At 47.8% G+C, this 144,179-nt stretch overlaps 2 protein-coding genes across 4 annotated transcripts; one reads left to right on the forward strand and one right to left on the reverse strand.

Moving 5' to 3' along the window:
• Nucleotides 1–223: 223 nt before the first annotated feature.
• On the forward strand, nt 224–13,605 carry rmi2 (RecQ mediated genome instability 2). The gene is made up of 2 exons (XM_080206145.1): nt 224–531; nt 12,846–13,605. Exons 1-2 carry the CDS (start codon nt 255–257, stop codon nt 12,992–12,994), a joined length of 426 nt encoding a protein of 141 aa, XP_080062271.1. The 5' UTR covers nt 224–254; the 3' UTR covers nt 12,995–13,605.
• A 1,884-nt stretch (nt 13,606–15,489) lies between these two features.
• LOC145355096 (syntaxin-binding protein 4) lies at nt 15,490–111,013 on the reverse strand. Of its 3 annotated transcripts, none has more exons than XM_080206960.1 (21): nt 102,526–102,906; nt 81,028–81,101; nt 71,238–71,333; nt 69,925–69,994; nt 68,157–68,231; nt 64,289–64,374; nt 62,974–63,082; nt 61,071–61,203; nt 58,710–58,816; nt 56,525–56,675; nt 54,667–54,739; nt 51,200–51,279; nt 46,403–46,499; nt 42,980–43,107; nt 40,906–40,974; nt 38,175–38,240; nt 37,016–37,207; nt 33,956–34,072; nt 32,522–32,571; nt 27,533–27,654; nt 15,490–18,070 (listed from the first exon to the last, which is right to left on the reverse strand). In XM_080206960.1, the coding sequence occupies exons 1-21, from the start codon at nt 102,570–102,572 to the stop codon at nt 17,940–17,942; spliced, it is 2,073 nt and encodes a 690-aa protein (XP_080063086.1). In that variant the 5' UTR covers nt 102,573–102,906; the 3' UTR covers nt 15,490–17,939. The 3 variants fall into 3 exon arrangements, with proteins under 3 accessions (XP_080063086.1, XP_080063087.1, XP_080063085.1); XM_080206961.1 differs by lacking the exon at nt 102,526–102,906 and adding an exon at nt 110,944–111,013 and having other exon boundaries at nt 15,492–18,070; nt 40,906–40,998; XM_080206959.1 differs by having other exon boundaries at nt 15,493–18,070; nt 40,906–40,998; nt 102,526–102,882.
• Between the last annotated feature and the right edge of the window lie 33,166 nt (nt 111,014–144,179).

Consider the following 144,179-nt stretch of genomic DNA (forward strand, 5'->3'; position numbering starts at 1 on the left):
CTCCGTTCTTCTATTGGCGGAATTTCTACTCCCCTGTGATTGGTCAAGATGGCAGCACGGCTTTCTGATTGGTAAATATACAGGCCTGTGCTCTGATTGGTGAAGCCGCTGGCTCCCCGCGTTCTCATTGGTGGAGCCGCTGGCTTCCAGCGCTGTGATTGGTAGAGCCGCTGGCTCCCCGCGCTCTGATTGGCGGAGCAGCTGGCGCTCAGCCCGCTGTTTGGCTGTTGTGGCGCGGGCCCCGGGCGGTGCGGATGGAGCGGGCCCCGGGCTGTGCGCCGCCGCTCAAGCTGCTGTCGGGGCAGCTGCGGCGGTGTGAGCCCCGCGGGGGCGCCGGCTCGGGCCTGCTGCTGCTGCTGCGGCGGGAGGACGGCCGGGCCCCGCTGCGGGTGGGCCCGGTGTGGATGCAGGGCGAGGTGCAGGAGGTGCGGGCCCAGGACAACACCAGCCTCCGCCTGCTGGACCCCAGCGGCTGCTTCACCGTCACCGGGGCGGCCGCGGCACCCAGGGGGAGGCCGTGCCTGGCGGCAGGTAACCGGGGGCCGGGAGAGGAGGGGAGATCTGACCCAGGAGCAAATACAGATACACCCCTCCCCCCCCCCCCCGAGATACACCCCCCTCCCCCCACCCCCAGATACACCCCCCCCACCCCCAGATACACCCCCCCCACCCCCAGATACACCCCCCCCACCCCCAGATACACCCCCCCCACCCCCAGATACACCCCCCCCACCCCCAGATACACCCCCCCCACCCCCAGATACACCTCCCTCCCCCCCACCCCCAGATACGCGCCCCCCCTCAAAACCAGATACGCGCCCCCCCTCAAAACCAGATACGCGCCCCCCCTCAAAACCAGATACGCGCCCCCCCTCAAAACCAGATACGCGCCCCCCCTCAAAACCAGATACGCGCCCCCCCTCAAAACCAGATACGCGCCCCCCCTCAAAACCAGATACGCGCCCCCCCTCAAAACCAGATACGCGCCCCCTCTCAAAACCAGATACGCGCCCCCCCTCAAAACCAGATACGCGCCCCCCCTCAAAACCAGATACGCGCCCCCCCTCAAAACCAGATACGCGCCCCCCCTCAAAACCAGATACGCGCCCCCCCTCAAAACCAGATACGCGCCCCCCCTCAAAACCAGATACGCGCCCCCCCTCAAAACCAGATACGCGCCCCCCCTCAAAACCAGATACGCGCCCCCCCTCAAAACCAGATACGCGCCCCCCCTCAAAACCAGATACGCGCCCCCCCTCAAAACCAGATACGCGCCCCCCCTCAAAACCAGATACGCGCCCCCCCTCAAAACCAGATACGCACCCCCCCCCCCCCAACCGGGTACACCCCTCCAACCGGGTACGCCGTTCCCCCCCCCCCAAAATCTGGACACACCTCACCCATCCGGACACACCCAGACTGTACTGACCTCTCTAGTGTTGGTTGGTGCGGGCCATGACTCACATCATACATGTGTGGGAATTTTATTGGGACTCGTTTACAGGATGTGTGCGTTGCGGGTTAGTCAGCTTTATCACTCATCCCGAATTGCCCTTGAGCAGGTGATGGTGAGCTGCCTTCTTGAATCGCTGCAGTCCCTGAGGTGAGGGTACACCCACAGTGGGTTAGGGAGGAACTTGCAGGATTTTGACCCAATGACAGCGAAGGGACCAGTGGTATATTTTCAAGTCAGGATAGTGAGTGGCTGGAGCATTCAGCTGGTGTTTATTGCCTTTCTCTTTTTAGATATTAGAGATTGTGGGTTTGGACGGTGCTGCCTAAGAGCCCTTGGTGCATTACTGCGTTGTAACTAGTAGACAGTACTCACTGCTGCTACTGAGCGTTGGTGCTGGATGTTTGTGGATGTGGTGCCACTCAAGTGGGCTGTTTTGTCCTGGATGGTGTTGAGCTTTTTGGGTGCTACTGGAGCTGCACCCATCCAGACAAGTGGGGAATATTCCATCACACTCCTAACTTGCACCTTGTAGGTGGTGGACAGGCTTTGGGGAGTCAGGAGGTGAGTTACTCTCTGTTGAATTCCCAGCCTCTGACCTGCTGTTGTAGCCACAGTGTTTATATGGCTAGTCCAGTTCAGTTTCTGGTCAATGGTAGTCCGTAAAAGATGTTGATAGTGGGTGATTCAGTGACGGTAATGCCATTGAACGTGAAGGAATGATGGTTAGATTATCTCTTGTGGGAGATGGTCATTGCCTGACGTTTGTATAGAACATAGAACACTACAGCACAAACAGGCCCTTCGGCCCACGAGTTGCGCCGATCACATCAACACCTATCTATAACCCCCAATCCCATAAAACCCCATATACTCATCCAGAAGTCTTTTAAAAGACCCCAGCGAGTTCGCCTCCACCACCACTGACGGCAGCTGATTCCATTCACTCACCACCCTCTGAGTGAAAAACTTACCCCTAACATCACTTCTGTACTTTCCTCCCCGCACCTTAAACCTGTGTCCTCTCGTAGCGACCATTTCAACCTGGGGAAATAGCCTCTGAGAATCCACCCTATCTATTCCTCTCAACATTTTATAAACCTCTATCAGGTCGCCTCTCAACCTACGTCTCTCCAGGGAAAAGAGACCCAGTTCCCTCAACCTAACTTCATAAGGCATGCCTCCCAGTCCAGGCAACATCCTTGTAAATCTCCTCTGTACCCTTTCAATAGCTTCTACGTCTTTCCTATAGTGAGGCGACCAGAACTGCGCACAATACTCCAAATGAGGCCTGACAAGGGTCTTATAAAGTTGCAGCATTACCTCCCGACTCCTAAACTCAATCCCTCGATTTATGAAGGCCAGTACACCATACGCCTTCTTGACCACCTCTTCCACCTGCGAGGCCGATTTAAGAGTCCTGTGGACCCGGACCCCAAGATCCTTCTGCTCCTCAACACTACCAAGACTCCTGCCCTTGATAGTGTACTCATTCATCCCGTTGGTTCTGCCAAAGTGGACGACTACGCATTTATCCGCGTTGAAGTCCATCTGCCACTTCTCCGCCCAGTCCTGCATCCTATTTATGTCCTGCTGCAACTTTTGCCATCCTTCCAGACCATCCACAACACCACCGACCTTCGTGTCATCAGCGAACTTACTTACCCATCCTTCCACTTCCTCATCCAGGTCATTTATGAAAATGCCAAACAGCAAGGGTCCTAGAACAGATCCCTGGGGCACTCCACTGGTGACTGACCTCCATTCAGAAAAAGACCCATCCACAACCACTCTCTGCCTTCTGCAGGCAAGCCAGTTCTTGATCCACAAGGCCAAAGGCCCTTGGATCCCATGCCCTCTCACCTTCTCAAGAAGTCTTGCATGGGGGACCTTATCAAACGCCTTGCTGAAGTCCATGTACACCATGTCCACGGCACTTCCTTCGTCAATGTGTTCAGTCACATTATCGAAGAACTCAACTAGGCTCGTAAGGCACGACCTGCCCTTGACAAATCCATGCTGACTATTCCCGATCATGTCAAACCTCTCCAAATGGTCGTAAATCTTGTCCCTCAGAAGCCTTTCCATCAGCTTACCAACCACTGAGGTCAGACTCACCGGTCGGTAATTTCCCGGGCTATCTCTGTTCCCTTTCTTGAAAATAGGGACTACATCCGCAATCCTCCAATCTTCCGGAACCTCTCCCGTCTCCATTGATGATGCAAAGATCATCGCCAGGGCCTCTGCAATCACTTCCTTCGCCTCCCACAGTATCCTGGGGTATATCCCATCTGGTCCCGGCGACTTACCAATCTTGATAGAATTCAAAAGTTCTAATACATCCTCCACCTTAATATCCACAAACTCAATCTTTTCCATCTGCTGCAAATCCGTGGCAAAATCTCCCAGATCAGCTTCCACCGTGAATACTGAGGCAAAGTACTCATTAAGCACCTCTGCCATTTCTTCTGGTTCCACACAGACCTTACCCCCTTCACCTTTTATAGGTCCTATCCCTTCTCTTCTCATCCTTTTACCTTTCACATATTTATAAAAGGCCTTGGGATTCTCCTTAATCTTACCTGCCAAGGTCTTCTCATGACCCCTTCTGGCTCTCCTAATTTCCCTTTTAAGCGTGTATGTTACTTGTCACTTCTTAGCCCAAGCCTGAATATTGCCCAGGGTTTGTAGCATTTGAACATGGACTGTTTGAGTATCTGAGGAATTTCGAATGGTGCTGAACATTGTGCAATCATTGGCGAACATCCCCACTTCTGACGTTATCTTGGAAAGAAGGCCATTGATGAAGCAGCTGAAGATGGCTGGGCCTAGGACACTCCCCTGAAGAACTCATAGGACCCGGGAGCAGGTGTCGGCCATGCGGCCTTTCAAACCTGCTCTACCATTCAGTAAGATCAGGGCTGATCTGGTTGTGGTATCAAGTCCACTTGCCACTCTACCTTGCGTGAAGCTTAACTCTGTTGTCTATTTAAAAATATGTGTAACTCAGCTTTAAATAAACTCAATGATCCAGCCTCCACAGCTTTCAGGGAAGGGGATATCACAGATCTACAGCTTGGAGAAAAAATATCTCGTTCCTGTGTTATAGCGTTGGCTATACGAACGAAGCATACTGCTCATAGAGTATATAGAGGAGGAGAAAAGGAGAGGAAGCGGAATGTAATGTACTCATAGCTAGGGTGTAGAGAAAGGTCAACTTAATATGAGGTAGGTCTATTCAAAAGTCTGGCAGCAGAGGAGAAGCTGTTCTTGTGTCGGTTGGATATGATCTCAGATTTTTGTGCCTTTTTCCCGACGGAAGTTGGACAACAATTCCCATGTTTTGCTAGTCTGAGTAACTATCTTTTGTAGTCAACTTACTGTCCATTCTGTTACTTGTCTTTATGTCTGACTTCATGTCTTCTGATTGTAGTCATAAGTTCACTGTGCGCCACATTGTGAGTTTAAGTTTATTCATCAGTATCACCAATAGGCTTACATCAGCACTGCAATGATGTTACTGTGAAAATCCCCTGTGAAAGTCACCACACCCCGGTACACTGAGAGAGAACTTAGCACGGCCAATGCACCCAACCAGACCGTCATTCGGACTGTGGGAGGAAGCCATTTGAAGAAGCTCTTTTTTAAAAGCCACTGTGTTTTGTACGGTGTGCACTCTTATCAACCCTTTGTCTTTTCAAAGAGATGGTTGAGAGGAGATTTGATAGCGGTGTTCAAAATCATGGCTCTGGACAGAGTAGATGGGGAGAGGTGAATTGGTCCTTTAGAGAACTAGCACAAACACAATGGGCCAAAAATAGGATCTGGGGGCGCTGTGGATAGTGTCCCTCCCTCTGAGCTAGAACCTCTGGGTTCGAGTCCCACCGTAAGAAGTCTCACAACACAGGTTAAAGCCCAACAGGTTTATTTGGTAACAAACACCACTAGCTTTTGGAGCGCTGCTCCTTCGTCAGGTGAGTGGGGAGCAGTGCTCTGAAAGCTAGTGGCGTTTGTTACCAAATAAACCTGTTGGACTTTAACCTGGTGTTGTGAAACTTCTTACTGTGTTTACCCCAGTCCAACGCCGGCATCTCCATATCATGACTACCTCCGAATCCCACCCCAGGACTGGATGGCCAAGGAAGGTGCATGCATAATGTGGCCAACAGTTTAATTATCAGCCTGAAAAATCCTTCCAAACACACTAGTGGCTGGCAGTAAGAGTTGGAGAGACTCCTGGTCAGTCATACTTCATGTGGAGTGGCGCTCCTCAAGCTATAATCCTCTGACGACAGACTTGTGACTTGTTCCAGGAGAGAAGCTCTGGGAGTAGAAAGTCTGCCTTGTGCAGCAGGATTTTGACCCAGTGACAGTGATGGTGATATATTTCCAAATCAGAATGGTGTGTGTCTTGAAGGAAATCTTGCAGGTGTTGTTTTCCCATGCACTTGCTGCCTTTGTCCTTCTTAGTGATAGAGGTCACAGTTTGGAAGGTGTTGTCAAAGGAGCCTTAGCGAGTTGATGCAGTACGTTGTGTAGATGGTACAAATTGTAAGAAGTGTCTCAATGCCTGGTTAAATTCCAACAGGGTTATTTGGAGTCATGAGTTTTTGGAATGGAGTGCTTTTTGCAGAGTTGTTGGACTTTAACCTGGTGTTGAGTCTTACCGTGCCACCCCAGTCCAACATTGGTATCTCCACATCATGGTGCAAACTACACATTGATGGTGGAGAGAGTAAATATTTAAGGTGGTGGCTGGGGTGCCAACCAAGCTTTATCCCAACTGGTATTTAATATCTGAGCGTTGTTGGAACTGCACTCATCCAGTCAAGTGGAGAGCATTCTATCACACTTCTGATCTGTGCTTTATAAATGGTGGACAGGCTTTGGAGGGCTGGGAGGTGAGTTACTTGCTACAGGTTTCCCAGCCTCTGACTTGCTCTTGTAGCCACAGTATTAATGTGGCCAGTTCAGTTTCTGGTTGATGGTAACTCCGAAGATGTTGATGTCGGGGGCTATTCAGCGATGGTTATGTCATTGAGTGGGCAATGGAGAGGTGGTCTTTTCCTGACACTGATGTGATATGAGTGTAGCTTGCCATTTATCAGCAGCAGCAGCCTGAATGTTGTCCAGGTCTTACTGCATTTGGAATTCCTCAACTACTTTGGTAGTTGAGGAATTGCGAATGGTACTGAACATTGTGCAATCATCAGCAAACATCCTCACTTCTGACTTATGGTGAAGAAGGGGTCACTAATGAAGGTGGTTGGGTCGAGGATCACTATATATGGTGGTGAATCCCAGAGACTAATATCTCTGAGAAGTTGTTTCTCTTCAGCCCCATCTTAAATGGGTGACCCCTTGCCCCCCCCATTCTATGTTGCCCCTCTCATTCTGTGTTCTCTCCCCACCTCCAGTTCTGTCTTTCCCTGCAGAAAGGAAACATCCTCACAGCATCCACCCTGTCAAGCTCCCTCAGGATCTTGTTACTCATTAAGGTCATCTCTCGTTCTTCTAAACTCCAGTGCATATGGGAGGCTTGTAGAGACATGGAAAATGGAACTGAAACTCCTAAAAGTGACTCAGAGTTTTGTGGAAGTCTCGTTATCTGCCCCTCAGTTATGGCTTTGCACAAGTGATCTAACCAGTCCATCACGCAAACCAGCCTCCCATCCATTGACTCTGTTTACATTTCCCACTGCCTCATAAAAGCAGCCAGCATAATTAAAGATCCCACACACCCTGGACATTCCCTTTTCCACCTTCTTCCATTGGGAAAAAGATACAGAAGTCTAAGGTCACATACCAACTGACTCGAGAACAACTTCTTCCCTGCTGCTATCGGACTTTTGAATGGATTTACCTTGCATAAAACTGATCTTTTTCTACATCCTAGCTATGACTGTAACACTACATTCTGCACTCTGTCCTTTCCTTCTCTATGTATGGTATGTTTTGTCTGAATAGTGCACAAGAAACAGTACTTTTCACTATATATACGCGTGACAAAAATCAAACCTTCCATTTCACCCTTGGGTCATCACACCTGATATCTCACTCACCTGAACCCTCCTCTCGCTGTAATGGTGTGTGTGTTCTTGATGGAGTGTGATTTAGTTTTGTGTAATATAAAAGTTTATATTTCACCAGATTGGTCAGTGGAGAAGGAAAATAATTAGTAATGATCCAAAGGCTTTTCACCAATGAGAAAGAGGAGGATTAAAGTTTATTTATTAGTCACAAGTAAGGCTTACATTGATACTGCAATGAAGTTACTGTAAGTAGTCTCTCAACATCAGGTTAAAGTCCAACAGGTTTATTTGGTAACACGAGCTTTTGGAACGCTGCTCCTTCATCAGGTGAGTGCAGTGGAGAAGGAGCGGCGTTCCGAAAGCTGGTGCTACCAGTAAACCTGTTGGACTTTAACTTGGTGTTGAGTCTGCTTACTGTGCCCACTCCAGTTCAGTGCCGGCATCGCCACATCATGAAGTTACTGTGGAATTCCCCTGGTCGACACACTCTGGCACCTGTTTAGATCAATGCGTCTAACCAACACATCTTTCAGACTGCGGATTTTCACAGTAACTTCATTGCAGTTTTAACGTAAGCCTACTTGTGACACTAATAAATAAATTAATAAAAAAAATGGTCAGTGGAAAAATGTATCCAACCTGACTGGGGGGAGTGGGGTGGTACTGCTGTTTGGTTACGGTCAAAGGTTTTACTGAGTTTGAGCATTTAAATTGCGGATTGTAATTTCGTTGAATGATTGAAATATTACGGGAAAGTGAAAGTTTCTCTGCATTTGCCGTACGTCAACACACGCGCACGCACACACACACCAGTGTGGTCAAAGTGTATAATGCACTCGCTCCTCTAAGCAGCTAATGACCTCTACAAGAGGGTCTCAGAAACTGGTGGAGCTGCAGCGGGGGCTGGCGGGGGTGGGGGGGGAGGTGGGGAGCACGGGAATTGCCTGATGGAGCTCTGAGGCCGGTTTTTTAATTTCGCTGTGTGAAACCGAGTGACCTGCTCGGCTGAAAGTTCACCCGCCTGTCAAAAAACCAAGACGAGAAGCCAAAACTGGTCAGTGTGGTTTTCTTTTACGAGTTTTAAGGAGGAAGTCTCTGGGTTTGACACAAACTGTCTGGGAAGTGAGAGCCAGCGCTCAAGAAAGCGGGCACGGACAGTGCAGTGAAAGGGTCGGCAAGTCGAGAGTCACCAACTCACCAGGGGTGCCGTGGGCGGCATGTTCCTGTCCTGTGCTGTGCTCGCCAGAGAATGTTTTGGTCAAAGACTGAATGCCTTTGACCAAAGGCATTTTGGAGGAGGAGAAACTTGTAACATTCGCCACACTGGACCATCAAATTAGGGGTGTTTAACATCAGATAACCGTTGGGTGGTGGACGGGAAGAAACTTGATTTATTTTGTGAACTGTGCGAAAGAAGTCAGCTATTCATTCTTTGTCGGGGAGGGGGAGGTCGTCTGCGAGCTGTGGGTGGGGGGGGGGAGGTCCCCAATGTCTGCGAGGGGGGGGACAGAATAAGAGGGGATCTCAGTGGAATGTACAAAATTCTGAAGGGGCTTGATGGCAGGGGGAATGCTGAGAGATTGTTGATTGGAGAATCTAAAATACGGGGGCACAGTCTCAAGATAAGGGGCCGATCATTTCGGACTAGGATTTGGAGAAATTGCTTCATTCGAGGGGTTGTGAATCTTTGGAAATCTCTTCCCCAGAGGATGCTCCCTTGTTGATAACAGGTGGTACAGTGGTTAGCACTGCTGCCTCACAACGCCAGGGACCCATGTTCGATTCCCGGCTTGGGTCACCGTCTGTGTTGAGTTTGCACGCTCTCCCCATGTCTGCGTGGGTTTCCTCTGGGTGCACCGGTTTCCCCCCACAGTTCAAAGATGTGGCAGTGGGTTGATTGGCCGTGCTAAATTGTTCCTTAGTGTCAGGGGGTTATTCTAAAGTTTATTTATCGTTATCACAAGTAGGCTTACATTAACACTGCAATGAAGTTACCATGAAAGTCCCCTTGTCTCCGCACTCCGGCACCTGTTCGGGTTCACTGATGGAGAATTTATCATGGCCAGTGCACCTAACCAGGGAGGAAACAGAAGCACCTGGAGGAAACCCACGTAGACATGGGGAGAACGTGCAGACTCCGCACGGACAGTGACCCAAGCTGGGAATTGAACCCGGGTCCCTGGTGCAGTGCCACTGTGCCACCCCGGGTAAATACGTGGATATGTAGGGCTTGGGTGGGATTGTTGTCAGTGCAGGTTCGATGGTCTGAATGGTCTCCTCTTCCACTCCAGTGTAATGATTGGTGCTAGCAACTTGGGGGAGGCTGAAGAATGTGCAGACTCCACACAGACAGTGACCCAACCCAGGAATCGAACCCGGGTCCCTGGCGCTGTGAGGCAGCAGTGCTAACCACTGTGCCACCCGTAACAGTTGTGTGTGCTGTGCCCTCAAAGTCATCCTCAGGTACTTGGAGCAAGCTTAGCATTTCAATAAGATAAAAGCAAAATACTGTGGATTCTAGAATCTGAAACGAAAACAGAAAATGCTGGAAAGTCTCAGCTTTGAATTCAGGTCTGACGAGGAGTCAGAGGGGAGAACTTATAGAAACATATAAGATTATGAAGGGAGTAGATAAGATAGAAGCAGGGAGGTAAAACTAGAACTAAGGGGCATAGGCCTCACTTAACACCTGATAAAGGAACAGCACTCAAAAGCTCGTGACACCACATAAACCTGTTGGACTTTAACCTGGCGTAGTGAGACTTCTTACTGTGCCCACCCCAGTCCAACGCTGGCATCTCCGCATCATCTCAAAATAAGGGGAAGCAGATTTAGGACTGAGTTGAGGATGAACTTCTTCACCCAAGGGGTTGTGAATCTGCGGAGTTCCCTGCCCAGTGAAGCAGTCGAGGCTACCTCATAGAATGTTTTTAAGGCAAGGATAGATAGATTTTTTTGAACAGTAATGGAATTAAGGGTTATGATGAGCGGGCGGGTAAGTGGAGCTGAGTCCACAAAAAAATCAGCCATGATCTTATTGAATGGTGGAGTAGCCTCGAGGGGCCAGATAGCCTACTCCTGCTCCTAGTTCTTATAGTAAGAGGCCTCACAACACCAGGTTAAAGTCCAATCAGTTTATTTGATAGTAAACCCACAAGCTTTCGGAAACGCTGTTCCTTCGTCTGGTGTGTGGAAGGTTCTTATGCCATCCAGACCCGATATGTTGGCTCTATTCTCTCCCCACAGGTGCTGTGAGACCTGCTGAGATTTTCCAGCATTTCCTGCTTAACATTTCAATAGATGAGTGAAAATGCTGTTTCAATGAAGTATGGTGCAGGACGGAGGGTTGATTCGATCTGTGTAGCGGTATTGGGTGCCTCTGGCTAAAACTGGGGTGAATATATTAGAATAATACTTTCTGAATTGTTGATTGGTAGTTCATAGCAAATACTAATCATGTGATGGAACTGACAGCACCCACACTGTGCATTATTCTAGAGCACCACTTCAACTTGTTAATAAACATTTTTTGCTAAAAGGTCAATTGTTTTTCAGCTGAACTTTTTTTTTTAAAAGAATACTTTAGCTCACAACAACTTGGCCAGATGATGAAGTCTGCAGAAACTTAACCAGACTTTGAACTTAAAGGAAAAACCTGGTGAAGTTTTTAAAAAAATTACATTTCTTTCCGATTTCCATTTTTTTTTGTTAATGAGGAACCAACTGCAAGCAGCTTTTCCCTGTAGCTGTTTGGAAAAATTCCCCCTCCAGTTTCTGTCCTTTTGTTCCTGTTATCCTGGCTGTGATCGCTGTGATTTGTAACATTTTCCTTGAATTTTATTTCTGGGGAATTAACAGCAGTTGGCTGGAGGCTTCATGGAATTAGAAACACAAGATAGGAGCAAGAGAAGGTCATTTGGCCCTTCTAACCTGTGCCGTCATTCATCATGATCATGACTAATCATCCAACTCAATAGCCTAATCTTGCTTTCTCCCCATAACCTTTGATCCCATTCGCCCCAAGTGCTATATCCAGCTGCCTCTTGAATACACTCAATATGGAATGGAATTGTTTTCTCACTGGTAATAGATGAGCAGTTTTGTTTTGCACGTATTCAAATGACAGTCAATGTGATGGTAGAAAGTTGATGGCACACAGCTAACAAGGGTCAGTTGGGAGCCAGTCTGCACTACGCAGCATTATGGTGCGTACTGATCATAGAATCCATACAGTGCAGAAGGAGGCCACTGGGTCTGCACCGGACAGCAATCCCACCCAAGCTCAAACCCTACTGCATTAACCCTACTGATCACCCTTATACTAAGGGGCAATTTAGCGTGGCCAATCCACCTAACCTGCACATCTTTAGATTGTGGAAGGAAACCAGAGCACCCGGAGGAAACCCACACGGACAAGGGGAGAGTGTGCAAACTCTACACAGACAGTGACCCAGACCGAGAATCGAACCTGGATCTCTGGCGCTGTAAGGCAGCAGTGCTAACTACTGTGCCACCGTGCTGCCCGTGAGTTGGCTGGTATGTGATGTCAGACTTTTGTAACTTTTTCCTGACAGAAGAAGGTGGAAGAGAGTATGTGCAGGGTCCTTGGCTATGCAGGCTGCTTTTCTGAGGCAGGGGGAAGTGTAGGTGGAGTCCCACAGGATATACCAAAGCACCCCAGGCAGTGAGGTACTGTTTGAAGTGTAATTGTCATTACAATGAAGGAAAATGCAGCAGCCAATTTATGCACCTTCATCAATAATTAGAGGGGATGGCATAGTGGTATTATCACTGGACTATTGATCCAGAAACTCAGCTAATGTTCTGGGGACATTTGCTATGGCAGATGGTGGAATTTGATTTAAAAATTCTGAATCTACTGATGACCGTGAAACCATTGTCGATTGTCCATGTGATTCACTAGTGTCCTGTAGGGGAGGAAATCTGCCGTCCTTACCTAGTCTGACCTACATGTGACTCCAGAGCCACAGCAATGTGGTTGACTCTCAACTGCTCTCTGAACAAGCACAAACTAGGAATGGGCAATAAGTGCCATGTGACACGTATCGGTGTAGACTGAGAAGTATTGTTTCTTAGCACGCCATACAGACGCTGGGGACGTGCTGGACATTATTAGCATTTCTGGTTTAGTTTTCAGGTTTCCAGCATCTGCTGCATTTTAATCCCTTTTGACAAAGGGTCAACTGGACTCGCAACATCAGCTGTTTTCTCCCCTTATAGATGTTGAGATTTTTCCAGTGTTTTCTCTTTTGGGACCTGCTGCGTTTTCCCCTTTTTGTGCTAAATGTGAATCTTGGACTGTCAGCATCTTTCCTGATGTTTTGTGTTTTCTGTTCCAGGGAAGTATGTGATGGTGATGGGCGTGGTCCAGGCATGCAGCCCCGAACCTGTAATACGTGCTGTAAAATTGACTGATCTGTCTGGTAACGCTTTGCACAGGAGCATGTGGGAACTTGAAGTCGAGGATTTTCACCAAAACATTCCATAGATTTCGTCCAGTGAACATCCTGTCCCAAGACTTTTCAGCTACCCAAGAATCCAAAAGGATGTGACTTCTTCGGGAAGGGAGCCAAGGATATGGAATTCTTCAAGACCTAAAACTGATCTGAGGCGTTATGGGCAAAATCTTGTCCTCACCTGTTGGATGTGATAAAATTATGAAGAGTTTGAATCTTACAAATACTAGGAACGAGTGATACATGGCAGGAGGGGGGGCATTTCATTCAATCGAGGGAAATTACAGTAAGAAGTCTTGCGACACCAGGTTAAAGTTCAACAGGTTTATTTGGTATCACGAGTTTTCGGAGCGCTGCCCCTTCATCAGCTGATGGACACTCTACTCATCTGATGAAGGAGCAGTGCTTCAAAACTCCTGATACCAAATAAACCTTTTTGAACTTTAATCTGGTGTTGCGAGGCTTCTTACTGCGTCCACTCTAGTCCAGAGGGAAAGTATGAGGGCTGAGCATGGTGAAATAAGTTGTTTAAAAAAAAACCAAACATGGATTTACCATGATGGCTCGGCTTCCTGGAACTGGCTTTAACCTCAGCCATTCTCTGATGCATTTGTATTACTTGGAATAAATATATATATATATATATATATATAGATATAAAACCATTGTTCGGAGCCAGCTGGAATTGGAAGATGAATTATGGCTCACTTAGTGTCTCCTACGTTTTGCGGCTACAATTCTTGCGGCTTAAGTGCTGTAAATTTTCCAGGAATTTGAAACCTGCACCCAGGGTGTTTGATAATTGTGTGCAATGTGTGAGGCTTAAACAAAATGTGTTCATACTACAATGTGAGTTGTCTTACTGCATTTAACTATTCATTTTCTTTTTCAATAGTTCTGACTGCTGTTTTTTTTTTCCTTTCCAGTTCGGGTGAATGTATAATTTTCTAAATATTTGAGAAATACTTAAATTTCACCCTCCTGGCAAGGGGAGGAAAATAAACTTAAAGCATCCATAAAATTATGGCAGAAATGATTTGAAGTTTCCTCGGTGCACGTGTGGCCCCGTATGATACTACTTGATCATCTCCCGTTTCTCCTCAGGTGTCGGATAGGTGTTAACATTCTGACTCCACCATTTTCCCTCTGTCCATGTCCCGCTGGTGAACTTGTACCAGTGCCAATCTGCATCCCACTCTTAAAGTCTACATTCCCAGAATGCAATGAAAGCTTCCTCTTCGCTGATCCAGTATTGGAGAATCATACAATCCCATAGAATCCCTACGGTGCATGAGGAGGTCATTCGGCCCATTGAATCTGCACTGACCACAATCCCACCCATGCCCTATCCCTGTAACCCCATGTATTTACCCTGCTAATTCCCCCGACAGTAGTGTCAATTTAGCATAGCCAATCAACCTAACACGCACACCTCTAGACTGTGGGAGGAAACCGGAGCACCCGGAGGAAACCCACACAGACACGGGGAGAACGTGCAAACTCCACACAGGCAGTGACCCGAGGCTGGAATTGAACCTGGGTCCCTGGCGCTGTGAGGCAGCAGTGCTAACCACTGTGGCACCGTACCCGCGACCTTTTGATTCAGGTGCAAGCGCATCCAGATTGAATCAGGGCTAACGTTCAGCTGAAGGCGTGAGGCTGATGTCACTCGTGGAGTTTGTCTGTTTCATTTCCTCACTTTGGGGAATGTAGCTGTTACAGGAACTAAACTTTGGGGTTTTATGTAGCTGGCTCATTCTGTTTTGTGTGGTGCGTTTCTCCAAAGTTTGTGCGCTTGGTACAAAAAAATCACGGTGGTGCCTAGAATATGACTCAAATGACATTTTTCAACAGCAACACCCAGCAATGGATTTTTTTCGAAATGGGAATTTTTAATTTCTGTGGTGAGACCTTTGAATTGACCTTCTGTTTATGGAAGAGGGAAACTGGCTAACTAGTACGGCTGTGTGCCTGGCGTAGGCTGCGGATTATAATGGGGCACAGAAAATCAACTCTGGTCTGGAGGGAGATACCCTAGGCTATTCACATCATAATTAACTGAGGTAAAGGATTGGCCATGATCTTACTGAACGATGGAGCAGACTCGAAGAGCTGAATGGCAAATAGGGTGTGGTAGGGTGGCACTGCTGCCTCACATCACCAGAGACCCAGGTTCAATTCCGGCCTTGGGTCACTGTCTGTGTGTAGTGCCTGCACATTCTCCTGGTGTCTGCGTGGGTTTCCTCTGGGTGCTCCTGTTTCCTCCCATACTCCAAAGATGTGCGGGTTAGGTGGATTGGCCATGCTACCTTGTCCCTTAGTGTCAGGGGGACTAGCAAGGTAAATGCAAGAGGTTCTGGGGATAGGGCTTCCCTGGGATTGTGGTTGGTGCAGACTCGATGGGCCAAATGGCCTCCTTCTGCACTGTAGGGATTCTATGACTCGTTTCAGCTCCTATTTCTTATATTTTTATGTCTGTGCAACTTTTACAGGGGTGAACTGTTTGCAAAGGTGCCATATTTAGTTGCTTGGTATTTCAAAAGCTGCATATTGCTGAACGGAGATATATCTGTTGAAGCTTTTCCTGTTCAACTCATCAGGACAAATTCATGAATACCAAATTTCAGAAGGCACAATTTATATAGAGTCAAACAATATTGTTGACATCCCATATTTGTTCTTTGTTGTACCTCTTTCCCAACTATATTCTGTGCTACAAGCTGCCTTGTAGCACAGAACGTAAGTATTACTGTGATGTATTGTCAAAGCTTTTTACCTCGTACATGTTTTAATGTTTATTTATCAGTGTCACAAGTAGGTTTACATTAACACTGCAATGAAATTACTGCAAAAATCTCCTAGTTGCCACATTGTGGTGCCTGTTTGGGTACATTGAGGGAGAATTTAGCATAGCCAGTGCACCTAACCAGCATGTTTTTCGGACTGTGGGAGGAAACCGGTGCATCTGGAGGAAACCCATTCAGCCACAGGGAGAAAGTGCAAACTCCACACAGAGAGTGACCCAAGTCAGGAATCGAACCCGGGTGCTGTGGGGGCAGCAGTGTTCACCACTGTGGCACCATGGAGACATGCTTTTCCAAAAGCATATCTTTTTTTCCAGCAAGACTCAGATGTAATGTTTCTAAGCAAGAAATGGAGAATTAATAAGTTGAGGCAAGTTTCATACTTTGTTTATAACTCATTATGACAAAGATCAAACCCAGGGATTAGGGCTAGCAGTGTTGGAGGATGGAGGAATGGTGACCTGTTGGAAAAATGGGATTTGAAAAGCAATTGGAATGGTTCTTGCATTCAAGAAATCACAACATTTCTGGTTTGGTTTTCATTACGTTTTAATCAGCTCCTAAAATGACTTTGTTTTTTGTAAACTGCAAAATTATATTTTCGATAGAAAATCCCTTTTCCCCAAATCCCAGGAAGGAATATTGTACATGGTTACAAACAGGAGCAGTGAGTGCATTTATACAACTGCTTAAATGTAGGAGCGGCGTGTTGTATAGAGATAGCAGTGTGATTAGTACTACTCCCTGCGCTGACAATAGACTCAATAGGTAAAGGATGCGCTTTATATATCACACCATGTGTGCTATATAAATATTATTAATCTGCAAAGTCCAGGACACACACTGAATATCCCTGGACTAATCTTTGGAAGTATGGAGATCACCCGTTTAACTTAATTATAAAGCTATTCATCTGGAGAACGCTTCCATTTCAATATAAAGGAGCTGGTGACATTACTGAAGAAAAGGTTCCACAGTGAACATCTGCTTTCCAGCTTGTCACAAATAATTCTAATTCAAGAAACGAATAACGTTTTCTTGTATAATTATAGATCAATTCTTTTGACCCTGTGACTATGGAATCTAGACTCAATATCCTCTGTACGGCTAGGCAAATCTGTACATCTAATCTCAGGCAGAATACCCTTTGTACAGTTAGTGTTCGAATACCCTCTGTACGGCTAGTCTCATCTGTACAGCTAGTCTCAGGCAGAATACCCTCTGTACGGTTATTGTTAGATAGATACTCTTTGTATGGTTAGTGTTAGAGTACCCGCTGTACAGTTATGTTAGATAGAAGACCCTCTGTATGGCTGGTCTCCCCTGTACAGCAAATCTCAGACAGAGTACCCTTTGTATAGTTAGTGTTGGATAGAATACCCTCTGTACGGTTAGTGTTAGATAGAATACCCTCTGTAACAGCCACTTTCAATGGAATGCTCTCCAAACTCTAGTCTCAGGACTGATAACCCTTCAACCTCAGAATAGTAAACCCTCTGCACAACTAATAATCAGGGCTCCACCTTGTAAAATTCATCTTGACCTGTCTCTTTTACACAGTGGGTGGATTCTACAGCATCAAGTGTACAGACAAAAAGCGCTCTGGGCTTTCGGCCACTGGGTGTGAAGAGCACACCCACTGTGTGTGAGTGCATTGAACTAATCTGATTCATTTTGCAACCTTTACCTGCCTTGCCCCTACAGCAATGTTAGTGCTTGTTGCCTGTGGGGGCGTCACTGTAAACTATCTCTCTGTGATGATCAGGTGTCCCGGGGAGGGAAGGAACATTTCCACTATGGTTTCGGCCATCGGCAATTGAAAAAGGCGGGGGGGGTGGTCAGTCAGTAAAGAACATTGGTTTTGTGCGGGTTTTGCCTGCTTACAGCAAGCGTACAGCATTCCAGTTAAACACCGGGGCAACCTTTGTCCAAACTGCACAGATATTGGTACGGCTAAAATCACCAACTAGGCAGCGGACCTCGCGAACACTTTAATGGACCCAAAGTGGACCCAGTGTCCATCGAATCTGCCTCTTACCTCCTGTGTTCCAGAAGATCAGCACTGATATCTGCAGCACAAAATACTTACAGAATATTACATGTACATTTTATATATATATATAAACAATAGAGTTGGATAACGGGAGAGCTTCAATTTTTTTTACAACCTTTTTTAAATAAATAATATTTCGTGCAGCTGGCTGTTGCTGTGCGTGTGTGGGGGAGGGTTCTTCTCCCGGCTGGTCTTCCTGTCTTGTGCTGTTGGTTTCTGAGAGGAGGCATCGTCCGTATTCGCACTCACGGCTACAATGGAACAGAAAGACGGTGAGAGGGTTCAGAGAATGTCTGACTTTCAAAGCAGAGATTTTCTCGCTTCTACCGCACAATCAATGTTGACGGTGGTGGCCTTGTGGTATTGTCACAGGACTCGTAATCCAGAGATCCCAGGGTGATCCCCTGGGTTCGAATCACGCCACGGCAGATGGTGAAATTTGAATTCAGCAGAAATCTGGAATTGAGAATCTACTGATGACCATGAAACCATTGTCGGAAAAACTCCATCTGGTTCACTAATGTCCTTCAGCCAAGGAAATCTGCCGTCTTTACCTGGTCTGGGCAGCGCGGTGGTTAGCACTGCTGTCTCACAGCTCCAGGGACTTGTGTTCGATTCCCGGCTTGTCTGCGTAGAGTTCTGCACATTCTCCCCACGTCTGCGTGGGTTTCCTCTGGTTTCCACCCATAGTCCAAAGATGTGCAGGTTAGGTGCACTGGCCATGCTAAGTTGCCCTTTAGTGTCGCGGGATCGGGGTTAGAGGCAATAGCAGGATAAATATATGGGGTTACAGGGATAGGACCTGAGTGGGATTGCTGTCGGTGCAGACTCAATGGGCCGAATGGCCTCCTTCCGCACTGTAGAGTTTCTACGATTCTTCTATGATACACGTGACTCCAGAGCCACAGTAATCTGATTGACTCTTAAATGCCCTCAGGGATGGGCAATAAATGCTGGCCCAGGCAGTGATGCCCACATCCCAGCTAAATAAAAGAACAGCGATGGATTATAAAGTCACTTCCATGTGATATGGCTGGAACACTCAGAAATATACCTTGTTCTGTTTATGAGTGGAGTTCAGAATCAAACATGGGACACTCCGGCTCCCACCTCCCCCCCCGCTCACCACCGCCTCCACCCCCCCCCCCCCCCCCCCGCTCGCCATCCCCCACCCCCAAGCTGCCCTTAAACAACATTCATCCCTAATCAATGGACTCAGTTGGAATTAGAATCATAGAAACATAGGATCCCTACAGTGCAGAAGGAGGCCATTTGGCCCATCGAGTCTGCGCCAACAACAATCCCACCCGGGCCCTATTCCTGTTCCCATACTTATTTACCCTGCTAGTCCTCCTGACACCAAGGGGCAATTCAGCATAGCCAATCTTAACCTAACTCGCATGTCTTTCGGAGTGTCGGAGGAAACCGGAGCACCCGGAGGGAACCCACGCAGACATGGGGAGAATGTGCAGATTCTGCACAGACAGTGACCCAAGCTGGGAATTAAACCCAGATCCCTGGCACTGTGAGGCAGCAGTGTTAACCTGCTGTGCCCCGCCACCCCCCCCCAACCCCCAAAACCCACACACCGTACCGCCCCAATTGTTGGGACATAATTTATTTTTCCAGTTGCTACCATGTTTACGTTATATCTTAACCTGCCTAGTCGTTCCTTCACAGGAAATGAAAGCTTGCAACCAGAGGATATCTTCCAACACAAGTCGTGGCCATGTGCCGGATTTATAATACAACACGCCATGCTGGGCCCAGGGCTGCGACCAGTTGTGGGGTGGGGGGGGGTTCCCGTGCCAAGCTGGTGCACTGGGCATCTAATCAGAGGCTGACTGAGCCTATCAGCCGTCAATACAGAGTGAAGACTCTGATTGTAGAGTCTGAAAGAGCAGGAAAAGGGGTGCCCCACCGTACGAATGGTTAACTTGAGGTGTGTGTGCGCGCAAGACAACGAGGAGAGGTGAGGGAGAGGCTGCTGAGACTGGCAAAAGCCATGAGGAACCGAGCAGGTTTGGCCCGCGAGGCGCCAAATCAAACCACAACCTCAGTCGGTGAGCAGGTTTGTGCCGGGATCCGGCACTGGTGAACCTGGGGTCGAGAACAGCAGCGGCAACAATAGGCACGTGAGACACATCTCCACACTGAACAAGACGGGTTTTTCCAACCATCGATTCATGGTCAATCGATTCCAGCCTCGGGTCACTGTCTGAGTGGAGTTTACACGTTGGGGGGGGTGCGGTGGGTGGCGGTAATAAGTCCTTCACCAAAATCCCTTTGTTTACAAGTCTGCCACCAGCATACAGAGTGCTTTTAGTTAGCAGTCCACACTCGGAGTCCCAGAGGAACTGGTTACATGCACAGCAAGAAGCTCCCTGATTGGGCCCATCGATCTGGCCCTTAATCAGGGACTTCATATTCTAACAGGCCCACCTTAATTGCTTGATTAAAGTCAGTACAGGGGAATTAGCAGGGTAAAATGTGGGGTTTCAGGGATTGGGCCTGACTGGGATTGCTGTCGGTGCAGACTCAATGGGCTGAATGGCCTCCTTCTGCACTGTAGGGATTCTACAATTCCCACTCTTCTTAACCTGTCACAGGTTCAGCCGGATTCGAGAAAAGTGGCTACGCTTAGCTTTTCCTGGTCCGCTGTGTGTACACGGAGCACACCTGGTCTTCTACCTGTACGGATAATATCCGATCCTCGGTATTTACAGACCAGTCAATATCATCTTGATGTCAGGACGCTTTCAGACAAACTGTGGGCTGGAGGCTAACAGACACTTTTCAAAGTTGACATGACAAGTGGCTGATGTGAAAATGTTCCAATGTCAAATGTTTTCGCTAACCACAAATGAGTCATTCTGTGCCACAGAGTTAATTCAATGCCGTCACCATCCAAAACCACAAGCTGCTGTTTCTGAGAATAATCCTAACATAAGAAAGCTGCAAGTTTTTGATAGTTATCCCTGAGTTTAGAGTCATAAAAGTTTACAGTGTGGAAGCAGACCTTCTAGCCCAACTTAACCGTGCTGCCCAGATTTTAACCACTAAGCTAATCCCAATTGCCCCTCATTTGGCCCCTATCCCTCTCACCCTTCTTACCCATGTAACTGTCTAAATGCTTTTTAAAAGACAAAATTGTACCCGCCTCCACTACTACCTCTGGCAGCTTGTTCCAGACACTTGCCAATGGATACAAAATTGGTTTCTTGATAGAAGTGAAGTGGAGTTGCTGGCGTTGGACTGGGGTAAACACAATAAGAAGTCTCGCAACACCAGGTTGAAGTCCAACAGCATGAGCTTTCGGAGCACTGCCCCTTCATCAAGTGAGTGGGAGTTCCGTTCGCAAACAGGGTATATAAAGACACAAACTCAATTTACAGAATAATGGTTGGAATGCGAGTCTCTACAGGTAATCAAGTCTTAAAGGTACAGACAATGTGAGTGGAGAGAGGGTTAAAGAGATGTGTATTGTCTCCAGCCAGGACAGTAAGTGAGATTTTGCAAGCCCAGGCAAGTCGTGGGGGTTACAGATAGTGTGACATGAACCCAAGATCCTGGTTGAGGCTGTCCTCATGTATGTGGAACTTGGCTACTAGTCTCTGGTCAGCGACTCTGCTTTGTTGTGGGTCGTGAAAGCCACCTTGGAGAACATTTACCCAAAGATCAGAGGCCGAATGCTGGTGACCGCTGAAGTGTTCCCCAACAGGAAAACACTCTTGTCGAGCGGTGTTCACTACTTGCAAAACCTTACTTACTGTCCTGTCTGGACACAATACACATCTCTTTAACCTGTGCTTAACCCTCTCTCCACTCACATTGTCTGTACCTTTAAGACTTGATTGCCTGTAAAGACTCGCATTCCAACCATTATTTTGTAAATTAAATTTGTGTCTTTATATGCCCTGTTTGCAAACAGAACTCCCACTTACCCGATGAAGGGGCAGTGCTCCAAAAGCTAGTGCTATAGAACAAATCTGTTGGACTTTAACCTGGTGTTTGAGACTTCTTACTGTTCTTGATAGAGGTGAGCAGCACGGTAGCACAGTGGTTAGCACTGCTGCTTCACAGCTCCAGGGACCTGGGGTCAATTCCGGCTTGGGTAACTGTCTTGTGTGGAGTTTGCACATTCTCCTCGTGTCTGTGTGAGTTTCTTCCGGGTGCTCCGATTTCCTCCCACAGTCCAAAGATGTGTGGGTTAGATTGATTGGCCATGCTTAAAAAATTGCCCCTTAGAGTCCTGAGATGCATAGGTTAGAGGGATTAGCAGGTAAACATGTACGGATATGGGGATAGGACCTGGGTGGGATTGTGGTCAGTGCAGACCCGATGGGCCAAATGGCTCCTCCTGCACTGCAGGGGTTTCTATGATTTCTAAGCCAGAGGGTTGTTTTTCAAACTGGGGGCCTGTGACCAGTTGTGTGCCTCAGGGATCAGTGCTGGTCCCACTGTTAGTTATCATTTATATTAATGATTTGGATGAGAATATAGGAGGCGTGGTTAGTAAGTTTGTAGATGACGCCAAGATTGGTGGCATAGTGGACAGTGAAGTTATCTCCAATTGCAATGGGATCTTGGTCAATTGGGCCAATGGGCTGATGAATGGCAGATGGAGTTTAATTTAGATAAATGTGAGGTGATGCATTTTGGTAGAGTGAACCAGGGCAGGACTTACTCAGTTAATGGTAGGCATTGGGAAGAGTTTCAGAACAAAGAGTTCTAGGGGTACATGTCCGTAGCTTCTTAAAAGTGGACTCACAGGTGGACAGAGAGGTGAAGAAGGCATTCGGCATGCTTAGTTTCATCGGTCAGAACATTGAATACAGGAGTTGGGAAGTCTTGTTGAAGTTATACAAGACATTGGTAAGGCCACCCTTGGAATATTGTGTACCGTTCTGTTCACCCTATTATAGAGAGCATATTATTAAAATAAAAAGAGTGCAGAAAAGATTTACTAGGATGCTACCAGGACTTGATGGTTTGAGTTATAAGGAGAGGATGGATAGACTGGGGCTTTTTTCTCTGGAGTGTAGAAGGCTGAGGGGTGATCTTATAGAGGTCTATAAATAATGAGGGGCACAGGTCAGTTAACCAGTCAATATTTTTTCCCAAAGCTAGGAGAGTCTAAAACTCAGGGAATAGGTTTTTTGGTGAGGGAGAGAGATACAAAAGTGTCCAGAGGGGCATATTTTTCAAGCAGAGGGTGGTGAGTGTCTGGAACAAACTGTCAGAGGTAGTAGTAGAGATGGGTACAATGTTTTTTTTTTAAACAGTCACATGTAAGGTGGGTATAGAGGGATATGGGCCAAATTCAGGCAACTGGGATTAGCTTAGAGGTTTTAAAAAAGGGCAGCGAGGACAAGTTGAGCCAAAGGGCCTGTTTCCATGCTGTAAACTTCAATGACTCTATGTGACTCTGAGTGAAAAAATTGCCCCCTGGAACGTTTTGTATCTCTCTATTCTAACTTAAATCTATGCCCTCTAGTTTTAGACTCCCCTACCTTTGGGAAAAGATGTTGAAGTTTTAGACTCCCCTACCTTTGGGAAAAGATGTTGACTATCTACCTTATCTTTGCCCCTCATTATTTCATAGACCTCTATAAGATCACCCCTAAACCTCCCACACTCCAGGGTAAAAAGTTCCAGTCTATCTAGCCTCTCCTTATAACTCAAATAAATGATCAAGTCCCAGTAGCATCCTAAGAAATCTTGTCTGCACTCTTTCTAGTTTAATAAATCCTTTCTATGGTAGGGTGAACAGAACTGTACACATGATTCTGAGTGTAGCCTTACCAATGTCTTGTACAACTTCAACAAGATATCCCAACTTCAATATTCTGACCAATGAAACCAAGCATGCTGAATGCCTTCTTCACCACTCTGTCCACCTTTGACTCCACTTTCAAGGAGCTATGAACCTGTACTCCTAGATCTCTTTTTGTTCTATAACTCTCCCCAACGCCCTACCATTAACTGAGTAAGTCCTGACTTGATTTGATCTACCAAAATGCATCACCTCGCATTTATCCAAATTAAACTCTTTCTGCCATTCATCGGCCCACTGGCCCAACTAATCAAGATCCCATTGCAATCCTAGGTAACCTTCTTCATTGTCCACTATGCCACCAATCTTGGTCACGATGTGGAGATCCCGGCATTGGACTGGGGTGGGCACAGTAAGTAAAAGTCCAGCAGCTTTAGTTGGTATCACAAGCTTTCGGAGCGCTGCTCCTTCATCAGGTGAGTCCCTGGTTCCCGAAGCTTGTGACATCAAATAAACGCGCTGGATTTTATCCTGGCGTTGCAAGACTTCTTACTGTGATCGATCTTGGTGTCACCTGCAAACTTACTAACCATGCCTCCTATATACCCGCCCAAATCATTAATATAAATGACAAATAACAGTGGACCCAGTACGGATTCCTGAGGCACTCCGCTGGTCACAGGCCTCCAGTTTGGAAAACAACCCTCTCCAGCCACCTTCTGTCTTACAACGCTGAAGCTGATTTACCAAAGTTAGAATTTTGGAAGTAGACCTAGGCTTGCAGGATGGGAACTGCATTGAAATGTGGTGCATACGGACTCGATAATGACACAGAGTATGCTCTTCATTTAATATTTACAGAATAGAGAAGCCTAGCTATTTGAATGTCATCATTTTATGACAGAGTGAAAGATGTTTGCGCGGAGCAGATGTGTGTGTGTTGTGCGTCCAAGCTAAGCTGACTCATATTTTATCTTGAAGGCTAAATTTGGGAAATGCAGATGTGCGAGTGGAAAATAAAATTGAACTTTGGTTCCATTCTGTGGCCAAGTATGCACATTGCAGCCATCGTTCCGCAGGGAACAGGAAATACTTGTTTAATTTTCAAGCAGTGTTCCCCTGATCTCTCGGAGTGGAATTTTAATGTTGATGAAAGGGGCGAGGGGGGCGGTCTCTGCTGTCTGACGGGAAAATCCTGCTGGAATTGAGTTTAAAATTTATTTATTAGTGTCGCAAGTTGGCTTAACACTGCAATGTCTGTGTGGAGTTTGCACAGCACTGTGAAAATCCCCAAGTCCCCACACTGTGGCGCCTGTTAGGGTACACTGGCCAACGCACCTAACCATCACTTTTTGGAGAAGGAACATTTTTTCCATCTCTAACATCTGTTTCAGTTTTCCTAGTTAGCTTATATTTACTTAACGTTAATTCTGAATGTCAGAGTATAAGACAGATGTTGTAAACTGTTTTACTTCTTCTGAATTTGTATAGTGACGTGTACGTTAACACTGCAATGAAGTTACTGGGAAAATCCCCGAGTCGCCACACTCCAGTGCCTGTGCGGGTCCAAAAATGTGCGGGTTAGGTTGATTGGCCGTGCTAAAAATTGTTCCTTAGTGTCCTGGGATGTGTAGGTTAGAGGGATTAGTGGGTAAATGTGTAGGGATATGGGGATAGGGCCTGGGTGGGATTGTGGTCGGTGTGGACTCGATGGGCCGAAGGGCCTGTTTCTGCACTGTAGGGTTCTATGTTCTATGTACACTGAGGGAGAATTTAGCACCTAACCAGGACTGTGGGAAGAATCCGGAGTACCCGGAGGAAACCCACGCAGACACGGGGAGAACATGCAGTCACCCAAGCTGAGTCCCTGTGAGGCAGCATTGCTAAGCACTGTGCCACCGTGCCCCACCCTCCCCCCCCCCAGCTGGGGTAGACAGATATTTGATCTCTCAGGACATGACGGGAGATGGGGAGCGGGCAGGGAAATGGAGTTGAAGCTCCATGATCCTATCGAATGGTTCAATAACCATCGAGTCTATTCCTCTCTCTTGTGTTGCATTCTTGAGTTGGGTGTTTAATAGACAGAAGGTGGATTCTACATGTCCTGTGTCTCCGTCCAGGAATCCTTGCCCCGTCCCCTCCCAAACATGGCGAAACAGTCGCCATTGTTGGATTTAGCCCTGGTACCTAAATGTCGATCCTCCTGCAACCCCTCCACCCCCTCAGTGTTTACATACCATCTCCCCCCCCCCCCATGTGTACAAATGACAGTTTCAATCAACTGGATGACACAAGAATACCAGGAGGAAGTCGGAGCAGAAAAAGGCCATTTGGCCCATTTAGCCTGTTCTGCAATCCAATATGACCCTGGTTTATCTGACTGTGACCTAACCCCGCAGTAAGGAACAGTGAAACACTAAGAGGACTCGCTTGTCCTGAAACCGTAAAATCCCACCCAAGATCAACGGACCTTCCCAGGGTCCGTCCCTCGCCCGTTCCCATTCCTGCGGCAGGCGGGATGGTAAAATTCTGGCCAAACTGTTTCTGATACAAGGAGAAGCTCCCCTTACAATGATTGTTCCTCTAAGATGTGAGTACGCCAGCCAGTTGTGAAGGTACTACACCCAGTCCCCCTTCAAGATACCCTGCATTAAATACAAATATCAAATATAAACATAAAATATAAAGGTGGCACAGTGGTACAGTGGTTAGCACTGCTGCCTCACAGCAACAGGGACCTGGGTTCGATTCCCAGCTCGGGTCACTGTCGGTGTGGAGTCCGCACATTCTCCCCATGTCTGCGTGGGTTGCCTTCGGGTGCTCCAGTTTCCTCCCACAGTCCACAGATGTGCAGGTTAGGTCCATTGGCCACGTTAAATTGTTCCTTACTGTCCCGGGGCACGTAGATTAGAAGGATTAATGGGGTAAATATGTAGGGTTATGGGGATAGGACCTGGGTGGGATTGTGGTCAGTGCAGTCTCGATGGGCTGAATGGCCTCCTTCTGCAGTGTAGGGATGCTACGGATTTTAAAATGAAAAGGATTGCCGGACTGGGTGCCAGTGTTGATCGGCACTCACAGGGGTGAGAGGGGAAACACAACTTGATGTAAGTGAGGACATGAGTAGCAAAGTTTTGGATGAATTACATTTTTTTAAATTCATTTGTGGGACATGGGCATTGCTGGCTGGCTAGCGTTGATTGCCCATCCCTAGTTGTCCCTTGGAGGGCAGTTGAGAGTCAACCACATTGCTGTGGCTCTGGAGTCACATGTAGGCCAGACCGGGTAAGGATGGCAGATTTCCTTCCCTGAAGGACATTAGTGAACCAGATGGGTTTTTCCGACAATGGTTTCACGGTCAACAGTAAATTCTTATTTATTGAGTTCAAATTTCACCATGGCGGGATTCGAACCCCGGGTCCCCAGAACATTAGCTGAGTTTCTGGGTTAATAGTCTAGCGATAACACCACTGGCCATCGCCTCCCCTTAGGGCAGCATGGACAAGTTGGGCCGTAGAGCTGCTGTAAACCTCGCTGACTCTACAGATGGATTTTTACCGGCACGTCCACCCGAGGCTCGTACAATCCTGCCCAAGGCCAACAAAGAGCAAAGAAAATTACAGCACAGGGACAGGCCCTTCGGCCCTCCAAGCCTGCACTAACCATGCTGCCCGTCTGAACTGAAACCCCCCTCCCCTGTTCTCCGAGCCTCGGAATTGGGGCAGGCGTGCCGTTAAAATTCCGGCCTATGGAGCGCAACCGTGACCTCATCCGTGGCGGGACAGGCTCGAGTGCCCACTCCTGCTCCGATGGAACAAAGGAACACGCGGCTCGGGATTCATCTGCAGTACTTCCAAAGCGGTGACGTCCCCCCACAGCTCCGGTCCCAATCTGAGGCTGGAGCAGGGAGCCCTCGCGTCCCGGGGAGACAGCTTACCGTTCTCGCAGTTTGCGGCGCAGACCCACTCAATCAGTTGCTTGGCTTCAGCAGCGAGCAGGCGCTCGGGTCCGGGAGGGGCGAGGCTGCTTTCTCTCCTGAACAGCCTGGATTTGTTCACCCTGTGGTCAGGTAGAAGGTGCAAAAGATCAACCCATTGGAAAGCGTGTCGCTGCCCTGAGTCCCACCCATTTCACCAAAGGTGGACGTCCCTCTGTGTACGCTGAGATTTCTGGGGTTGAAGTGGAAGCGACGCCATGGTGGGGGGGGGGGGTGAGGGGGTGACAGTGGCACAGACGTGCTACTGCAGGGCGGCACGGTGGCACAGTGGGTTAGCACTGCTGCCTCACAGCATCAGGGACCCGGGTTCGACTCCCAGCTTGGGAATGTGTGCAGAGTCCACACATTCTCCCCGTGTCTGCGTAGGTTTCCTCCTGGTGTGGAGATGCCGGCGTTGGACTGGGGTAAACACAGTAAAAAGTCTGACAACACCAGGTTTCGGTCCAACCGATTTATTTGATAGTAAACTCACTAGCTTTCGGGGTTAGCCCCTTCGTCAGGTGAACGGAGAGTTCTGGCCTGAGACAGAGCGTATAACAGCACAGACAGTGCTCCTTCCACTCACACTGTCGGCCACTTTAAGACTTGAACAGCAGGTTAGGTGTAAAGAGTCACATTCTAATCAGTAATCTGTAATCTGTCTGTGCTGTTATATGCTCTGTCTGAGGCCAGAACTCTCCATTCACCTGAAGAAGGGGCTAACCCCGAAAGCTAGTGAGTTTACTATCAAATAAATCGGTTGGACTGAAACCTGGTGTTGTCAGACTTTTTACTAGGTTTCCTCCCACAGTCTGAAAGACGTGCTGGTTAGGTGCATTGGCCATGCTAAATTCTCCCTCAATATACTGGAACAGGCGCCGGAGTGTGGCGACTAGGGGATTTTCACATTAACTTCACTTACTGTAAGCCGAATTGTGACTCTAATAAATTAACTTTGTCTGTGCGATGTCTGCACGCACCCCCCCCGTGTCCGCTTGTGTTTCCTCCGGGTGCTCCGGTTTCCTCCCAATATCCGAAAGATGTGCTGGTTAGGGTGCATTGGCTGAGCTAAATTCTCCCTCGGTGTACCCGAACAGGTGCCGGAGTGTGGCGACGGGGGGATTTTCACAGTAACTTCATTTAATGTGAGCCTACTTGTGACACAGATAAATAAACTTAGGAAAAAACTTAAAACGGAGTGAGGTGACGTTATTAACAAATTGCTGGCGGGGGACTCACAGGAACATTTGAGGTCAAATTGCTGTCTTCATTGCAACTGCACTGATTTAAATACAGGAGGCGGGATTTTCCATTCCCGTCCAGAGCGGGACCCACTGTGGGCGAGAATGGAAAATTTGGCATCCCGTAAAAGATACATCTCTTCGCTGCACCTAGTTTGGGATCTCTGCAGTCAGGATGTCGAAAGGAACCATAATCTCTTATAGAGGTTTACAAAATGATGAGGGGCATAGATCAGTTAGATGGTCAATATCTTTTCCCAAAGGTAGGGGAGTCTAAAACGAGAGGGCATAAAAAAGGGTCCGGAGGGGCAATTTTTTCACACAGAGAGGGGTGAGTCAGAGAATCCCTACAGTACAGGAAGAGGCCATTCGGCCCACCAAGTCTGCACCGACCACAATCCCACCCAGACCCTATCCCCATATATTTACCCACTAATCCCTCTAACCTACACATCTCGAGACACTAAGGGGCAATTTTTTTTTTTAAGCATGGCCAATCAACCTAACGGGCACATCTTTTGGACTGTGAGAGGAAACCGGAGCACCCGGAGGAAACCCACGCAGGCACGGGGAGAATGTGCAAACTCCACACAGACAGTGACCCGAGCCGGGAATCGAACCCAGGTCTCTGGAGCTGTGAGGCAGCAGTGCTAACCACTGTGCCACCCAAGAAACAATTTGCCCGACGTCGAGCGTTTGGAACAGGCTGCCAGAAGTAGTGGCAGAGGCGGGTCCAATTTTGTTTTCAAGAAGAATTTAGACAGTTACATGGGTAAGATGGGTAAAGAGGAATAGGGGCCAAATGCGGCTAATTAATAAAGTAAAAAATAGAGTTTATTTATTAGTTACAAGTGAGGCTCACATTAACACTGCAATGAAGTTATTGTGAAATTCCCCTGGTCGCCACAGTCCGGCTCCTGTTTGGGTCAATGCATCCTAACCCAGCACATCTTTCAGATCACAGTGGAGATACAACACTGTTATGGAGAGTCAGCAAGCCATCTGCTTTCCAATCTATCAGACTCTCATTTTCAATAAAGATAGTGAAAGCACAGATCGGGTGAGATATAAAACAGCCTGTGGATGCTTCAGACAGTGACACAGAGTCAGGATTGTCGATTCCCTGCAGTGCAGACAGAGGCCATTCAGCCCATCGAGTCTGCACCGACTCTCTGACAGAATATCTCACCCAGGCCCTCTCCCCCACACACATCACCCCTGCTAATTCCCCGCTAAACTCCACACAGACAGTGACCCAGGCCGGGTCCCTTGGTGCTGTGAGGCAGCAGTGCTAACCACTGCTTAATAAATTGGGACTGGCTTAGTGGTTAAAAGCCGGGTGGCATGGACAAGTTAGGCCAAAGGGCCTGTTTCCATGCTGTAAACCTCTCTGACTCTGTAGGTCTTTACTCTCGATGTAGAGATGCAGGCATTGGACTGGGGTAAACACAGTAAGAAGCCTCACAACACCAGGTTTAAGTCCAACCAGATTATTTGATAGTAAACCCACAAGCTTTCGGAAACGCTGTTCCTTCGTCAAGTGTGTGGAAGGTTCTGATCAGAGAAGCGCGTATAAACTCACACACAGTGTACAGAATACTGATCAGAGTGTGAGTCTTTGAGAGGGGGTTAAGGGTTATGGGGAGAGGGCGGGAAAGTGGAACTGAGCCACGACAGATCAGCCATGATCTTATTGAATGGCGGGGCAGGCTCGAAGGGCTAGATGGCCTACTCCTGCTCCTATTTCTTACGTTCTTATGTTATGTTCTATTCAAGTCTTAAAGATGCAGACAATGTGAATGGAGATAGCATCAAGTTCAGGTTAAAGAGACATGTATTGTCTCCAGTAAGTGAGATTTTACAGGCCCAGGCAAGTCATGGGGGTTACAAATAGTACAACAGGAACCCGAGATCCCAGTTGAGGGCACACACACATGAGGACGGTCTCAACAGGGATTTAGGGTTCATGTCGCACTATCTGTAACCCCCGTGACTTGCAAAATCTCACTAACTGTCCTGTCTGGAGACAATACGCATCTCTTTAACCTGAGCTTAATGCTATCTCCACTCACATTGTCTGCATCTTTAAGACTTGAATAGCAGGTTAGCTGCAAAGACTCACACTCTGATCAGTATTCTGTACACTGTGTGTGAGTTTATACGCGTTTCTCTGATCAGAACCTTCCACACACCTGATGAAGGAACACCGTTTCCGAAAGCTTGTGGGTTTACTATCAAATAAACTGGTTGGACCCTAACCCGGTGTTGTGAGGCTTCTTACGGTCTTTACTCTCTCCAGTGCTCTGTCATATGAAGTGATTCAAACTGGCTGAGGCTATTGGGACCTCAGAAGGAGGCCGAGATGGACCTCCCACTCGGCACGACCGGTTCACAGAACCCATACAGTGCAGAATGAGGCCATTCGGCCCATCGAGTCTGCACCGACAGCAATCCCACCCGGCCCCTATCCCCGCAACCCCACATTTTTACCCTGCTAGTTCCCTTGACACTAAGGGGGCATTTTAGCGTGGCCAATCAACCCAACCCGCACATCTTTGGAGTGTGGGAGGAAACCGGAGCACCCGGAGGAAACCCACGCAGACACGGGGAGAATGTGCAGGCTCCGCACAGACAGTGTGACCTGAGGCCGGAATTGAACCCAGGTCCCTGGCAGCAGTGCTGACTACTAGGTGTCTCTGGTTGAGGAAGGAAATTCTTCAGCCTTTATCCAGCCATGATCTGACCCAGTGGGTGGCAAATTCTTGGAATCCCTTGAAGGTTGCAGTCTGACGGGCAAGATTAAAGTTTCCTCCTGAGCAGTAAGATCTGAGATCTGAGAATAAATTGTGGTCAACAATGCAGTACGCTGATATATTGATGAGTTATCTGATATTTATCTCACACCTTGTGCAAGAGTTTCTAACGAGTAGTTTCATTCTTATCATTCAGAATGTCAGCATGAGCTTTAAGCAACAAGTACTATGAGAAATCTTATACATAACCTCAGTCCTGACCTAGCATGTTCTATTCATAGCATGTATTTACATTGTAATATTAACATTACTGCTTGTCTTTATTTCAGCATGATCAATGTGAACAGGGTGCTCCAGATGCCTCCAAAGATGTGCTGGTTAGAGTGGATTGGCCCTTAGTGTCAAAAGGTGTACAGGTTAGGGGGATTGGCCAGGCTAAATTGCCCCTTAGTGTCAAAAGATCTGTAGGTTAACTGGATTGGCCATGCTAAATTGCCCCTTACTGTCCCAAGATGTGTGGGTTAGGTAGATTGGCCATGTTAAATTGTCCCTCAGTGTCCCAGGATGTGCAAATTAGGTGGATTGGCCAGGCTAAATTTCCCCTTAGTGTCCCAAGATGTGCAGGTTAGGTGGATTGGCCATGCTAAATTTCCCCTTAGTGTCCCAAGATGTGTAGGTTAGGTGGATTGGCCAGGCTAAATTTCCCCTTAGTGTCCCAAGATGTGTAGGTTAGGTGGATTGGCCATGCTAAATGGGGTGAGATGGTGGTACATCTGGTTAAAGTGCTGCTTCAATGAGTCAGTGCAGACTCGATGGGCCGAATGGCTTCCTTCAGCACTGTAGGGACCCTATGGACCATATGGCTCTGCACGCAAAGATGTGAACGCCATCTTTAGATAGTCCCACGTCTGCTCATGGGTGATGACTGACGCAATTGGTTTTTCTAGTTTACTTACCCTTTGTCAGATCCCTGCAGGGCAGCTGACGTTAGAACCTTGTGTACTTTCTGTCAGAAAAGGAAAATAACATTTGAGATTGTTGAGAGAGAGAAGTAGATAGAAGCCATGTTCACTTAGAGGGGGGGAATGGGGGGGTGTTAATGGAGGTTCAGGGTTTCCGGGCATTACCACTTTCCCTCTCCTGTCCACACTTAGCTCTTGCAAAGTAAACTCCCCTCTCCACTGCACAGTTAACCCCCGTCTCTCTCACACACACACACACGCAGACACACGCGCACACAAGTCTTTCTCTACCCATGGGGGATGACGGGTGGGATCGAGTCAGGCCTGGTGACCCCAGAGTTAGATCCTGGGCAGCCACAGTGGTGGGGGTGGTTGTGAGTGGGTGTTGGGTGCAGGGTGGGTGCTGTGAGTTCCAAGGCGGGCTGATTAGAAAGTGCTCTGGATCTTTGCTCAAGTTGTGGTAGAAACCGTTTAACCCTCCAGCCCTGACCCCTCCCAGCCCCTCACCCCTCCCACCCCAGCCCAATGCCCCACTTCCCCTCCATGCCAACTTATGCCCACCACCAGCCCACAATGCCACCTCAGACCCCCTGCCCCATGCCTCCTCCATAGCCTCTCACCCAGTATTCACCACAGGCAGACCTCAGGAGCCATGTGGAGATGAAAAGAGTGAGTCTTTAACACAGCTTTCACTCGTGTACATCTGAGAGTGAGCCCCATATTGTGGGGGCCAAAGGGAATCCGTTTGAACTGCTCACTCAGTTCAAATGTCCCTGCTGAGTTGAGGTTTCCCTCCCGTCTGTATCACACTTCATCCCCTTTGTCCTGCTGGTGAAAATTGGGTCAGAAAAGGGGACTGACATTCCACGTCTGGGTCCTGCTTATCCATGGAGTTGGGACACTTCCATGAAAATGTGACTCCTTGCGTCAAAAATGACAATAAAGCTGTATCTGTTGTTATATGATTGGCACCACATCCACAAACATTCACTCCTTCCACCACTCAGTCGCAGCAGTGTGTACTATCTACAATTCACCAAAGACCCTGAGACAGCACCTTCCAAACCCATGACCACTTCCATCCAGAGGGACAAGGGCAGCAGATACAGGGGAACACCACCACCTGCAAGTCCCCCTCCAAACCACTCACTGCCCTGACTTGGAAATATATCGGCCATTCCTTCACTGGGGTCAAAATCCTGGAATTCCCTCCCTAACGGCACAGTGGGTCGACCCACAGCACGCGGACTGCAGCGATTCAAGAAGGCAGCTCACCTTCTCGAGGGGCAACGAGGGATGGGTAATAAATGCTGGCCCAGCCAGCGATGCCCATGTCCCAGGAACGAACCAAAATAAGGAAGCACGACCAGATCACATTTCATTCCCCTGTAAGAAATGATTCCTTCAGTGTTTGGATCCCATTCTCACCTCAACAAAGGAAAAGAGCTTCTTGTTTGAGACTTCCAGATGTTTGCGGCTGGCCTCCGACGTCTGCAGCTGGCAGCTGACGAGAGACAGTCTTTTCCTCAGATCCCGAGAGTCCTCCTGATAAAATAAATCTCGTTCTCAATGGGACAGGCACTGACCGAAAGCTTCGACTGCAAACCTTTGGGTTACCATAACTATTGTCTGGCCGCTTTGCGAGACATGGAAGATGCCTAAAGCAGCAAGGAAAACTCGGCTGTCGAACAATCTGCCTCGAATCAAAAACACGTTTCGGTCGACATTTATCATCATTTCAAATTGCCTAAAAGTGTAATTATTTCTATTTTACCTATTTTTACAGAACATATTCACTGTTGGATAAACCTGCCTACGACGTAGGGAACATTAGCAATGCTGATAGTTTTGAGTCAGAGTTTATAGGATCACAGGGCAGAAGGAGGCCATTCAGCCCATCGAGCCTGCACCGACAACAATCCCACCCGCGCCCTCAGGCTATCTTCTTCAGCAGTTTCTACGCAGACTGGGAGCTGCCTCGGGGTATGATCAGGCACAGGATTACGCAGTTCAAACAATATCCCAACCTCCCCCCATCACACTGGCTACAGGATATTGTGTCCCATCGAAAAGTCAGATTGACTTGACTTCAGACCCAGTGATGTCTTAGTTTCAGGGGGAGGCAGTGGTATTGTCACTGAACTAGTATTCCAGAGACCCAGGGGACCCAGGGTTTGTACCCTCCCCGGCAGATGGTGAAATCTGAATTAAAAATCTCAAATTAAAATTAAATCTGTGTGGAGTTTGCACATTCCCCCCATGTCTGCGTGGGTTTCCTGCCACAGTCCCAAAGGTGTGTAGGTTAGGGGGGGTATTGACTGCATGAAGTTACGGGGATTGGGCCTGGATGGGATTGTCGGAGAGTCGGTACAGGCTGGATGGGCTGAATGGCCTCCTTCTGCACTGTAGGGATTCTATGGTGTTTCAATAATTCTATAAAAATGGCCATCAAAGAAGAGTTGTAAAGTCTATCTGGTTTACTCCTGTCGTCCAGAGGAGAAATCTGCCATTCTTGTCGGGCTACAAGGCAAGGTTTGGCCTACATGTGACTCTGGATAATGAGACAACCTGGCTGAGTGGTCTGCAGAATTTTAACATTTAATGAGCTGGAAGATCGTCAATCAAGCAAACCTGATTTTTGGTTAAAGTTGCTTTTTTCACTCTGCTGGGATTTCTTGTGGCCTGCGGCCTGGAAGTTGTCAAAGGACAGAAGATAGCAGAGGTAACAACTTGTCCTTGGCGGGGATGAGCTTTGTACAGTCTCTTGGGGGCAGTGTTCCTTATCTAGGCATTGGAATGTAAACAATGTGCACTTAAGGGGCCGAAGTGACCATTGCCACTATTCTGCCTGCATTTGATTGGAGGAGGGAACCGAGTGCAGGGTGTCGAAATTTGCTGATGACACCAAGATTGGGGGAACGGCAAATTGTGCGGAGGGTGTGGAGAGTCTGCAGAAGGATCTAGATAGGCTGGGCGAATGGGCCAGGAAATGGCAAATGGAATTTAATGTTGGCAAGTGTGAGGTGGTCCACTTTGGTAGGAAAAATGGTAGGAAGGACTATTACTTACGTGGCGAAAAACTGCAGCAGGCGACGGTGCAGAGGGACCTCGGGGTCCTTGTGCATGAGTCGCAAAAACCCAGCTTGCAGGTGCAGCAGGTGGTCAGGAAGGCGAATGGGATGCTGGCCTTCATAGCGAGGGGGATTGAATATAAAAGTAGGGAGGTCTTGCTGCAGCTGTATAGGGCATTGGTGAGGCCGCAGCTGGAGTACTGTGTGCAGTTTTGGGCGCCGCACCTGCGCAAGGATATTTTGGCCCTGGAGGGAGTGCAGAGGAGGTTTACTAGGCTGATACCGGAGTTGAGGGGATTGAGCTATGAGGAGAGGCTGAATAAACTAGGCTTGTACTCGTTAGAGTTTAGAAGAATGAGGGGAGATCTCATTGAGACGTATAAGATGATGAATGGGATGGATAGGATAGAGGTGGAGAGACTCTTCCCGCTCAAAAAAGACAGTAGGACTAGGGGGCACAGCCTCAAGATAAAGGGGAGGCGGTTTGGAACGGAGTTGAGGAGGAACTTCTTCACTCAAAGGGTGGTGAATCTCTGGAATTCTCTGCCCGTTGAAGTGGTGGAGGCTGCCTCGCTAAATATTTTTAAGAAGCGGGTTGATGGGTTCTTGATAAGAGAGGGGATTAAGGGTTATGGGGAGAGGACGGGAAAGTGGAACTGAGCAGCGACAGATCAGCCATGATCTTATTGAATGGCGGGGCAAGCTCGAAGGGCTAGATGGCCTACTCCTGCTCCTATTTCCTATTTCTTATGTTCTAATCGAATGATGCATTTGGGGCTTTGGATCAATTCATTGGCTGGCTGACAGAGAATCTTCCGGAAGCCAGTAGAGAATTGTGGATGAAGAAACTTGTGAGGCTTTGTTTGGCAGCAATAACTCAGAATCCAAACATCATAAGAAGACTTGTACCCTGAAGGATACTTCAGAGAAAAAGGAGATAGATTCTACATCAAAGACATTTCTTGGCCCAAACTGGGTAGTATCTGTTTTCAGTTAAATAGTTGAAGTTGATGCTTAGTTGAAGTTGATGCTTAGATAAAGTTAAAGTGCAGTTTAAGAGTTAAAGTTCAGTTGAAATTTGATGTTCAGTTAGAATTAAGGTTTATTAAAGAGTTAATGAGTTGCAACTGTTCATGTTTGAGTTGGTACTTGAAGTGTTAAATAAAGAAATAATTGAATGACTGTCCTTGTTTGTCTCATTAAACTGGAATGCTTAGAAGGTATTTAAATTAAAGCTGTATAACACTCTTAACTGCCCTCTGAAAGGACTTAGCAAGCTATTCAAGTTCAAGGCCAATTAGGGATGGGCAATAAGTGCTGGCCCAGACGGAGATGCCCAAACCTCATTAATTAAAAATAGAATGGTCAAACCAAGTTCCTGCTTTGATGATCTCACAGCTCTCAGTGCAGACCTTACCTTTGCCAGCTCTGAGGAATTATCCGCTGCCTTCCCTGCCAGCTCAGTTTTGAGGTCCGTGATCTCAGCTTCCAGGAGACGCACGACCTCCTCGTAGTCCTGCTCAGCGCTGTGCGCCCGATGCTGAACCGCACTGACCGTGTGAAGCTTGTTCTGCAACGTCCTGTTTTCCGTAAGAGCATCGGTGGCTTTCTGCGGGACGTAGAGGCAGAGATAGTTTGGGTTGGTATTGAGGCCGGGCCAATAGGGTAGACACGTGTGTTTATTGCTTGGGCATTGACAGTCACGCAAAATTGACTCTGTCTACACTTCCATGCCCTGTGCATGGTGGGATCTATCACAGAGGCAGAGAAACATGACATGGTGGCAGCGGTGGGAATTTCAACATCTCAACTTTTTAAGTGTTCTTCCATATCTTCGGAGAAGCGCTTACCATAAACATCGCCAACTCTACAGGAACTTCAAGGCCCATAATATTGCTTCCATGTCTTCATGTATATGTCTAATGTCTCATTTTTCCAACCATATCTCAGTATTTAAGCAGTACCTTTACAGATGCAGTATAGAAAGCATTCTTTCTAGATATATTACAGCTTGGTATAACTCCTGCTCTGCCCAAGACCGCAAGAAACTAGAAAGGGTCGTGAATGTAGCCCAATCCATCACCCAAACCAACCTCCCATCCATTGACTCTGTCTACACTTCCCACTGCCTTGGAAAAGCAGCCAGCATAATCAAGGACCCCACACACCCAGGACAATCTCTCTTTCACCTTCTTTTGTTGGGAAAAAGGTACAAAAGTCTGAGGTCACACACCAACCAACTCAAGAACATCTTCCCTGCTGCTGCCATTTCGAATGGACCTACCTCGCACTAAGTTGATCTTTCTCTACGCCCTAGATATGACTGTAACGCTACATCCTGCACTCTTTCCTTTCCTTCTCCATAAACGGTATGCTTTGTCTGAGGAGCGTGGAAGAATCAATACATTTCGCTGTATACTAATACATGTGACAATAATAAATCAAATCAAATCAAATGGGGAGAGAGTTACTGGGTAAAAAAAAGCTTTGAACAATGTGATACAGTTCCAGCACTTTGCTGATGATGCCTGGGGGAACCTTAGCCTTCCAAGGCCACAGCAGAAGGTCCCGCTCACCTGAGTGACCTGCTGAAGCTCCTCTTCCAATGCTTTCTTGTTCTTCTCCATCTCCTTGATAAGAGCCTACAATTGCAAAACACAAATGACTTTATGGGAGTTTTGACCTGTTGAATCTTCACTCTGCAATAACCAGCTACTGATTGATTGACAAAGGGGGTGCTTTCAATGGCAGGCTAAAAGAGCGAGAGACACTCCTGGTCAGCTCTGCCATGGACAGGAAGTTGGCTCACTTAGTTGGAAGCTGTATGGAGCAGACTGGTGCCAACTGTATGTAAAAGTGAAGTTTATTTATCAGTGTCATAGTTTGGCTTACATTAACACTGCAATGAATTCATTGCGAAAATCCCCTGCTCGCCATACTCTGGCGCCTGCTTGTGTACACTGAGGGAGAATTTAGCTCCTAACCAGCACGTCATTCAGACTTGCGGGAGGAAACTGGAGCACCCAAAGGAAACCCATGCAGATATGGGGAGAAGGTGCAGACTCCGTACAAGCAGTGACTCAAGCCGGGAATTGAACTTGGGTCCCTGGCGCTGTGAGGCAGCAGTGCTGACCAGTCCTTGGTGTGGTTCTGCCCCCAGGGATTAATTAACACGCGTAGGGTTCAATCCCCATTCCCACTGGACTGGGACTTGGGATCTGCTTCCCCACCTGTCCCATGATCACGTTCACATTCATAAAATCCCTACAGTCAGAAGGAGGCCACTCGGCCCATCGAGTCTGCACTGGTCACAATCCCACCCAGGTCCTATCCCTATAACCCCACATACTCACCCCGCTAATCCCCTGACACCCGGGTCAATTGAGCGTGGCCAATCGACCTAGCCCGCACATCTTTGGAGTGTGGGAGCAAACCGGAGGAAACCCACGCAGGCACGGGGAGGACGTGCAGGTTCCACACAGACGGTGACCCAAGCCCGAGAATCGAACCCGGGTCCCTGGCGCTGTGAGGCAGCGGTGCTAACCGCTGTGCCGCCGTTCTTTGGATTGGATCTGTCCCCGGGGATTAGTTAACAAGTTTAAGCCTGTACCTCCTTCCCAGGTGCGGGGGAGAGGTCCCGGGTAAGAGGGTCTATCAGGGAGTCAGTACAGACTCAATGGGCCAAATGACCTCCTTCTGCACTGTAGAGATTCTATGAAACAGAAATGTCACGGGCAAAGTAAAATGAAAAACATCTAATGACTGTGACAGACATGTCGGATGATCTATCTGGTTTACCCTATGACTGTGGATACTACTTAACACAGATTAGAATCTACTAACCACAACTGATCCACAATTTGATTACGATTCTGATCAATATTGTCTGAATCGCAAAAAAAAATCCTTTCGTAATTGATACTGAAAGCTGATTTTCTGAGAAATCAGCCCCGAGTCCTTCTTCAATAATCTCTAATGCAATCACTATCTCTCTCTCTCTCATGTGAACTTTAATACGTTCATGAAATGCACTCCCATTTCCCGGAAGGGCGACCGTTCTCAAACTGACACCAGAAAATTGTTGGACGGTGCGCGAGTGTGCTAGTGGCAAGTGACGACGATGGCCCGTTCAAAAAGCCATCAACAGCAGTCGAAGCTGGGTGGCGCGCTGGTTAGCACGGCTGCCTCACAGCGCCAGGGACCCGGGCTCGATTCCCCGGCTCGGGTCACTGTCCGTGTGGAGTCGGCACCTTCTCCCCGTGCCTGCGTGGGTTTCCTCCGGCTGCTCCAGTTTCCTCCCACAGTCCAAAGATGCGCGAGTTAGATGGATTGGCCGTGCTGAATTGATGCTAGCGTCAGGGGATTAGCAGAGTAAATACGTGGGGTTACAGGAATAGGGCCTGGGTGGGATTGTAGTTGGCGCAGACTCGATGGGCCGAATGGCCTTCTTCTGCATTGCAGGGATTCTACGATTCTATAAACTTGATGTGCTGAATTAATCCTGATTGCTAAGGAATGAACCGGAACAGGTTCTTGAATATCTTTGTGCCTCATTTTATTCTTCTTTGTTCATTCATGGGATATGGCATCGCTGGCTGGCCAGCATTTATTGCCCATCATAGTTGCCCTTGGAGGGTCATAAGAACCTCGGAGCAGGTATTGGCCATCTGGGCCCTCGAGCCTGCTCCGCCATTCAATAAGATCATGGCTGATCTGTTTGTGGACTCAGCTCCACTTACCCACCCACTCACCGTAACCCTTAATTCCTTTACTGTTCAAAAGATTTATCCATCCTTGCCTTAAAAACATTCAACTGCTTCACTGGGCAGGGAATTCCACAGATTCACAACCCTTTGTGTGAAGAAGTTCCTCCTCAACTCAGTCCTAAATCTGCTCCCCCTGATCTTGAGGCCATGCCCCCTAGTTCTAGTTTCGCCTTCCTGTGGAAACAACTTCCCTGCTTCTATCTTATCTATTCCCGTCATTATCTTATATGCTTTTATATAAATCAACCATATTGCTGTGGCCCTGGGGTCACGTGGAGGCCAGGCCAGATAAGGATGGCCTATTTTCTTCTCTCGAGGACATTAGTGAACCAGATGGGTTTTTCTGACAATTGACAATGGTTTCATGGTCATTAGTAGATTCTTAATTCCAGATTTTTTATTTATTGAATTCAAATTCCACCATCTGCCGTGGTGGGATTCGAACCCAGGTCCCCAGAACTTCAGTTGAGGTTTTGGATTACTCATCTAGCGATTATATCACCATGTCACCGCGCTCAACCTCTACTTAAAGGAACCCCACCTTCATTTTCTTCATCTCCTGACGTAACTCGGTTACCTCCGACTGCAGATGGTCGAGATTTTCTGATTCCTGGAAGGTATTGGAGTTAAAAATCTAAAATCCAGACAGAAATAGGGGAGGAAAGGTGAGGTTATATCACAACCGTTAAATCTGACAAGCGTAACTCAGCAACTAATCTCTCGCTGGGCATTTTGGTAAGCTTGCTGCCGCATTCTTATTTAGAATTTTTTTTTGGAATTGACTGCTTGAATAAAATCTAGAACTATTTGTGCGCTTCTCCCTACATCTTAATCCGTGTTTCAAAACAACATTTGACTCCAAACCACAGAGTCATTAGTGCGGTATATGTGTATATATTGGGGCTTGGAGTAGGGACTGTCCCTTTAAGAACGTGGGTCAGGTGACCCCTGGATAATTAGCTCCTCCCAGTGTGGGACCCTGTTGGGGGGTCTTAACCCTGACTGTGGAACGGTACAGACATAGAACATAGAACAGTACGGCACAGGAACAGGCCCTTCGGCCCACAATGTTGTGCTGAACATGACGCCAAATTAAACTAATCCCTTCTGCCGGCCCTTGCTCCATATCTCTCTATCCCTCGCATATTCATGTCCTTATCTAAAAGCCCCGTAAGCGCCCCTGTTGTATCTGCCTCCACCACCACCCCGGCAACGGGTTCCAGCCACCTTCCACTCTGTGTAAAAAAACTACCCCCTCACATCACCTTTGAACTATCTCCCCTCTCACCTCAATTGCTTGGCCCCTAATATTAGACATCTCAACTCTGGGTAAAAGACGCTGACTGTCAATCCTATCCACGTCTCATCATTCTGCAGACTTCTATCAGGTCTCCCCTCAGTCTCCGCCGCTCCAGAGAAAACAACCCTAGTCTGTCCAGCCCCTCCTTGTAACTCATGCCCTCTAATCCAGGCAGCGTCCTGCTAAACCTCTTCTGCATCCTCTCCAAGGCCTCTCACATCCTTCCTGCAATGGGGGGTGGCGACAAGAATTGAACACGAAAGGGTGGCACAGTGATTAGTTCTGCTGCCTCACAGGGACAAAGAACAACACAGCACAGGAAACAGGCCCTTTGGCCCTACAAGCCCGCGCTGCCATTTTAACACTCAGTGAGTGCCTCATTCCAATCCTCCTTCTACCCATGACCTTTGTCTACATCTCCTGGACTCCACAATAAAGGGGGGTAAATTTAGAGAATTCTATGTGCACCAGATTGAGGGAAGACTAATTTAGGGGCAATTTGTTACACCAATCAGCCTAAAAGCACGATTTTGGGGTGTGGGAGGAAACCGGGGCACCCGGAGAAAACCCACGCAGGCACGGGGAGAATGTGCAAACTCCCACAGACACCGACCCAAATCCATGTACCTGCACAGCAAACAGTGATAGTCACTGAGCTGCCGTGTTGCCCGTCCAGTTTAAGCGTACACTAACGACGTGAAGCGCTAGGCTACTCTCAAAGCAACGTCCAAGAGCAGCCCTCGCACGACCCACCGCGTGCATGCCCCTCGTTGGACAACAAGGCGGGCCTGGGTTCAATTCCCAGCTTGGGTCGCTGCCTCTGTGGAGTCTGCACGTTCTCCCTGTGTCTGCATGGGTTTACTCCAGGTGCTCAGGTTTCCTCCCAGAATCCCAAAAAGCCGTGCCGGTTAGATACATTGGCCATGCTAAATTCTCCCTCAGTGTACCCGAACAGGCACTGGAGTGTGGCGACTAGGGGATTTTCACAGTAACTTCAGTGTTAATGTTAGCCTACTTGTGACACTAATAAATAAAACTTAAACAAAAAGTGCGGCCTAACCAAAGTTTTATAAAGCTGCAACATTACATCCTGACTCTTGTACTCAATGTCTCGACCAATAAAGGCGAACGTGCCACACGCCTTCTTTACCACAGTGTTAAAGTTAGCAAGGCTACCTCATGATGCTCTCAGCCCACAGACATAACAGGTAGGATAGGCCACTAAAAGTTGGGTCAAAGAGGGAGATTTGAAGGGGTGTCCAAAGTCGGAGGTGGTGTGGCTAACAGAGCGCGCAGTGGAGTCACCTTCACTTACCGGTGATTGGAAAGCTGTGGTGTCCAAAAGGTTTGCAACTTCATGAGGGAAAAACGTCATGGGGCTTTGACTTAATCCAACGTCCTCCAGCTCCTGTGGTATCGTCACTCTGGCGGCCTGCACAAAATCTGAAACGTTTTCCCAGAATTATTCGGGTATTATGAAGGGAGATCTTACAGAAATATATAAGATTATGAAGGGAATAGAAGCATTGAGGTCATTTCCACTGGCGGGTGAAACTATAACTAGGGGGCATGGCCTCAAAATAAGGGGGAGCAGATTGAGGACTGAGTTGAGGAGGAACTTCTTCACCCAAAGGGTTGTGAATCTGTGGAATTCCCTGCCCAGTTGAGGCTCCCTCATTGAATGTTTTTAAGGCAAGGATAGATACATTTTTGAACAGTCGCTGTCTGTGTGGAGTCTGCACGTTCTCCCTGTGTCTGCGTGGGTTTCCTCCGGGTGCTCTGGTTTCCTCCCACACTCCAAAGATGTGCGGGTTAGGTCAATTGGCCATGCTCAGTGCACCCGAACAGCCGCTGGAGAGTGGTGACTAGGGGAATTTCACAGTAACTTCATTGCATTGTTGATGTAAGCTTACTTGTGACTAATAAATAAAGGTTACTTTAAAGCAATTAAGGGTGAGTGGGCGGGTAAGTGGAGCTGAGTCCACAAAAAAACAGCCATGATTTTATTGAATGGCAGAGCAGGCTCGAGGGGCCAGAGTGCCTACTCCTGCTCCTAGTTCTAAAGGTCTTACTTTCAGCCAAGCCAGTCTTTAACCGAGAGCAGGACCCCAAGGAGCAAAACTGAAAGGATTAATAATCACACAAGTTTAAAGATCACATACATTTCTATGGAAATGAAAAGGACTTCTTATGAAAGCTTTCACAGATAAGCACCAAGGCTATTAGTCTGAGAAAATACCTTAAATCAGACATCTGGAATAAGATAAAGGGAGTGATATAGAAACACAGGATAAACTGGGACAATGATAACTTGTGACAATGCTGGATTAAATCTTCATGCCGATTGGATAATTAAGCAAACATAAGGTGATTGGTTTAAATATCTAAATGATATAATCTTAATCAGAGTGGACAGAGATAACTCCTAAAACATAATTGGTAGATGCTAATTACTTGTAATCAAATTTGAAACTATAATTGCTTGTGTATTTCTGAATGATGGTACTCTGTCTAGTTACAGACTGTGAGTTGTGACTTTCCAGAGTCCAGGCTTGATAAAACAGCTGTTTAAGAGAACTCTGTGACTTGGTCTGGTTACTTGAAAGACGCCAACTGAGGGGGGATCTAATAGAGGTATATAAGATTATGAAGGGTATAGATAGAGTAAACAGAGGTAAGCTATTTCCTATGATAGAGACACATAGGACAAGGGGCCATGGACTTAAGGTGAGGGGGGAGAGGTACAACACAGATATTAGAGGGAGGTTTTTCACACAGAGGGTAGTGGGGGTATGGAATGCTCTGCCAAGTAAGGTGGTGGAGGCAAACACGCTAGAGTCCTTTAAGAGTAACTTAGACAGGCACATGACTGAGTTGGAGATGGGTGGATATAGGAGAACCTTTTAAATAAGGGTCATTAGCATCGGGGCGTCCCTGGTAATGTAAATGGGTATAGTATGATAATAATGTTTTTTCTCTTTTCATTCACAGGTTTTAAGTCGGTCCACCTCGTGTCCAACGAGGGGCATACACGCGATGGGTCGTACTGGGGCTGCTCTTGGTTGTTCGAGATTGGCCTAGTGCTTCATGTCATTAGTGTGTGCCTAAACTGGACCAGATACTGGGCAACACGACAGCTCAGTGACTATCGCTGATTGCTGTGCGGACACATGGATTTGGGCCGGTGTCTGTGGGAGTTTGCGCATTCTCCCCGTGCTTGCGTGGGTTTTCTCCGGGTGCTCCGGTTTCCTCCCACACCCCAAAGATGTGCTGTTAGGCTGATTGGCAGGAATAAATCGTCCCTAAATCAGTTTCCCTCAATCTGGATGGCCATAAAACATCAGACAGGGGTCGTGGGGGGAGAGGGGGACTGGTGGTGTTGAGATGGCAGCGTGGGCTCGTTGGGCCGAAGGGCCTGTTTCCCGGGGCTGATTTTTATTCTTTGTTGTTCTACTTGGAGGGTAAATTTATGATCAATCAAAAAGACTGAACATCACAGCTCACAACAAAAACAAACCAAAGAAACTCCATAGTCTCTTGTCCCTCTTTGTTGGGGGCTGGAACCCTTGGCCTGGATTTGCTCACCCTCACTGGAAGAGGGTGTGATGTGTGACTTCTGCACATCGCTTGCACTTTGGCCAACAGTGAGATCCCCTGGTCCTGCTGGTATCAATGGGAAACCCACAGCGGGGGTGGGCTGTCGGCAGACAATCCCACTCTTGGGAATGACTAAAAGATTTCACCCACCATGAGTTTTCTTTAAAATTCCTTTCCAGAATGTGATTCGCATTTATTCCCACTCCTCAGTTGCTTGTGAGGAGGGAGCAATGGGGCTTACGGTGGTTCGGGGTGGCATGATTAGCACTGCTGCCTCACAGCGCCAAGGACCTGGGTTCAATTCTGGCCTCGGGTCACTGTCTGTGTGAAAGTTGCGTATTCTCCTCGTGTCTGCATGGGTTTTCTTTGGGTGCTCTGGTTTTCTCCCACTCTCAAAGATGTGTGGGTTAGGTGGATTGGCCATGCTAAATTGCCCCTTAATATCAGGGGGATTAGCAGGGCAAATATGTAGGGTTACAGGACCTGGGTGGGATTGTTTTTGGTGCAGGCTTGATGGACCAAATGGCCTCTTTCTGCACTGCAGATCCTTGAACCTCTGATGTCTGCCTGGTGAAGGTGTTCTTCAGGGATGGTGATAACGCAGAGAGACTAAATCAGTCAGGAATATATTCACTGGAGTTTAGAAGAGCGAGAGAGGATCTCACAGAAACTTATAAAATTCCAACAGGGTTAAGCAGGGTAGATTCAGAAAGAACGCTGGGGGAGTCCAGAACCAGGGGTCATAGTTTGGGGGTAAAGTGAGATGAGGAGAAACTGAGATGGGGAGAAATTTCTTCACTCAGAGGGTGGTGAATGTGTGGAATTCATTACCCACAGCATGTAGCTGAGGCCAAAAAGTTGTGTGATTTCAAGAAGACATTAGATATAGCTCTTGGGGCTAAAGGGAAGGGGGCATCTGGATATTGAATTTTGATGATTAGCCATGATCAGAATGAATAGCAGAGCAGGCTCGAAGGGCCAAATGGCCTCCTCCTGCTTCTGGTTTCAATTTCTTGCAATGAATCCAGACTGATAATGGTCAGTGAAGACTCAGTCTCAATTTCTCTGCAGGCCAGTAGAGGCAAGAGAAGGAAGAATGAAGGATGCCAAGAACTTACTTGAATTGAAAGCCTGCCCTTACCCCCAAATGCTACAGTTCCCTGTGAGTCGTTTGTGAGACTGTGCCGTAGCAGTTTTCTCCGTTCTTCTGTCACGTGTAGTCCGAGGTATTTCAGTACCTACAGCAGAGAATGATAACACAAAATTCCAGTGAGTGTGGATCGAGCCTGACTGCCCAGAATATAAACTGCGTGAGATATTGTACAACTGTATGTACGATATACAAATTGCAGCGTAGAAATAAGCCATTTGGCCCAACCTGTCTATGTTGTGACTTATAAACCAAATGTACCTCATCATAACTCTCTGTGAAATCATAAGACATGAGAACAGAAGGAGGCCATTCAGCCCATCGAGTCTGCTCCTCCATTCACTGGGATCATAATCAATCTGATATAATAATCCACAACTCCACTTTCCCACCTTATCCCCATAACCCTTGTCTCCCTTACTGATTAAAAAATCTGTCCATCTCAGCCTTGAACATACTAAATGACCCAGCGTCCAAAGTCCTCTGCGGTAAAGAGTTCCACAGATCCACTCCCCTCTGAGAGGAGAAATCCCTCCTCGTAATAAAAAGCGAAATACAGCGGACGCTGGAAACCTGAAATAAAACCAGGAAATGCTGGATAAACTCGGCAGGTCTGGCAGCATCTTTGCAAAGGGAAAACATAGAGAATGGCCACGGGGATCAGAGCAGGCAGGGGCGCAGGGAAGGGAGGGTGAGCCGTAGGAAGGTCTGTTCACCTCGGATGGGATTTTATGGTTTTGGGACAAACGAGGCTGGAAAATCTCACCCAATGTTTCAAATCTAATTGACCCCTTCTAAGGAACTTAAGAACTCTGTGGTTCTGTGGAAGGGTTAATCAGACTTGAAACGCCAACACCGTTTTCTCTCTTTCATTCTGTTTTTATTTGAGATTTCTGTGTGTACAGTTTTAGTCACCCTATTATAGAAAGGATATTGTTAAACTTGAAAGAGTGCAGAAAAGATTTACTAGGATGCTACCGGGACTTGATGTATTGAGTTATAAGGAGAGGTTGGATAGACTGGGACTTTTTTCTCTGGAGCGTAGGGAGCTGAGGGGTGATCTTATAAAGGTCTACAAAATAATGAGGGGCATAGATCAGCTAGATAGTCAATATCTTTTCCCAAAGGTAGGGAAGTCTAAAACTAGAGGGCATAGGTTTAAAGTGAGAGGGGAGAGATACAGAAGGGTCCAGAGGGGCACTTTTTTCACAGAGAGGATGGTGAGTGTCTGGAACAAGAGGTAGTAGTAGAGGCGGGTACAATTTTGTCTTTTAAAAAGCATTTAAACAGCTACATGGGTAAGATGGGTATAGAGGTAGATATGGACCAAATGAGGGCAACTGGGACTAGCTTAGTGGTAAAAACTGGACGGCATGGACAAGTTGGGCCAAAGGGCCTGTTTCCATGCTGTAAACCTCTATGACTCTATGACTGTTCACTTTTGTCTTAAGTGGGTGACTCTGTTGCTCTGAGATTCTGCCCTCTGGTCCTAGACTCTCCCACAAAAGGAAACAACATCTCACTAACCCCATCGACACATCCTGTCCTCTGAGTATTTATCCATCAATGCTATTCACCTCACGTACTCCCTGCGGTGGCGAGTTCTACAATCTGACTCGGGGAAAACCTTTTGTTTTCGGAATTATTTATTGAACTAGGTAAGTTTTGAATGATAATTACTGCACGTTCTCCAGAGGGTGGGGGTGGTGGTGGTGGTGGTGGGGGGGGTGGGGTAGGTGGGGGGGGTGGGGGGTTGGGTGGGTGGGGTGGGGTGGGGGGGGTGGGGTGGGGGGGTGGGGGGGTGGGGTGGGGGGTGGTGGGGGTGGGGGGGTTGGGTGGGTGGGTGGGGGTGGGGGGGTTGGGTGGGTGGGGGTGGGGGGGGTTGGGTGGGTGGGGGTGGGGGGGGTTGGGTGGGTGGGGGTGGGGGGTGGTGGGGGTGGGGGGGTTGGGTGGGTGGGTGGGGGTGGGGGGGTTGGGTGGGTGGGGGTGGGGGGTGGTGGGGTGGGGGGTGGGGGGTGGTGGGGGTGGGGGGGTTGGGTTGGTGGGGGTGGGTGGGGTGAGAGGGTGGGGGTGGTGGGGGGAGGGGGGGGTGAGAGGTGGGTGGGTGGGGGGGTGGTGGGGGGAGGGGTGAGAGGTGGGTGGGGGGAGGGGTGAGAGGTGGGTGGGTGGGGGGGTGAGAGGTGGGTGGGTGGGGGGGTGGTGGGGGGGTGAGAGGTGGGTGGGGGGGTGGTGGGGGGAGAGGTGAGGGGTGGGTGGGTGGGGGTGGTGGGGGGGTGAGAGGTGGGTGGGTGGGGGGGGTGGTGGGGGGAGGGGGGGTGGGGGGGTGAGAGGTGGGTGGGTGGGGGGTGGTGGGGGGAGGGGGGTTGGGGGGTGAGAGGTGGGTGGGTGGGGGGGGTGGGGGGTGGTGGGGGGTGGTGGGGGGAGGGGGGTGGGGGGGGTGGTGGGGGGAGGGGGGGGTGGGGGGGGGGTGGGGGGGTGGTGGGGGAGGGGGGGGGTGGGGGGGTGGTGGGGGTGGGGGGGAGGGGTTTGGGGGGGGGTGGGGGACAGGGAACAATTGGAGTTCCTCCAGCATTGACAGATTGTCAGTGTACCCATCAGGGTGGGAGCTGTCAATATACGAGGAAGGGGGAGGGGCCTGCCTCAAGGTGGAGATGCCCCATGAAGACTTTAAGACAGGTACAATTACACAGAGGCCACAGCCATCCCGGGAGAGGAATTCACCCACAGGCCAGTCAGCAGCTGTATCCTGTGCTCCGCTGCCCATTATGCCTGTGGGGGTTGTGGTTTGAATTGTATGATGGAGTACAGGCCCCTTCCCCACCTACAGCTGGGAGGCTACCTCTATCCCTGCTATTGGCAGAGTGGTCCAAATCCACCCTTAAGGATGCTTAATTGGCGAATCATAAAATATAGAAGCAGAACGAGGCCATTCGGCCCATCGAGTTTGCTCCACCCTTCGATCATGGCTAGTAGGATTCTCATCCCCATTTTCCTGCTTTCTCCCCATAACCCTCCAACCCAAAACCAAATAAAAATCTCTCTAACTCCTCCTCAAATTTACTCACTATCCCAACATCCATCACACTTTGGGGTAACGAATTCCACAGATTCACAGCCCTTTGGGAGAAGGAGTTTCTCCTCAACTCTGGTTTAAATTTGTACCCCTTATCCTAAGACAACGACCTCTCGTCCCAGAATGTCCCACAAGAGGAAGAATCCACTCTATGTCTACTCTATCCGCACCTTTTATCATCACCTCAATTTGATCTCCCCTCATTCTTCTAAATTCCAAGAGTTTAGGCCTAAGTTCAATTTCTCTCTACACGACAAACCCCCCCATCAATCTAGTGAACCTTCTCTGAACTGCCTCAATGCCAGTACATCTTTCCTCAAATAAGGGGACTAAGACTGTGCAGAGCCACCCTTGAATAAAGAATCCCTGTTATTGTGTTGCTGATGCCAACTTGAGTGGTCCATGCCTTGTAGGATCTATCACAGAGGTTAGGAAAATATGACATGGTGGCAGCGGCGGGAATTTCAGCATCTCAATTTTTTAAGTATTCTTCCGTACCTTTGGAGAAGCGCTTGCCATAAACATCGCCAACTGTACAGGAACTTCAAGGCCCATAATATTGCTTCTATGTCTTCATATATATGTTTCATGTCTGATTTTTCTACCCATATCTAAGTATCCAAGCAGTACTTTTACAAGATGCACCATAGAAAGCATCCTTTCTGGTTGTATCACAGCTCCTGCTCTGCCCAAGACTGCAAGGAACTACAAAGGGTTGTGAACGTAGCCCGATTATCACACAAACCAGCCTCCCATCCATTGACTCTGAGTCATTGAGATTTACAGCATTGAAACAGGCCCTTTGGCCCAACTTGTCCATGCCGCCCTTTTTCTAAAAGCCCCTAAGCTCATCCCAATTGCCTGCATTTGGTCCATATCCCTCTATACCCATCATACCATGTAACTGTCTAAATACTTTCGAAAAGATAAAATTGTACTCGCCTCTACTACCACCTCTGGCAGCTTGTTCCCGACACTCACCACCCCCTGTGTGAAAAAATTGCCCCTCTGGACACTTCTGTATCCCTCCCCTCTCACCTTAAACCTATGCCCTCTTGTTTTAGACTCCTCTATCTTTGGGAAAAGATATTGACTATCTACCTTGTCTGTGCCCCTCATTGTTTTATAGACCTCTATAAGGTCACCCCTCAGCTCCCTACGCTCCAGAGAAAAAAGTCCCAGTCTATTCAGCCTCTCCTTATAACTCAATTCATCAAGTCCCAGTAGCGTCCTAGTAGACACTGTCTACAGTTCCCACTGCCTCGGGAAAGCAGCCAGCATAATCAGGGATCCTATGAACCCCAGATATTCTCTCTTCTACCTTCTTCTGTCAGGAAAACAATATAAAAGTCTGAGGTCACGTACCAACCGACTCAAGAACGATTTCTTTCCTGCTGCTGTCAGACTTTTGAATGGACCTACCTTGCATTAAGTTGATCTTTCTCTACACCCTCGCTGTGACAGTAACACTACGTTCCGCACTCTCTCCTTTCCTTCTCTATGAGCGGTATGCTTTGTCTGTATAGCGTACAGGAAACAAAACTTTTCGCTGTACGCTAATACGTGTGACAATAATAAATCAGATCGAACCAAATCAGTATGTTTCTTCTCCAGAGTTCCGGACAAGCTAGTTTGCTTACCAGGAATTGCAAAAAGAAAGGAGGAAGAGGAAATGGGAAGGGCGTGGGAGGGAATCACACGCCAGACACACGTACCAACTCGAGCTTATCCACCTTCAACCGAATGTGAGGGTCCAGCGAGACCTTGCGTTTGACGTTGGGCACTTCTTTCGGAGCTGCGGAGAAGGAATGGCACATGCTAGTTTGTCTCAAATCCAATATCCTCTGGAATGCTATCGGCTTTAAGCTCTCAAACTCTCCTGGTATTCCTGATTTAGGGTGGCGTGGTGGCACTGCTGCCTCACAGAGACAGGAAACCGGGTTCAATTCCTGGGTCACTGTCTGTATGAAGTTTGCACATTCTCCCCATGTCTGCGTGGGTTTTCTCTGGGTGCTCCAGTTTCCTCCCACAGTCCAAAGATATGCAGGTTAGGTTGATTGGTCATGCTAAATTGCCCCCTAATGTCAGGGGGGTTAGCAGGGTGAGTACATGGGGTTATGGGGATAGGGTCTGGGTCCGATTGTGGTGAGTACAGACCTGATTGTCCGAATGGCCTCTTGTGCATTGTAGGGATTCTATTCAATGATTCTACTGGGGGTGGCACGGTGGCACATTCGTTAGCGCTGCTGCCTTACAGTGCCAGGGACCCAGGTTCGATTCCCAGCTCGGGACACTGTCTGTGTGGAGCCTGCACATTCTCCACACTAAGGTTACAATCAGATCAGCCATGGTCTTATTGAATGGTGGAGCAGGCTCGAGGGGCTGAATGGCCTACTCCTGCTCCTCATTCTTATCATAGAACCCTACAGTGCAGAAAGAGGCCCTTTGGCCCATCGAGTCTGCACCGACCACAATCCTTTCCAGGCCCTACCCCCATATCCCTCCATATTTTACCCGCTAATCCCTCTAACCTAAGCATCTCAGGACACTAAGTGGCAATTTTAGCATGGCCAACCAACCTAACCCGCACGTCTTTGGGCTGTGGGAGGAAACCGGAGCACCCGGAGGAAACCCACGCAGACATGGGGGAGAACGTGCAAACTCCACATAGACAGTGACCCGAGCCAGGAATTGAACCCAGGTCTCTGGAGCTGTGAAGCAGCAGTGCTAACCACTTGAACCATAGCCATGAATGTAATGTCCCAGGCAGCTCAAGGATCTCAAGGAGTTCTAAATCAGCATTTTAACTGGATACATGGCCCATGTGATTCACATTGCCATGATAGAACATAGAACATAGAACATTACAGCGCAGAACAGGCCCTTCGGCCCACGATGTTGCACCGACCAATTAAAAAGCAATGACCCTCTAACCTAAACCAATCCCTTTCCATCCATAAACCTATCCACGGATCTCTTAAATGCCCCCAAACTAGGTGCATTTACAACTGCAGCAGGTAGGCTTTGAGAGGTAATGGTGCATAGGAAGCTATTGTATGTTTGGATTATAAAGTTCTCCTGAAATATATCCATGAATTTCATAGACAGGAGAGTCTGCCAGGATTTAAGAGAGAGTTAGAAAGAGAGCAGACAGAGGCAGCAAGTCTCTAAGGTTCACCACAAGGAATGCAAGTCAGACCCTGTGCTTGGATTGAAAAGACCCAATGTGCAAGGAGTTAAAAGGAGACTGGGTGATTTGCCTAGCTTAAGCTTGAGGGAGAATTTCTAGGAAAACTCTCATCATGAAAAGCATCTCTGGTGTTAAAGGTTACTACGCTGGGAAGGGAAAAGAATGGAAGCATATCCTCAGAAGCTCAGGGACATGACTATCAAGGGGACAGTGTAATTGTAGAGCAGGAGATTTTGGTTGTTTTCAACGTTAAAAGGGAGGAAGTATTGTTCCGTAGTGTAAAGTGTTAAAATGTTTAGGCAATGGTGCTTCTAATTTGTCTATTGCAGTAAAAGTTGCAAGCTTGAATTCTGGCCATGTGATGTTTTAAATAGCCACTGGCAGTTCAAGTTATTGGTCTCTATGGAGATTGTAACATTGGCCAATATCAATATTCATGGATATATTTTAGAAAAACTTTGTAATCCAATCCTACAATAGCCTCCTTTGCACCATTACTTCTCAAAGCCCATCTCCACGGTAATGTGAATCACATGGACCATGTATCCAGTTAAAATGCTGATTATCTCTCATTGAGACCCAACTCTATTCTATCTTGAGATTAAATGAAGAGTTTAAAGTACAGCCATTTATAATCTGACTTTCTCAACACTCAATACCTGAGCAGGTAACTAACCTGCTCCTTTTTAGTTGCCCAGTCCACCAGTGGGAGTTAAAATCGTTCCTTTGGTGCCTGTTCTGATACTGCAGCCAAATTAGATGTGCTAAGGATCACATCAGGGAGGCTCGCATCATTAGGTCAATCACACAGAGTTGGAGAGAGAGTGGTAGCATTGTAATTGAAAATTTAACCCAGGCGCTTGGGCTAATTCTCTGAGGGCGTGGGTTCAAATCGCATTGTGTTAGCTGGTGGAATTTAAATTCAGTTAATAAAAAAAAAATCGGGAATATAAAGTTTGTGTCAGCAAACTGCTGTAAAAAGTCAATTATCCTTTGGAGGCGATGTTGTGGAGATGCCGGCGTTGGACTTGGGGGGGGCGCAGTAAGAAGTCTCACAACACCAGGGTACAACACAATACAGGAAACAATACTTGTCACTGTATACTAATAGATAGAACCATAGAACATTACAGCACAGAAACAGGCCTTTTGGCCCTTCTTGTTGTGTGCTGAACCATTTTTCTGCCTAGTCCCACTGACCTGCACCTGGACCGTATCCCTCCACACCCCTCTCATCCATGAACCCGTCCAAGTTTATCTTAAAAGTGAGCCCGCATTCACCACTTCATCTGGCAGCTCATTCCACACTCCCACATGTGACGATAATAAATCAAATCAAATCAAAGTTAAAGTCCAGCAGGTTTATTTGGAACGTGAAATGCATTCCAACCATTCTTCACATTCCAATCTGTGATTATCTTGCAGTTGTGTCGCTGTCTCTATACGCTGTGATTGCGAATCCACCTCTCCGCTCATCTGATGAAGGAGCAACGCTCCGAAAGTTTGTGATTCCAAATAAACCTGTTGGGCTTCAACCTGGTGAGACTTCTTATCCTTGGTGAAGGGAAGTGGCCATCTTTACCCGGTCTGACCTACTTGTGATCCAAACCCACCATGGCATGGTTGACTCTTGACTGCTCTCAAGGGCAAATAGGGATGGGTAACGAATGCCAACCCTGCCAGTGATGTCCACATCCCATGAGTGAATGGAGCAAAAACCGACCAGTGAGGCAACAGAGTCTGAATACTCCGGCTTACACCATCTATCCATTTCTGATAACCTCTTTAGTTATCCTGTTGAAGATATCTGGGTTTGGAAGAGTGGGGGGGAACCTCACGTCCTTCCAAGAAGCTGGTGGAGGTGAGGAGGGAGTGGGACACCTTTCTTCGTTGCTTGCTCAATGTGTTCCTTAAGGCCAGGGAGATGGGAAAAGCTCCAGAAGCTGGAAATCTTTGTTCCGCCCCCCCCAACACCACACTGAGATGACATACCTGAAGCAGTGAGCTCTAACGGGCAAACGTCAGGAGACTGGAAAGGCACCGGATTGTGCTCTTCGAGTCGGGGCTGTTGAGAAAGAAACAAAAAGTACGTGGTTAGCACAAGGGCTTTACAATCTGATGCACAGGTCAAAGGTTAAGGACCAGAGGCAAAAGGCCAGCATGTCCCAGAACTAGTTGGTCACATTGGTAAGCAAGATCTTTTCCCCTCAATTTCGCTCCCTCGCTCCCTGGGAAGCCACTCATTCTGAATAGGTGATTGGGTCCTCTGATATTTCATTCTGCAGCCATTATTTATACTCTTTTTCATTCACCAAATTAACCATAGAATCCCTACAGCACAGAAAGAGGCCATCCAGGATCGAGTCTGCACAGGATCTCCTAAAGAGCATCCCATCCAGAACCTCCCATTACCCTATCCACACATTTACCATGGCCAATCCATCTAACCTAACACCTTTGGATACTAAGGAGCAATTCAGTATGGCCAAACTTCCTAACCTACACATTTTTGGATACTAAGGGACAATTTAACATGGCCAAACCCCCCTAATCTACACACCTTTGGACACTGAGGAGTTTGATCCCAGGCTTGGGTCACTGTCTGTGCGGAGTCCACACGTTCTCCCTGTATCTGTGTGAGTTTCCTCCGGGTGCTCCAGTTTCCTCCCGCAATCTGACGTATGCGCTGCATTGACCCAAACAGGTGCCAGTTTCATAGTAACTTCATTGCAGTGTTAATGTAAGTCTTACTTGTGACTAATAAACTTTAACTTTAAAGATGTACAAGTTAGGGGAGTTAGTGGGGTAAATATGTGGGGTTACGGGGATAAGACGCTCTGTTGGAGAGTCGGTGTAGATTTGATGGGCCAAATGGTCTCCTTCTGCACTATAGGGTCTCTCTGATTCTGTTTCCCCATCCACAATGGAAAACTTCACATTTATCCACATTATACTGCATTTGCTATGTATTTTCCTCACTCACTCAACCTGTCTAAATCATCTTGAAGCCTCTGAACATCCTCCTCACTATTCACGTTCCCAGCAAGGTTGTTGGCAAACTTAGAAATATTACTTTTAGCTCCTTCATAAATCATTGATGTTTATATTGTGAATAACTGAGACCCAAGCAGTGATCCCTGTGGGACCCCACTCGTCACCGCTTGCAACTTGGAAAAGGACCCAATTATTCCTATTCTCTGTTTCCCATTGTAGAGATTAACAGCGTGGAAACAGGTTCTTCAGTCCAATTTGTCCACGCCAACCTTTTTTTTTAACCACTAAGCTCGTCCCACCTCACCCGTGTAACTTTTTCAAAGACAAAATTGTACCCATCTCGACTACAACCTCTGGCAGCTCGTTCCAGACACTCACCACCCACTGTGTGAATAAATTGCCCCTCTGGATCCTTTCGTATCTCTTCCCTTAAACCTATACCCTCTAGATTTAGACTCCCCTACCTTTGGGAAAAGATGTTGACTATCTAGTTGATCTATGCCCCTCATTATTTTATAGATCTCTACAAGATCATCCCTCAGCCTCCTATGCTTCAGGGAGAAAAGTCCCAGTCTATCCAGCCTCTCCTTGTATCTCAAACCATCAAGTCCCAGTAGCACCCGAGTAAATCTTTACTGCACTCTTTCTAGTTTAATAAAATCTCTGCTAACCAATTCTCAATCCATCTGATATATTACTCCCCAATCCCATATTCTTTAATTTTGGACCTCTTGGGTGGGGTGTTACGTGGGAATAGAACAGCCATGAGGAATTAAGTCTACTGTTGAGCAGGGGATACCCAGCAGCAGGGGGCTGTCGATTTCTGTTCAGTCTCACAGAAGAAGTTGACACTGACCTTGGGTGTTCTCACGTGAACCTTCAGCCTACAGGAACTGTAGCTGTTTCCAGCGTTCTTCTGAGCTGACTGGTCCTCACTTTGTAATGAAGTGCTTGAATGTAAAGGTCCTTTGCCTGGCAGAAAGGCAATTGTTATTGTTCCTGCATCCCTTCAAATAAATTATAAAGAATTATTAAAACTTGAGTCCATCCAGCATTCAGCATCCACCTTGTCAAGCTCCCTGAGTACCCTGTGGGGGGGATTTACCCATCCCGCCTGCCACGGGAATCGTATTGGGTGGGAGGGTGGACCATGCAAAAGTCTGTTGACCTTAGATGGGATTTTCTGGTCTTGGGCGGGGGGCGAGCGTGGCTGGAAAATCCCATCCACTGGGCCGAATTCTACCAGCATGTCTGTCTTAGGTTTGTACGATCCCCCCCCGCGGCCAATGGAAAATGCCGTTCTCCGAGCCTCGCCCCCCTAGGGGCGGGCGTTCCAGTGAGATTTCGGCCAATTATGTCGCCTCTCATTCTTCTAAACTCCAATGAATGAACACGGCCCAGCCCCATTTAAACATAAAGACCTTCCACAATGGTCTGTACAGAATGCATTTCATTTTCAGTAGGGTCGGAAGGCTGTGGAATTCCATACGGAGCTCCCCTCGTCTTAAGGAAAAGCAGGTGATTGTGGGATAAGCTGCCCACTGCTGCAGGGACCCAAGAATGTTTGTCCCAGTTTGTGTAGGATGATCACGGGGTTGCAGCAACAGTCCCCTTCCATGATAGAATGTGTTAGGCCTCATAACCTCTGCCCTATCTCCAGGGTGGATTTTACCTTCAAAACAACAAATGATAACCTTACAAAGACACAGCGGTTAGCACTGTTGCCTCCCAGCGCCAGGGGCCTGGGTTCGATTCCCGGCTTGGGTCCACAAGGCTGTGTTCTCAGCCCCTTACTATACTCCATATACACCTATGACTGTGCGGCCAAATTCCCCTCCAATTGGATTTTCAAGTTTGTTGATGACACCACCGTAGTGGGTCAGATCTCAAACAGTGATAAGGAAGAATACAGGAATGAGATAGAGAGTCTGGTGAACTGGTGCGGTGACAATAACCTCTCCCTAAATGTCAACAAAATGAAGGAGATTGTCATTGACTTCAGGATGCGTAAAGGAGAACATGTCCCTGTCTACATCAATGGGGACGAAGTAGAAAGGGTTGAGAGCTTCAAGTTTTTAGGTGTCCAGATCACCAACAATCCTGGTCCCCCCCATGCCAACACTATCATTAAGAAAACTCAGCAACGCTTCAACTTTCTCAGAAGACGAAGGAAATTTGGCACGTCAGCTACAACTCTCACCAGCTTTTACAGAAAGCATTCTTTCTGGTTGCACCCCAGTTTGGTATGGCTTCTGCCCTGCTCAAGGGGTGCAAGGAACTACAAAAAGGTCGTCGACATATCCCAATCATGACACAAATCGGGCTCCTATCCACTGACTCTGAGTACACTCGCTGCTGCTGATTCGGAAAAGCAGCCGGCATAATTAAAGAACACACACACACACCCCGGACATTCTCTCATCCACCTTCTTCCGTCAGGAAAAAGGTACAAGAGTCTGAGTTCACGTTCCAACCAACTCAAGAACAGTTTCTTCACTGCTGCTGTAGACTTGCATTACGTTGATCTTTCTCTACACCCTAGCTACGACTGTAACACTACATCCTACATTCTCTTGTTTCCTTCTCGATGAATGGTATGCTTTGTTTGTATAGCACGCAAGAAACAATACTTTTCACTGTATGTTAATACACGTGACAATAATAAGTCAAATCAAATCAGATGTCTATGTGTAGTCTGCATGTTCTCCCCGTGTCTGCGTGGGTTTCCTCCAGGTGCTCCAGTTTCCTCCCACAATCCAAAGATGTGTGTGTTAGGTGGGTTAGGCCGTGCTAAATTGCCCCTTAGTGTCAGGGGGACTAGCTAGGGTAAATGCATGGGGTTACGTGGGGTAGGGCCTGGGTGGGATTGTTGGACAGGGGGTGTGCCTGGACTATCAGCACAGACTCAATGGGCTGAATGGTCTCCCTCTGTGCCGTAGAGATTCTATGAAATCTGGAGTGGGGTTTGAACCCTCCAAGGCGAAATCGCTGGTACCAAGCCTCAACTGACACACGCGACAGCAGGTAGAATCGCGACTTACGTAGGCGTAATTTTATGGAGGGTGCTTCGAGCTTCCTCCAGGGTTACTCCCACCAGAGACTTCTTGTTAATGGCGACCAGCTGGTCTCCTGGACGCAGGCGTCCATCCTTCAAACAACGAGAAGAAAATTCACTTGGAGATTCAGCAGAATGTTGCAGTTTTATTATTTGAACAAGAGTATGCAGAATTTTATCAGGATTCGATCTTCTTATATCAACACAATCACTCGACTGTGTAAATACTGAACTAGCCAGCAATACCCACATTCCATTAATGAATTCTAATGATAGTAACTCCATTACATTCCAATGTGATGAACCATTTTAAAACACATTTAAACTACATTTTTCACAATTTTAGTTTGTGTACTTTTAAGTTTTAGTTTAATGTACTTTTATGGGCATTAGAAAAGTTGCTATCCTGAGAGGAACAAAATTTCTAATGTTAAAGTTTATTTATTCATGTCACAGTTAATAGAATGGCCAGTAGGCTTACATTAACACTGCAATGAAGTTGCTGTGAAAATCCCCCTGTCGCCATTTTGCAGCACCTGTTTGGGTACACTGAGACGCAATTTGGCCTGGCCAGTCCACCTAACCTACACATCTTTGGACTGTACGAAGAAACTGGAGCACCCGGAGGAAACCCACGCAGACACGGGGAGAATGTGCAGACTCCACGCAGACAGTGACCCAAGCCAGGAATCGAACCTGCGTCCCTGGTGCTGTGAGGCAGCAGCGCTAACCACTGTGCCACCGTGCAGCCATAATTTTGGACAAACCGAGGGGGAGGAACTCAAAATGTGCGAAACTGCAGGCCAATTAGTTTAGCATCTGTGTTTGGGAAATTGTTAGAATCCATTGTTAAGGAAGTAATAACAAGACATTTGGAAAGCCAAAGTACAATCCAGCATGGTTTATGAAGGGTAAATCGTGTTTGACTAATTTGCTAGAGTTCTTTGAGGATATAACAAGCCAAGTGGATAATGGAGATCCTGTAGATGTAGTATATCTAGACTTTACGAAGGTGGCACAGTGGCACTGCTGCTTCTCAGCATCAGGTCCCGAGTTCAGTTCCAGCCTCAGGTCATCATCTGTGTAGAGTCTGCATGTTCTCCCCGTGTTTCCTCCAGGTGCTCTGGTTTCTTCCCGCAGTCCAAAGATGTGCGGGTAGGTTAATTGGTAAGATAAATTGACCCTTAGTGTCAGAGGTCTGTACGTTGGTTTACAGGGATAGTACCCTGTGTGGGATTGTTGTCGATGCAGGCTCAAAGGGCTGAATGGCCTCTTTCTGCACTGTAGTGAATCTATAATAAGGCATTTGATAAGATGCCGCACAAAAAGGGTTAATACACAAGGTTGTTTCATATGGGATTGGGGGAAATTTATTTGCTTGGATAGAGGAATGGCTAACTGACAGAAAGAGGAGAATTGGGGTACATGGGTCTTTTTCTGGATTATTTAGTGGGGTGCCACAGGGTTCAGTCCTCAGGCCCCAGCTATTGACATTCTATATTAATAACTTGGATACTGGACTGTAGGTACCAAAGCCAAATATGCAGGTGGCACTAAGATAGGTGCGATGGTAAGTTGCAAAAATGAAATCAGAGATTTACAAATGGATATGGATCAGTTAACCGAATGGCTCAGAGAAGGTTCACTCGATTGATTCCAGGGATGAGGGGTTATGGAACAAGGTAAGATTCACAGTCAAAAAGCTTCAATCCACCCCATGTGATCTGATAAATGATCCAGTTTCTTGGTCCTTTTTCCCCACTGACCTCACCTCATAAAATTGTGAATCAAATCAACTCTCAGAAGCTAACGTAGAAACATAGAAGATGGGAGCAGGAGGAGGCCATTTAGCCCTTCGAATCTGCTCTGCCGTTCATTACGATCGTGGCTGATTGTCCAACTCAAGAGCCCAATCCTGCTTTCTCCCCATAACCTTTCACCCCGTTTGCCCCACGTGCTATATCCAGCTGCCTCTTGAATAGTTGTAGAGTTTAGCTTCAAGAGGTGCACGTGTCAGATCAGAGGACTCATTTTATTTAGCACAGGGCTTCATTCTAAAGGTTTTCAGCTGTTAACGCAAGGCTGGATAGTGGCTGCCAGCTCACACTCCTGAGTGTGTGAACCGGCGAGTGTTTCCAGAGTTGATGCAACATCTGTAACAATCCCCAATTGCGGTTCCAAGTTGGATTGGATCCTCGGATGGAGGGTAGAATTCCTGAATCCGCCTCAAGAGATTACTCAACTTTCAAACGTGAAAATGTAGCATTGGGTTCTATTTCTTTAATACAGATCTGACCTCAGTCAAATCTCACCTGATTGGTCATTGCTACAGTTATTTCATTCTTACCCTCTGACAGTCTCCCCCTGCGATGATGTCCTCCACATAGACTTGTGGCCCATCGGGCCTGTTCGATCCCCCTGTGACTGTCAGCCCGAGGCCTGTTGATTTGGTGATGGTGACAAGCTGAATTCCATCATCGCTATGGAAACAAGGAGGAAAATAATTCTCCACAACACAAACCATGAGAGGGGTTAAAAAATACAGCTTTCTGAGAGACGGAGAAAGAGACAGAGACAGAGCAAGAGAGAGAGAGAGAGAAAGAGATAGAGACAGAGCAAGAGGGAGAGAGAGATAGAGAGAGAGACAGAGATTGGGCAAGAGAGAAAGAGACAGAGACAGAGCAAGAGAGAGAAAGAGAGAGAAAGAGATAGAGACAGAGCAAGAGAGAGAAAGAGAGAGAAAGAGAGAGAGAAACAGACAGAGACAGAGCAAGAGAGATGGAGTCAAAGAGAGAGCGAGAGAGAGAGAAAAAGACAGAATCAGAGCGAGAGAGAGAGGGAAAGAGACAAAGACAGAGACAGAGCAAGAGAGAGAGGGAGAGAGAAACAGAAAGACAGTGTTGTTCATCAAAATGCAATGTGGGGGGCACAGTGGTTAACACTGCTACCTCACAGTGCCAGGGACCCAGGTTCAATTCCAGTCTCAGGTGACTGTGCGGAGTTTGCACATTCTCCCCATGTCTGCGTGGGTTTCTTCCGGGTGCTCCGGTTTCATCCCACACTCCAAAGATGCGCAGGTTAAGTGGATAGGCCATGCTGAATTGCCCCTTAGTGTCTCAGGATGTAGCGGTTAGGTGAATTAGTGGGGTAAATACATAGGGTTTTGGGGTTGGGGTCTGGGTAAGATGGTCTGTCAGTGAGTTGGTGCAGACTCGATGGGCCGAATAGCCCCCTTCTGCACTGTGGGGATGCGGTGACATTCATGCTGTTGGAGAAAATCTATGTCGCAAACTCTGAGCTCCGAACTTCGAGACGTGCTCACATTCACCTTCTGTAAGGGACAGGGCAACATTTATCCATTTCCCATTGTCTGACAGTGTGGAAGATATCTGCTTTGTCACAGTCCGTTACCGACACTGAGCTCCCTATACTGTCGTCAAAGGGAGAAGCTCACACACGTTACCTGGTGTGATTGAGCTGGCATTCATCCAGCGACTCACTCTCTCTCTCGTACCCCCTGGCCCGGGACAGCAGTCAGTACTTGTCAACACGTTCAAACAGGGGAAGCCTCTTGGTGCTGGGAGGGGACCTTAGCTCAGCAGCAGAATAACGTCATGTCTAAACAACCATTTTAAAGTCTGGCCGCTTTTGTGCACTCTTTTGTTGGCACGTTGGCCTGGAAGCTTTTCCAGCGCTGCTGTCCCACAGCGCCAGGGACCCGGGTTCAATTCCAGCCTCGGGTGACTGCGCGGAGTTTGTACCTTTTCTCTGTGGTTTACCTCTGATTTCCTCCCACACTCCAAAGGCGTGCAGTTTGGGTGGGGTTGGCTATGCTAAATTGACCCTTAGTATCAGGGGGATCGGTCGTGTAAATGCGTGGGGTTACAGGATGGGGCCTGAGTGGGATTGTTGTCAGTGTAAGCTTGATGGGACAAATGGCCTCCTGCACCGTCGGGATTCTAAGTCCTGGGGGTGGGACTTGAACCTGGAGCATCTGGCTCAGAGGCAGGGATGCTACCCGCCACACAATGAAAGGACTATTTCAAAGCAGCTCTGACACAGGGTCATCTGGACTCGAAACGTTGGCTCTATTCTCTCCCCACGGATGCTGTCAGACCTGCTGAGATTTTCCAGCATTTGTGTGTGAAGAAAAGTCCCCTTTTTCCTGTGTTTGTCAGAGGATTAGGTGCGGAAAGAATGAGTGCAACATCGGAAAATTTGCAGAAACAATAAATAGTTATCAGACGTACTGTGCATTGGAGTAGGTTCCAGTATTTCCATTGGATGAGGTACGGGAACTGGTTGGGCTCATTTGCTCAGAGCTGAGGGAGGATGAGGAAGAGCTCGTTGATAATCGGCCTGTTCCAAATCCAGAGGGAAACAGATGATTAACAAACGGGATGAAATGTAGGGTTGTCTCATCTCGTAGTCTCTACGGTTACGATGTATTGTCTATTGGAAGTCTTTGGACAGCACTGAGTATCACACAACGGAATGTGGCGTCATCAAAATGGCTGCCCCCCATTTTCCTTTCACGCAATCATCCTAATTCTCTTCCCACCCGGCACGGTGGCACAGTGGTTAGCACTGCTGCCTCACAGTGCCAGGGACCTGGGGTTCGATTCCCGGCTCAGGTCACTGCCTGTGTGGAGTTTGCACATTCTCCTCGTGTCTGCGTGGGCTTCCTCCGGGTGCTCCGGTTTCCTCCCACAGTCCAAAGATGTGCGGGTTAGGTTGATTGGCCGTGCTGAGGAGTTGTCCCTTAGTGTCTAGGAATGCATAGGTTAGAAGGATTAGTGGGTATAATATGTAGGGATATGGGGGTAGGGCCTGGGTGGGATTTTTTTGGTGCAGACTCGATGGGCCGAAGGGCCTCTTTCTGCACTGTAGGGTGCTATGATTCTATGACCCGGGTTCGATTCCAGCCTGTGTGTGGAGTCTGCATGTTCTCCCCGTATCTGTGTGGGTCTCCTCCAGGTGCACCCATTTCCTCCCACAGTCTGAAAGATGTGTGGGCTAGGTGGATTGGCCGTGCTAAATTGACCCGTAGAGTCCCATGTTGTGTAGGTTAGGGGGGATTAGCGGGGTAAATATCTGGGGTCACAGGATAGGGTGGGGGAAAAGACCAAGGTAAGATCTCATTTGCTGGACTTTAACCTGGTGTTGTGAAACTGCTTACTGTGCCCACCCCAGTCCAACGCCGGCATCTCCACATCATGTCCGTGCGGAGTCCGCACATTCTACCAGTGTCTGCGTGGGTTTCCTCCGGGTGCTCTGGTTTCCAAAGATGTGCGGATTAGGTGGACTTCCCACGATAGATTGCCCCTTAGTGATGAGAAATGTGTAGATTAGGGGGATTAGCCATGGTAAATAAGTGGTGTTATGGGAATAGAGCTGGGAGAGGGTCTGGGTAAGACAAATGGCCTCTTCTACACTGTAGGGATTCTGTAATTCTACCCAGTACCAAATCTAAGTGGGAGTCCTTTGCAATACATGACAGATTTTACTGTGTGATAAACTTTGGAAATATACTTTACAAGAGTATAACAAGAAATTGAAAGTTACCAGTTCCTTGTAGAGTGAGTGAATCCCTAGTAGATCCTATACTACTGAAGGATCCATAATTCGATAATAATTCCGAAAATTCTCTCCTAAAAATGAAAAGAGATTCTTGTTATCAGGAGTACAATATAAAGGTTTTCAAAAGAATTTAAAGTTAAACTTAAAAGTTTATTTATTAGTCACAAGCCAGCTTACGTTAACACTACAATGAAGTTACTGAGAAAATCCCCTAGTAAGATTAGTAGTAAAACTATCGAGATGCAATGTTGGGACAGATTTCAGTCAGATGTTTCAGTTGTGGCATTACAGCTGGTATCATTGGGTTTGCCATTCCAGAGACACGATTATAAAGTGTAACTTTCAGTGTTGTCTTCCCAATGAGATTTTGAACTGAGGTCCCATCAGTCCTTCCAGCTGGATATAAGTCAACTCCTGACAAAACCTGTCATAGAAACATAGCAACATAGAAATATAGAAGATAGGGGCAGCAGGAGGCCATTTGGCCCTTCGAGCCTGCTCCACCACTCATTGGTTGATTGTCCAACTCAATCGCCTAATCCTGCTTTCTCCCCATAACCGTTGATCCCATTTGCCTCAAGTGCTTTATCTAGCCACCTCTTGAATATGTGTCCGCCATCTACAAGGCACAAGTCAGGAGTGAGAGGGAATACTCCCCATTGCCTGGATGGTGCAGTTCCAACAACACTCAAGAATCTCGGCGCCATCCAGGGTAAAGCAGTCTAATTGTCACCCCTTCCAAAAACATTCACTTCCAGCACCGCAACAGATGGACGATGGCAGCATCTACAAGATGCTCTGCAGCAACTCACCAAGACTCCTTAGGCAGCGCCTCCCAAACTCACAACTACTACCAACTTGAAGGAGGAGGACAGCAGATAAACAGGAATACCAGCATCTTGAAGCCCCCCCCCTCCAAGTCACTTGCCATCCTGACTTGGAAATATATCCCCGTTCCTTCACTGTCGCTGGGTCAAAATCCAGGAACTCCCTCCCTAACAGCGCCGTGGCTGTACCTACACCATATGGTTTACAGCCAGTTCAAGATGGCGGCTTACCCACCACCTCCTCGAGGGCAGTTAGGGAGGGGCAGTAAGTGTGGAGCCCAGCCAGTGACACCCACATCCTGCAAATAAACTGTAAATACAACAAATCGCACAGCACTATTTCGACAGGGGAAATGCATAAATCATCCCTGCAAAGAACCCTGGTGATGACTCATGGGAGTCCCTGGCTTGTGACTGGCCAAAATGGAGGAGGTTTGTTTGATTTGCAAACTCCGGTTGGGGCAGGCAGTGTTTGGAGGATAAGTGAGGTGGATTATTGGGAGTTTTGTGTACTCTCTCTGATCCCTCTCTGTGTTCCCGATGGAATGAGGGGAGACCTGATAGAAGTCTACAAGATTATGAGGGGCACGGACAGAGTGGATAGTCAGAAGCTTTTCCCCAAAATGGAAGAGTCAATTATTAGGGGGCAAGGTTTAAAAGAGATGTACGAGGCAAGTTTTTTACTCAGAAGATGGTGGGTGCCTGGAACTCGCTGCCGGGGGTGGTAGTGGAAGCAGAAACGACAGTGAGTTTTAGGCGCACCTGGACAAATACATGGATATGATGGGAATAGAGGGATTTAGAAGGATGAGGGGGGATCTTATTGAAACTTCCAGGATACTACGAGGCCTGAATAGCGTGGACATGGAGAGGATGTTTCCAATAGTAGGGAAAACTAGAACCAGAGAGGGCACAACCTCAGGCTAAAGGGACGATCCTTTAAAACAGAGATGAGGAGGAATTTCTTCAGCCAGAGAGTGGGGAATCTGTGGAACTCTTTGCCGCAGAAGGCTGTGGAAGTCGGGTCATTGAGTGTCTTTAAGACAGAGATAGATAGGTTCTTGATTAATAAGGGGGTCGGGGGTTTATGGGGGATGAGAAAAAAAATCAGCCGTGATTGAAAGGCAGAGCAGACTCGATGGGCCGAGTGGCCTAATCCTGCTCTTACGTCCTATGGTCCCCGGAAGGGTAGAGGGTTTTAGTTCAGTTGGGCAGCGTGGTCAGTGCAGGCTTGGAGGGCCAAAGGGCTTGTTCCTGTGCTGTAATTTTCTTTGTTCTTTTTATTGTTGTCCTTTCCTAAGGGATGGAACTTGTCTGCACCAGTCTTTTTTTTAAAAAAAACCCTCCGTTCTATTTTAAAACTTTATCCACTAATGCTGCTTTTTTTTTTAAATATCGCAGTCACAGGGAGATCATTAACCAAGCAGGAGGATATCATAACTATAGCCGACCAGGGTCAGGCTGGATTTAGCATGATCCTCATCCCAAACCATTTGCTTCCAAACAAACGAGGACATTAACATCTCGGAATGCCTGCACAGGACGCAAACAAAACCAATCACACTGGCGATAGGCAAACGGTGAGTGGGCAAAGAGACCAAAAGGTGTTTGGGGGGGGGTGGTGGATCGACCCGACAGCAAACAATTGCAGAATTCTGGTCATCTGTCTTTCAGCCGTTCACAATTCTAAACCGAAATACATTCCAGTCCGGAGCAAAGGCACCGCAGAGGGAGAGAAAAAAACCCCCCTCTGATCCATCAGCGGCTGACTAAGGAAGCTAAAGATAGTGTTGGATTAAAGGCTTACAACAGTGCCAAGAATAGGAGTAAGCCCGAGGATCGGGAATGCTTTAGAAAGCAGCGGAGGACAAATGAAAATTTGATTCAAAAAAAGGGGAGAAATGGAACGTGAGAGTAAACGAGTAAGGAAGATAAAAGCTGAATCGGCGAGGGGTAATTGTGAATAGAAAAAATTCAAATCCTAAATTTCGGGCCAGGAGGAAGGTGCTGTTCCTTTCTAACTGGGGACACCCTCACCTCAAGGACTGGACCCCTTAAGAGCTCCCCCCTGCCAGAATATTCCCTGATACCCACCCACCCCCCCCCACAACACCTTGAGGAGTCACCTACCCTCCCCACCCTAGGACCCCTGCCGCTTACTGGGCTTCCATATCCCTGATACTTAGTCTCAGGAAGAAGCCTGACAACACCAGGTTAAAGTCCAACGGGTTTATTTGGTAGTAAAAGCCACGAGCTTTCAGAGCGCTGCTCCTTCATCAGGTGACGAAGGGGCAGCCAGCGCTCCAAAAGCTCGTGGCTTTTACTACCAAATAAACCCATTGGACTTTAACCTGGTGTTGTGAGGCTTTCAGGCTCGCTTATTCACACACACACACACAAACACACTCAGACACACACACGCACACTGTCGGACACTCACACATTCACACACACACACATACACGCACACACACACCATCGCACATTCACACACACACACACACACATGCTCAGACACAGGCGCACACTGTCAGACACTCATACACACACACTGTCAAACACACACATTCACACACACACATACAAACACCCTCACACTCAGACACACACACACCCTCAGACACGGACACACACACACTGTCAGACACACACATTCACACACAAACACCCTCAGACACAGACACACACACACACACACACACACACACTGTCAAACACACACACACCCTCAGACACGGACACACACACACTGTCAGACACACACATTCACACACAAACACCCTCAGACATGGACACACACACACACACACACACACACAGTCAAACACACACACACAAACACCCTCAGACACAGATTCTGATCACGGGGATCACCATTAGGAAATGCCTTCTTGTGGTTGTGACACAGCTGCACAAAGGGATCACTCAGAATTGGTCCATTCGCATCCTCAGGATGTCAGTGAGGTGGGTGCTGGGATGCCAGAACCTGCCAAAGTGGCAATGCCAGGATAAAAAAAATCCCTTACCTGCCCTGCTCATCCCTCGCGATCATCAGCCGCATGTTATTGGACGAAGAAGCTGCTCGAAGAATTTCCACTGCACTGAAAATAACAAAGAGAGTGCACGTTAACACACCAAGACACGATACTCACTGCTAAAGTACACCACAGGCTGGAAAGCTCTTTGCAAAGCCTTAAAGAGATACAGGATGCTACAGGAATACAAGTTCTTCTTCCTCATTCTTTCCATTCCTGTCTCTCTTTCTATTTTCCTACCTTTTATTTGTTTTCATTCTTACTTCACCAATATGATGCATGTCTGCCAGAGTTGGGGTTTAATAGGCAAAGCCCCCAAAAACAACAGTTTAACCTGCAGACTATGGAGTCAATCCAATTAGTTAAAATTGTAAATAAGATTCAATTAATAAACCTGGAATATTAAGCTACTCTCGGTAATGATGACCGTGAAACCATTGTCGGAAAAACCCATCTGGTTCACTAATGTCCTTTAGGGAAGGAAATCTGCCGTCCTTACCCGGTCTGGCCTACATGTGACTCCAGAGACACAGCAATGGGGTTGACTCTCAACTGCCCTCTGAGATGGCTGAGTGAGGCACTCAGTTCAAGGGTAACTTAGGGGTGAGCGACAAAACCTGACCTTGCCCACATCCAATGAAATAATATGGCTGGCACGGTAGCACAGTGGTTAGCACTGCTGCCTCTCAGTGCCAGGGACCCAAGTTCGATTCCGGCCTTGGGTCACTGTCTGTGTGGAGTTTGCACATTCCACCATGTCTGCATGGGTTTCCTCCGGGCGCTCTAGTTTCCTCCCACAGTCTGAAAGATGTGCTGGTTAGGTGCATTGGCCATGCTAAATTTTCCCTGGGTGTACCCAAATAGGCACTGGACTGTGGCGACTAGGGAATTTTCACAGTGACTTCATTGAAGTGTTAATGTAAACCTACTTGTGACACTAATAAATACATTTAAACTAAATTTAATTTACAAAAAGTCAATGTTGTTCACTTTATGGATTCCAACAGTGCAGAAGAAGGCCATTCGGCCCATTGAACCTGCACTGATAACAATCCCAGCCAGGTCCTATCCCCGTAACCCCGGGAATGTATCCTGCCAATCCCCCGACTCTAAGGGGCAATTTAGCGTGCCCGATCAACTTAATCCACACATCTTTGGACTGTGGGAGGAAAGAGGAGCAGCCGGAGGAAACCCCCGCAGACACGGGGGGAATGTGCAAACTCCACACAGGCAGCGACCCGAGGCCGGAATCGAACCCGGGTCTCTGGCGCTGTGAGGCAGCCGTGCTAACCACCGTGCCGCCCTTCTTCAGCGTTCCCAGTCCAGAGTTTAAGGAATGAAAGATGGTGGGTTGGCGCCAAGAACGCAAGAAATAGAAGCAGGAGTAGGCCACTCGGCTCCTCCGATAAGCTCGCCATCGAACACAATCATGGCTGATCTTATTGTGGCCTCAACTCCGCTTTGCTGGTGATGCCCCAGTAGCCACTCACCCCCCCCCACCAAGGCCGGGGCGCTATTTATAAAGGGTGCTCCAATCTGTCAGGGGTCACAGTTGGAGAATCTGCCCCACCAATGTGGGTCTAAGGGATCCACTTCCTGGTCCTTTTTGACTATGTGTCACAAAATATGGCGGGAAAAGCTGAGAGTGCAGCTGGCGGCCTACACCCTGCTTTTCCCCGGCTGAGCTGACGCACAAAGAAAGAGAAATTTCCGCCCGAGTTTCCCACATTTGAGACGATCCCTCGTGTATCGAATGTACCTTTCATTCGTCACTCCCACCAGGCTGTCTCCATTCACCTCCAGAATCTGGTCCCCCGGCTGCAGGCGGCCTATAAATTAAGGAAAATATTTCACTCAGAGTTACTGCGAATGAACAGAACGCAATGATTGGAGAATACCCTCATACGTCAACGCCCGGGGTAGCTCGCTGCTGGAAACAATGACAAAGTGACTGAAGGAAATTGTTAAGTGATGGGATGAAATGATTCCTGATCTATGAACTCTGAGGAGGGGTGGGGGGAGCTGGATTTCTATATCTGGAGTGCAGCTCACAAAGTGAAGGATGCTGGGTGAGAATCCCACTCATACGGAGACACTGAGGAGCATCCGGAATGATCTGAGGCAAGTGATAGGGCCGCGATGAAAATTCCTGGTCTAAACTCAACATCTGAGAAAGATTTGACATGATGGACTCCGCTCAGAATGAGGGATGGCATCAGGAAGATTTGTGTCTGTTTACCATGGCTAATCCATCTATTCTAGATATCTTTGGACACTAAGGGGCAATTTAGCATGGCCAATCTACCTAGCCTACACATCTTTGGACACTAAGGGGCAATTTAGCATGGCCAATCTACCTAACCTACACATCTTTGGACACTAAGGGGCAATTTAGCATGGCCAATCTACCTAACCTACACATCTTTGGACACTAAGGGGCAATTTAGCATGGCCAATCTACCTAACCTACACATCTTTGGACACTAAGGGGCAATTTAGCATGGCCAATCTACCTAACCTACACATCTTTGGACACTAAGGGGCAATTTAGCATGGCCAATCCACCTAACCTGCAGATCTTTGGACACTAAAATGCAATTTACCATGGCCAATCCACCTAATCTGCACATCTTTGAACATTAAGAGGCAATTTAGCATGGCCAATCCAACTAACTTGCACATCTTTGGACACAGGGGCAATTTAACATGGCCAATCCACCTAAGCTGTACTTTCGGACTGTGGGAGGAAACTGGAGCACCCGGAGGAAACCCAGGCAGACACGGGGAGAACTCTGCACAGACAGTGACCCAAGGCCGGAATCGAACCGGGGTCCTTGGTGCTGTGGGGCAGCAGTGCTAACCACTGGGCCACCGTGCCACCCCAATTTAGCCCAGACTCCACTTAGTTGATCATCCCTCGGGAGGTTTGTCCAACTTGAACAGCTCTGTAATAAAGGAAGCGTCGATGATATTGTAATTGATACGGAGAAATTAGCTGAACATTTTGATATCTGTGTGATGTTACATTTCAGGAATATTAACTCCCGGCTGGATAATGGGTCTCTCACTCACCGTCAACTGATGCAAGTCCCCCAGGTAGAATCCTCTTCACATACACACCGTACTCTTCATCGGAGAGCTCCTTCAGTCCGCCAATCACCTTAATTCCTGCAAGAACATTGTGCTCACACTGAAAGTGCCATTTTTGCTCTCGACACACCATTAAAGGTGCTAATATCCGGGATATTTGATCACTGTTTCAGACTTGTAAAAACCATTGTGTTTGGGGCTGTGGATGGAATTTACTTTTTGAAGGGATTCTCATCATTAGCCTGGTCCCTGAGTTAGGGGGGGGAGCCCAGATGTGACACTTAACGTTGTGTAACAGGCACAGAATAAACCTGACTTAGCTGAGTGTACGGCAGGGGTTTGTGTCTCTGCAAACTGTGGGAATAGTGACGGACGGAGGAAACAAGGTTTGCCGGGCCTCCTGACATTGAGGAGTTATTTGGAATCTCGTTCTCCCGACATTTATGGCAGGTTAAAGGCTGGACGAGCGTGGGCCAAGAGCTGGAAAGTGGGAATAGACGGGCAGGTCAGGGGCTTTCATGCAGACTCGATGGGCCGAAGGGCCTCTTCTGCAATGTGGTATTCTCTGATTCTGAATATTCTGCGGAGCCGTGACAGGAAATCCATCTGCGTCTCGTGACTGATCATTAAAGGCCCAACACATTGGGATCTTCCTTCCCTCCAACTTGCGACCCTGCCAGTGACAATTTAGAACAATTTACAAGGAAATTTTCCCGTTCCCCCTGTGCCACGGGAATTGTGATGGGCGGTGGGGGTGGGGGAGGTGGACCACGCAAAGGTCCATTGCCCTTGGGCGGGATTTTCCGGTTTTGGGGCCAGCGCGGTTGGAAAATCTCACCCTCTGTTTCACGTGTCTATGTAAACGGCGTGTATAATTTTTGAGATCTAATATAAAGTCTAATACAAGAGCCTGAGATCAGAGGAAGTAAACTTCTGAAGCTGTTGATGAACGTGTCCATTCGCTCACGCAAGACTGACTGGGCAAGTTCCACCCAGGGCGGAGCTTGAGACCCCGGTCACTTGACCCATTCTCTTAAAGGAGACTGCCCCAATATACACAACAGCGCACACTTGGTAAAGGATATTTCCCACTTTCAGCTCTCCAATGCTGCATTTGCCTCCTTGCAGATTGCCCTTGAGAGAGAGTGACTAGGAGAGACTGACTAGGTTAGGATTGTTCTCAGACGAATGAGGGTGGGGAATCTTATAAAATTCTAACAGGACTAGACAAGGTAGATGCAGGGAGAATATTCCCGATGGTGGGGGAGTCCAGAACCAGGATTGGGGATAGACCAGTTAGGACGTGGGTGAGGAGACATTTCTTCACCCAAAGAGTGGTGAGGCTGTGGAATTCATTACCACAGGAAGAAGTTGACGCCGAAATATTGAATGTATTCAAGAGTTGGCTGGATTTGGCACTTGGGGGCGAATGGGGTCAAAGGTTATGGGGAGAAAGCAGGATTAGGCTATTGAGTTGGAAGATCAGCCATGATCTAATGAATGATGGAACAGGCTCGAAGGGCCAAATGGCCTCCTCCTGCTCCTATCTTCTATATTTCTTGGGTTTCTTTTTCATTCATCCGTGGGACATGGGCCTTGTTGGCTGGCCAGCATTTATTGTCCATCTCCAGTTGTCTGAGGCAGTTGAGAGTCAACCACATTGCTGTGGCTCTGGAGTCACATGTAGGCCAGACCGGGTAAGGGCGGTAGATTTCCTTCCCTAAAGGACGTTAGTGAACCAGACGGGTTTTTCCGACAATCGACAATGGTTCTCATGGTCATCAGTAGATTCTTAATTCCAGATATTTTTTATTGAATTCAAATTCCACCATCTGCCGTGGCGGGATTTGAACCTGGGTCCCTAGAATATTAGTTGAGTTTCCGGAGTAATAGTCTGGCGTTAATACTACTGGGCCATCGCCTCCCCCTATTGGATGCTGATACCCAAAGCTAAGCCAAGGCAGGAAATGGCATGCATGTCCTGGTGTAATGGAAGGGTGGAGTGGAGGATGGGCAGGGGAGATGGGTGAAGGTTGGAAGGGAGGGGGTTGATGTAGAGGTGCTGGACTGTAGTAGGTGACTGGCGTCCAGGCCTGTCGTGGGTTAAAGGCTGTCTGGGTGCTATTTCAATAAGGCGCCTGGACTTTGGAGCCTGTGAGGTAATGGCAGGGTTGGGGGAATCCCAGTCTGCCCCATTACAAGATTCAACGCACTTCTCACAGAGGTATAGTTAATGAGTTAAACCAGATTATGAGGTGCAAGGACAGAGTGGATAGTCAGAAGCTTTTTCCCAGGATGGAAGAGTCAATTACTAGGGGGCATACGTTTAACATTGCCAGAATTTTACCTCCTCGCCCACCCTGGTTATGACGGACAGACAATCCACACCGAGAGTGTAGCTACCCTCCACTGCACACAGGGAAATTCTACGTTCCATATCATTGACAAGAATATAAAGCCACACTTAGGGCTTTGGGACAGCATTGCACTGGGGCTCATGGCGATAGCCTAGTGGTATTATCGCTAGACTACTAATCCAGAAGCTCAACTAATGTGCTGGGAACCCAGGTTCGAATCCTGCTACGGCAGATGGTAGAATTTGAATTCAATAAAAAATATCTGGAATTAAGAATCTACTGATGACCATGAAACCATTGTCTGAAAAACCCATCTGGTTCACTAATGTCCTTTGGGGAAGGAAATCTGCTGTCCTTACCCGGTCTGGCCTACATGTGACTCCAGAGCTACAGCAATGTGACTCTCAGGCAACTAGGGATGTGCAAAAATGCTGGCCAGCCAGTGACGCTCATGAATGGGAAAATTAAAAATCCACCTGGGTCTGGAAGTGCACGCCAAGCCTGGAGATGACAGCGCAGAGAGAGCTCTTCAACCGTGACATTATTAGTACGCTACCAGTTGTACACCATATGAGATTGGATGATGCACTATCACCAACAGGCTGTGCTCTGAGAAATATAGCAGTAACCAAGAAAGCAGTGAATGAATTTCACTGGATGACCACACTCAGTGTTATAACTCATATATGATGTGGAGATGCTGGACTGGGGTAGACACAGTAAGAAGTCTCACAACACTGGGTTAAAGTCCAACAGGTTTATTCAGAATCACGAGCACTGCTCCTTCATCATGTGAGCCATCTGGTGAAGGAGCAGCACTCTGAAAGCTCGTGCTACCAAACAAACCTGTTGGACTTTAACCTGGTGCTGTGAGACTTTTTACATACAGGCGGGGACACAGAATGGATTTCAGCAATGGTAGCGGCAGTAAGGAAAGGATCAGGATGTGTATTAACCCAGTGCACTGGAACAAGGTGCTGCTCACCTGGTGGAGACAGCGGGACAGGTGATGGCAGACACGTCAAATGCTCTGGGGGTGAGATTCCTCGATGAGCAATGTGGCTCCGGGCAGAGGGGGAATTCTCAACACCAATCGCATTCCTGTCTACCGGTGGGGCAGGTATCATTTCCTCCACATGGGATCTCCCCTGGCAGCGAGGTTTTCCTGTGATCTTTGCAGGACAACCTTGAGAGGTGATAGTTGATGACATGCTGGTTTGTACTTTGCAAGAACACAATGCGCTTTTGGGCCTCATTTAGAATATCGTGCACAACTCTGGCCGCCGCACTGGCAGAAGGATGCTTTGGAGAGGGTACAGAAGGGTTTTACCAGGATGTTGCCTGGTCTGGAGGGTATTAGATATGAGGAGAGGTTGGATAAACTCGGTCCGTTCTCACTGGAGCGATGGAGGTTGAGGGGTGACCTGAAAGAGGTTTACGAGACTGTGAGTGACATGGACAGTGTGGATAGTCAGACGCTCTTTCCTGGGGCAGGAAAGTCAAGTACTCGGGGACATAGGTTTAAGGTGCGTGGGGGAAAAGTTTAGAGGGGATGTGCGAGGTAAGCGTTTTACACAGAGGGTGGTGAACGTGTGGAACTTGCTGCCCGGGGAGGTGGGGGGAGCAGGTAGGATAGTGGCATTCAAGGGGAAACTAGACGAATACCTGAATAGGATGGGAATGGAAGGATACGGGCTCCGTAAGTACATACGATTTTAGTATAGGCAGACATCATGATCGGCGCAGGCTTGGAGGGCCAAAGGGCCTGTTCCTGTGCTGTACTGTTCTTTGTTCTTTGATTTTGACAGAATCAGCTGAACTTTAACCTTGTGAATTGTAGATTCAGGGTCAACCAGGTTCCTTATGGTGGGCCATTTACTCACAGCCAACAGTGTAAAGCCCAATCTAGGCAAGACAATAACTACACGACACGTGGCCACTCCTGTGGACAAACATACCTTTCATAGTTTGGCAAATTCTCTTTCTAAGTTCATTCTGTGCTGTAGTGAGGTCACTGGACCTCGTTGTGAACATTACCACCAGGCTGTTGAATTGGGAGGTGTTGGCCCAGTGATATTATCACCAGACTGCTAATCCGCAAACTCCGCTAATGTCCTGGGGACAAGAATGTAAAGCCACACTTAGGTCTTCGGGACAGCCTTACATTGGGACTCATGGCAATGGCACGGTGGTATTATCACTAGATTATTCAACCAGAAACTCAGCCAATGTTCTGGGGATCCGGGTTCGAATCCTGCCTCGGCAGATGGTGGAATTTGAATTCAGGAAAAGATATATCTGGAATTAAGGTGACCATGAAACCATTGTCGATTGTCGGAAAAACCCATCTGGTTCATTGATGTCCTTTAGGGAAGGAAATCTGCCGTCCTTACCTGGTCTGGCCTACATGTGACTCCAGGGCCACAGCAATGTGGTTGACTCTCAACTGCCCTTCAAGGGCAACTAAAAATGGGCGATAAATGCTGGTCAGTCCCACGGATGAATAAAAAAAGAACCACATAGCGGGGTTCAACAGACTCAAAGCGGCTCTCACAGCCCCCTGCTTTGATGTTTGCGCACCGATACTCATGTCAGCAAACATCTCCCATTGTACACACAATCCGAAGCCAGAATAGCAAGGACCTCACTGACACGGAGGCTCACAAGGGAACTCCTTGCTCTAGTCATTGCCTGTCAGAAATTTCATGACTTCATAAATAGTCATCCTGCAACTGCTGAAACAGATTATCTGCCACTCATAACAATGTTAAAAGAGCCTCTCCACTCTCTGTCTGCATGGCTGCGACACACGCAACGCGAAAGCTGCAATGTTCCAATCTCAGCGTTGTCTATCAGCATGATGAGGAGCTGTACTTGGCTGATATCCCCTCCACAGCCTTCTACGGAATGGCGGCACAGTGATTAGCACTGCTGCCTCACAGCGCCAGGGGCCTGGGTTCGATTCCGGCCTCGGGTCACTGTCTGCGTGGAGTCGGCACATTCTCCCCGTGTCTGCGTGGGTTTCCTCTGCATCCTCCGATTTCCTCCCATAGTCTGAAAGACATGCTGGTTAGGTGCACTGGCCACGCTAAATTCTCCCTCAGTGTGCCCGCACAGGTGTCGGAGTGTAACTTCATTGCAGTGTTAATGTAAGCCTACTTGTGACACTAATAAATAAAATTTAACTACAGTTTTGATAAAATTCTTACCCACCAGGCTGATCATTGAGGGAAGCGTTGACATTATGACAACGGAGATGCTTCCTTTCTTAGAATCCAGGGGCTCAAACAGGCCTCACAGGCCACCATCACATGTAGACAACTGAGAGACATCCACAAAGGGCTGGCAGAGTCCTGAAGGGAATTCTGCACAGTCTCCGCCATCAGGGATAAACTGACCGTCCAAGATGGACTGCGTGGTCAGTGATTCATCATCCTTACTGCCCTCCACAAGGCCTACGCCCTGGGCACTCACCGAGGGCACTCCAGTTTGGATTACTAGTCCAGTGACGTTACCGAGAAAGTCGTCAATGTTAGAGTCCGAGCAGATGTCTGGGCCCCTGGTTTTAACAATGCCACCGTCTCCCCGATTAACTGATCTGGTACAGAAAGGTTTCCAAAAACTCAATGCCAGATTTCCAGAGGATTACATTGGCAACAATGCCAGAGGTGTTAAACTGGTTGGGTTAGGTACATTTAAAAAGGTACATTTAGCAACATTTAAAAAGCATTCGGATTTGTACATGGATGGGATAGGATTAATACATTGAATAAAGGCTTTGGGATGTCTTGTTGAAGTTGTATGAGAAATTGGTAAGGCCACATTTGGAATACTGTGTGTAATTCTGATCACCTTATTATAGAAAGGATAGTATTAAACTAGAAAGAGTGCAGAAAAGATTCACTAGGATGGTTTGAGTTATAAGGAGATCTTGGATAGACTGGGACAATTTTCCCCTGGAGCACAGGAGGCTGAGGGGTGATCTTATAGAGGTCTACAAAATAATGAGCAGCATAGATCAGCTAGATAGTCAATATCTTTATCCAAAGATAGGGGTATCTAAAACTAGAGGTTTAAGGTGAGAAGGGAGAGAGCCGAAGGGTTTCAGAGAGGCAATTTTTTCACTCAGAGGATGGTAAATGTCTGGAACAAGCTGCCAGAGGCAGTAGGAGAGATGAGTACAATTTTGTCTTTTAAAAAGTATTTAGACATTTACATGGGTAAGATGGGTAGAGGGATATGGACCAAATGCGGGCAACTGGGGCTAGCTTAGTGGTGAAAAATGGATAGTATGGACAAGTTGGGCCGAAGGGCCTGTTTCTATGCTGTAAACCTCAATGACTCTATAACTCATAGGATCATGGTATCCCTACAGTGCAGAAGGAGGCCATTTGGCCCATCGAGTCTGCACTGACCACAATCCCACCCAGGCCCTAACCCCATAACCCCATGCATTTACCTTAGCTAGTCCCCCAATTCAGTATGGCCAATCCTTCTAACTCATCGTGTAATCCTACCAGACAGAGCTAGTACTAGGTTTTGAAAGGCAAATGCCTTTAAAACCTCATGCTAATGTTAAAGGAAACCATTTGTGTCAGTAATTGTGGTAAAGCCAAGCCAAGATATCAGTGAAATTGATCACGTACAAGCATTAATCAGACTTAAGAGTGTAGTAAGAGCGTGGAATGTCCTGCCTGCAACAGTAGTGGACTTGCCAACATTAAGGGTATTTAAATGGTCATTGGATAAACATATGGATAATATTGGAATAGTGTAGGTTAGATGGGCTTTACACTGGTTTCACAGGCCGGTACGACATTGAGGGCTGAAGGGCCTGTTCTGCGCTGTAATGTTCTATGTTTTAAGCATAAACACATTAACTGATTGAAACACCATTCTCGGGAGTGGGGGAGGGCATTGTGCTCAGCTTATAGTGGAGAAAGCCATTCTCCACTAAAGGTCAGTGGAGACGAAGGTGGTGGAGCTCTCTTGCGGAGACATTAAACTCCTTCCCCGTTACGCTGGAGGTCAGAGGACGATAAAGACCTTAAGGCTGCAAAGGGATTAGTCAGGAAATATTCAGGTGGACTATCCGGGATATAAAGATTTAAACATCTTCAGCCTTTCCTCATGTGGATTATGCGCTGCTCCACAACGCGTTGTTGATGCAGGAGTTGCCAGTGTTAAAATATATGTGGATCTTTGAGTCCTGCTGTTTAACACTGAGCGGGTTTTGGGTTGCTGGTTGGTGTCACTCCAGGAAGGGGACGAGGCTTCCTTCAACCCTGGTTTAAAGTCCACCTGCATTCTCGCAGGCAGGCACAGAGAGACGACAAGCTTTGTCACTGTGAATTCACTAGTGTGGTTGAGCAGAGTGCTTTTTAAGTTTTAAACTTTATTCATTAGCATCACAAAGTAGGCTTACATTAACACTGCAATGAAGTTATTATGAAAATCCCCTAGTCGCCGCACTCCGGTTACTGAAGTTACGGTGTCAAGAAAGATCAGCTTAATATAAGATGGGTCCATTCAAATGTCTGATGGCAACAGGGAAGAAGCTGTTCTTGAGTTGGTTGGTGCATGATCTCAGGTTTCCCAGTGGGAGAAGGTGGACAACAGTTCCCATGTTTTGCTAGTCTCAGTAACTAACTTTAATCCCTACTTTGTAGCCAGTTTACTCTCCATTCTGTTGCTTGTCCCCTGACTCCACATCTTCTGACCTTCGTCATGAGTTCCACATTGTGAGTGTAAGTTTATTTATTAGTGTCACAAGTAGGATCACATTAACGCCGCAATGAAGTTACTATGAAAATCCCCTAGTTGCCACTCTCCGGTGCCTGTTTGGGTACACTGAGGGAGAATTTAGCATGGCCAATGCACCTAACCAGCGCGTCTTTTGGAGTATGGGAGGAAACTGGAGCACCCGGAGGAAACCCGCACAGATACGGGGAGAACATGCAGACTCTGTGCTGACAGTCGTCCAAGGCCGTGAATCGAACCCGTGTCCCTGGGGCTATGAGACAGCAGTGCTAACCACTGTGCCACCGTGCCCCCCAATGTTTAAACCTTGGACAAAGCCTTAGACTTTTGCAAGAGCACCTTCCGTTGAAAAATCCAAACTAACACATCCCAATTGTAAAAAGAGTTGACAGTCGTGGGGAAAGAAGTAGTCAAATATTTCAGTCTATCAACCCTTTTCTAATCACAGTGATAGCTGGGAATAGTGAGTATCTGGAAAGTAGGCTAATTGTGACACTGGGAACAACAGCAGTAAGCGCAGCGGTTTGGGATCAGGTATACAGATCTGTCTGATCTGATTTAGCTAACACCTGGTCCGTGTGACGTCAGGATCACCTGCTTCCCTGTAATAGGTGCCTACAAGGTCATCCTAGCTGGCATCTTAATCAGTCAATGTTAGGTCGTTCAATAGTAATGACCAGAATAATACAAAACTCACTCCATTCCTTTTCAAATGTTGATATGATGTAGAGTACTTCCTCATGGAGTCCCTACAGTGCAGCAAGAGGCCATTCGGTCCACCCTATCTCTTCCCCTCATAATTTTGTACACCTCAATCAAGTCAGCCTTCACAGAATCCCTACAGTACAGGAGGAGGCCAATCAGCCCATTGGGTCTGCACCAACAGCAATCCCATCCAGACCCTATCCCCATATGGGGAATATTTCCTGGCTAAACCCACATATTTATCTCGCTAATCCTTCTAAATTGCACTAAAGAGCAATTTAGCACAGCCAATGCATCTAACCCGCACATCTTTGGACTGTGGAAGGAAATCAGAGCATCAGGAGGAAACCCATGTAGACATGGGGAGAATGTGCCACTCTTCAGACTCCACTCTCGCAGTCTGTAAAGTCAATGCAGAGGACTCTTTTATCTATTCCGTAAGGGCCCAGTAGTGTGCTCACCACTCTTTGGGTGAAGAAATGTCTCCTCATCTCCGTCCTAAATGGCTTACCCCGGACAGTCAGATTGCGACTCCTAGTTCCGACCCTAGCTCCGGACTTCCCCACCATCAGGAACATCCTCCCTGCATCAACTCTGTCTAGTCCTGTTGGAACTTTACAAGTCTCTGTCTCTAAGCAGAGGGTGACCCAAGCCTGGAATCGAACCTGGGTCCCTGGCGCTGTGAGACAGCTGTGCTAAACCACTGTGCCATCCCTTTGTTCTAAGAAAATAACCCCAATCTCTCCTCATGATTGTGATTGATAAATTATGGGATTTCAGAATGGTTTACTTCCTGTTGCAATGCAACAAAGTTGTGATTCAACCTCCAAAAAGAACAACAGTGGCGTGACTTCGAGTGCATGTGGCAAAAAGTGCTTTCCTTTCCCCATGACGCGTTTCACCTCTTCAATACAAAGAGAATGATTTGGATCTATCTCAGGATCACTTACCCAGTCCATTCTCACAGTCTGTAAAATCTACGCAGATGACTCTTCTATCTATTCCATAGGGGCCCAGTAATGTCCTAGAATAGAAAAAAACAGTTACAGTGAGCACACACTGGGATAAAATCGAGACAAGAAAGTTTGCCATTGTCCAGAGGATTACGATTCCAGGGGAGGTGATGGCCTGGTTGTATTATTGCTGGATTAGTAATCCCAGAAACTCAGTGAATATTTTTTGAATCCCACCACAGCAGATGGTGAAATTTGAAATCAATAAAAAATATCTGGAATTAAGAATTTACTGATGACCGTGAAACTGTTGTTGGAAAAACCCATCTGGTTCACTGATGTCCTTTAGAAACAGAGAAGATAGGAGCAGGGGGAGGCCATTTGGCCCTTCGAGCCTGCTCTGCTATTCATCATGATCATGGCTGATTGTCCAACTCAATAGCCTAATCCTGCTTTCCCCCCATAACCTTTGATCCCATTCACCCCAAGTGCGCCTCTTGAACACATTCAATGTTTTGGCATCAACTACTTCCTGTGGTAATGAATTCCACAGGCTCACCACTCTTTGGGTGAAGAAATGTCTCCTCACCTCCGTCCCAAATGGTTTATCCTGAATCCTCAGACTGTAACCCCTAGTTCCAACCCTAGCTCCGGACTTCCCCACCAACGAGAACATCCTCCTTGCATCAACTCTGTCTAGTCCTGTTAGAATTTTATAATTCTCTATGAGATCCCCCCTCATTCATCTGAACTCCAGTGAAAACAATCCTAACCTAGTTAATCTCTCCTCATACATCAGTCCCACCATCCCCAGAATCAGCCTAGTAAACCTTCACTGCACTCCCTTGAGAGCAAGAACATCCTTCCTCAGAAAAGGAGACCAAAACTGCACACAATATTTTAGATGTGCCCTCACCGAGGTCCTGTATAATTGCAACAACACACCCCTTCTCCTGTACTCGAAACCTCTCGCAATGAAGGCCAACATATCATTTGCTATCTTTACCACCTGCTGCACCTGCATGCTTACCTTCAGCGACTGGTACACAAGGACACCCAGATCCCTCTGCACATTTCCCTTTCTCAATTTACAGCCATTCAGGTAGTAACCTGCCTTCTTGTTTTTGCTTCCAAAGTGAATAACCTCACATTCACCCAAATGATACTGCATCTGCCATTGAATTATCCCACTTACCCAACCTGTCCAAACCATTCTGAAAGATCTCTGCCTCCTCGTCACAGCTCACCCTCCCACCCAACTTGGTATCATCTGCAAACATTGAGATGTTACGTTTTGCTCCCTCATCCAAATCATTAATATATATTGTGATGAGCTGGGGCCCCAGCACCCATCCCTGTGGCACTTATTTCCTTGCCTAGTTAGTAGGGAAGGAAATCTGCCGTCCTTTTCTGATCTGGTCTACATGTGACTCCAGAGTCACAGCAATGTGGCTGACTCTCAACTGCCCTCCAAGGGCAACCAGAGATGGGCAATAGATACCGGCCCTGCCAGCGATGCCCATGAATGAATAAAAAGTGCGGGAGGGTGGATTCACAGAGTCAATTTGTTCTATCAACAGAAACGGAATTTGATATTTAGTTTCGAATTGATGGAAAGCATTTAAATCCTCAACCAATAACAAATTAACTGTGTCCAACCCATCTCCCACACCAGTGCTCTCACCCCCTCAGATCCAGGATAGGGTCCGTCCCGTCCTCTCTTTCCACTCCGCCAGCCTCCGCATTCAAAGGATCACCCCCCCTCCATCTCCAGCACGATGCCACCACCAAATACATCTTCCCCACTCTCCCCTTCAGCATTCCGCAGGGACCGTTCTCTCCGGGACACCATCGTCCGCTCCTCCATCACACCCTCCATCCCCACCTCCTGTCAATGGCATCTTCCCATGCGATCGTAGGAGGCGCAACGCCTGCCCCTTTACCTCCTCCCTGCTCACCGTCCCAGGTCCTAAACACCTTCACCTTTCAGGTGAAGCAGCGTTTCACAGACACCGCCCTCGGTCTGGCCTATTGCAGTCGCTGCTCCCAATCCGGTCCACTCTACATCGGAGAGACCAGACACAGACTGGGCACTTTGCTGAACACATTTAGTCCGTCCGCAGGCAGGGCCCAGTCCTTCCTGTCGCTCGCCACTTGAACACATCGCCCACCCTGCCCTCCTGAGCACATGTCCGTCCTTGGCCTGTTGCAACGATCCAGTGGGCCCCAACACAAACTGGAGGAACAGCACCTCATCTTCCAATTGGGCACTTTCCAGCCTTCCGGACTAAACGTTGAGTTCAATAACTCCAGAGCGTGAACTCTCCTCTCCGCCTTCACCACATTTATTTTGTTTTATTTTGCTTCATTTTATTGCATTTATATATATTTTAAAATTATTTTCTTTTATATTTACTTTCATTTCTTCCATCGTTTCATTTTCCCAACTTTTTAAAATCTTGCTTTCCATTCCCCCCCCCACTGCTCCCTCCCCCTCTCCCACTCCATTCAGCCCATCTGTTACCATCTCAGGTTGGCCTTTGACACTCTGCTTACCTTTGACTGCCATTTACACACTCTGAGCTCACAATGGCTGCTATTAGCATCATTCTTAGCCTTGATCATCACCATTTATACTCCCTTTGTCTTTTTGTCTATGACATCTTTGTCAACCACTCTTCTCCTCACCCTCACACTATAAATATCATCCTATTTTGTATCGTCTTCTGCTCTGATGAAGGGTCATCCCAGGCTGGAAACATTGGCTCTATCCTTTCTCTACAGATGCTGAGATCTTCCGGCATTTTCTGTTTTTGTCTTAGATTCCAGCATCTGCAGTATTTTGCTTTTATTTAAATTCTCAATCTGACCGTCAAGATTATATTCGAACACTGACTTCAAAAATATTTCATTGGCTGTAAAGTGCTTTGGGATGTCTTGAGGTAATAATGGATTGGGTAAAAGTTTTAAAGTTTATTTATTAGTGTCACAAGTAGGCTTACATTAATGCTGTAATAAAGTTACTGTGAAAATCCCCTAGTCGCCACACTCTGTTTGGGTACACAGAGAGAGAATTTAGCATGGCCAACGCACCTAACCTGCGCAAATTTCGGACTGTGGGAGGAAACCGGAGCACCCGGGGGAAACCCACGCAGACACGGGGAGAACATGCAGACTCAGCACAGACCCAAGCAGGGAATCGAACCTGGGTCCCTGGCACTGTGAGGCAGCAGTGCTAACCACTGTGCCATCGTGCTGCTTGTAAAACATAAACACATTGCCCCATAACTCCCTGATTCCCCAGTGTCGTATTGTGGAGTACCCCAGTGGTGTGACGGGCAATCCCTCTGGGAAGTTCTCACGAAAGGGGTTACCTGGTAACCGTCCAGAAGGGATAATCTTCCCCCTGGACAACTGTGCCGGGAACTGTCTGACAAAATGACTTGAATTGCTAACATTGGCTGGTCCTTTCAGTTTGACCCTGATATTTACTCGGAAAGAGTTGGAAGGAAAACAACACTTCTAACTCCAGGCTAGCTCTCTCTCAGCACCCAGATCCACACGTCATCTCCCCAACAGATCCCCACACCATCCCCACTGAACTCCCACCTCACCGACCCCCCCCACCCATCTCCCAGTCCAGCCCGACACCTCCCCGACCTCTCTCAACCCAACTCTACCTGACACCCCCACCCCATTCTACACAACCCGATCTCCCCCTCCCAACCTCCCCCCCCCACCTCGACCCATTCTAACCCTCAACCCAAACCCGACCCACCCCTCCTCCACCCACGGCCTGACCCAAACTCCCACTTCCCTCCCGGCCTCCCAACACCCCCCCAACTGATCAGAACTCCCCCCCCCCCACCCCCCGGATTCCTCCATCCATTCCAACTCCCCCCCCCCCTCCTTCCGGTCTGACTCAGCCCGCGACCTGACCGGACACCGCTCCCCCTCCCCCCCCCCCCCAATCTGACCTGTACCTGACCTCCCCAATCTGACCCACTCCTCTCTGGACTCCACAATCCAGTCTGATCCACCTTCCCCCCCCATCCCATTCCCCCTCCCACTCTCAGTCACGCACCCACTCCCATTCCCTTCCCACTCTCAGTCATGCTGTCGCTCCCAATCTCTTCCCACTCCCCCTCCCACTCCCAGTCCCCTGCCCACATCCGCTCCCCCTCCCGCCTCCACTCCCCCTCCCCCTGCAGCCCCCCACTCCGCCTCCCATTCCCCCACTCCCCCTCCCAGCCTCAGGGTTCTGAGTAGTGATGGCAAGCTGATATCACAGAACTAGATTTACGACTACAGATATTAACTGGGAGGACAGAGTTTGTGGCTGTAATTGTTTTCTTTGGAACTGAGGGGGCTGCAGGGAGGTTTAACTTGAGTTTATAAGATTATGCAGGGCCAGAACAAAGTGGATAACCGTTCTTCTTGGCAGAGAGGTCGACTAATGTCGGGCACAGATTGAGGGCAATGTGTGGTTGGAATAGAGGGGAGTTAAGGGGAACATTATTCACTCGGAGGGTGGTGGGACTCTGGGACTGCCTGAAGAGGTTACAGAGACAGATCTTTTACAAAGATCCTGGACGTATATTTGAAATATCGTAACCTATAGACCAAGATCTAGAAAGTGGGATGAGTATGGATAGCTCATCACAAAATAAAGAACAGAGTGACCTCCTTCTGTACTGTAAACATCCACGTGGGTTCCCTCTGGGTGCTCCACTTTCTTCCTACAGTCCAAAGACTTTTTTTTTAAAGTTTATTTATTAGTCACAAGTAGGCTTACATTAACACTGCAATGAAGTTACTGTGAAAATTCCCCAGTCACCACACCCCAGTGCCTGTTAGGATACACTGAGGGAGAATTTAGCACGGCCAATGTACCTAACCGGTACATCTTTGGACTGTGGGAGGAAACCGGAGCATCCAGAGGAAACCCACGCAGACATGGGGAGAACGTGCAAACTCCACACAGACAGTGACCCAAGCTGGGAATCGAACCCGGGTCGCTGGCACTGTGAGGCAGCAGTGCTAACCACTGTGTCACTGTACCACCCCAGAGATTTGTAGGTTAGGTGGATTAGGCATGGTAAGTACACAGGATTATGGGATAGGGCATAAGTGAGATGCTCTATTGGAGGGTTGGTGTAGACTCAATGGGCCGAATGGCCTGCTTCTGCATTGTAGAGATTCTAGAATTCTAATTAAATTTTTTAAATTTATTCATTCATGTGATGTGGGTGTCGCTGGTGGGCCAGCATTTATTGCCTATCCCTGAGAGTCAAACACATTGCTGTGGGTCTGAAGTCACATGTAGGCCAGACCAGGTAGCAATGGCAGATTTCCTTCCCTAAAGGGAGCCAGATGGGTTTTTACAACAATCGACAATGGTTTTGTGGTCATCAGTAGACTTTTAAGTCGAAGATTGTTATTGAGTTCACCATCTGCCTTGGTGGGATCCGAACCTGGGACCCCAGAGTATTACCCTGGGGTCTCTGGATTACTAGGTCAGTGACAACACCACTACACCACTGCCTATCCGAATCTAATCTCTGATCTCTGATTTCGTAAATTATTTTTTTGTTTGTGGCATGTATTTAGCTGAAATTTTCTTTAGTTGCCTCTCAGATTCCCAACTCCTGTTCAATACAGTCGGGTACATTCTCATGGCACGTGTAGATTCAGTGCCTTATTTTACTGGCTGATTTCTCACCTTGAACCTTAGCTTGCTGTTACTGAGATTTTTTTTTGACACGGAATTCTGGAAGATTAATGGAATCCAGGGATTTTTTTTCACTGAGTGACAAGGAGCCCAGGTTTCTGTCTTGGTGCCTTGCAATGACTGTTAAAAGCTGGACTGAAATTAATCCCATTCTTCCCAGATCATATTCTGATTTTTCCATGACTTTTCCCAGGTCCTATCTCCCCCCCCCCCACTCCACCTTGTTTTGGGTTGATGGTTGTATTGCTATTTCAGCTGCGTCTGCCCAGAAAAACAGAACTGCACCAAGAAAATTCTGGAAACAAATGTCTTGTCCTGGTGGGTTTGGAATGAATAGTTTACAGAGGGTGGCACGGTGACACTGGTTGGCACTGCTGCCTCATAGCACTGGGGACCCGGGTTCAATTCTGGCCTCGGATGTCTGTGCGGAGTCTGCACACTCTCCCCGTGTCTGTGCGGGTTTCCTCCGGGTGCTCCGGTTTCCTCCCACACTCCCAAGATGTGCAGGTTAGGTGGATTGGCCATGCTAAATTGTCTCTTAGTATCAGGAACTAGCAAGGTAAATATGTGAGGTTATAGGGTTAAGTGGATTGGCCATGCTAAATTGTCTCTTAGTATCAGGAGCTAGCAAGGTAAATATGTGAGGTTATAGGGTTAAGTGGATTGGCCATGCTAAATTGTCTCTTAGTATCAGGAGCTAGCAAGGTAAATATGTGGGGTTACAGGGTTAAGCAGATTAGCCATGCTAAATTGTCCCTTAGTGTCTGGGGACTAGCAGAGTAAATACGTTGGATTATGGGGATAGGACCTGGATGGGATTGTTGTCAGTGTAGACTCGATGGGCCGAATGGCTTCTTCTGCACTGTAGGGATTCTCTGATGAGTCAGCAGCTGTCAGTGGGCTGGAACTCAGTGCCTCCGAGGTCCTTGATCCTGGGGAAGGGATACTGTTTCCCAGGTTTGGTGCCTGGTTGGTACTTACTGCTGTGGGCTTTCCAGGAAAGAGGTGACAGGGGCTCTCACTGCGTCTTACGGGCAAGGCCCCGATTGTCTACATTGAATTGGGCCAAAATGTGACGTCACAATTATAGTCACAAGGTTTTTCAATCACTGTAGTGACATTGGAGTAGAGGGGGTGGGAGTGGAGGGGGAAGAGGTTAGCTTCAGTGCTGTGGGGAGTTGGGTGGTGAAGAGATTAATGATGGCATTATTTACTTTTCTTGGTTTGGATTCTTTTTCTTTGACTCTCAGTGGGTCCAATTTTCTCTGCTAATCCAGTGCAGAGAAAGCATTCGGTCCATCGCGTCTGTACTGACCACAATCCCACCCAGGCCCTGTCCCCATAACCCCACATATTTACCCCGTAACCTCCGACACTTAAGGACAATTTAGCACGACCATTCCACCTAACGCCCACACCCTTGGACCGCGGGAGGAAACTGGTGCAACCGGAGGAAACCCACGCAGACACGGGGAGAACGTGCAGAGTCCACACAGACAGTGACCCAAGCTGGGAATTGAACCCGGGTCCCTGGTGCTATGAGGCAGCAGTGCTAACCACTGTGCCACCGTGCCACCCACGATTAGAACACAAGGAGCCTGTTGTTTCCTTTAGGTTGTGCTAGTTTTTTTCCAGTGCTACATACCCAAGATGGAAAAAATGCGGTGCAAACAATTGCGGAATTTCACCCACTGGAAATCGAGTTTCTGCGATCATTCATATTGGCTTTAAAAAAACATTGTGTTGAGTGATAGACCTCTTGCTTCATAATCAGCTCGAGTGGGTCACATTTACACTAACTGAACCTGTTTAGTGGACTTGGAGGATGTTCTTAAATTTAAGCATTTTCCTTTAGACATGGGGACACTAGCAAGCATTTTTAAACAGTTTTTAAGTTTATTTATTAGTGTGACAAGTAGGCTTACATTAACGCTGCAATGAAGCTACTGTGAAAACCCCCTAGTTGCCTGTTTGAGTACACTAGGGAGAATTTAGCACGGCCAATGCTCCATCTTTCGGACTGTGGGAGGAAACCCCACACAGACACGGGGAGAACGTGCAGACTCCCCACGGACAAATGACCCAAGCTGGGGAATCGAACCTGAGTTCCTGGGGCACTGTGAAGCAGAAAGAAATCTCACAACGCTTAACAGCTTAAAGTCCAGCCACTGTGAAGCAGCTGGGCTAACCACTGTGCTACCGAGCCACCCCTTAATATCGAAAGCTTACGAAGAAACAGATTAAACACACCAATATAAACCATAACAAGCGGATGTGTCATTTTTCAAAGAGAATTTGCATTATTTAAAGTCATAGGCTACTCACAAGTGGTGGACTGATGCTGATTTGTTGTTATAGTCCGATTTTTAGCAGCATTAACTAAGGTCCGCTGAACATCTTAAGTCAATCAAGGAATATTTTTAGTGCAAAAAATCCAAAAATAATATTCTAACCTGCCCAATTCTGCTTGTTCATGGAAAATGTCATAACTACAAGTTGCATCACCGGAAATCACCAAGCCTCATAATACAGCACCTTCCAAACCCACCACTATGACCATCTAGATAGACAAGGACAGCAGCTGGGTGGGAACTCCCCAAATGAAAGTTCTTCCTTTTTTACTCCTTCCTTAAAGCCAATGCTCGGAATAGACTGGGCAAATCCAGATCCATTCCTTGCTTGCTTTAAAAACCAAATTCAAAATCCAATTGAATCCAATTCATGGTCCCCACCAAGGATACAAACAAGATCCAAGCGGACAAGATAAGGCACTACACCCCATCTTGGGCTCGATTTGACACTCGATCTTAGTCAAAAGGCCAAATGCAAATCCAAAAGACGTGCTGGTTAGGTGCATTGGCCATGCTAAGTTCTCCCTCGGTGTACAGGTGCCTGAGTATGGCGACTAGGGGATTTTCACAGTAACTTCATTGCAGTGTTAATGTAAGCCTACACACGACAAAAATAAATAAACTTTAAACTCTTGTTTGGTAGCAACAATAAGAAGACTAATTATTACTTGAATAGGTGTAAATTGAGAGAGGTGGATACTCAACGAGATCTTGGAGTCTTTGTGCATCAGTCACTGAAAGTACGCATGCAGGCAGTAAAGAAGGCAAATGGTATGTAGGCTTTCATTGCGAAAGAATTTGAGTTTAGAGATAGGGATGTTTTGCTACAATTGTACAGGGCATTGGTGAGGCCGCACTTGGAGTATCGTGTGCAGTACTGGTGTCCTTATCTGAGGAAGGATGTCCTTGTTATAGAGGGAGTACAGCAAAGGTTTACCAGGCTAATTCTTGGATTCTGTCATACGAAGAGTGACTAAGTCAGTTAGGATTATATTCACTGGAGTTTAGAAGAGTGAGAGGGGATCTCATAGAAACTTATAAAATTCTAACAGGATTAGACAGGGTAGATTCAGAAAGAATGTTCCCGACGGAATCCAGAACTAGGGGTTATAGTTTGAGGATAAGGGAACTGAGGTGAGGGGAAATTTCTTCAGCCAGAGGGTGGTGAATGTGTGGAATTCACTCCCACAGAAAGTAGTTGAGGCCAAAACACTGTGGGATTTCAAGAAGAAATTAGATATCGCTCTTGGGGCTAAAGGGATCGAGGGATATGGGGGGGGAAGGTGGGATCAGGATACTGAATTCGATGATCAGCCAAGACGGAGTGCCAACTCGGTAAAAAAGCCAGCTATTGATTCATAGCCCATAATCACTCAGGTAATGATATTAATGTGGCCTGGCTTTCTGTCTCTCACTCAGTACCATGTTCGGCCATTGGAAAATGCGGAATATCAGTGACCATTGTGCAGAATGTCCATGTCCAAACCCAGTCTCATTCCCAACACTTTTTCCCACCGCTGACTTCCAGGTTTTCCTTCAAGTGACAAACCATCCCCGTGTGAACATGGGAGATTTTCAATAGCATCTGCCCCCAGACCAGAAACCTCCCACCCAAAGTCAACCGACCCTTTGCTAGTCCGTCAAATATCCCCTCCTGCCTGTGGCAATTCCCGTGGCGAGCGGGACAGGAAAATCCCATCCGCAATTTCATTGCTTCACCATCGGAGAGACCTTGACCCAGAATTTCCTGGATTGATGGGGTTTGTGAATCCTGCCTTAAATGCTACCTTTTGGATGTATTTCCTCTCAGAGTTCTCGAATCCCTGTAGTGTAGGGGGAGGCCATTCAGTCCATCGAGCCTGTGCTGACTCTCGGACAGGAGCACCCAGCTGGGCCCTATTCCTGCAAACCCCGCACATCTACACCACTATTTCCCCTGGTCTACACATCCTGGGACATTCAGGGTCAATTTAGCATTGCTAATCAATCTAATTCACACATCTTTGGAGTGTGGGAGGAAAGCAGAGCACCCGGAGGAAACGCACGCAGACACAGATGACTTGCAAACCCCACACAGATGGTGACCTGAGGCCAGAATCGAACCCGGGTCCCTGGCACTGTGAGACAGCAGTACTAATCACTGTGCCACAACACCGCTCTGAACCTGAGCTGATTGCAAACTTAGTTCAAAACCTCCCAGGGAAGTAATTTGAATAGCGCTGCAGAGAGCATAATGGCCAATCTGGGACTTTTGGGATTGTACAGCGAATGAAAAGTTTATTTATCAGTGTCACAAGTAAGGCTTACATTAACACCGCAGTGAAGTTACTGTGAAAATCCCCTAGTCGCCACACATCGACATTGGTTCAGGTCAATGCACCCTAACCAGCGCATCTTTCGGACTGTGGGAGGAAACCGGAACACCTGAAGGAAACCCACGCAGACACAGGGGGAATGTGCAAACTCCACACAGACAGTGACCCAAGCCGGGAATCAGACCAGATCCCTCGTGCTGTGAGGCAACAGTGTTAACCACTGTGCCACTGTGCTACCTGAATAGTTTACTCCATCCGTATCAATCAAATAATTCAACAGAATAGACGTCCGGATTTTAAATCTATTAATTGTGCTGAATTTGATCACATGTTGGAATCCTTCTGAGTAACTGGCTCAGTCAACAGCCAGATTCAAATATCAGAAAGATTCTTAGTTATCCATTTAGTCTGTGGACATTTATTTAAAAAGATTATGCTGGCATCAGGCTAGACAGGAAAGTGAGGGTGGAGGCATTTGCTCATTTCTCAAGCATAAAACGGGAACAAAGTGTGCCTCGTGTCTCAAAGGCTGCCTGTATGATGTCCTCCACCCTATTGATGAGGCCAATTGCATGTGCTAATGGGTTAAGTTTATTTATTACTCATAATTAAGACTTACATTAACACTGCAAAGAAGTTACTGTAAAATTCCCCGAGTTGCCACACTCTGGCACCTGTTCGGGTCAATGCACTTAATCAACATGTCTTTCAGAATGTGGGAGGAAACCGGAGCACCCGGAGGAAACCCACGCAGACACGGAGAGAACGTGCAAACTCCGCACAGACAGTGACCCAAGCCGGGAATCAAACCCAGGTCCCCAGCGTTGTGAGGCAGCAGTGCTAACCACTGTGCCACCATGCTGGCCCTAGGAGGCACACCTCCTACCAATACCTATACAATAGCAGGAATACAGCAAAGGTTTACCAGGCTGATTCCTGGGGTGACAGGTCTGTCAAATGAGGAGAGACTAAGTCGGTTAGGATTATATTCACTGGAGTTTAGAAGAGTGAGAGGGGATCTCATAGAAACTTATAAAATTCTAACAGGATTAGACAGGGAAGATTCAGAAAGAATGTTCCCGATGGTGGGGGAATCCAGAACTAGGGGTCATAGTTTGAGGATAAGGGGTAAATCTTTCAGAACTGAGGTGAGGAGAAATTTCTTCACCCAGAGGGTGGTGAATGTGTGGAATTCACTCCCACAGAATGTAGTTGAGGCCAAAACGTTGTGTGATTTCAAGAATAAATTAGATATCGCTCTTGGGGCTAAAGGGATCAAGGGATATGGGGAGAAGGGGGATCAGGATACTGAATTTGATGATCAGCCATGATCAGAATGAATGGTGGAGCAGACTCGAAGGGCCAAATGGCCTACTCCTGCTTCTAGTTTCTATATTTCAATACAGAAAAATGTCTCACCACCAAAACTTTCAAACAAACACCAGGATGTGGCTTAGCTGGTGCTGGGAAAGGTCCCCCTTTAATTAGAACCTCCCTACACACTCGGAGTCTCATCACCTCCACACGTTGTCCTGGAGGTGACTGAGGTGCAGGTGAGACAGTTATCCACCTCCTTCAGGAATGTGCCTTTGCAAAGAAGGTCTGGTGGGTGGAGCGGTGGTTTTGGTCGGGCAGATCCATGGCGCAGGACTCTGTGCTCTGCTGGGCCGCACACTGAGACAAACATCATCTGCAGCTGGGGGATCACCGACACAGCGAAACAGGCTCGATAGTCTGCCCCAGGAATGCTGGTTTTCCAGTACAAGGAGCCATCCATGACTCGATGCCATGGATTGGTACATCCCAATACTTGATGAGGGAACGCACTAAAGCTACGGAGTTGAGGAGGAACCTCTTCACTCAAAGGGTGGTGAATCTCTGGAATTCTCTGCCCGTTGAAGTGGTGGAGGCTACCTCGCTGAATATATTTAAGTCACGGGTAGATAGGTTTCTGATAGACAGGGGAATTAAGGGTTATGGGGAGAAAGCGGGAAAGTGGAACTGACCCACTTCATAAGAACATAAGAAATAGGAGCAGGAGTAGGCCATCTAGCCCTTCGAGCCTGCCCCGCCATTCAATAAGATCATGGCTGATCTGTCGTGGCTCAGTTCCACATTCCCGCCCTCTCCCCATAACCCTTAATCCCCTCGCTTATCAAAAACCCATCAACCCGCGTCTTAAATATATTAAGCGAGGCAGCCTCCACCACTTCAACGGGCAGAGAATTCCAGAGATTCACCACCCTTTGAGTGAAGAAGTTCCTCCTCAACTCCGTTCTAAACCGCCCCCCCTTTATCTTGAGGCTGTGCCCCCTAGTCCTACTGTCCTTTCTGAGCAGGAAGAGTCTCTCCACCTCTATCCTATCCATCCCATTCATCATCTTATACGTCTCAATGAGATCTCCCCTCATTCTTCTAAACTCTAACGAGTACAAGCCTAGTTTATTCAGCCTCTCCTCATAGCTCAACCCCCTCAACTCCGGCATCAGCCTAGTAAACCTCCTCTGCACTCCCTCCAAGGCCAAAATATCCTTGCGTAAGTACGGCGCCCAAAACTGCACACAGTACTCCAGCTGCGGCCTCACCAATGCCCTGTACAGCTGCAGCAAGACCTCCCTACTTTTATATTCAATCCCCCTCGCAATGAAGGCCAGCATCCCATTCGCCTTCCTGACCACCTGCTGCACCTGCAAGCTGGGTTTTTGCGACTCATGCACAAGGACCCCGAGGTCCCTCTGCACCGTCGCCTGCTGCAGTTTTTCTCCACGTATGTAATAGTCCTTCCTACCATTATTCCTACCAAAGTGGACAACCTCGCACTTGCCAACATTACTTCAGATCAGCCATGATCTTATTGAATGGCGGGGCAGACTCGAAGGGCTAGATGGCCTACTCCTGCTCCTATTTCTTATGTTCTTAAGGGCAGTCGCCACAAGTATGCAATGGAAAAAGGTTACAGTCTGATGTCTTTCAGTTATCATACACTGTAAACTGTGTAGCATCCCTTTGGGTTGCATGCCTGACCTGACCTGGAATGTATATAATAAATATCGCATGAATTAAGCTACCTCACACTTTCTGTGTGAAGAATAATTGAAACCTTGCGCACTTTTTATAATCTTCAATTCAAAATATCTTGAAATATACTTTTTATGAAAGGTTACATTTTTGGGAAAAGCTTTGTTTATCCCACAGTGACACAGTGGTTAGCACTGCTGCCTCATCAGGGATGATGTGGGTATGCCGGCGTTGGACTGGCGTAAACACAGTAAAAAGTCTGACAACACCAGGTTTTAGTCCAACCTATTTATCAGGGACCCAGGTTCGATTCCCGGCTTGGCTCACCGTCTGTGTGGAGTTTGCACATTCTCCCTGTGTCTGTGTGGGTTTTCTCCGGGTACTCCAGTTCTCTCCCACAGTCCGACAATGTGCGGGTTAGGTGGATTGGCCAGGCTAAAGCTGCCCCTTAGTGGCAGGGGTATTAGCAGGGTTACTATGTGGGATTACGGGGATAGGATCTGGTGGAATTATTGTAGGTGCAGGCTCGATGGGCTGAATGACCTCTTCCTGCACTGTAGGGGTTCTGTGATTCATTCTGCACTGTTTAGTTTGTTCATTAGTGTCACAAGTAGGCTTACATTAACACTGCAATGAAGTTACTGTGAAAATCCCCTCGTCGCCACACTCTGGCGCCTGTTTGGGTACGCTGAGGGAGAATTTAGTATGGCCAATGCACATGACCAGTTTTTTGGACTGTGGGAGGAAACCAGAGCACCTGGAGGAAACCCACGCAGACATGGGGAGAACGTACAAACTCCACATAGACAGTGATCCAAACCGGGAATTGAACCCGGGTCCCTGGCACTGTGAGGCTGCAGTGCTAACTGCTGTGCCACCGTGCTACCCACTGTAGGAATTCTATGGTTCGATGAACTTTGCAGTGTGTGACAATGAGTCCAGAAACCATCATTCAAAGTGCCCACTCAAGAATAGTTTCTTCCCTGCAGCCATCGGACTTTTGAATAGACCTATCTTATATTAAGTTGATCTTTCTCTGCACCCTAGCTATAACTGTAATACTACATTCTGCACTCTCTCCCTTCCTTCTCTATGAATGTTGTGCTTTATCTGTATAGTGACTAGTGGCGTGCCTCAGGGTTCAGTGTTGGGGCTGCAATTGTTTACGATTTACATCGATGATTTGGAGTTGAGGACCAAGTGTAGCGTGTCAAAATTTGCAGATGACACTAAGATGAGTGGCAGAGCAAAGTGTGCAGAGGATGCTGAAAATCTGCAAAGGGATGTAGACAATCTAAGCGAGTGGGCGAGGGTCTGGCAGATGGAGTACAATGTTGGTAAATGTGAGGTCACCCATTTTGGTAGGAATAACAGCAAAATGGGCTATTATTTAAATGGTAAAAAATTGCAGCATGCTGCTGTGCAGAGGGACCTGGGTGTCCTTGTGCAAGAGTCACAAGGAGTTGGTTTGCAGGTGCAGCAGGTTAAGAAGGCAAATGGAATTTTGTCCTTCATTGCTAGAGGGACGGAGTTTAATAACAGCGAGGTTATGTTGCAGCTGTATAAGGTGCTGGTGATGCCACACCTAGAGTACTGTGTACAGTTTTGGTCTCCTTACTTGAGAAAGGATATACTGGCACTGGAGGGGGTGCAGGGGAGATTCACAAGGTTGATTCTGGAGTTGAGAGGGTTGGCTTATGAGGAGAGACTGAGTAGACTGGGGCTAAACTCATTGGAATTCAGAAGAATGAGGGGAGATCTTATAGAAACATATAAGGTTATGAAGGGAATAGATGAGATAGAAGCAGGAAGTTGTTTCCACTGGCGGGTGAAACTAGAACTAGGGGGCATAGCCTCAAAATAAGGGGGAGCAGATTTAGCACTAAGTTGAGGAGGAATTTCTTCACACAAAGGGTTGTGAATCTGTGGAATTCCCTGCCCGTTTGAGGCTACCTCATTGAATGTTTTTAAGGCAAGGATAGATAGATTTTTGAACAGTAAAGGAATTAAGGGTTATGGTGAGCGGGAGGGTAAGTGGAGCTGAGTTCACGATAAGATCAGCCATGATCTTATTGAATGGCGGAGCAGGCTCGAAGGGTCCGATGGCCTTCTCCTGCTGCTAATTCTCATGTTCTTATAGCGCACAAGAAACAATACTTTTCACTGTAACCCAATACATATAACAGTAATAAATCAAACCTAATAGGTCCAAAAGTTGTCTTTAACTCAATTGAATTATTTCGATTCAAGCACATAAATCCCAGAGATTTAGAATCATAGAATCCCTAAGTGCAGAAGGAGACCGTTCGGCCCATTGCATCTGTACTGACCACAATCCCACCCAGGCCTTATTCCTGCAACTGCACATATTTACCCTACTAATCCCTCTAATCGATGCATCCCAAGACACTAAGGGTCAATTCAGCACTGCCAATCCATCAAACCCACACATCTTTGGACTGTGAGAGGAAACTGGAGCACCCGGAGGAAACCCACGCAGGCATGGGGAGAATGTGCAAATTCCACCCTGTGACCCAAGCCGGGAATTGAACTCAGGTCTTTGGAACTGCGAGGCAGCAGTACCAACCACTGTGCCACCCACCATTGAATTGATTGGAGGTGGAATCAGAATGGTCAAGCTTGCATCATTTTTGTTGCAGGAAGTTGTCATCCAGCACAAGTTGACCAATGGTGTAATATCCAGGCATTTAATGCTGGAAGTTGAACCCTCGAGTCCTGATAGCCCTGTTCTGCGGGTAAAACTGGGCCAGAATTCCGCAATTTCCTACCCAGCATCATCACGGGGACATCATCGCCACAAGGACATTGATGGTTTTAAGAAGAAGGCCCGCCATTGATATCTAACACTCGTAGGGGTGGGGAATCTATGCTGCTAATGGCTTCACTCCACATCTAAAGAAGAAATAGCAAAATAGCGGGACCAATAATCCTAGGTAAAATCGGAATGAGGCAATATGCCAGAGGGTTAACAGTTAACTTGTAACCAGAGCACCGTGCACCAGTAAACATGTCCATCATTGATTGAAGTGTTATCCATGGTTCAGTTGGTAGAATCTTGAACAGCAGGTCAAGGGTTCAAACCCAATCCCAAAACCTCAAGCACATTGACATAGGCTGACATTGAGATACTGAGGGAGTGAGATACTGAGGGAGTGCGGTGCTGACAGAGTGCGGTGCTGACGGAGTGCTGCACTGAGGGAATGAGATATTGAGGGTCTGAGGTACTAAGGAAGTGCTGTACTGAGGAAGTGAGGTGCTGAGGGAGTGAGGTGCTGAGGGAACGCGATACTGAGGGAACGCGATACTGAGGGAATGCGATACTGAGGGAGTGAAGTGCTGAGGGAGTGAAGTGCTGAGGGAGTGTGATACTCAGGGAATGTGATACTGAGGGAACGCGATACTGAGGGAGTGAGGTGCTGAGGGAGTGCGATACTGAGGGAGTGCGATACTGAGGCAACGCGATACTGAGGGAACGCGATACTGAGGGAACGCGATTCTGAGGGAGTGAGGTGCTGAGGGAGTGAGGTGCTGAGGGAGTGAGGTGCTGAGGGAGTGCGATGCTGAGGGAATGCAATGCTGAGGGAGTGCGATACTGAGGGACTGCGATGCTGAGGGACTGCGATGCTGAGGGACTGCGATGCTGAGGGAGTGAGGTGCTGAGGGAGTGAGGTGCTGAGGGAGTGAGGTGCTGAGGGAGTGAGGTGTTCTAAGAAATGCTGGATCTCGGTTGAGAATTAACCGGGAAATCCAATATGGATATGGGGGAAAAGAGGGATCAGGATGTTGAATATGATCAGCCATGATCAAAATGAATGGTGGAGCAGGCTCGGAGGGCCGAGTGGCCGCCTCCTGCTCCTGGTTTCTGTATTTCAAAGGGATAGAGGATTGGTTAATGGTCGGGGAGCAGAAGGGAGGATTTATGGGACATTTTCAAGTTGTCAGACTGAGACAAGTCAAGGGCTATAAGAAACAGTGTTGGGATCTCGGCAATTTACAATCTATGTTACTGACTGAGATAAAGAATAGACACTAACGTATTGCTGATGATACAAAGCTATTTGGGAATGCAAGCTGTGTAGAGGACACAAAGAGGCTGCATCGAGGTATGGACAGGTTAAATGAGTGGGCAACAAGGTGGCAGATAGAATATAGAACAAAGAAAATTATAGCACAGGAACAGCACTGACCACGCTGCCCGACCAAACTAAAACCCCCTACCCTTCTGGGGACCATATCCCTCTATTCCCATCCTATTTATGTACTTGTCAAGACACCCCTTACAAGTCACTACCATGTCCAGTTCCACTATCTCCCCCGGCACCCACCGTCCTCTGTGTAAAAAAATCTGCCTCATACATCTCCTTTAAACCTTACCCCTCACACCTTAAACCTGTGCCCCCTAGTAACTGACTCTTCCACCCTGGGAGAAAGCTTCTGACTATCCATCCTGTCCACGCCACTCATCCTCTTATAGACTTAATATAACATGGAGAAGAGTGAGGTTATTCACTTTGCTTGTCAGAATGGAAAAGCAGAATATTTTTTGAAAGACATGTAATTTGTAAATGATGAGATACAGAGGGACTTGGGTGTCCTGAATCATAAAATCCTACAGTGCAGAAAAAGACCATTCAGCCCATCGAGTCTGCACTGACCACAATATCCCCCAGGCCCTATCCCCATAACCCAATGCATTTATCCTGGCTAGTCCTCCTGACACTAAGGGGCAATTTTTAGCATGGCCAATCCACCTAACCCGGACGTCTTTGGACTATGGGAGGAAACCGGAGCTCCTGGAGGAAACCCACGCAGACACGGGGAGAATGTGCAAACTCCACACACACAGTCACCCAAGCCGGGAATCGAACCCAGGTCCCTGGAGCTGTGAGGCAACAGTGCCTAACCACTGGGCCCTCTTACAAGGAACACCAAAAATAATATGCAGGTGCAGCAAGCAACTGGAAAGGTAAATGGCTTGTTGGCCTTTTTTACAAGAGGATCATTGTACAAGATTAGAAGAGTCTTGCTACAATTTGTTACAGGGCTGTAGTGAGACCATAGTAGGAATAGCGTGGGCCTGTAATTCCCTGATGTCATACACCAGGCCACTGCTGTCAGCGGGAATGGAGAATCTGGTGCTCAGCTAGGGTAAATGCATGGGGTTATGGGGATTGGGCATGGGGGCGGATTGTGGTCGGTGCAGACTCGATGGGCTGAATGGTCTCCTTCTGCAATGTAGGATTTTTATGATTCAGGACAGCCAAATCCCTCTGAATCTCAACATTTACAAATTTCAAGTCTTTCAAAAAATATTCTGCGGCGGGACTGGAGAATCCCAGTGGCGGGCAAGGTCGGAGAGTCCCAGCCTTGGCCTCCACATTTCTCTCTCTCTTTACAATTCATGCATTGGAGGCAGGAGGGCGAAAGTTCACAAGTTTGGCAAATGGATTGTCTCATGATGAGAAAACTGGGTCTTTATTCTCCGGAGTTTAGAAGAATGAGAGGCGACTTCATTGAGACATGTAGGATTCTGAAGGGGTTTCACAAACACTGACACTGGGAGACTGTTTCTGCAGGTCAAGGAATCTACAACATGAGGACACAGTCTCAGGATAAGATAAAGGAAAGTAAAGTTTATTTATTAGTCACAAGTAGGGTACATTGACACTGCAATGAAGTTTTTGTGAAAATCCCCTAGTTGTCTCACTCTGGCCCCTGTTTGGGTTACACTGTGGGAGAATTTAGTACGGCCAATGCACCTAACCAGCACGTCTTTCGGACTGTGGGAGGAAACTGGAGCACCCGGAGGAAACCCACACGGACACGGGGAGAATGTGCAAACTCCGCATAGACAGTGACCCAAGCCGGAATCGAACCTGGGTCCCTGGCATTGTGAGGCAGCAGTGCTAACCACTGTGCCACCTTGCCACTTCATCAACATTATCATCGATATTTATGCTGGCAATTCTGTGAAGACTTCAGTAGTGAGAGCTGTGCTCTCCCCTCTGATTGGGGTCTATAAAGCAGACACCAGGAGGAAGGGTTTTGTGAGGAGAATCCCCTTGATCGACAGGACGAAGGGGGCAAGGACTTGAAGACGGATAGAGCAACTGGAGAAAAGAGGGACAGGAGGACGAGCTGATCAGCACTGCCTGCCTCACAGCGCCAGGGGCCTGGGTTCAATTCCGGCCTCAGGTCACTGTCTGTGTGGAGTTTGTACATTCTCCCAGAGTCTGCATAGGTTTCTTCCGGGTGCTCTGGTTTCTTCCCACAGTCCAAAGATGTGTGGATTAGATGGTTGGCCATGTTAAATTGCCTCTTAGTATCAGGGGGACTTGCTAGGCTAAATGTATGGGGTTACAGGGAAGGTGTCTTTGTGGGATTGTTGTTGGTACAGGCTCGATGGGCTGAATGGCTTTCCTCCCATGGATCTACACTATCCTTCTGTCCCTGTGGATACAGGCCATAGGAACCTCAAAACATAGAAGATAGGAGCAGGAGGAGGCTATTTGGCCCTTCGAGCCTGTTCTGCCATTCATTATGATAATGGCTGATTGTCCAATAGCCTCATCTTTCTCCCTCCCCATAACCTTTGATCCCGTTCACCCCAAGTGCTATATCCAGCTGCCTCTTGAATACATTCAATGTTTTGGCATCAACTACTTCCTGTGGTAATGAATTCCACAGGCTCACCGGGGGAAGAAATGTCTCCTCATCTCCATCCTAAATAGTCCACCCCGAATCCTCAGACTGTAACCCCTGGTTCTGGACTCCCCCACCATCGGGAACATCCTCCCTTCATCTACCCAGTCTAATCCTGTTAGAATTCTATAAGTCTCCGTGTGATCCCCACTCATTAACCTGAACTCCTGCAAAAACAACCCTAACTTAGTCAATCTCTCCCCCATCCATCAGTCCCGCCATCCCTGGGAGAAGGCCATCCTTCTCCGCCCCCCTCAACCAGGGCTCTCAGCACCCTATCCAAGGGGCTAAGTGCTAATCCCACTCACTGTACGCTGAGGCAGAACGACTCAGAAACTAGCCTGTACCTCAGAATGGGGTACAGAATGCCAGTTCCTCCCAGAACACACAGAGTGAAACAATTGCGACGATTCCCTAATCGCTCCCCAATTGGGGACGGCTGTGCTTAATTACCAACTTGCGTTCGACTGCAGCTGGGATTCAATGTCAACACCTTCCTCTCTCACGCAGTCTCTAAACCAGCAGCGCTGAGTGCCAGCCTCCACACCTGCAGCAAGCATGAAGAATCCATGATCTCTAACACCATGGACACCCTGTTCAATCAGCGTTAGATATTAAACATAGAGGTACCTCTTTTGTATACCAAACAAATAAGCAAACTCAAATCAGCTTAAGGAGGGCTCATCAGGTAGTTCTTTCAACAGGTAAAACAAACTCAAATTAACTGAGGGATGAATTAAGAGGGGCAGCCCCCCAAAAAGGAAGGGGGGGGCGAAATGGCCCAAACAGAAACCAAAGTCCAAAGGAAACTTAAAACATTCAATCAAAATGTGATTGTAAGGCCAATTTAGCACCTCCCAGCGCGCTAGCCAGCTAGAAGGACTGTAAAACTTCAAAGTTAAACCAGACTGTCAAACAGGTGTGTCTCAATGGCACTGTAACCTCTTAACACCCGCTGTAACAGCTCTGAACTCACAGGAACAAGGGAACTGCCTCTATAACAGTCCCCTGTCCTGAGTCCTCCCAGTAGATGGGAACATCCTGCCGATTTTTATATAGATGGGTGCTGTGGATGCCAGTTTCCCCTGATCCTTGCAAAACCACCTGACTGGGGCCACAATGCAACAAGGAACTACTGGCTAGATGGGGAGAGCCAGTGTTTTAAATGGTCCCTGATTCATTCCTGGCTGGAGGTGCCAGGACCAGGGAGGAATGGCAGGAACACCAGAGAGGGAAGGGGGTTCAAACACAGGTTAAATTTACAGCAAAACTGCTGGAGCCGCTGAGCAGATGGTAGAGGCAAAAACCGAGGCACTGACTGCAAACGACTGAGCAGAGAATGAATCTATCCGGTTACCTGCTAATGATCACAGCTCCCTTGTAGAGGACTGAGAAGGTTGGCATGGCTTTCAGATTCCCTTTCCTCCAACAAACGCTTGCATTACTTTGCTCATAGCCACTCTGCCTCAGAGGAAGTGAGGGTTTGAGGAAGGGGGGTGGAAGGAAGGAGGAACCAACACACACACACACACACAGCTAAAGCTTTAAAACAGCCAGCCCATGTGACGGTTCTTACGGATGTTTAATTCCTCCAGATATTAGCACAGTTCATCCACATCGTCACTGTCTTCACAGATAGATTAAGCTTAGGCAAGAAACAAGGGCCAACTGTTTGTGCGGCGCAGGGGGGTGTTAGCACTGATGTAAAATGAGCCTCAAGCCCATTTGGTCTTGCTGGCAAACACAGAAAACAGGTCACATCTCACATCGCAGCAGCTCTCTGGGAAGATGCAGAGTGCAAGCTTCCTGCTGCAGTTCAATCTCAAATTCAGGCTGTGTCAGACTGACACTGAAAATAGGTTTAAATCTGAGCTCCATCTCTGGCATCCATCCAGCCCTCATTTCCCTACGCGCCTCATTGCCTGCGAGCTTGTCATTCCCAAGCCTAGACAGCATTATCCCCACACATTCCCCCTTCCACCTTCTCCCCTCGGGGGAAAAGGTGCCAAGGTCTGAGGACACGTAGGGGCGGCACAGTGGGTTAGACACTGCTGCTTCACAGCTCCAGGGGTTCCTGGCTTCAATTCCCGGCTCGGGTCGCTGTCTGTGTGGAGTTTGTACATTCTCCCTGTGTCTGCGTGGGTTTCCTCCCCACAGTCTAAAGATGTGCGGTTAATTGGCCATGCTAAATTGCCCCTCGGTGTCCCAGGTTAGAGGGGTTAGCTGGTAATATACAGGGATAGGGCCTGGGTGGGATTGTGGTCAGTGCAGACTCAATGGGCTGAATGGCCTTTTTCTGCACTATATACAGTATCAGCGGACTCAAGAACAGCTTCTTCCCTGCTGTTGTTAGAATTTTGAGTGGACCTACCTTGCACTAGGTTGATCTTTCTCTATACCCTAGCTATGACACCAAACCTTTCCTTTTCCCCTATGTAGATCTTAGAATCTTAGAATCCCTACAGTGTAGAAGGAGACCATTCGGCCCATCGAGTCTGCACTGACAACAATCCCACCCCAATTCCTATCCCCACAAATTTACCCCACTAATCCCTCTAACCTACACATTCCCTGACACTGACGGGCAATTCAGCATGGCCAATCAACCTAACCCGCACATCTTTGGACCAATTATGTACTCTATGATTGGTATGCTTTGTCTGTACAGCACACAATAAATAATACTTTTCACTCTACCCCAATACATTTGACAATAATAAATCAAATTTTCAAAGCTTGAAGTTTGGTGAGATAATTATTCAGGCGTCTCACTCAGTTTGTGGTGACACAGTGGTTAGCACTGCTGCCTCACAGTGCCGGAGACCCAGGCTCAATTTGGACTCTCTGTGCGGAGTTTGCATGTTCTCCCTGTGGGTTTTGCTTGATTCATTCATGGGACGTGGCATTGCTATTTGGGTCAGCATTTATTGCCCATCCCTACTTACCCTTATTCAGAGGGCAGTTGAGAGCCAACCACATTACTGTGGCTTTGGAGTCACATGTAGACAAGACAAGGTAAAGGTGACAGATTTCCTTCCTTAAAGGTCATTGGTGAACCAGATGGGTTTTTATGACAATGGACAGTAGATTCTTAATTCCAGATATTTTTGTATTCAATTCAAATTCCACCATCTGCGGGATTCGAACCTGGGTCCCCAGAATGTTAGCTGGGCTTCTGGATTAATAGTCTAGCCATAATACCACTAGACCATCATAGGTAACACAGTGGTTAGCACTGCTGCCTCACAACGCCAGAGATGCGGGTTTGATCCCCAGCTTGGGTCACTGTGTGTGAGGAGTCTGCACATTTACCCCGTGTCTGCACGGGTTTCTTCCGTATGCCCCGGCTTCCTCCCACAGTCCAAAAGACGCACTGGTTATGTGCATTGGCCATGCTAAAATTCTCCGTCAGTGTCCCAAACAGGAGCCAGAAAGTGGCAACTAGAGGATTTTCACAGTAACTTCATTGCAATGTTAATGTAAGCCTACTTGCAATACCAATAAATCAACTTTACCTCCAGGTGCTCTGGATTCCTCCCACAATCCAAAGATGTGCCGGTTAGGTGGATTGGCCATGCTAAATTGTCCCTTAGTGTCCCACGACGTGCAGGTTAGGGGGATTGGCCATGGGAAATGTGTGGGGTTATGGGGATAGGGCAGAGGATAGAGCTTGGGTAAGATACTTTGTCAGAGAGTCGGTACAGACCTGGTGGTTCATATCGGTTCAGTATTTCTCAAAATTAGACCATCCCTTTATAACACTGACACAGAGGAAAATCTTCCCTCCTACTGTTTAGGATTAGATAGGTTCTTAAGAATTAATTCATGGGACATGGGTGTCACTGGCTGGGCCAGCATTCATTGTCCATCCCTGATTTCCCTTGAACTGGCTTGCCACACCATTTCCAAGGGCAGTTGAGAGTCAACCACATTGCTGTGGCTCTGGGGTCACCCGTAGACCAGGTCAAATGGTCTCTTCAGCACTGTAGGAATCCTGTGATTCCAGATGTGCTTAGGGTTTCACTACTTCTGCAAAATGGATTGTTTTGGAGGTGGTACTGATCTGTACCAGTGCGTAGGTGATTGCTTCAATGTAATCTTTTATGGGAGAAGAGATTTAATCCAAATCGATAAAAGAGTGGCAAAGTATCTGGTGATTAACGAGAATTGAACCAAAACTGATATAACAGCCACGCGTTGACACAATCATAACGACCAACAGATCCAGAAATCCGCAGGAAATGAGACATTTCTGTTCCACTCGAATGTGGTGAAGTCTTTGCCATAAATCAGTCACTTTTCAGTGCCAGTAACTCGCAGTAACAAAAACAGGAAATCTCAGAACAATAGTTTCAAAGGATATTACCCTTTGTGCAATGACATTTTGTAGGTTACCAGCTCTGCTTGTCAAAGAAATGAGGAAAGAGAGGCTCATCACGTCTCAATCGCTTTGCGAAAACTCCAGTGATGTTGCATTTATCCCCACTGAGAAAGGTGAACATTCCCTGTTAGAACCAGTGAAACAACTTACATGGATCCAACAACAATGACGAGGCAGGGATGAGATAGAGAATCTGGTGAACTGGTGCGGCAACAATAATCTCTCCCTCAAAACGAAGGGGATTGTCATCAACTTCAGGAAGTGTAAAGAAGAACATGCCCCTATCTACATCAACGAGGGTGAAGTAGAAAGGGTCGAGAGCTTCAAGCTTTTAAGCGTCCAGATCACCAACAACCTGTCCTGGTCCCCCGCCATGCCGACACTACAGTTAAGAAAGCTCTCCAACATCTCTACTTTCTTGGAAAACTAAGGAAATTTGGCATGTCAACCACAACTCTCACCAACTTTTACAGATGCACCATAGAAAGCATTCTTTCTGGTTGTATCACAGCTCGGTATGGACTCCTGCTCTGCCCAAGACTGCAAGAAACTACAAAGGTAGCCCAGTCCATCAGGCAAACCAGCCTCCCATCCATTGACTCTGTCTACACTTCCTGCTACCTCGGAAAAGCAGCCAGCATGATCAAGGATCCCATGCACCCCGACATTCTCTCTTCCACCTCCTTCCATTGGGAAAAAGATACAGAAGTCTGAGGTCACGTGGCAACCGACTCGAGACCAGCTTTTTCCCTGCTGCCATCAGATTTTTGAATGGACCTATCTTGCATTAAGTTGATCACCCTCGCTGTGACTGTAACACTGCATTCTGCACCTCTCCTTTCCTTCTCTATGAATGGTATGCTTTGTCTGTATAGCGCACAAGAAACAATACTTTTCTCTGTATGTTAATACATGTGACAATAATAAATCAAATTAAATCACTGTTGTAATGAGGGAAACACTGTCTGGAACATTCAGAATAACAATTTTCATCGAGTATCGTCAATTATCTTCCCCTGCATATTAGTTCATTTTTTCTCAATATTAGAACACCCCTTTGTAACACTGATCTGGAGGGAATACTTCTGTCCCGCCATTGAGGATCAGATAGATTTTTAAGAATTCATTTGTGGAATATAGCTGGGACAGCATTCATTGCTCATCCCTGACTGCCCTTGAACTGAGTGGCTTGCCACACCATTTCAGGGCAGTTGAGAGTCAACCACGTCACTGTGGCTCTGGGGTCACATGTGGGCCAGACCAGGTAAGGACGGCAGATTTCCTTCCCTAAAGTACGTTAGTGACCCAGATGGGTTTCTAATGACAGCCCACAACGGCTTCATGGTCATTAGTGGATTCTTAATTCCAGATTTTTATTGAATTCAATTAAGAGTCCGAAAAATGTGCTGGTTAGTGCATTGGCCATGCTAAATACCCCCTCAGTGTGCCCAAACAGGCACCGGAGTGTGGTGACTAGGGGATTTTCACAGTAACTTCATTGCAGTATTAATGTAGACTACTTGTGACTCTAATAAATAAACTTTAAATTAATAAAAAACTTAAAAATTTCACTCTCTGCTGTGGCAGGATTCGAACCAAGGTCTCCCAGAGTTAAGAGTGGCATGGTGGCACAGTGGTTAGCACTGCTGCCTTACAGCTCCAGGGACCTGGGTTTGATTCTGCACATTCTCCCCGTGTCTGTGTGGGTTTCCTCCGGGTGCTCTGGTTTCCTCCCACAGTCCAAAGATGTGCGGGTTAGGTGCATTGGCCATGCTAAATTGCCCTTTAGTGTCTCGGGATGTGTAGGTTAGCGGGATTAGCGGGATAAATATGTGGGATTATGGGGATAGGGCCTGGATGGGATTGTTGTCGGTGCAGACTCGATGGGTCAAATAGCCTTCTTCTGCACTGTAGGGATGCTATGATTTACCCTGGGTCTTTGGATTGCTAGTTTAGTGACAATATCACTACACCACCATCTCCCCTGAGATTCAAGGTGAACAAGCATTATATAAAATTGCCATTGACTCATTTAGTGCCATTGTTGTAGGAGCGTGCATATAATTGGGATAGAGCTTTGGGGAGAGTTGAGGCGTGAAGGGTTAACCTCTTTATATAATGTAACCATGATGCAATGTCATGTGGCTAAGAAACAGAAATCTAGAGGGCAGCAGAATTGTTGATGTACTGCACTGAGTGTTGCACGGGGACATTGGGTGTGAAGACAGGAGTAAAGGTGTCTCATTGCAATTATAAAGGGCCTTGGTGAGGTGATGGTGGAATATTGTGTACGGTTTTGGTCTCCTTACCTAAGGAAAGATGTACCTGCCATCGAGGGAATCCAGCGATAGTTCATCAAACAAATTGCTGGGGTAGAAGGATTGTCCTATGAGGAAAGATTGAGGAGACTGGGTCTTTATTCTCCAGAGTTTAGTTAAATTAGAGGTGGCCTCACTGGGGCCTACAACATTTTCGAGAGGTAGACGCAGGAAGGCTGTTTCCCCCGGGCTGGGAGGGCGTCTAGAATATGGAATACAGCCTCAAAATAAGGGAAAGACCATTTATGACAGAGATGAGGAGGAATTTCTTCACTCAGAGGGTGGTGAATCTTTGGAACTCTCTTCCCCGGAGACCTGTGGAGTTTTTGTCACTGAGAATATTGAAGACTGAGATCGATAGATTTCTACATATTAAAGACATCAAGAACATTAAGGGATAGGAGTATAGTGCAGCAGAATGGCGTTGAAGTAGAAGGTGGCACAGTGGTTAGCACTGCTGCCTCATAGTGTCAGGGGCCTGGGTTCAATTCCCAGCTTGGGTCACTGTCTGTGTTGAGTCTGCACATTCTCCCTGTGTCTGCGTGGGTTTCCTCTGGGTACTCCCGTTTCCTCCCACAGTCCAAAAGACGTGCTGGTTAGGTGCATTGGCCGTGCTAAATTCTCCCTCAGTGTACCTGAACAGGCACCGGAGTGAGGTGACTAGGGGATTTTCATAGTAACTTCATTGCAATGTTAACATGAGCCTACCTGTGACAGCGATAAATAAACTTTATGATTTAATTGGGTGGTGCAGAAGACTCAAAGGACTGAATGGCCTACTCCTACTCCCATTCTCATGTCCATCAGTTTGGAGAATGTTTTTTTTAAATGAATAATGGTCTATCTTAGCATTACCCGGGTTACAGGCAAACCCTAAAGAAATCCCATCTCGATCCAAATCCAAGATGAAACAATGGCCACTGTTTAGATCATAAAACAATGGAAACAGTTGCGCAGGGGTACGGGGCAAAGGCAGGGTAATGACACTCACTCATTGTGCTTGGAGAGCTGGTGCAGATATGATGGGCCAAATGGCCTCATCCTGCCAACTGTGTGATCAACATAGAATAGTTATCCAGAATTAATCTGAGCCGAAACATCACCCACTGTAACTCTGAACGGAGAGAGCTGTGAAAAGGTAGCTAGGATAGGCGCTGCACATATTTTGAGACCTGCATTGTGGGCATCGCTGGTTGGGCCAGCATTTATTACCCACCCCTCAAAGTATTTAAGAGTCAACGGCGTCATGTGGCTCTTGAGTCATATGTAGGCCAGACCAGGTAAGGACAGCAGATTTCCTTCCCTAAAGGGCGTTATTGAACCAGGTGGGACAATCGACAATGATTTTGTGGCTATTATTAGACTTTTCCATTCCAGATTTTTTATTGAATTCATATTCCACCATCTGCTGTGGTGGGATTCGAACCCAGGTCCCCAGAACATTAGCTGAGTTTCTGGATTAATAATGGAGTGATAATACCATTAGGCCGTCGCCTTCCTCAATTATCACAGATGTGGAAAACCTGAAGGATTTGGAGTCTGTCAAAATCTGGGAGGGAACACAGTCTAAATGTTGGCGATATATCCTTCATCAGGACTGAGAATGAGACCGTCTACAGCAATTCATTTTCAATCCTTGGCCCGTCCCGGGACCCCAAAGTGCTGCCTGAGTTACTTTTTTTTAAAATTCATTTTACAGGAGCTGGGCATCACTGGTTAGACCAGCATTTATTACCCGTCCCTATCTGCCCTCCATTTCATAGAACATTACAGCACTGTACAGGCCCTTCGGCCCTCGATGTTGCGCTGACCAGTGGAACCAATCTAATGACCCTCTAACCTAAACTATTCCAATGTTATCCATCTGCCTATCCACTGACCATTTGAATGCCCTTAAAGTTGGCGAGTCCACAACTGCTGCAGGCAGGGCATTCCACGCCCTTACTACCCTCTGAGTAAAGAACCTACCTCTGACATCCGTCCTATAATTACCACCCCTCAATTTAAAGCTACGTCCCCTCGTGTTAGCCATCACCATCCGAGGTAAAAGGCTCTCACTATCCACCCTTAGAGGGGGTGGATAGTGAGATTTCAGAGGGTAACTGAGAGTCAGCCATGTTTGCTGTGGCTCTGGGTCACATGTGGGCCAGGCCAAGTAAAGATGGCAGATTTCCTTCCCTAAAGGACGTTAGTGAACCAGATGGGTTTTTACAACAATGGTTTCACGATCATCAGTAGATTCTTAATTCCAGATTTTTTACTAAATTCATATCCGCTGTGGTGGGATTTGAACCTGGTCCCCAGAACATTACTTTCAGTTGACTGTATTGATAGTCCAGTGACAATACCATTAAGCCACTGCGTCCCTCTTGCTTTAGAAATTTTGATTTTGTATAGACTCCTACGCTCTGAACACACTTGCACTGCACAGGATTCATAGAAGTTAAAGTTTATTTATTAGTGCCACAATTAGGCTTACATTAACACCGCAATGAAGCTACTGTGAAAATCCTCTAGTTGCCACACTCTGTTCAGGTACACTGAGGGAGAATTCAGCATGGCCAATCCTGCACACCTTTGGACTGTAGGAGGAAACCAGAGCACCCGGAGGAAACCCACACAGACACTGGGAGAATGTGCAAACTCTATATAGGCGGTGACCCGAGCCAGGAATCGAACCAGGGCTCCTGGCGCTGTGAAGCAGCAATGCTGAACACTGTGCCAAGCTGGCATTCCCAAGCATTTCCACGTGACAGCAGACAGGCTCACATTATACCCCATCCGGCTGAGTTCTCGAGGTGGGGGGGGGTGGGATCCCTGCCTAGAAACCTAACATTGACACCTGTCGGTAGCCTCGGAGTCCTTATCGATCGACAGATAGCGCCGCACGACTGGAAAAGTACACAGCTGCTGATCTCTTTAAGTGGGCAGGAAAACATTGTGGAAATAATGCTGGAGGGGATTATCTCCTGAGTGAAAATCCAGCGTGCAAAAATTAATCCGAGCCGGACTTATTTTTAAAATAAAACCACGGTTGAGGGAGAGACAGGAGGGAGGAACGCGGAGCTGCACGTACCTGATGAATGTGGGGAGCATTCTTCAGTAAATTAACGTGACCACGACATCGAGAAAGGAAGGGGCTTTATTACACGTTGCGACGGAATCGGACCAATGGCTGTGCCGCGCCGGGAGGCTTTGGGCTGTACAATTCAAGGTGACATCGTTCAACGCTGATCCTCTCTCTCAACTCAGCTGCTGCTGCTGAAGGGGAAGCGATGGCCTAGTGGTATTATCGCTAAGCTATCAATCTAAAAACTCAGCTCGTGTTCCGGGGACCCAGGTTCAAATCCCAACAGAACTTGAATTCAATTTAAAAAATGTTCTGTGGAATTAAGAATCTACTGATGACCATCGTTGGGAAAAATCCCCCTGGTTCACTAATGTCCTGTAGGGAAGGAAAAATCTGCCATCCTTACCCAGTCTGGTCTACATGTAACTCCAAAGCCACAGCAACGTGGTTGACTCTCAACTGCTCTCAGGCAACTAGGGATGGGCAATAAATCATGGCCCAGTCAGTAACGCCCATGTCCCATGAATGAATTAAAAAAAAAGAAATGCTGCCTTTGTAACCTCGAGACCTGACTATTCCAATGCACCTCTGGCTGGTCTCTGCTTCCCCATTAACCTTTGGGATGGCACAGTGGTTTGCACTGCTGCCTCACAGCACCAGGGACCCATGTTCGATTCCCGGTTGGGGTCACTGTCTGTGCCGCGTCTGCACATTCTCCCCGTGTCTGCGTGGGTTTCCTCCGGGTGCTCCAGTTTCCTCCCACAGTTCGAAAGACGTGCTGGTTAGGGTGCATTGACCATGCTAAATTCTCCCTCAATGTACCCGAACAGGTACCGGAGTGTGGCGACTAGGGGAATTTCACAGTAACTTCATTGCAGTGTTAATGCAAGCCTACTTGTGACTAATAAATAAACTTTACTTACGTTAGGTTGATTGGTTGATTACGTTAGGTGCTAAAATTGCCCCTCAGTGCGTAGGTTAGAGGGATTAGTGAATGGATAGAGGGGTAGGGCCTGGGTGGGATTGTGGTCGGTGCGGACTCGATGGGCCGAATGGCCTCTTTCTGCACTGTAGGGTTTCTATGATTTATTTAACTGTAGCCACTGGGGCCTAATATGCACCAAGCCCCCCATTCATTACCCCAGTGCTTGATCACCGACGTTGGTTCCTGGTTGGACAGAGCCTTGGTTTTAAAATACCCATCCAGTCCCTCTATGATCTGGAACCACCCCCTCCCTCCCCCAGCACCCTCCCCCTCCCCCGCCCCCCCACAACCCCCACTACCTCTGCAACCTCCTCCGGTCTTGCACCCCTCCGAGGTCACTGCGCTCCTTCATCTCTTGCATACCCCTGAATTTTTTTTTGCATCCCTCACGGTGGCACAGCGGGTTAGCACTGCTGCCTCACAGCGCCGGGGATCTGGGTTCGAATCCAGCCTCGGGTGACCATCTGTGTGGAGCGTCCTCGTGTCAGCGTGGGTTTCCTCCGGGTGCTCTGGTTTCCTCCCACACTCCAAAGATGCGTGGGTTAGGTGGATTGGCTGTGCTAAATTGCTCCTAAGTGTCCCAGAATGTGTGGGTTAGAAGGGATTAGCCACGGTAAATGTGTAGGGTTCCAGGGATAGGGCCTGGGATACAGACACTGTCAGAGAGTCGCTGCGGACTACAGCCTCACATGCTCTGTAGGAACTCTACAATCATTGGTGGCCATGGCTCCTGTTCCTGGAATCTTAAACTCTGTAATTCCCTCTCCAAACCTCTCTGCCTCGCTCTCCCTCTCTCTTCCCCTTTGCTTGGATCAAGGCTTTAGACTAATTAGCCCCTCTGGGTGCTGAGGGGGTATTTTCCCTTCCTGTCCACCACTGGAATCGTAGGGGGTTGCGAGCGGACCACGGAAAGATCCATTGACCTGAGGTGGGAGCTCCCAGTTTTGAAGTTTTCCTGCCCTGAGGTGTCCAACGGCGCCGCTGTGAAGGGCCTGGGAATGTTTGACTGCACTAAAGGTGCTATGTAAATGCAATTTGTTGTTTGTGAACAAAATTGACTTGCTGCGGCAAATAGAACTCCCAGCTGTAATGGAAAGGAAACCCAACCAGTCGAATTTTTTAGAAGAGTTGCCAAGACCCATTTGAAAAGATCACTCACCAAAATCATCGAGATTCGAAATCCATCTTCAACCATCAAGCTCAACACAATCGGCATTGCAAAAGCCACTCCAATGCCACCACCAGCTTTCGATTTTAGGGTACAAGGCAGCCTGGAGTATTCCCGACTACAAAATTCCCAGTTGTTGGTGCTGTGTCTCTGACATGATCTCAGGAGGGGTGTCATAGAGTCAAAAAGTCATAGAGGTTAACAACATGGAAACAGGCCCTTCGGCCCAACTTGTCCATGCTGTCCTTTTTTTAAAACCCCTAAGCTAGTCCCAATTGCCCACATTTGGCCCGTATCCCTCTACACTCATCTAAATGCTTTTTAAAAGATAGAATTGTACCCGCCTCTACTACTACCTCTGGCAGTTTGTTCCGAACACTCGACACCCAGGAGCGCTCACAGATTTTAAATTCATTCGTGGGACATGGGTGTCGCCTGCTAGGCCAGCATTTATTGTCCATCCTTTGTTAGAATCATAGAATCCTACAGTGCAGAAGGCTTTGGATTGGACATAGCTCGGCACAACATTGAGGGCTGAAGGGCCTGTACTGTGCTGTAATGTTCTATAATGAGGCCATTCGGCCCATTGAGTCTACATCGACAACAATCCCACCCACGCCCTATCCCCACAACCCCATGTATTTACTCCACTAATTGCCCTAACCCACACGTCTTGGGACACCAAGCTGCAATTTAGCACGGCCAATGCACCTAACCCGCACATCTTTGGAGTGTGGGAGGAAACCGGAGCACCCAGAGGAAACCCACGCAGACATGGGGAGAATGTGCAAACTCCACACAGACCGGAGGCTGGAATCGAACCTAGGAGTGGTGCTGTGAGGCAGCAGTGCCAACCACTGTGCCACCATGTCATAAAGATGATACAAATAAAATGAGTATAATTAGAATTCAGATGAGTTTCTTACAAAGCCTTGAAAATAAAAATAAGTCTCTCACAATAAGGTTTGCACAACCATGAAGATTTGAATGGAAAATAATTTGAATGCAGAATAAAGTGCATCTCCTTGACTTAGAGAATAAAAACGAAAGGTCTACTGCACTCGTATTTTGCACTAATCACATGTGGTCAGGTCAAGTTCATTGGATTCTCAATCATGCTATTGAGTTTGTATTCCTCCATCTATCTTCTTATCACTCACATTCTTCTTATCCCCAATTATTGTTTTACAGGCTCCCCTTTGACCCTGTGTATCTTGTTTGTTCTCTATCATCTGTCCCTTCACCTGTCTCCCTGCAGGATTTGTAAATCTGATTCTTCTGCCCTATTTAGCAACGACTAATCTGTTGCTTCAGTTAATCCTGCACTGATCTTTGATAGTTTGCTCCTCAGTTGACCTGAAGCGAGTGGCAGTCAGATTGTCTTCTTTATTTTTTTCATATGCGTTGTGGGCATCGCTGGCACATTGGCATTGCCCATCCCTCATTGCCCCTTGATCTGAGCGACTCGCCCAGTCATTTCAGAAGAACAGTTAGGTATCAACCACATTGCTGTGGCTTTGGAGTCACAGGGACATGGTTGGGGGACGGTGGTGGGATGGAACATTTCCTTCCCTAAAAGGCACCAGTGAACTAGTTGGGTTTTTTCCGACATTCAGTACATTCTTAATTCCAAAACTTTTCATTGAATTCAAATTCCACCATTTGCCGTGGCAGGATTCGAACCTGGCTCTCCAGAACATTGGCTGAGTTTCAGGATTAATAGTCTAGCAATAATACCACTCGGCCATCGTCGCCCTTAGTACTGACTCCCTTCCTGGGTAAGAGGACAGTTGATAGTCATCCACTCTGGGGTCACGTGTAGGCCAGATCAGGGTAAGGACGGCAGATTTCCTTCCCTAAAGGACATTAGTGAACCAGATGGGTTTTTCTGACAAATAATTACAATTGTACCGGTCATCATCACCGAGAGTAGCTTTACAGCGTGGCACGGTGGCACAGTGGTTAGCACTGCTGCCTCACAGCGCCAGGGACCCAGGTTTGATTCCGGCCTTGCATCATTGTCTGCGTAGAGTTTGCATGTTCTCCCCGTGTCTGCCTGGGTTTCCTCCCACAGTCCGGAGATGTGAGGTAGGCGGATTTTTAAAAATCCATTTGTGGGGATCCATCTAATCCACACATCTTGAGAAACTAAGGGATAATTAACCATGGTCATGGGGAGGCGGTGGTCTAGTGGCATTATCACTAGACTATTAAACCAGGAAACTCAGTTAATGTTCTGGGGGACCCGGGTTCGAATCCCACCACGGCATGTTAACATTTGAATTCGGTAAAAAATATCTGGAATTAATAATTTAACCACGAAACCGTTATCAGAAAAACCCACCTGGTTGACTAATGTCCTTTCGGGAAGGAAATCTGCCGTCTTTACCCGCTCTGGCCTACATGTGACTCCAAGGCCACAGCAATGGTTGACTCTCAACTGCCCTCAGGCAACTAGGGATGGGCAATAAATGTTGGCCTAGTCTGCGATGCCATGAATGAATAAAATTTTTTTTTAATGATATAGGAGCAGAATTAGGCCATTCGGCCCATCGAGTCTGTTCTGCCATTCGATCAGGGTTGATGTGCTCCTCATCCCCATTTTCCTGCCTTCTCTCCAAGACATTTCAACCCATTACTAATTAAAAATCTTTCTAACTCCTCCTTAAATTTACTCACTGTCCCAGCACCCAGCACACTAGCGAATTCCACAGATTCACAATCCTTTGGGAAAAGTAGTTTCTCCTCAGCTCTGTTTTAAATTTGCTCCCCCTTATCCTAAGACCTCTCATCCCAGAATGCACCTCAAGAGGAAGCATCCACTTAACATCTACTTTATTCCCACCTTTTATCATCTTGTTTACCTCAATTTGATCTCCCCTCATTCTTCTAAATTCCAGAGAGTTGAGGCCTAAACCTTTCGATCTCTCTTCGTACGACAAGCCCCCTCATCTCTGGAATCAATCCAGTGAACCTCCTCTGAACTGCCTCCAATGCCACCCTACATCTTTCCTCAAATAAGGGGACTAAAACTGTGCACAATACTCCAGGGGTGGCCTCACCAGTCAGCAGTCCTTGTTCCTTGAGGTTCCCGGTCTTCCATCATCAGCACACAAAACTCAGTGGCACCACCGTTGACCAAAGCCCATAATCCTCGGCATTTGACGCTTATCGGGGCTCACAATAGGACATTCCTCGCACAGAGGGTGGTGTGTGTACGGATTGAGCTGCCAGAGGAGGCGGTAAAGGCGGGTACAATTGCAACATTTAGAAGACATTTGGACAGGTATGTGGATGGGAAAGGATTAGAGGGATATGGGCCAAATGGGACTAGTTCAGTTTAAGAAGCTTGGTCGGTATGGATGAGTTGGGCCGAAGGGCCTGTTTCCATGCAGGACATCTCTATGACTCTATGGGACATTAGGGTGGGCTTTTAACCGGCTTGTCTCAGCACTCAGCACCCTCTGTGGGCAGCACGGTGACACAGTGGTTAGCACTGCTGCCTCACAGTGCCGGGGACCTGGGTTCGATTCCTGGCTTGGGTCACTATCTGTGTAGAATTTGCACATTCTCCCCGCGTGGCTTTCCTCCGGGTGTTCCAGTTTCCTCCCACAGTCCAAAAGACGTGCTGGCTAGATGGATCAGCCATGCTAAATTCTCCCTCGGTGTGCCCGAACAGGCGCTGGAGCGTGGCGACTAGATGGGAGGCTGGGTAGGGGGATTAGCAGGGTGAGTATGTGGGGTTACGGGATAGGACCTGGATAAGACGCTCTGTCGGAGAAATGGTGCAGACCTGACGGGCCAAATGGCCTCCTTCTGCACTGCAGGGATTGTGTGTTTCGGTGAGATGAGGTGCGTTGAGCTGGCCTCGCAGTGGAGTGAGGTAAAGACTTTGGTCGGGTCGAACAGAGGCCAATAAAATTTGTAACCTCCAAAGAAATGAGGTTGAAAGGGTGCAGAGGTTTCTGTGGACAGGAGTGGAAGCAGAGTTATTTTAACAGTTACGTTCCAGTTAACCGTAACCTGAAAGAAACGTGACATTTCTCTTCAGCTTGAAAACCGTGACTGGTTGAGGACTTCACCAGAAATCAGTCACCTTGGACATCCCTCATGTAAAGTAACGGAACGCAGAGCGGGGGAGGGAGTGGAATCCTCACCCATCGCACACCTCCCTGGAAGGAAACTTGACACAATCGACGCTCACGACAGGAGTTTGTCCTGCGGCCATGAAGCTCCACTGGTGGACTAAACGAGGCGAGACTGGGACTCCGCCCCCTCGGTGGAAGGAAGCCCCGCCCCCAGGAGCTCTGCTGGGCAATCCGATTGGCTGGGGGCATCCAGCAGTCAAAGCAGAAAGACAATTACAGCGCAGGAACAGGCCCTTCGGCCCTCCTGCACTGACCATGCTGCCCGACTGAACTAAAACCCCCTACCCTTCCGGGGACCATATCCCTCTACTCCCATCCTATTCATGCATTTGTCAAGGCGCCCCTTAAAACTCACTACCGTATCCACTGCCATTATCTCCTCCAGCAACAAGTTCCAGGCACCCACCCTGTGTGAAAAAATCTGCCTCGTACATCTCCTTTAAACCTCGCCCCTCGCACCTTAAACCTGTGCCCCCTGACTCTTCCACCCTGGGAAAAAACTTCTGACTATCCACTCTGTCCATGCCCCTCATAATCTTCTAGACTTCTATCAAGTCGCCTCTCAACCTCCATCACTCCAGTGAGAACAAACCAAGTTTCTCCAACCTCTCCTCATTGCTAATGTCCTCCATACCAGGCAACATCCTGGTAAATCTTTTCTGTATCCTCTCCAAAGGCTCCACACCCTTCTGGTAGTGTGGCGACCAGAATTGAACACTGTATTCCAAGTGCGGCCCAACTAAGGTTCTATAAAGCTGCAACATGACTTGCCAATTTTTAATCTCAATACCCCCAGCCAATGAAGGCAAACATGCCGTTTGCCTTCTTGATTACCTTCTCCATCTGCATTGCCATTTTCGGTGACCTGTGTATCTGTACACCCAGATCCCTCTGCCTATCAATACTCCTAAGGGTTCTGCCATTTACTATCTGTAAATCTATATATTTTCTACCTGTATTAGACCTTCCAAAATGCATTACAGTCCTGGCAGGGCCCTATACTGGACCATGGCTGCGGACAGGAGCTGGAAGATAAGCTATGCCTGTTAGAGATGGATTAAATCCCATAGGGGGAGGAGGGGACTGAGAGCCCAGGGAGGGGAGAGGGGTAAGCGAGGGGTACCGAGTTTTGGACAGTTGATGGTGAGAAACTAAATGGATAGGTTAACATCTTTTTGAGGGGGGGGGGGGGGTGGTGTTCCTGGCCCTTCCACCCCACACCCCCGCCAAATGATATGCCTCCTCTTCCACAGAGGGATCTGGGCGTACATGTCCACAGATCCTTAAAAGTGGCAGCAGAGGTGGAAAAGGTGGTGAAGAAAGTCCATGGCAAGCTTGCCTTCATCAGCTGGGGCATCGAGCATAAATGTTGGCAAATTATGTTACGGCAATATAAAACATTGGTTAGGCCACGTTTGGAATACAGTGTCCACTTCTGGTTGCCACACTGCCAGAAGGGATGGGGGCTTTGGATCGAGCACGGGGAAGGTTTACCAGGGTGTTGCCTGGTATGGGAGGTATTAGCCATGAGGAGAGGTTGAATAAACTGGGATTGCTCTCTCTGGAAAGATGGAGGCTGAGGGGCGAACTGATACACGTTTATAAAATTATGAGGAACGTAGATAAGGTGAACAGTTGGAAGCTTTTTTCCCAGGGCAGAAATGACAATTACAAGTTCAAGGTAAAGGGGGGGAAGGATCAGTGGAGATGTGCGGGGAAAGTCTTTTACACAGAGGGTGGTGGGGGCCTGGAACGCACTACCAAGTGAGGCGGTTGAGGCAGTTACGTTAGCCACATTTAAGTCTTATCTGGATAGACACATGAACAAACGGGGAATAGAGGGATACAGAGGCGGTTGGTCTAGATGGGACAACATGGTCGGCACAGGCTTGGAGGGCCGAAGGGCCTGTTCCTGTACTGTTCTTTGTTCTTTGTCCCACGTTCTCCTCTTGTCTTTTTGAATCCGGCCTCAAAACACGGCCAGCCCGTTCCTGCCCACACAACACTTAGCTTAGCTGAAGATCTTACGTAGCAGGCTGGCCTGGTGGCTTTGTGGTACATCCTCCCTGCCAGGTGAAATGGAGCCAGTAACTGAAGGTTTGGCTATCCATGGCCTCAGACCACTCTGTAAAAATTCAGGGTTGGGGGGAGGCAGTGGCAGTGGCGTAGAGGTATTGTCACTGAACTAGTAATCCAGCAAACCCAGGATAATGCCTTGGGGTTCGAATCCCACCACGACAGATGGCGAAATTTGAATTGAATAAAAAAAACTTGGAATTAGAAATCCAATGTTGACCATTAAACCATTGTTGATTGTCAGAAAAACCCTTCTGTTAGGGCCTCAGTTAGGGCAAGGGAATGGCCTACTGGTATCATTGCTAGACTACTAATCCAGAAACTCAACTAATATTCTAGGGACCTGGGTTCGAATCCCGCTACAGCAGATGGTGGAATTTAAATTCAATAAAAAAAAATTTGGAATTACGAATCTACTGATGACCATGAAATGATTGTCAGGAAAACCCATCGGGTTCACTAATGTCCTTTAGCGAAGGAAATCTGCTGTCCTTACCCGGTCTAGCCTACATGTGACTCCAGAGCCACAGCAATGTGGTTGACTCTCAATTACCCTCTGAATTGGAGGGCAGATCAGGACGGGCAATAAATGCTGGTCCAACCAGTGACACCCTCCTCCTGTAAAATAAATTTTTAAGAAGTAATTCAGGCGGCACTCCAGGGTTCCAGGAGTGACGATGTGGAGATGTCAGCGTTGGATTGGGGTAAACACAGTAAGAAGTCTTCCAACACCAGGTTAAAGTCCAACAGGTTTATTAAGGATGTATATATATATAAATGTTGATGACATATCCTTCATCAGAACTGAGAATGAGACCAGCTACAGCAATTCATCTATAACCCTCGGCCACTCCTGGAACACAGTAAGACATCTTCCAACACCAGGTAAAAGTCCAACAGGTTTATTTAGACTGTGTTCCCTCCCAAATTCTGACAGACTCCAAATACTTCTCTAGTCTCAGGTTTTCCACATCTGTGATAATCGAGGGAGGCAATGGCCTCGTGGTATTGTCACTCCATTATCAATCCAGAAACTCAGCTAATGTTCTGGGGACCTGGGTTCAAATCCCACCACAGCAGCTGGTGGAATTTGAATTCAATAAAAAAATCTGGTATTAAGAATCTACTGATGACATGAAATCAGTGTTGATTAGAATCGTAGAAGTTCACAGCGTGGAAATAGGTCCTGCGGTCCAACTTGTCCTTTTTTTTTGAATCATTAAGCTAGTCGCAATTGCCCGCGTTTGGCCCATATCCCTTAATACCCCATCTTATCCAAGTAACTGTCTAAATGTTTTTTAAAAGACAAAATTGTATCTGCCTCTACTACTGCCTCTGGCAGCTCGTTCCAAACACTCATCACCCTCTGTGTGAAACAATTGCCCCTCTGGACCCTTTTGTATCTCTCCCCTCTCACCTTAAACCTATGCCCTCGAGTTTTAGACTCCCCTACCTCTGGGAAAAGATACTGACTATCTGGCTGATCTATGCCCCTCATTATTTTATAGACCTCCATAAGATCACCCCTAAACCTCCTATGCCCCAGAGAGAAAAATCTTTTCCAGCCTCTCTTCAAACCATCAAGTCTCAGTAGCATCCTAATAAATCTTTTCTGCATTCTTGCTAGTTCAATAATATTCTTTTGGACTGTCGGAAAGACCCACCTGATTCACTAATGTCCTTTAGGGAAGGAAATCTGCCATCGTTACCCAGTCTGGCCTACACGTGACCCCAGAGCCACAGCAATGTGGTTGACTCTCAACTGCCCTCGGGCAACTAGGGATGGGTAATAAATGCTGGCCCAGCCAGCGATGCCCATGTCCCATGAACGAATTTTTAAAAATTTGCTTTTTACGTAAAATTAGGAATTTGTATGGTACACAGAGTCACAGGGACAATAAATATCACCAATCACATAATCATCTTTGATAATGTAACCACAAACACACATGCGAGGTCCATTTCATAACCACTCCACTTTTAGTTGAAGGGCTAATTCAATACAATTGGAATTAACTCGGCTAATTGGCTAATTGAACCGAACAGACTCAGGAAACAACTGGGCTGAAACTTATTGTGTGTTGCAGGATTAAATTAACCTCCCTGCTCATCTCTCCTGATGTCTCTGAAAGGCCAGATGCATCAAGATGAAAAACAAACCATTCAATATGTTCGTGGTAGATAGAATGATTGCTAAGTGAAATCACAGTACTCCAGTAGCTGTTTAAACATCACTTGGAATAAAATGAAGTGTAGATGATAGATTAATGTGGGTAATTTTGGAATATAACAAAGTTCGAACATCAACAAGCTTATCTTATGGAGTATTATTGAGATTATTAATGGCTCCATTGCAGTTTGAACTTCCCTGCCCCCTCCAGGCTATTTACTCATGCAAATAACTTAATTATAGACTCCGGGGACAGACCACCTTGTCTCCAAACTAAAACCTTGACCCCTGTAGGCCAAGTCTTGCTCACTGTACATCTCTCCTATCCCCTGTCAAGTAAAATGATGAAAATATCACTAAACCAGAATATTGTGGCACAGTGGTTAGCACTGCTGTCTCACAGTGCCAGGGACCTGGGTTCAATCCCTGCCTCGGATCTCTGCCTGCATGGACTCTGCACATTCTCCCCGTGTCTGCGTGGGTTTCCTCCGGTTTCCTCCCCACATTCCAAAGCTGTGTGGGTTAGATGGGTTGACTATGCTAAAATTGCCCCATGTGTCCCAAGATGTGCGGTTTAGGGGGATTATTGGGGTTATGGGGATAGGACCTGGGAGAGATGTTCTGTTGGAGAGTTGGTACAGACTCAATAGGCCTAATTGCCTCCTTTTGATGTGCAGGTTTGCTGGATTGGCCATGCTAAATTGCCCTTTGGTGTCCCAAAATATATAGGTTAAGTTGATTGGCCATGGTAAATGTATGGGGATAGGGTGGAGGGGAGGGTCTGGATGGGATGCTCTGTCATAGAGTTTTTTATTCATTCATGGGACATGGGCGTCACTGTAGGCCAGACCAGGTAAGGATGGCAGATTTCCTTCCCTAAAGAACACTAGTGAACCAGATGGGTTTTTTTGACAATAGTTTCATGGTCATCAGTAGATTCTTAATTCTAGGTTTTTTTTTATTGAATTCAAATTCCGCCATCTGCCCTGGCGGGATTCGAACCAGGATTCCCAGAACATTAGCTGAGTTTCTGAGTTAATAATCCAGCGATAACACCACTAGGCCATTGCCTCCCCAAATTGGTGCAAACTCAATAGGCCGGATGGGTTCTTTTGACACTGTAGGGATGTTATAGTCTTTTGTACGAGTTAAACACATGGTCAAATTTATCTACTTTGAAAATATGGTGTACAGAAGCAAAGCGAAGGATTGCAGGCATAACGCCAATAGGCGGGTTCTTACATGAGAGTATTGGAAACAGTGCGCAAAGGGTTAATCTAGATTAATCTTGTTTCTTGGTCTCTTCTGTCCACCGTTTCTTTCTTTCAGAATATAAGACTCTTGAGAGGCCCCAGGCCTCAACTCATCCTTGCCAGAGCTGTTGAGCTTTGAACATTTCACCACACTTATACCTACTTCCCTTAAGGCAATGCCAGTCATGAGGATGATTGCATGAACTGTGAGTGAGAAGTATACACGGGCGGCATGGTAGCTCAGTGGGTTAGCACTGCTGCTTCACAGCTCCAGGGACCTGGGTTCGATTCCCAGCTTCGGGTCACTGTCTGTGTGGAGTTTGCACGTTCTCCTTGTGTCTGCGTGGGTTTGCTCCCGTTTCCTCCCGCAGTCCAAAGATGTGCGGGTTAGGTTGGTTGGTCATGCTAAAATTGCCCCTTAGTGTCCTGAGATACTTAGGTTAGAGGGATTAGTGGGTAAAATATGTAGCGATATGGGGGTAGGGCCTGGGTGGGATTGTGTTTGGTGCAGACTCGATGGGCCGAAGGGCCCCTTTCTGCACTGTAGGGTTCTACGATGATGTGGGAGCCAGGAACCCTTGTCCATGGTGCCTGCTATTCAATTCAATTTAATTCTAAACCAACACGCCTTTCCTCAACAAGTTCCTGGGTCAGGTAGAGATGGGAAAAGATGAACTCCATCCCTCTGAGGTGGTGGCATAGTGGTGTTGCCACTGGACTAGCAATCCAAAGACTAGGGTAATGCACTGGGGACCTGGATTCAAATCCCACCACAGGAGATGGTGAAATTTCAATTAAATTCAAAAACAAATCCGGACTTAGAGGGTGGGATTTTCTGGTTTTGTGGCAGCCCCCTGGATTTTCCGGGTATACTCACCCCCAAAACGGCCTGAGATCAATGCAAGGACTGAGGTGAGGAGACATTTCTTCACCCAGAGGGTGGCGAATGTGTGGAATTTACTAACAAAGAAAGTAGTTGAGGCCAAAACATTGTATGATTTCAAGAAGAAATTAGATATCGCTCTTGGGGCTAAAGGGATATGAGGGGAAGAGGGGATCAGGATACTGAATTTGATGATCAGCCATGATCATAATGAATGGTGGAGCAGGCTTGAAGGGCCAAATGGCCTCCTCCTGCTTCTAGTTTCTATGTTTCTAATTGTCATAAAAACCCATCGGGTTCACTAATGTCCTTTAGGGGGAGAAATCTGCCATCCTTACCTGGTCTGGCCTACATGTGACCCCAGAGTCACAGCAATGTGGTTGTCTCTTAAATACCCTCTGAGATGACCTAACAAGCCATTCAATTCAAGGGCAATTAGGGATGGGCAATGAACGCTGGCCCAGCCAGCGATACCCACATTCCACGAATGGATTTTTTTTAAAATGCCGGCTGTCCAATCCCAGTCAATGTTTAGCAGGAACTAAAATTGTCAATTTTCTGTATTAACAAAAAATCTGGCCGGAATTCTCCAGCCGCTCCACCACTGCTGTCAGCGAAGATGGAGAATTTAACGCTCAGCCAAATCTACATTCACTGCAGCGGGACTGGAGAATCCCAGCTGTGAGCGAGGTCAGAGAATCCAGCCCATCATCTCTACTAACTTCCTTCACAGGCTCTGTTTATTAACATTCCCTTAGCAGGGGAGTTTCTTAACTTACGGAGGAGATTTGGAGAGAAAAAAAATTGTTTCCTTTATTACTCCTCGTCGCCAGTGTAGTAAGCCGAGATAAGTTTCCCAAAGATCCCTTTGTTGGAAACCAAATGAAGAGTCGTACCCGTGGCTTACAGCAGGCGAGGGTGGCACAGTGGTTAGCACTGCTGCCTCATAGCACCAGGGATCCTGGTTCAATTCCGGCCTCGAGTGACTATCTGTGCGGAGTTTGCATGTTCTCCCCGTGCCCACATGGGTTTCCTCCGGGTGCTCCAGTTTCCTCCCACAGGATGTGCGCATTAGGTTGATTGGCCATGCTAACTTGCTCCTTAATGTCCGGGGGATTAGCAGGGTAAATACATGGGGATAGGACAGGACCTGGGTGGGATTGATGTCGGTGCAGGCTCGATGGGCCAAATGGCCTCCTTCTGCACTATAGATTCAATGATTCTATGACAAGTCTGGGTCTGTACTGGCTAAACAAGCCCCAGATACAACAAAGTTCCGATTACAGCAGCAGCTTTTAACCTCCTGTTGCTCATTTCCCATTGGACAAGCCTCCACTCTGTCAATCAGGGAGCTCATACTCCATGAAGCCCACGGGGAGATCTATGGGTGATCCACCGTATCCCTCTTGGCCACAATAACACATGGGTGTGATAACAAGATGGTGGCACGGTGCCACAGTGGTTAGCACAGCTGCCTCACAGCACGAGGGACACATATTCAATTCCCAGCTCAGGTCACTATCTGTGTGGTGTTTGTACATTCTCCTCGTGTCTGTGTGGGTTTTCTCCAGATGCGCCGGTTTCCTCCCACAGTCTGAAAGACACGCTGGTTAGGGTGCTAAATTCCCCCTCAGTGTACCCGAACTTCATTGCAGTGTGAATTCCTTGTGACATTGACTAATAAACTTTAAAACATTGGCCTCCTCTAGGCTACTGGAACTATAGGCAGCCTAGGGATCATCTCATAGAATATAGAACACTACAGCACAAACAGGCCCTTCGGCCCACAAGTTGCGCCGATCATATCCATACCTACCAGGCCTATCTATAACCCTCAATCCCATTAAATCCCATGTACTCATCCAGAAGTGTCTTAAAAGACCCCAGTGAGTTCGCCTCCACCACCAACAGCAGCCGATTCCACTCACTCACCACCCTCTGAGTGAAAAACTTACCCCTGACATCTCCTCTGTACCTGCTCCCCAGCACCTTAAACCTGTGTCCTCTCGCAGCAACCATTTCAGCCCTGGGAAATAGCCTCCGAGAATCCACCCTATCTATACCTCTCAACATCTTATAAACCTCTATCAGGTCGCCTCTCATCCTTTGTCTCTCCAGGGAGAAGAGCCCTAGCTCCCTCAACCTATCTTCATAAGGCATGCCTCCCAATCCAGGCAACATCCTTGTAAATCTCCTCTGCACCCTCTCAATAGCTTCCACATCCTTCCTGTAGTGAGGCGACCAGAACTGCGCACAGTACTCCAAGTGGGGTCTGACAAGGGTCCTATAAAGTTGCAGCATTACCTCCCGACTCCTAAACTCAATCCCTCGATTAATGAAGGCCAGTACACCCTACGCCTTCTTGACCACATCCTCCACCTGCGAGGCCGATTTAAGAGTCCTGTGGACCCGGACCCCAAGGTTGTTCTGTTCCTCTACACTGACCCTCTCATTCCAATCTATTGTCTTTTTTGCTATGACTTGATTTATTATTGTCACGTGTATTAGCATACAGTGAAAAGTATTGTTTCTTGCGCGCTATACAGACAAAACATACCGTTCATAGAGAAGGAAAGGAGAGGGTGCAGAATGTTGTGTTACAGTCTAGGGTGTAGAGAAAGATCAATTTAATGCCAACTTAACTTCATACCAGCGTGGTGAAATTCTGCCCTCCTGCCCGCCCTTATTGGTGGACGTTTGATTAGTTTTATCGAACAATAACCAGGTGTCAACAAGGGTTTAACCCACTCGGTTATTCTGTCTTGTTCAAAGTGCTGACGATCTCCTTAGGAGGGGAATTTTTCTCACCGCGTTAGTGAACTCGCTAATATTAAGGGCATTTAAGTAGACGTTGGATAAGTATATGGATGATATTGGGATAGTATAGGTTAGATGGGCTTTAGATTGGTTTCACAGGTTGGCGCAACATTGAGGGCTGAAGGGCCTGTAATGTTCTATGTTCTATAAGGAAATCTCTCTAACATTCCCTGACCTTGAGATATCCTTGATAAACACAATCATTGAGAAATGAATCCCTCCACGCAGGGATTGCTTAGCTAGTTTGGAATCAGAAACTCCCCCCCAAGCCACATTCCTCGCGCAGTTTTGTATAAATATTTTACTGTACCTGCCACACTTGGTGTATTCCATCGCTTTGGTCCGTTGGAAGCAGGAAAATCTCACAGAATTGCAGGATGCGCATTATAATGCTCGACTTTTGAGTTGCCCTGGTTACAGTGCGCAGCATCAGGAGTTTAATCATCAAATCTGCATTCAAATTGGTTATCAGATTATCAGGTTTATCCAGAGTGAGTGCAGCGATCGTGCAGAATGCATTACCCTGCCTCCAGACCCGAGTGGTGTTATTTTTTAATTCATTCGTGGGACTTGGGCATCGCTGGCTAGGCCAGCATTTATTACCCATCCTTAGTTACCCCTCGGAGGGCAGTTGAGAGTCAACCACGTTGCTGGTTCTCTGGAGTCACATGTAGGCCAGACCGGGTAAGGATGGTAAGATTTCCTTCCCTAAAGGGCATCAATGAACCAGGTGGGTTTTTCCGACAATGGTTTCATGGTCATCAGTAGATTCTTAATTCTAGATATTTTTAATTGAAATCAAATTCCACCATCTGCTGTGGCGGGATTCGAACCCAGGTCCCCAGAACATTAGCTGAGTTTCTGGACTAGTAGTCGAGCGATAACACCACTAGGCTATCGCCTCTCCATGAGTGTACGACCAATCCAAATAATGCATCCGGTTCGGGATTGGTTTGTGCTGCATCCATTTCCCAGGTGTCAAGAGGGTGCGAAGTGTTTCTTCAGAAGGAACTCTTCAAATGCAGACAATAAAAATGTAACAAAACTTATTTCCAATTTATAAATCAACGAAAGGGTTTAATAAGGGAATTTCATGATTCCAAACCTGGGGCCTTCTCCCGGGCCAATCCAAGTGCCCCACAACTCCCAACAAGTTCTTATTTATAATGAGTCAGATGGTCAGCTGATCATCACATCATTCTGTAATTGGTTCCATGGCTTACTGGGTCAGCTGACCCTTACAGCTTGTTACCATTGGTCACTTTACATCCAATACAAAGTTGTCACCGGTTACATTCTAACACGGAGCACTCCGATTTTATCAGTGGGAAATTGTTGAGTACAATCAGGCAATTGTTACTGCTGCCAGATTCATCATAGATCTTAGAACCCTACAGTGCAGAAAGAGGCCCTTCGGCCCATCGAGTCTGCACCGAACACAATCCCACCCAGGCCCTACCCCCATATCCCTACATATTATACCCACTAATCCCTCTAACCTACACATCCCTAGATACTAATTGGCTATTTCTTAGCATGGCCAATCAACCTAACCCGCACATCTTTGGACTGCGGGGGAAAACCGGAGTACACGGAGGAAACCCACGCAGACACGAGGAGAATGTGCAAACTCCACACAGACAGTGACCCGAGCTGGGAATCGAACCCAGGACCCTGGAGCTGTGAAGCTGCCGTGCTAACCACTGTGCTACCGTGCTGCCTATCAGGCGCGCACCTAAAAAAAATGAGGGGTTCGACACCTGTGGAAGGATCTCTTTACCCAGAGGGTGGTGAGGGATTGGAATGCCCTGCCTGCTGCAGTTGTAAGTGCGCCTAGTTTGGGGGCGTTTAAGAGATCCGTGGATAGGTTTATGGACGAAAAGGGATTGGTTTAGGTTAGTGGGTCATTGTTTTGTAACTGGTCGGCGCAACATCGTGGGCCGAAGGGCCTGTTCTGCGCTGTAATGTTCTATGTTCTATGTTTTGTCTGTGATGATTGAGTGAGGTGGGGCTGAGCCTCCACAAAGATATTTGGTCGTGTTGAGGGAGTGTGGGGCTGTAGAAAGACTTGGGCAGGTTAGGAGAGTGGGCAAAGAATTGGCAGATGGAATACAAGGTGGGAAAATACAAGGTGGGAAGAATAGAGGCATAGATTATTTTCCAAATGGGGAGAGGTGTTGGAAATCTGAAGCATGAAGGGACTTGGGAGTCCTTGTTCAAGATTCTCTTAAGGTTAATTTGCAGGTTCAGTCGGCAGTTAGGAAGGCAAATGCAATGTTAGCATTCACGTCGAGAGGGCTAGAATGCAACAGCAAGGATGTACTTCTGAGGCTGTATAAAGCTCTGGTCAGACCCCATTTGTGAACAATTTTGGGTCCCATATCTAAGGAAGGATGTGCTGGCCTTGGAAAGGGTCCAGAGGAGGTTCACAAGAATTATCCCAGGAATTAAGGTTTTGTCAAACGAGGAATGGTTAAGGACTCTGGGTCCGTACCCGATGGGAGTTTAGAAGGATGAGGGAGGGATCGAATTGAAACTTACGAAATAGTGAGAGGCCGAGACAGAGTGAACCTGGAGGGGATGTTTCCACTAGTAGGAAAAGCTAGAACTCGAGGGAACAACCTCAGAATGAAGGGACGCTCCTTTAAAACAGAGATGGGGAAGTATCTCATCAGCCAAAGGGTAGTGAACCTGAGGTCATGTATCAAGAACAGCTTCTTCTGTGGAATGGACCTACCGTGTACTAAGCTGATTTTTCTCTTGACCCTATTTGTGGCTGTAGCACTACATTCTATATACCACTTGTATACCTCTATTCTCCTGTTCAAGTGTCTATCCAGATAAGTCTTAAATGTGGCTAATGTATCTGCCTCAGCCACCTCACTTGGCAGTACATTCCAGGCCCCACCACCCTCTGTGTAAAAATCTTCCCCCGCACATCTCCACTGAACCTACCCCACCTTACCTTGAACTTGTGCCCCCTGTAATCATCATCTCTGCCCTGGGAAAATGCTCCCAGTTGTTCACCCTGTCCATACCCCTCATAATTGTATAAACTTCTACCAGGTCGCCCCTCAGCCTCCGTCTTTCCAGAGAGAACAACCCCAGTTTCTTCCCTCTTTCCTCATAGCCCTATGTACTCTATGAACGGTATGTTTTGTCTGTACAGCGCGCAAGAAACAACAATTTTCATTGTACATGTGACAATAATAAATCAAATCAAAAATAATTGTGGACATTATTGGCTGAGTACACAGCATTTTGAACTCTACTTTCCATTCAAGAGCAATCAAAGAGTGCCTACAGCACAGAAGGAGGCCACTCGGCCCATCAAGTCTGTACCAACCACCATCTCACCCAGGCCTTATTCCTGTAATCCTTACTTACCCTGCGAATCCACTGGCACATGGGGCAATTTAGCACGACCAATCAACCAAACTGCACATCTTTGGACTGTGGGAGGAAACCGGAGCACCTGGAGGAAACCCACGCAGACATGGGGAGAAAGTGCAAACTCCACACGGACAGTGTCCCGAGGCTGGATTTGAACCCAGGTCCCTGGCGTTGTGAGGCGACAGTGCTAACCACTGTGCCACTGTGTCATCCCTAACGTGTCATTGCTTCGGTAACAGCACAGCGACGGATGAATTTGCATTTCTTACCAGTAAATTCGGGAACTTCCATCAGATTTCTCAAGGCTCCATCTTCTGATTGTACATGTCATCGGGAACTGAGGGAAAGGCAGGATTTAACTCGCTCCCAGTGAATCGACCGTCTCCAGCCTCGTTTGCTGATTAACTGTCGCCAGCCACCTCTGGCTCTGTCCCAAGGTACAGGTTGTTCGCTGTCCAGAGAGCGGAGGTCAGAGGTCACCTGTCAGCAGTGGTGATACTCGCTGTCCTGAGCCGCTCCTTGGACAGTTAGTGTTCGTGGAACTGCCCTAGACCGTGGAGATGACTATTCGTCTGGAGTCAAGTCCAACCCGAGATGCCTTTGTGTAGAATGAGGCAGCACGGGGGGGGGCGATGGGTGACAGGGACTGCTTGCTTGCCCACAGATCTCCCCCGGTGGGTCTCTCCGACTGCAGTGCGCTCGGAGACAAGCAGACTGACCACCCTGCCTGTGTTTGACGCAGAGCAGACTTCAGGAGATGCAGCTGCTGGGGTGGGAGGCTCATAAATGACGGCTTGGGCCAGATTCTGAACAGATGCGATGCTAATCTGGATCAACAGAGCTGCCTTCAGCATCACAAGGAACATGTCAGCAATCAGAGATCTCAAGTCTTTACTGTGTCCGTACATCTCACTGTCAGCAATCCATCCCACTGGGGCTAGATCAGGTCAGATGCAGTCGGCATGTTAAAGATAGAAAAACTACAGCACCGAATGTGTCTCTACCTACCTGGCTTACCTATAACCCTCTATCTTACTAAGTTCCATGTACTTACTCCATGTTGTTTCTCCAGGCAGTAATAGTATCCATTTCCGCTCATCAGTCTGATCTCCTTAAATAACGGTGCCTGGCAAAGCACATTTGAGCTTAAAATTTACCCCAATCAGCCTGAGACAGGAGACAATTACTTTAATTAGATTATTTTTATTTATTTATTGGTCTCACAACAGTGGCCCAGTGGTTAGCACTGCTGCCTCACGGCGCCAGGGGCACAGGTTCGATTACCAGCACTGTCCTGTATGGAGTTTGTACATTCTCCCCGTGTCTGTGTGGGTTTCCTCCGGGTCCTCCGGTTTCCTCCCACAGTCTGAAAGACGTCCTGATTAGATGCATTGGCCCTGCTAAATCCTCCCCCCGTGTACCCGAACAGGCACCGGAGTGTGGCAACTGGGGGATTTTCACACTAACTTCATACAGTGTGAACGTACGCCTGCGTGTGACTAATTAGTAAACTTTAACTGTAACAAATATTAACACCGCAATGAAGTTATTGTGACAATCTCCTCGTCGCCACACTCTGGCGCCTGTTCGGGTACACTGAGGGAGAATCTAGCATGGCTAATGCACCTAACCAGCACATCTTTCAGACTCATAGCATCCCTGCAGTGCAGAAGGAGGCCATTTGGCCCATTGAGCCTGTACCGCTGACAATCCCACCCCTGCAACCCCAAATATTTACCCAGCTAATTCTCCTTTAAAGTTTTAAAATTTATTTATTAGTGTCCCAAGTATGCTGACATGAACACTGCAATGAAGTTACTGCGAAAATCCCATCTGGCACCTAACGACACTAGTGGTCAATTTAGCATGGCCAATCAACCTAACCTACACATCTCCGGGAGGAAACCAGAGCACCAGGAGGAAACCCACGCAGACACGGGGAGAATGTGCAGACTCCGCACCGACGGTGATCCAAGGCTGGAATCGAACCGGGGTCCCTGGCGCTGTGAGGCAGCAGTGCTAACCCACTGCGCCACCCTGATTTCAAATGGTTATGTTTAATTTTCCACAGCTGGTTTCCCTTACTGCTGAGGGTCAGAGAGAAACAAACAGAACATCAATGTGCCAGGTCCAATTCCCAGTCCGAACTGAGCTGATTCCACTCTCTGTGGAAAGTTACAACCGTGCCAAAAGGCTGCCAATCGTGGGCATCGCTGGCTACCCAGCATTTCACTGCCCTTCCTTTCAGAGGACAGCTGAGAGTTAACCACATCGCTGTGGCTCGGGAGTCACATGTAGGCCAGACCGGGTAAGGATGGCAGATTTCCTTCCCGAAAGGACATTGGTGAACCAGATGGGTTTCACTGTCATCCGCAGATTCTTAATTCCAGATTTTTTTTTATTGAATTCAACTTCCACCAGAGGTGGAGATTGGAACCCGGGTCCCCAGGACATTAGCTGAAACTTCTGGGTTAATAATCTAGCGATAATACCGCTAGGCCATCGACTCGCTCCAACAAAACAAAAGATGACAAGGTGACATCTTGTGGGTTTTGGACCAACATGGCGCAGATTCATCTACAAGACCAACGTGGAACAGCGATAAAAACTGGTAAAAAAAAAACTCTGGTGACATCACGTGGCTAAACAGGCACTGCTTTACAGTATATAACAAATAGGTGCTTGATGGCTGAGACAGAGGCGATGGGCTGAAGGGCCTCTTTCCATGTTATAAAACTCCAATTGCTGGGAATCTCTGGCCTCCTCGCGGCAAATGTCTCAGTGACGGGAATTGGCGCGCCCTTAGCCGGTGATGGAACCTTCTGGTTCCGCCGCTATCCCTGTGACTTCCCATTGATTCCACCCGGTTCTGCTGGGATACACACATCGGGTGTGCCGTCAGCGAGAGCAGAAGTTCCCGCTGGTTCAAAGAGTTAATTTTGCGGCCTGTGACTCCCTGACAGTGTTGGATTTGCTTGTGATGGTTTATAGAGCGTCATAGAGTCCCTACGGTGCAGAAGGAGGCCATTCAGCCCATTGAACCTGCACCAACAACAATCCCGCCTAGACCCTATTCTGTATTTACCCTGCTAATCCCCTTGACACTAGGGGACAATTTAGCATGGCCAATCAGTCTAACCCACACACTGGCACGGTGCCACAATGGTCAACAGTGCTGCTTCACATCTCCAGGGACCTTGGTTTGATTCCTAGCTTGGGTCACTGCCTATATGGAGTTTGCACATTCTCCCCGTGTCTGCGTGGGTTTCCTCCAGGTGCTCCGGTTTCCTCCCACAGTCCAAAGATGTGCGGGTTAGGTAGATTGGCCATGCTAATTTGCCCATAGTGTCCCAGGATGTATAGGTTAGAGGGAATAGCGGGGTAAAAGTGTGGCGTTGTGGGATGAAGCCTGGGGTGGGATTGTTGTCAGTGCAGGCTTGATGGGCCAAATGGCCTCCTTCTGCACTGTAGGGATTCTAAGGTATCTTTGGACTGTGGGAGAAAACCAGAGCACCCAGAGGAGACCCATACAGACACAGGGCAAACTCCACATAGACAGTGACCCGAGGCTAGAATTGAACCCAGGTCTCTGGCACTGTGAGGCAGCAATGTCAACTATCTTCAACCTGAGACTTTTTTGTCTGGAGTGTAGAAAGCTGAGGGGTGAAATTATAAAATACTGAGGGGCATAGATCAGCTAGATGGTCAATATCTTTTCCCAAAGGTAGGGGAGTCTAAAACTAGACAACATAGGTTTAAGGTGAGAGGGGAGAGATACGAAAGGGTCCAGAGAGACAAATTTTTCAAACAGAGGGTGGTGAGTGTCTGGAATGAGCTGCCAGAGGTAGTAGTAGGGGCAGGAAAATTCTATCTTTTAAAAAGCATTTAGACAGTTACATGGGTAATATGGGTATAGAGGGATATGGGCCAAATGCGGGCAATTGGGGGTAGCTTAGGGGTTTAAAATAAAGGCGGCATGGACAAGTTGGGCCGAAGGGCCTGTTTCCATGCTGTAAACCTCTGTGACTCTATGATAACGACTGCTTAGCCCAACTCGAAACCGATGGCTCATTGGGTATCTCCAAGTCTCGAGGTTACGGATCGGGTTCCAGTCTGGAGTACATCTCCCAGTGTGGAGTACTGAGAGAGTTCTACATACGTCTGTGTTGTTATACGCTCTGTCTGAGGCCAGAACTCTCCAATCGTCTGACGAAAGGGGGCTAACCCCGAAAGCTTGTGAGTTTACTATCAAATAAATCGGTCGGACTTGAACCTGGGTGTTGTCAGACTTTTTACTGTGTTTACCCCAGTCCAACGCCAGCATCTCCCCATCGTGAGTGCTGCACTTCCAGAGGTGCAGGCTTTCGGAGAGGTTAGACGAAGGCCTCACTAGCCTTCTCAGGTGGATGGGCTAATTTACAAAGAGGTGCGAAAGAGTTATCCTCTCCAGCGTTCTGGCCCATATCTACCCCACCACAAACATCACCGCAAAACAGATGACCCATTCCCTACCTGTGATGATTGGCAGCATTTGCAACACCTCACAGGGATTTCGTTCTGAGCCATCGTGAGATCATTAACGCAAATTCCTTCATTTCCTTTCTTATTACAGCGCGATTTGGCAACTTCATCAGACTTGTGTTGAAGAAGAATTTTCCTACCCATCGGAAATCCTCCCCCTTCAGTGTTTCCGATCACTGGGTGAGATTTTCCCATCCTGCCCACCTTGGGAGCAGAGGCTCCCATCTGAGATCAATGGACCGTCAAGTGTTCCACTCCCCACGCCAACAACCCCCCCCCGCACCCCCCCCCCCCCCCCGGCCCCGGCCCACCCCGCCACCCCCCACCCCCCAGCCCCCCCACTCCCCAACCCCCTCACCCCCCAACCCCCCCACCCCCCACCCACCCCCCCAACCCCCACCCCCCCACACCCCACCCCCCCACTCCCCACCCACCCCCCCACCCCCCACCCCCCACCCACCCCCCCACCCCCACTCCCCACCCACCCCCCACCCCCCCACTCCCCACCCACCCCCCCACCCCCCAACCCCCCAACCCCTCCACCCCCCCACCTCCCAACTCCCCACCCCCACCCCACCCACCCCCCCACTCCCCACCCACCCCCCCACCCCCCAACCCCCCAACCCCTCCACCCCCCCACCTCCCAACCCCCCACCCCTCACCCCACCCCCACCCCACCCACCCCCCAACCCCCCAACCCTTCCACCCCCCCACCTCCCACCCCCACCCCACCCCCCAACCCCCCAACCCCTCCACCCCCCCACCCCTCACCCCACCCCCCACCCCACCCCACCCCCCAACCCCCCAACCCCTCCACCCCCCCACCCCTCACCCCACCCCCCAACCCCCCAACCCCTCCACCCCCCCACCCCTCACCCCACCCCCCAACCCCCCAACCCCTCCACCCCCCCACCTCCCACCCCCCCACCCCTCACCCCCTCACCCCCCACCCCTCCCCCACCCCCCCAACTACTTGCCGTGAACCTGGGCGGGACTGGGAAACCCAAGCCTACCTTTACCTGGTGCAACCTGGAGAAGTGTCACACGGACTCAAAATGTTAACCCTGGGCTGGATTCTCCAGCCCTTCCCATCGGTGGGATCTTCCTGTGCCACTGATAGCGACACAACTCCCCGCCTGGGGCAAGCCACGCAAAACAGGGTGGGTATGAAGACTGGAGGATCCCGCCAACAGGCAACCATGAGACATGTCATTGGAGGGGGTAGCGGGAGAAGTGGGGGTGGGTGGGTGGAGGTTGATGGAAAATCCCACCCTCTGTTTCTTTCTTTCTGCTAAAGCTGCCAGAGTGGTTGAGTTTCACCGGTATTTTCTGTTTGTATCTGTGAAAAAAACGGGGCAGTGTTCTAGCCATAAACTGACACACATTCCTCGTCTGATTATTTCCACAAACATCCAAAGATGTGTGGGTTAGGTTGATTGGCCATGCTAAGAAATTGCCCCTTAGTATCCAGGGATGTGTAGGTTAGAGGGATTAGTGGGTATAATATGTAGGGATAGGGGGGTAGGGCCTGGGTGGGATTGTGTTCGGTGCAGACTCGATGGGCCGAAGGGCCTCTTTCTGCACTGTAGGGTTCTATGATCCTATGACTCACTCCCTCCACCACCGATGCTCAGTAGCAGCAGTGTGTACTATCTACAAGATGCAGCAATGCACCAAAGATCCTTAGACAGCTCCTTCTAAACCCATAACCACTTCCATCTAGAAGGACAGGGATAGCAGACACAGGGAAACACCACCACCTACAAGTTCCCCTCCAAATCACTCACCGTCCTGACTTGGAAATATATCACTGTTCCTTTCTAGTCGCTGGGTCAAAATCCTGGAATTCTCTCCCTAACGGCACTGTGGGTCAACCCACAGCACATGGACTGCAGCAATTCAAGAAGGCAGCTCACCATCACCTTCTCAAGGGGCAACGAGGGATGGGCAATAAATGCTGGCCAGCCAGTGACTCCCAGGTACCATAAATGAATAATAATATTGTAATGACTTCAACCAGGCCATTGAGGTGGGCCTACTGGAACATTAATTCCCTGATTAAGGAGTCAAGTGATAGGCCAATCAGGGAGTCCCTTGTATTTAATCGGGAGTGTCAATTCCTCTGGCACTTCCAAAGGTTGAGTGAGTGAGTGAGTGAGTGAGTGAGTGAGTGAGTGAGTGAGTGAGCGGCTGTGTGTGTGTGTGTGTGTGTGTATGTGTGAGTGAGTGTGCGAGTGAGTGTGTGTGCGAGTGAGTGTGTGTGCGAGTGAGTGGGTGTGTGTATGTGTGAGTGGGTGTGCGTGCGAGTGAGTGTGCGAGTGAGTGTGCGAGTGAGTGTGCGAGTGAGTGTGTGTGCGAGTGAGTGTGCGAGTGAGTGTGCGAGTGAGTGTGCGAGTGAGTGTGCGAGTGAGTGTGTGTGCGAGTGAGTGTGCGAGTGAGTGTGCGAGTGAGTGTGCGAGTGAGTGGGTGTGTGTATGTGTGAGTGGGTGTGCGTGTGAGTGGGTGTGCGTGTGAGTGTGTGTGTATGTGGGTGTGCGTGCATGTGTGTTGTGAGTGTGTGTGTATGTGGGTGTGTGTGCATGTGTGTTGTGAGTGTGTGTGTATGTGGGTGTGCGTGCATGTGTGTTGTGAGTGTGTGTGTATGTGGGTGTGTGTGCATGTGTGTTGTGAGTGTGTGTGTATGTGGGTGTGTGTGCATGTGTGTTGTGAGTGTGTGTGTATGTGGGTGTGCGTGCATGTGTGTTGTGAGTGTGTGTGTATGTGGGTGTGTGTGCATGTGTGTTGTGAGTGTGTGTGTTGTGAGTGTGTTGTGAGTGTGTGTTGTGAGTGTGTGTGAGTGAGTGTGTGTGTGTGTGTGTGTGAGTGTGAGTGTGTGAGTGAGTGTGTGTGTGAGCGTGTGTCAGTAAGGATAAAGGAATGTCTGTTCACGTGTGTAGAACGGACCAGTGTGTGGGTGAGGCGGGGCGCGATTACTGTTGTCACGGCAAAAAAAGCAATTGTTGTTTCAAAAAAAACGCAGTGGTTTAGAATCATTTGATATTGTTCACCCTGCCCACGATAATTAAACTGAACAAGTTTCCACAGCATCGCACAGGAACCACTGGGAGATAATAAAGGGAAGGCAAATGAACTTCTTCACTGTAACTCCAGAGGGAGACAGATACAATCTCTTCCATCATACCCCACTGTGTCTGTCTGATAAAGCTGGACACTGGTACCCCCCCCCCAACCCTCCGCAGACTGTGCAATGCCCATTGGACACAGAATCAAGCCTGGACAATGCCCACCTAGCCACACAAACCTGGGCACTGAGATCTGTAAACTAGGATTGGCAATGCTCCAGAATGATACGGACACTCCCTGCAAAGAAACAAACAAAATCACAGTAGCAGCGAAAAGCTGTGATGTTGAAACACTTTTAGACTGTGAATAATAATGAGGGGCCCCACATTTACCAGGCAGGGGACCCAGCGTCTGGACCCCACCAAGGAAAGCTCTGCACTTACTTAAAGATCCTCTTCAGTCTTCAGACTGGGTTAAGATCATTCAATCTTAAGAAATTTTAAAGTTCATTTTATTAGTGTCACAAATAGGCTTACATTAACACTGCAATGAAAACCCCTTAGTTGCCACACTCTGGCGCCTGTTTGGGTACACCGAGGGAGAATTTAGCACAGCCAATGCACCCAAACAGCATGTCTTTCAGACTGTGGGAGGAAACCGGAGCGTCCGGAGGAAACCCATGCAGACACAGGGAGAACGTGCAGACTTCATACAGCCGGGACCCAATCCGGGAATCGAACCCCGGTCCCTGGCTGTGAGGCTGTAGTGTTAACCGCCGTGCCACCGTGCCGCTGAAATAGCCATTTGTCCCATCAAGCTTGCTCCGCCATTCAATAAGATTGTGGCAGATCTGATAGTGGTCCCAACCCCACTGTCCTGCCAGCTCCCCCATAACCCTCGGATTCTCCTGTGGACCAAGAACCCTGTCTAAATTAGCCTTGAATATATTCACTGACCCATCCTCCGCTCATCTCCGGAAGAGAATTCCAAAGAATAACAACATTGAGAGAATAACTTTCTCCTCATTTTAAACAGTGACCCTTAGCTTTCCCAAGCCAGGGATTGAACCTGGATCGCTGGCACTGTGAGGCAGCAGTGCTAACCACCGTGCCACTCAGGGTAGTGTTAGTCGCAGTGTTAACTCCCGCTGTGCCCCCGACCTGAATTCCAGCATTTCATTCACTCTCCGAGTTTTATATTGAAGAAGGAGGCTTGTTTTAAAGTCACAATAAATGATTATGAAATATCGCATTACGACAGATCGCTGACTTTACTCAAAAATACATTTTTTAAATTCATTTGTGGGACATGGGCATCGCTGGCTGGCCAGCATTTATTGCCCATCCCTAGTTGCCCTTGGAGGGCAGTTGAGAGTCAACCACATTGCTGTGGCTCTGGAGTCACATGTAGGCCAGACCAGGTAAGGACGGCAGATTTCCTTCCCTAAAGGACCAGTGAACCAGATGGGTTTTTTCCATGGTCATTGTAGATTGATAGGTTGAGGGAGCTCGGTCTTTTCTCCCTGGAGAGACGAAGGGTGAAAGGCGACCTGATAGAGGTTTATAAAATGTTGAGAGGTATAGATAGGGTGGATTCTCGGAGGCTATTTCCCAGGGCTGAAATGGTCGCTACGAGAGGACACAGGTTTAAGGTGCTGGGGAGCAGGTACAGAGGAGATGTTAGGGGTAAGTTTTTCACTCAGAGGGTGGTGAGTGAGTGGAATCGGCTGCCGTTGGTGGTGGTGGAGGCGAACTCGCTGGGGTCTTTTAAGAGACTTCTGGATGAGTACATGGGATTTAATGGGATTGAGGGTTGTAGATAGGCCTGGTAGTTGGGATATGATCGGTGCAACTTGTGGGCCAAAGGGCCTGTTTGTGCTGTAGTGTTCCATGTTCCATTCTTAACCCCAGATATTTTTTATTGAATTCAATTTTCACCAAATGCTGTGGCGGGATTCGAACCCGGGTCGCCAGCTAAGATAATACCATTAGGCCATCTCCTCCACCCAAATTCTAGCTGTTGGTGTGGCTGATACAGGACCCTCATTCCCTCCAGGGTTAAGATGACGACAGGTCCTATTGACGAACTCCGATTTGAATAGAGTTAGAAGGTGTCTGACTGTCTCAGCAGGGTTCCTGAAATATCAGCCATGTCAAAATCTGGAATTTAGTGAGTGACAGGAAGCCCGCCCCACGTTTCCATCTGGCAAACCGAAGTGAAAATTTCCTCCTCTCTTTTTGTCTCTCTTTTTCCTTCTCTCTGAGGCCCTGAGAAATCTTGCTGGGCCACTGATGCATCACATTCATTCCCATACACACACCCAAGGTGTGGCATAAGTAAGCGACAAAGCATTGTAATAAATATTAAACGTAACCTGTGAGCAATAAAAGAAACACAAATCTCTCTCAAGGACCAGGTTCCCTCACGGCAGCCATGTTTGTTTCCATCCTCTCCCGAGTTGTGGATGTAGCAGGACAAAGCCAACATCATTAAGTTTAAAGTTTATTTATTCGTGTCTTAAGAACATATGGACATAAGAATGTAAGAAATGGGAGCAGGAGTTGCACCCCAGACATGCAGCGGGATTCTACAGCCTCGCTTGTCCCGAGACTGGAAAATCCCACTTGAGGTCAGCGGACTTTTCCATTTTCCGTCCCTCGCCCACTCCGATTCCCATGGCAGTTGGGTCAGCTGACCCCATAAATTATGTAACCAATGACAAAATGATGTTTTGGTCAGCTGACCCAGTATAAATAAGAACCTGTTGGGAATGTGGGGAATTTGGAATGGCCCCGGGCTCAAGTGCTGGAGCTATGAAGTTTCTTTATTAAATCTTTTTCTTTGATTTATAAGTTGGAGTAAGTTTTGTTTTATTTTAGTGCCTGCAACTAAAGAGTTCCTTCTGTAGGATCAAGAACTGTAACATTATATTCTACATCCTCTCCTTTCCTTCTCCTCCATGTATTCGATGAATGATTTGAGTTATAAGGAGAGAATGGATAGACTGGGACATTTTTCTCCGGAGTCTAGCAGCCTTACAGAGGTCTATAAAATAATGCGGGGCATAGAGCAGCTCGGTAGACAACATCTTTTCCGCAAGGTAGAGGAGCCTAAATCTAGAGGGCATAGGTTTTAGGTGAGGGGGAGAGGTCCAAAAAGTGTCCAGCGGGGCAACTTTTTCACACAGAGGGTGGTGAGTGTCTGGAACAAGAGGTAGTAATAGAGGCAGGTACAATTTTGTCTTTTAAAAAGTATTTAGACAGTTACATGGGTAAAATGGGTATAGAAAGATATGGGCCATACACGGGCAATTAGGGGTAAAAATTGGACACCATGGACAAGTTGGGCTGAAGGGCCTGTTTCCATGCTGTAAACCTCTATGACTCTAAGCAGACTATTCGAATATTTTGAATTTTCACAACACCAGGTTAAAATCCAACAGGTTTATTTGGTAGCACAAGCTTTCGGAGTGCTGCCCCTTCATCAGGTGGGTGCGGTGGAGAAGGAGCAGCACTCCGAAAGCTCGTGCTACCAAATAAACCTCTTGAACTTTAACCTGGTGTTGTGAGACTACTAACTGGGCCTACCCCAGTCCAATGCTGGCAACTCCACATCATAAATATTTTAAAGACAGAGCTAGGTCCACACTGATCAAAAAGCTCATCTGAGCTCACCCCATTTGCCTGCATTTCTCTTCAAACCTTCCCTGCCCAGGTATCTGCCCAAATGCCTTTTAAATGTCCCTGTGACATTGGCATGACCAAATCTAAATCTTATCCATCTGGAATCTCACTGTCCCACACTGTCTCCAACTCCGGCAGTGCCTCAATCTTTAAACACTCATTCTCATTGACACACACCACCGTCGCTTTGCCTCTCCCTATCTCTGTAACCTCCTCCAGTCCTCGGAGATGTCTCCAATACTGACCCCCCCGTCGGAGACCATTTCTTCACCCGTGTCGACCAGGCCCTCGGCTTCTTGCTTCTGAAATCCTGGGAATTTCTTAAACTTCTTCACTTTGCTCTCTTGGAATCATAAAATCCCATTTGGCCCATCGAGTCTGCCCCGACCACAATCCCACCCAGACCCCATCTCCATAACCCCATGCATTTACCCTAGCTAGACCGCCCCTGACACTACGGGGCAATTTAAGCATGGCTAATCGACCTGACACGGACATTTTTGGGTTGTGGGAGGAAACCCACGCAGACACGGGGAGAATGTGCAAACTCCACACAGGAAGCGACCCGAGCCGGGAATCGAACCCGGGTCCCGGGCACTGCGAGGCAGCAGTGCTAACCACTGTGTCACCGTGCCATGCCTCTCCTTTCCTTAAAACCCACCTCCCGTCCTAACACCCCCAGGTACGCCTCGGTGGCAAATTTTACTTGCTCACACTCCTGCGAGGCACAGTGGGGACGCTTTTCCACATTGAGGTGCTACATAAATGCAGGTTGTCGTTGCTGTGGAATAACTTTAAGAGGCGTGGGACGTGTGTGGTAATCATCACAGTCGATATGGTATTTTGTAACACCAACTCTCAGGAAACACCCTCCTCATTCCAACTGGACACGCCTGGTATCATTAACACTAACGCAGTTGTAATAAATAAAATTCCATTTGGCACACCCAGTAACTCTTCTCGTCTCCTTAACCCATTGCAGGCCCCTTCTCAGAGGAATGGGACTGTGGGCAAGAGTTCTTGCAAAGAGCTGATAATACTAAAACACACCAACATGGAGCAAGAATAGGCCATTCTGCCCTTCATTCCTGCTGTGCGTCATTCAATAAGATCATGGCTTTTTTCTCAGCCCCACATTCTCACCCACCAACACCCCCCCTCCAAAAACCTTTCACCCCCTTGCTTATTAAGAATCTATCTCGCTCTGCCTTCAAAATATTCAAAGACTCAGCTCAATGTCAGAGATTTACAGCATAGAAACTGGCCCTTCAGCCCAACTCGTAAATGCTGCCCTTTTTTTTAATTACTAAGTTAGTCCCAATTGCCCGCATTTGGCCCATTCCCCTCCATACCCATCTTGCCCATGTAACTGTCTAAATGCTTTTTAAAAGATTAAATTATACCCGCCTCTGCTACTGCCTCTGGCAGCTTGTTCCAGACGCTCACCAAACTACAAGCCTCCTACGCTCCAGGGAAAAATACTCCCAGTCTATCCAGCCTCTCTTAGTAACTGGAGTTCTATTCATTGGTAATCTGCTTCATTGGTAAACTGCTTTGAGACATCTTTCGAAAGGCAGGGATCTGGGTTCAATTCCAGCGTTGGGTGACTGCCTGTGTGGAGTTTGCAAATTCTCCCTATGGGGCTCCTTTAGGTGTTCCAGTTTCCTCCCACATTCTGAAGATGTGCAGGTCAGGTGGATTGGCCGTGTTAAATTGCTCCTTAGTGTCCAAAAATCTGCAGGTTGGATGGATTGGCCATACTAAATTGCCCTTTAGTGCCCAAAGATGTGCAGGTTAGGTGGATTGGCCGTGCTAAATTGCTCCTTAGTGTCCAAAGATGTGCGGGTTAGGTGGATTGGCCATGCTAAATGGCCCCTTAGTGTCCAAAGATGTGCGGGTTAGGTGGATTGGCCATGCTAAATTGCCCCTTAGTGTCCAAAGATGTGCAGGTTAGGTGGATTGGCAATGCTAAATTGCTCTATTGTGTCCAAAGATGTGCAGGTTAGGTGGATTGGCCGTGCTAAATTGCCTCTTAGTGTCCAAAGATGTGCAGGTTAGGTGGATTGGCCATGCTAAATTGCCCCTTAGTGCCCAAAGATGTGCAGGTTTGGTGGATTGGCAATGCTAAATTGCTCTATTGTGTCCAAAGATGTGCAGGTTAGGTGGATTGGCCATGCTAAATTGCCCCTTAGTGTCCAAAGATGTGCAGGTTAGGTGGATTGGCCATGCTAAATTGTCCCTTAGTGTCCAAAGATGTGCAGGTTAGGTGGATTGGCCATGCTAAATTGCCTCTTGGTGTCCAAAGATGTGCAGGTTTGGTGGATTGGCAATGCTAAATTGCTCTATTGTGTCCAAAGATGTGCAGGTTAGATGGATTGGCCATGCTAAATTGTCCCTTAGTGTCCAAAGATGTGCAGGTTAGGTGGATTGGCCATGCTAAATTGCCCCTTAGTGTCAAAAGATGTGCAGGTTAGGTGGATTGGCCATGCTAAATTGCCTCTTGGTGTCCAAAGATGTGCAGGTTAGGTGGATTGGCCATGCTAAATTGCCTCTTGGTGTCCAAAGATGTGCAGGTTTGGTGGATTGGCCGTGCTAAATTGCCCCTTAGTGTCGGGGGATTAGCAGAGTAAATATATGCGGTTATGGGGATAGGACATGGGTGAGAATGGGCCAAATGGCCTCCTTCTGCACTGTAGGAATTCAATGATTCTATACATTCTATGCTGTGGAGATGCTGGGGTTGGACTATACATTACCATTCAATGATTTTACACATTCTATATATTAGATACACATGCAAATCCTTCATTCAAAGCAGTTAATTCAAAATATAGCGGACACGTAATCCACCCCAGTTGCCCAATCAAGAGCTAGCAGAGCAAATAGGCACTCCCGCTAAATCTAACATGGTACTTAACTGAGCCTCCGTCAAAGGGACCTTGGCCTGTGTGCGTACAGCATTCCTTTACACTTGATCATACACTGCATCCAGTTTTACAGGAGTGCCATCAGTACACATTCCCCTGCCTTCACTGGCGGGTGGTTTCGGTAGCAACGTGAGCCGGATTTTTATCATCGCAGC

Source organism: Carcharhinus amblyrhynchos, chromosome 18 (genome assembly GCF_965287045.1).
Source record: "Carcharhinus amblyrhynchos chromosome 18, sCarAmb.v2.hapA, whole genome shotgun sequence".
In the NCBI taxonomy this organism is placed as follows: domain Eukaryota; kingdom Metazoa; phylum Chordata; class Chondrichthyes; order Carcharhiniformes; family Carcharhinidae; genus Carcharhinus; species Carcharhinus amblyrhynchos.

Bases quoted from the DNA above. Each gene is read 5' to 3' on its own strand.
- rmi2 (XM_080206145.1), top strand. From the start codon at position 255: ATGGAGCGGGCCCCGGGCTGTGCGCCGCCGCTCAAGCTGCTGTCGGGG. The intron at 532-12,845 runs GTAACCGGGGGC...TTTCTGTTCCAG, and splicing joins GAGGCCGTGCCTGGCGGCAG to GGAAGTATGTGATGGTGATG.
- LOC145355096 (XM_080206959.1), bottom strand. From the start codon at position 102,572: ATGCCAACCTTCTCAGTCCTCTACAAGGGAGCTGTGATCATTAGCAG. The intron at 81,102-102,525 runs GTAACCGGATAG...TTTCTATTCTAG, and splicing joins GGAGCTGTGATCATTAGCAG to GACATTACTGGGCCCCTATG. The intron at 38,241-40,905 runs GTGGGGTTCCTT...TTGCAATTGTAG, and splicing joins AGGAGATGAAGAAAATGAAG to GCTCTTATCAAGGAGATGGA.